The sequence below is a fragment of the Nyctereutes procyonoides genome, unplaced genomic scaffold (assembly GCF_905146905.1).
Source record: "Nyctereutes procyonoides isolate TBG_1078 unplaced genomic scaffold, NYPRO_anot_genome, whole genome shotgun sequence".
Classification (NCBI taxonomy): Eukaryota; Metazoa; Chordata; class Mammalia; order Carnivora; family Canidae; genus Nyctereutes; species Nyctereutes procyonoides.
Genome location: NW_026575131.1, coordinates 43,995,702 through 44,133,539, shown reverse-complemented (window position 1 = coordinate 44,133,539; position 137,838 = coordinate 43,995,702). Strand labels below are relative to the sequence as shown.

The 137,838-nt window shown below is 50.6% G+C and overlaps 8 protein-coding genes and 1 non-coding gene across 13 annotated transcripts; 3 read left to right on the top strand and 6 right to left on the bottom strand.

The window, feature by feature from the left end:
- Nucleotides 1-1,256: 1,256 nt before the first annotated feature.
- Nucleotides 1,257-12,493, bottom strand: BORCS8 (BLOC-1 related complex subunit 8). Of its 3 annotated transcripts, none has more exons than XR_008666883.1 (6): nt 12,360-12,493; nt 8,906-9,018; nt 8,377-8,441; nt 4,260-4,416; nt 2,848-2,923; nt 1,257-2,497 (listed from the first exon to the last, which is right to left on the bottom strand). XR_008666883.1 is itself a non-coding variant. In XM_055344065.1 (6 exons), the coding sequence occupies exons 1-5, from the start codon at nt 12,394-12,396 to the stop codon at nt 2,890-2,892; spliced, it is 360 nt and encodes a 119-aa protein (XP_055200040.1). In that variant the 5' UTR covers nt 12,397-12,493; the 3' UTR covers nt 1,257-2,497; nt 2,848-2,889. The 3 variants fall into 3 exon arrangements, 2 of the variants coding, with proteins under 2 accessions (XP_055200040.1, XP_055200041.1); XM_055344065.1 differs by having other exon boundaries at nt 4,306-4,416; XM_055344066.1 differs by having other exon boundaries at nt 1,257-2,493; nt 4,306-4,416.
- Nucleotides 12,453-18,635, top strand: RFXANK (regulatory factor X associated ankyrin containing protein). 2 transcript variants are annotated; one of them, XM_055344063.1, is made up of 10 exons: nt 12,453-12,563; nt 13,262-13,401; nt 13,890-14,084; nt 15,636-15,719; nt 15,873-15,938; nt 16,181-16,281; nt 16,447-16,572; nt 16,957-17,023; nt 17,385-17,465; nt 18,417-18,635. In XM_055344063.1, exons 3-10 carry the CDS (start codon nt 13,898-13,900, stop codon nt 18,485-18,487), a joined length of 783 nt encoding a protein of 260 aa, XP_055200038.1. In that variant the 5' UTR covers nt 12,453-12,563; nt 13,262-13,401; nt 13,890-13,897; the 3' UTR covers nt 18,488-18,635. The 2 variants fall into 2 exon arrangements, with proteins under 2 accessions (XP_055200038.1, XP_055200037.1); XM_055344062.1 differs by having other exon boundaries at nt 12,525-12,603.
- A 35-nt stretch (nt 18,636-18,670) lies between these two features.
- Nucleotides 18,671-20,097, bottom strand: NR2C2AP (nuclear receptor 2C2 associated protein). The gene is made up of 5 exons (XM_055344064.1): nt 19,796-20,097; nt 19,532-19,622; nt 19,228-19,333; nt 19,084-19,151; nt 18,671-18,809 (listed from the first exon to the last, which is right to left on the bottom strand). The coding sequence occupies exons 1-5, from the start codon at nt 19,831-19,833 to the stop codon at nt 18,693-18,695; spliced, it is 420 nt and encodes a 139-aa protein (XP_055200039.1). The 5' UTR covers nt 19,834-20,097; the 3' UTR covers nt 18,671-18,692.
- A 10,401-nt stretch (nt 20,098-30,498) lies between these two features.
- NCAN (neurocan) lies at nt 30,499-52,757 on the top strand. The gene is made up of 15 exons (XM_055343991.1): nt 30,499-30,578; nt 31,860-32,273; nt 34,098-34,272; nt 34,384-34,511; nt 35,047-35,340; nt 36,190-36,780; nt 36,978-37,446; nt 37,519-38,417; nt 42,429-42,545; nt 43,580-43,693; nt 45,010-45,168; nt 46,186-46,268; nt 48,646-48,790; nt 49,945-50,127; nt 50,380-52,757. Exons 1-15 carry the CDS (start codon nt 30,506-30,508, stop codon nt 50,523-50,525), a joined length of 3,990 nt encoding a protein of 1,329 aa, XP_055199966.1. The 5' UTR covers nt 30,499-30,505; the 3' UTR covers nt 50,526-52,757.
- A 3,880-nt stretch (nt 52,758-56,637) lies between these two features.
- Nucleotides 56,638-63,369, bottom strand: HAPLN4 (hyaluronan and proteoglycan link protein 4). Its single transcript, XM_055343895.1, has 5 exons — nt 63,263-63,369; nt 62,203-62,320; nt 61,528-61,890; nt 59,603-59,941; nt 56,638-59,187 (listed from the first exon to the last, which is right to left on the bottom strand). Exons 1-5 carry the CDS (start codon nt 63,263-63,265, stop codon nt 58,796-58,798), a joined length of 1,215 nt encoding a protein of 404 aa, XP_055199870.1. The 5' UTR covers nt 63,266-63,369; the 3' UTR covers nt 56,638-58,795.
- A 1,155-nt stretch (nt 63,370-64,524) lies between these two features.
- TM6SF2 (transmembrane 6 superfamily member 2) lies at nt 64,525-71,596 on the bottom strand. Its single transcript, XM_055343923.1, has 10 exons — nt 71,426-71,596; nt 69,701-69,804; nt 69,173-69,270; nt 69,001-69,104; nt 68,528-68,610; nt 68,012-68,136; nt 67,387-67,488; nt 66,978-67,070; nt 66,174-66,293; nt 64,525-65,292 (listed from the first exon to the last, which is right to left on the bottom strand). Exons 1-10 carry the CDS (start codon nt 71,518-71,520, stop codon nt 65,086-65,088), a joined length of 1,131 nt encoding a protein of 376 aa, XP_055199898.1. The 5' UTR covers nt 71,521-71,596; the 3' UTR covers nt 64,525-65,085.
- Nucleotides 71,597-74,501: 2,905 nt separating this feature from the next.
- SUGP1 (SURP and G-patch domain containing 1) lies at nt 74,502-106,335 on the bottom strand. Its single transcript, XM_055343785.1, has 14 exons — nt 106,298-106,335; nt 104,238-104,412; nt 100,207-100,307; nt 98,239-98,439; nt 96,040-96,163; nt 95,612-95,712; nt 94,558-94,681; nt 85,067-85,422; nt 78,074-78,180; nt 76,821-76,998; nt 76,348-76,454; nt 75,167-75,312; nt 74,955-75,084; nt 74,502-74,699 (listed from the first exon to the last, which is right to left on the bottom strand). Exons 1-14 carry the CDS (start codon nt 106,329-106,331, stop codon nt 74,673-74,675), a joined length of 1,911 nt encoding a protein of 636 aa, XP_055199760.1. The 5' UTR covers nt 106,332-106,335; the 3' UTR covers nt 74,502-74,672.
- On the bottom strand, nt 75,762-75,865 carry LOC129522636 (U6 spliceosomal RNA). Its single transcript, XR_008666936.1, has one exon. It is a non-coding gene; the product is annotated as a U6 spliceosomal RNA (small nuclear RNA).
- A 322-nt stretch (nt 106,336-106,657) lies between the features above and the next one.
- On the top strand, nt 106,658-133,592 carry MAU2 (MAU2 sister chromatid cohesion factor). Of its 2 annotated transcripts, none has more exons than XM_055343221.1 (19): nt 106,658-106,963; nt 114,254-114,271; nt 114,668-114,733; nt 115,401-115,496; nt 116,673-116,767; nt 118,451-118,478; nt 118,775-118,930; nt 120,139-120,285; nt 120,372-120,462; nt 121,680-121,783; nt 122,362-122,439; nt 122,736-122,801; nt 124,415-124,498; nt 125,874-125,923; nt 126,114-126,191; nt 126,394-126,505; nt 129,187-129,277; nt 130,146-130,273; nt 130,655-133,592. In XM_055343221.1, exons 1-19 carry the CDS (start codon nt 106,688-106,690, stop codon nt 130,727-130,729), a joined length of 1,839 nt encoding a protein of 612 aa, XP_055199196.1. In that variant the 5' UTR covers nt 106,658-106,687; the 3' UTR covers nt 130,730-133,592. The 2 variants fall into 2 exon arrangements, with proteins under 2 accessions (XP_055199196.1, XP_055199195.1); XM_055343220.1 differs by having other exon boundaries at nt 124,415-124,501.
- Nucleotides 133,593-137,838: the final 4,246 nt, after the last annotated feature.

Here is a 137,838-nt window from a genome sequence, read left to right as displayed (position 1 = left end):
CTACATGGAACCTGCTTCTCCCTCTGCCTGTCTCTGCCTCTCTTTGTGCCTCTCATAAAAAAAATAAATAAAATCTTAAAAAAAAAGACAATGTGGACAATGTAGGCAGCTACACAATGTCCACCTCAGCCTGTAAAGAAGGTCCAGCCCAGCCTTCCTTGTCCAGGTGGAAAAAGGGGGACCAGAGAGACCCAGCTCTAGGCCCCATGTCACATAGCATGTCAGAGGTAGGGCTATAGAACTCAGCCAGACTGGAGTCTGCTGTGTGACATTGTACAGGTCATGCTACACCTTTTTTTTTTTTTTAAGATTTTATTTATTTATTCATAGACACAGAGAGAGAGGCAGAGACACAGACAGAAGGAGAAGCAGGCTCCATGCAAGGAGCTCGATGTGGGACTCGATCCTGGGTCTCCAGGATCACACCCCAGGCTGCAAGCGGCGCCAAACCGCTGCACCACTGGGGCTGCCTAGGTCATGCTACACCTTGAAGACTCTTTTCCCTCTTGTATTTGGGGGGTGACACCCACCTTACTGGGCTACCTGAGGATGAAGGATGAAAAGGTGACCCTTGCAAAAGCTTCAACATAGCACCAGGCACGCAGGATCGTGGATCGGGATTAACAAGGTGGCAGTTTTGGGTCTGAGGGGCTGTGGCCATGACTGTGTCCATGATCAATGGGGGACAGGTTGGAGTCCAGGGGCAGCAAAGCCTCATCTCTACATATTCACAGAGGGGTCCAGAGGCTCTGGGCAGAAGAGGAATGTGCTGGCCACACTTGCTTGGTCTTCAGTCGCTGCCGGATCCCACGAGTTGTGTGCAAAGGCCCAGCTTTACTTGGGCTGGGGGAGGTGGGGTGAGGGTCAGGGAGGGGTCTGAGAGACCCTCATGGCTGCAGGGTCACCCGATGAGGCAGGATCTGAGGCAGGAACCTCGGTGAGGCTGGGAGAAGAGGTGAAACCCAGGGCTTGGAGGATCTGGGTATGACTCCCACTTCTGGTCAAGGGCAGTGACCCCACCTCATCTCTCGGAGCCTGTTTCCTCTATTATAAAAGGGCCCGTGTGTCCAGGCCTGGGACTGAAAAGACAGAGGAAGTCAAAAGCCAGGGGAGACTGCAATTGGATCCTATAAAGGTGACTGATCACCCTGTGGGGGGCAGTATTGGGAAAAACTGGGGATGGAAGATTCTGAGAGGGACAATGGGCAGCAATTCTGAAGAGGAAGGGGACAGGGTCTGCAGGGACACAGGCAGGATCAGGAAAAGCCACAGAGCATTTTATTCAGAGGGGGTGCAGCAGCAAAGGGGCAGTAGATGGCACAGGGTGTGGGAAGGGCAGCGGGGTGGTATCCTTGAGGTTGGATGGTGGGAGGGACCAGGACAAAAAGATGGGAGGCAGAGATGGCAGCGTGTGGGCCCAGGGCCGGTGGGCAACCCTGTGTAGGCCACTGGGTAGGTTGCTGACCCTCTTGGCAGCCGCTCCAGCTCCAGGCCCTCCCAGATGCCCCCCAGGCAATCCCACAGCCTGTGAGATTCCTCACTACCCCCAGAGAGCTAGACCTAGCACATGGCAGGTGTCCAATAAGTACTTTGACTGCATATGCATGAGCTCTGCTGTCTGTTGCCTCCTGGCTCTGGGGAGGGACTGTCACTCTGGGGCTGTGAAGGCCCCGTTCCCACCTGTGCCTCCCCAACCCTCTGGGAGGGCCTCTGTGGATGGAGCGCCATCACAGTGCCCTGCAAATGAGCAGGGCTTTGCGAGCTACAAGAGTAAGAGCTCAGAAAGTCCCTCAGGGGCCTCCCACCTGCAGGGGTCTGCCCTACATGGGCACAGAATAGCAACATGCTCAGCCTTCCTTGGTGCCAGGTTCTCTTCACACAGTCAACCACACTTCCTGGTGTTGATGCCTTCTTGTAGTCCTCCCCATCAGGTCTTGGGCCTGGCCATGTGGCTGGCCTTGACCAACGGAATATCCGCAATGTGAAGCGAGAAGAGGCTGGATGAGCACGTGCACACTGGGGCTGCCCTCCTGGCACCCGGTCACCAGAGGAGCCTGGGCTGACCTGCTGGGGAGGCCATGCAGAGGAGAACCGGACCCCCTGTAGGCGACAGCACTGGCCCAAATGCAGATGTGCAAGCAAGGCCACCTCTGACTGTGCTGCCCCATCAGACTCTGATGAGTGCCAGATACTGGCCTCCAGGTAAGCCCAGCAAAACTGCCCAGCTGAGCCCAGCTCAAGTCACAGAATTGTGAGCAGGCAAATGTCTGGTGTGTCAGCCACTAAGTTCTGGGACAGTCTGTCGTGGAGCAGTGGCTGAAGGCTATAACACACATCACTGTGCAGCAGCACCCTCTGCCACCTGATGAACCACTCTGATAGAAGGGAAAAGCAGAGACCAGGGATGGGAGGGACTTTCTCAGGGTCACACAGCAGCAGATCGGCAGTGGAGCGAAGATTCCTGAGCTGGCTGGGTAATCACCATGCTGGGCTCTGCCTGAGAGAATGCATGTCAGTAAAGCAAGCAGCTGGCACGCAGCAGGCTAGGAAAAAACATGGAATCCCCCTTCTGTCTTGGCAGGGGGAGCCTGGGATCAGGACAGGGCCTGTGGCCTGGATAAGGGGCAGGAAGATGGCAGGAAGAACATGAGGGAGAAGGACTGACGTTCTGAGTAGCAGAGGGCTCAAGGTCCCTACTATCTGGAAGCCTCCCACTAATGAAACCATCCTACAAGCCCAGGGAGAAAGCCCAGGTGGTTAGACAAGCAAGTCCCTTCTTGGATACTGAGAGGGTGGGTTAGTTCAGAGCACAACATATAGAGGCTCATGACCACACTCGGCACTGACCTGAGCCAGAGGGGCCAAAGCACCTCCAAGTCTCTTCTGGGATCATGTTGAGGAGGACGGGGGTGGTTCCTCAGGGCTGGAACAAGACAGTGCAGCGTTCTTGAGGCCAAGGTCAGGGGCCATAGGGCCTGCTCAGTTAGGCTGGAGACAGGACTGGGTCACCCTCTGGTCCCCTAAAACCCCTGGCCTCGGCCTTCCGGGTATCCTCTGTAAAAAGAGGGACCGGCCACCCACTTCAGAGGTCATGGTGAGGACTTGTGCAGTCTCCCGGGCACTTCAAACCCACAGGACTTGCACAGAGAAGTGGTAGCCACACCTCACGCCTCTTTCAGAAACACCTGTGTTTCACAAGGGTAGGCTTGGCAGGGCATTTGAAAGCACTTGGGACACCATGAATTAAAAGTCAAAGCGAAAAAAAAAAAAAAGTCAAAGCGACGGCTTTTTGCAGCTCTACTGTGTCCACGACACTGTGCATGACACTACACAGTAAATTATAGTCCGGATGGGGATCACTGACCTGCAGCAGAACAGACCCAGATAAACCCACATCACGCCACCTTCGTGGAGAAGACAGTTGCATGTTCCTTCTCACATATTCACGAGGCCTTTTTGTTTTTGATAATTCTTGTGTCTCATTTTTCAGAAACAGCGATACAGATCTTTTTTCTTTCTAAATGTCTAGTGGGGGACAGGCATCCCAGAACGCCATACTGCAGGAGTCAGACGTGTCTCAAAGTAGAGTTACAACTTACGGCATGTGCACGTGTGTTTAAATGCATGTTTATTACGTTATAATGAAAATGAAAACAAAACCTCTCTCCCCCATGTGCAAGGACTGTAAGCGCTTTTCATTTTTGACCATCTGGCCCTTGGTTGGAAGCATCCTTCAGCTCCAGGGGCCTTCCTTGCTGCCGGCAAGGCCCCTGCACCCCCTCGCTGTCTCCCTCTTGCTCACTTGCTCCAGTCACACCTGCCTCCTAGATGTTCCTCCAACACTCCCAGAGCACCAGCCCCGGGCCCTCTGCCCTCACCACTGTCCAATCTGGAATACCCTCCTTGGGTCACCTCTGTCTGCATGATGTCCAGGCCTCTGCTCCCACCTCCTCAGAGAGGCCCCCATCCCCCTTCTCTTCCTTCATACATCTCAAGATGAGCAATCTGTTTCATGTTTACCTGATTGCTGTGTGCCTCCCTGTGAGACTATGAACACGCGTGTGTTGATCACTGTTATGTCCCCAGTACCCAGCCCAGGGCTGGGCACACAGCAGAGCTCAGGACTAGGTGCTGAGTGGCTGAGCTCTCCCACTACAGATGCCAAAGGACGAGAGGAAGCCACGAGACACGATGAGATGAGGAAAGGGGGCTAAGGAGTGAGAAGAAGCAGTTCCTGGTTGAGCAGCAAAGTTCCTTACAGTGAAGAGGATGAGAGCAGCAGGAGCGGGTGGTCCCTGGAGCTACCTGTGGCCCTGGGAGGCAGCGTTCATGTGGTCCCGGATGCTGATGGCCTGTTTGAGGAGACCTTCCACACTGCGGAAGTAGATGCTGCTGTCGACAAGATTCTTCACAGCGCTGAAATTGGAGGATGGACCCAGTCAGTGTCACTGCTGCTTTACCCTCCCCCTCCCAGGTCTGCTGGTGTATCCTTCCAACTGGAGGCTGGTGGGGACTCAGTGCTCAGCAGACACCTTGGGGATTCTGTGGTCTTCCCTGAGGGCTCATCGTGGGCTTAAAGTTTATATCTCCCTGCCATGCCCAGATGACATCCAACCAACAGAGCACATGATGGCCAGATGCAACTTTTTTTTAAGTTTTTATTATTTATTCACTTAAGTAATCCCTTCACCCAACACGGGGCTTGAACCCACAGCCCAGAGATCAAGAGTAACATGTTCCTTCTGAGCCAGCCAGGCACCCCTAGATGCAACTCTTACGTCCCTGCTGCTAGACCACCTAATGTTTTTTTTTTTTTTTAATTTTTATTTATTCATGATAGTCACACACAGAGAGAGAGAGAGAGAGAGGCAGAGACACAGGCAGAGGGAGAAGCAGGCTCCATGCACCGGGAGCCCGACATGGGATTCGATCCAGGGTCTCCAGGATCGCGCCCTGGGCCAAAGGCAGGCGCTAAACCGCTGCGCCACCCAGGGATCCCGACCACCTAATGTTTTGAAGAAGCTATGAGCATGTAAAGATGGCTTCAAAGACATCTTGCTGTCCTTTTAGATAACCTATTCCTGGGGATCCCTGGATAGTTCAGCGGTTTAGCACCTGCCTTCAGCCTGGGGCGTGATCCTGGGATCCCAGGATCACGTCTTGCATTGGGCTCCCTGCGTGGAGCCTGCTTCTCCCTCTGCCTGTGTCTTTCTCTCTCTCTCTCTCTCTGTATCTCTCATGAATGGGTGAATAAAATCTTAAAAAAAAAAAAAATAGATAACCTATTCCTGCCTCTGAAGGAAGCCTATCAACTAAACTATGAAAAGCTCTGGAGGTGAGTTTAGAGGGAACTAGAATAATTCACCACCAATTAGGGGGGCACCAGTGCAAAGCTGTGCTAACCTCGTGTTGGTGCCACACTGATGAATGTCTTAATGAAAATGTCCCTTCCAGGAGCACCTGGGTGGCTCAGTTGGTTAGGCGTCTGCCTTTGGCTTGGGTCATGATCCCAGGATCCTGAGATAAGCCCTGTGTCAGGCTCCCTGCTCTGTGGGGGGCCTGCTTCTCCCTCTCCCTGCTACTTCCCCTGTTTATGCTCTTTGTCAAATAAATCAATAAAATCTTTAAAACAAACAAAGTCCCTTCCAAAGGCACTACAGGAAAATATTTACCAAGCCACTCAGGGCCTTGCTAATGCCAGTGAGTCACCTGTGTAACATCTGCAGTAAAAATAAAAGTGTCACTTTAAAACCTTTCTATCAAAGACAAAGAAATCACTCCCGTTTATTATCAACCAGGGTCTTGCTGGAAAATGGCCAGGAGAGCAAAGCGGGGGTGGGGGTGCGAAGGAGCCTTGGCTGTCACCTGCTCTGTTAGCTTGCTCATCTTAGCACCACCAAATACAGCCAGCTTTTCTAGTGTTTGCCCACCTTGATAAAAAGCTTGCTATTATAAGTTCCCTATTGAATAGTTTACCCTAATTTAATATCTTTACATTTTACACCATTAACACTGAGTAAAACATTTTGAACAACTAAAAGATAAGGGCTCTTTCATGTCTGTAAAGGAAACCTGGTCTCTTAGCATAGAGAAATTCATATTTCCCTCAAGAGAAGCACTCAGAATACACTGGTCTCCCTAGCTCAGCATGGCCCAGTGGAACTTTCTGGAACATGACAGGCACATTCTTTATCCACTGAATTGGCTGCTAAACACTTTAAATCTGGTTAGTGAGACAGAGGAGCTGAATCTTTTATTTCATTCTAATGCATTAAAATTTAAGTGTGAACAGTCATCCATAGCCCAGACTCATGTACTAGATGGGGCAGCTTAGAGGAACCAGGAGAAAGTATAGACTCTGACATGTTCTTCCTTTAACCTGGGCCTTGCTAGTGAGCTCGCAGCTGTCCAGGAGCTGTCTGACAGATCTAAGGGAGAAACTCCTCTATTTCCTCTCTCTCTTGTTTAAAAGATTTTATTTATTTATTTCACAGAGAACATAAGCAGGGGCAGTAGGAGAGGGAGGAGAAGACGCCCCACTGAGCAGAGAGCCCGATGCTTGGCTCAGGGCTCTATCCCAGGACCCTGAGATCATGACCTGAGCCGAAAGCAGATGCTCAAACAACTGAGACCCCAGGCGCCCTCTTCTATTTCTTTTCTACTCTTCCTTGAGCTGATACGGAGGGTGTTTGAGGCCACCATATTCAAGAAGACACCATCTGTCTGGATTGCCGTCTATCCCAGCGGAAGGGCCCAGGCTGCTGACAGCAGAACACTCAGCTCGGTGCCCCTAGCAGCAGGACTTCCTGCCAAGGAACCTTCGCCCACACAACAGAAACAGGCAGGCAAAGCCCATAGTGCCACAGATGAGAACGCTGGGGTGTCTAGCCTCCACCAAAACGACTTAGCCAGCACAAAGGGCAAACAGCAGTTCTAAATAAAACTGCCAGATTCCCAAAGCAAACAGAACAAGCCAGGGTATTAAGTATAGTCAGGGGAACCAAGAGAAGAGCGGGAGGCAAGACCAGCAAAGGTACAATGATGAAAAGAAACACTGACTACTGCTTTTTACTCTCATATATCTTTTCCTTCGGGCGGGGGGTAGTTGAAGACATAGATAAAGCTAAACACAAAACAAGAATAAGTGGTCCACCCACATTCACAGCAGCATTATCCATAGTAGCTAAAGCATGCAAGCAACCCAAACGTCCACTGACAGATGCATACCCTGTAGTGCTTCTATACAATGGGATGCCACCCGACTTTAAAGAGGAAGGACATTCTGACAACTGCTGCCACATGGGTAGATGCGGAGGACAGTATGTGGAGGGACAGCAGACGGACACAAAAGATAAGGACCATAAGACTCTATTTATGTGAGTTCCCCAGAATGGCCAGATTCATAAATAGGAAACAGAACGGTGGATGCCAAGGGCTAGGAGAGAGGGGAGGTGGATTTAGTGTTTAACAGGGAGAGCTTGGGATCCCTGGGTGGCGCAGCGGTTTGGCGCCTGCTTTGGCCCGGGGCGCGATCCTGGAGACCCGGGATCGAATCCCACGTCGGGCTCCTGGTGCGTGGAGCCTGCTTCTCCCTCTGCCTGTGTCTCTGCCTCTCTCTCTCTCTGTGTGACTATCATAAATAAATAAAAATTAAAAAAAAAAAAAAGAATTACAATTAAAAAAAAAAACAAAAAACAGGGAGAGCTTCAGATTTGCAAGATGAAAAAAATTCTGGAAATGGATGGTGGGGATGGCTGCATAGCATTATGAATGTATTTAATTCCTGAACTGTACATTTAAAAATGGTTAAGGTGATAATTTTTATGTGTATGTTGTGCAATAAAAAAAAAATTGGAGGGGCATCTTACTCGCTCACTCAGTGGAGCTTGTGGCTCTTGATCTCGGGGTCATGAGTTCAAGCCCTACACTGGGTGTGGAATCCACTTAAATTTTTAAAAGATTGGAAAGAAATAAAGATTTTAAAATAAACAGCCATATTTGTGCTTTGGTCCTCTCCGTACCCCACTGGCCAGTCTGTGGTCCTGGCTGTGGGAAGGAAATGTGCCTTGAGGCACTGGCTTCCCCCAGGTGGCACCTCCCTGAAACCACTATGAGCCCCTCCTATGACACATGGGGAGGGGCTCAGCTCCTGGAAGAAGCCTGCCTGAGGCACACAGGGTTTAGGCAAATGGTGAGAAGCACAGGCCAAGTTGGAACCTGTTGTATGGCCAACTAAGTTGAGATCCACATGCCTCATCTCAGGTGCATTCAACAGGGCAAGATTCACTGGGCAGCTGGCTGAGATGCCCCTGAATGCCCATGAGGTGACCTCCAGCGCATAATGGGACAACCCAATGGGGAGACTGCAGTGCTCACCTGCAGGCATACTCCACTGTGTAAATGGCTCCCTGGCTCTGCTCCTCCCATCGCTGCATGTCGGCCTGTGGGGGATAGGAAGCTATTATCAAGATGGCTGCCACTTTCATCCTCCCTATTCTCTGGGATGGAGCACCTCATCACCTATCACCATGGCCACAGAGATCAACCCCTCCATCCTGGTCTTTCCTCCTACAAATCCCCTCCCCCACCAATCTGGGCTTTCTGTGAACACCTGGCTACCATGCTCCAGGGTCTTTGCACTGGCTGTTCCCTCTGACTGGCACATCTTTCCCTCAGGTCCACATGCAGCTGCCTCCTTCTCATCACACATGTCACAACTAATGCATATTTTGCTGTCCCCTTCCTCCAAATCTGTCCACCCATGGCCCCAACCTCAGTGACCTCGTGCCTCCTTGCCAGTGTCCCAGCCTTGCCTCCTCCCCTGACAGCCTCTGCTCCACATAGCAGGCCCCAGCTCAAGTGAGGACTCTGGGGGAGGTCAGTGGCAAGGGTAAGTGGGGCTCACCTTATGCTGAGCCAGCTCGGGCAAAGAGCGACGCACATGTTCCTGCAACCGGTACAGGGCCACCGATGGCTCGTTGGCCAGGACATAGACACTCTCCGTGAACTTGTCTGTGACTGGACCGAGAATCAACAGTTGGGGGGGAGGGGTCAGGGGTAGCAAAACAAGAGGAAGCACAGCAGAAACACAAGAGACAAAGCATAAGACTCTTGACTGCTTAATCCGAGAGTCTAGCTACAGCAGTGAGAACTGTCTGGTGTCCCACCCAGGAGCTGGGTCACCCATGGCCCCAGTGATAGGTTGAAGGAGATGGTTATGATGTTAACACATCCAGTGAGCTCATGATCTTTTCCCTCCCAAGCTCACCTGTAGCCGACACAGTTTCTGTCCACTTGGACCCTCTTACATTCCTTTTATCCCAGAGGATGAATCTGCAATTTTTCTTTGGAGGATCCCATTAGCTACTAGACCTGAAAATGTCTGGAAGCTAAGGTCCCTGGATGGCCTTCAGCCATGATGGACCATCAAGGGGTATGAAAGCCCATGTCCTGTGCCGTGTGTTGGGACAAAGTGGAGGTAGAACTCATCTTTCTGAGTTCTCCTGAGGGATCAGGCTGAGAATTTTACCTGACAGCTTCCTTGCTCAGCTTCCTCCCTATCCTGTTTCTCTCTCTCCCCTGGGGGGGGGGTGGTGGTTCTCCTGGTCAATTAATTACACACAAATCCTCATCCCAGGGTCTGCTTCAACAAATGACATTCCCAGCCAGTCAGTTATTTATACCTTCCCGTCCATGAACAGATCCTGCTGAGTCCGCTTTAAAACAAAGTCCAAATCTCATCTACGTGCCCCCACTGGTCCGGAATGGCCACCCCCCACCGGGATACCATGTTCAGTCAGCTCCTCCCTGGTCTCCCTGCTTCCCTTCTGCCAACAGTCCAGTCTCCACACAACAGATGGAATGAGCTCCAATGAACATATCAGATATGTCCCTCCCTGGTCTGAAATCCTCCCATGGCTCCCATCAGCCAGAGCATAAAACTCACCTAAATTACAATGGTCCACAGGGCCCTGTATATTCTGGCTGCTGTTGACCTTCCTGCCCTCCTCACCCTCCACACAAGGCACAATAGCCTCCTGTTCTCTGAACACCCTCAGTACTGTCCAAAAGAACTTTCCGAGATGATAAAAAGGTTCTATAATCTGTAGCATCTAAAAATGTAGCCACTAGATACATATGGCTACTGAGCACTTGAAATGTAGCTAATATGACCCATAAACTGAATTTTATTTTACTATTTTTTAAAAATTTAATTCCAGGGGCACCTGGCTGGCTCAGTGGCTGAGTGTCTGCCTTTGACTCAGGTCGTGATCCCGGGGTTCTGGGATCCCCTGCAAGGAGCCTGCTTCTGAACCCTATGCTGATATATCTGCCTCTCTGTGTGTGTCTCTCATGAATAAATAAAATCTTTAAAAAAATTTTTTTATTTTTTTATTTTTATTTTTTTTTTAATTTATTTTTTTTTTTTAGTTTATTTATGATAGTCACAGAGAGAGAGGCAGAGACACAGGCAGAGGGAGAAGCAGGCTCCATGCACCGGGAGCCCGACGTGGGATTCGATCCCTGGTCTCCAGGATCGCGCCCTGGGCCAAAGGCAGGCGCCAAACCACTGCGCCACCCAGGGATCCCTAAAAAAATTTTTTTAAATTCCAGTACAGTAGGGCAGCCCGGGTGGCTCAAGTGGGTTAGCGCCGCCTTCAGCCCAGGGCCTGATCCTGGAGACCCAGGATGGAGTCCCACGTCAGGCTCCTTGCATGGCGCCTGCTTCTCCCTCTGCCTGTGTCTCTGCTTCTCTCTCCTCTCTGTGGATTCTCAGAAATAAATAAATAAAATCTTTTAAAAAATAAAATAAAATAAATAAAATAAAATAAAATTCCAGTACAGTGTCATTTTAGTTTCAGGTGTATTAATGAAGTGATTCAACACTTCTATACAACACTCTGTGCTCACCCTATGAATTTTAAGTGTTACCTAATTTTAATTAAATTAATTACCTACAATACTGTGACCAGTAGCTGCTGTATTGCTGCAAGCTCTGAACAGTGACACCTCAGCGCTGTTGCACCTGTTGTTCTGCCACAGACTCACCCTTCCCTCAATGGCTACTCTTTATCCCTCCTGCCCCAGCTCATCATTCCTGTCACCTCCTGGGCAAGGCCTTCCCTGATCACCAAGCTTAATCAGATGTCCCTTTCACCTCATTCTCAGCCTCAGCATCTTGTTCATTTCTCTTACACTTAAATTCTCATTCTTTATCAGGTTACATGTTTACCAAAAATCAATCAATCGATCAAAGCTTGGATTTTTGAGGTCAGGGGCTTCCCTGTGCCTCAGTTTCCTAACCTGTAAAAACAGAGTAATAACAGTACCCATCTCGAGGTCTGTTCCAGAGATGGACCCCATGCTATTGTCCAGCACAGTACGGTGGACAAGAGAGAGAACCCTAGTGTGTCTGAGAGTCAAGGGAGGCTGTCCGTGAGTCTGGGGAGTGTCAGTCCGTCTAGCTCACTACTGGACCCTCTGGGGGGCAGAGCCCATCCTTTACTTCCAAACCCGAGGTACTCTTATTCTCCTCATCCTCCTGGTTTTGGAAACGAGTATTAACAAGCTTACCCTCAGGGTTGTTACAAAATGTACTTGTGCCTTGTAAATAACTAACTAGAAATAATGAATGTAATAAAATAACAAAAACCTTTGTAACTTAAACATAGTCTGTGGCACTCTGTAATTTGTAAACACGTGAATCACAAATATTTGATGTTAACGTAAACCTAGACACACGGGTAAATATATAAGGGAATGGGGGATCCCTGGGTGGCTCAGCGGCTTAGCGCCTGCCTTAGGCCCAGGGCGTGATCCTAGAGTCCCGGGATCGAGTCCCGGGATCGAGTCCCAGGATCGAGTCCCAGGATCGAGTCCCAGGATCGAGTCCCACATCGGGCTCCCTGCATGGAGCCTGCTTCTCCCTCGGCCTGTGTCTCTGCCTCTCTCTCTGTGTGTCTTATGAATAAATAAAATCTTTATATAAAAAGATTATATATAAAGATTTTATTATATATATATATATATATATATATATATATATATATATATATATGAATAACGCGCACAGCGATCACCAAGTCCCAGGTGTCCTTCCAATGCATTACAAAATACCCGGTCATTGAGTTCTCACAACAAACCTACGCGAAGCGGGGACAGACTATATTATTAACACCCCATTTTACAGATGACAAAACTGAGGCACGGCAACTTTCTAAACGTTTTAAAACTAGTCAGCGGCCGAGCCAGGATTCAATGGCCGTTCACTTCGTTCCCCCGCAAGCTCCCTCCAAGCCTTTGTCCCCTCCTGCCCCCTGTCAGGTCACCCTTCCGTCCAGTCCGGGGCCCCACACCACCTTTCTTTCCCTTGAGCTGCATCTCCGGTTCCTCCATAGCTACCGCGGCCGGAGGCCGGAGGCCGGAGACCGGAAGCGGAAGTCCGACAGCGTGGAAGGCTACCTAAGCCTCCCCCTGCGAAACCAGACGCTGCGCCGTTCTAGTTCTGGGGTCAGCTGGCCTGCCCTCCCCACTCCTCCGTGTACCCAGACTGGAGAGAAGCCGTGAGTGAGAGACTGGGGAAGGAGGCACCGGTAGGCGGGGGTAAGGAAGGCGCGGAGAACCCCTGAAGCTCCGGAAGGGACACCCAGGCAGGAAGGGGCAAGGGCGCCCTCCCGTCCCGAACTCCCTTTTCCGGAGGTAGACGAATTGGGGAAACGCTCCAAACACCGGGCTGCATAAACGGTGCCCTCCTGTTACCGTCAGATTCATACACGTGTTCATAAGCCCCCAAAACAGCAAAGACGGCATTGTTGTGCACTGGGCCAAACAGTAGCGTCGCCCCTTTAAATCCTTGACGCCCGGACTGCTCCCCGCCCACCACCTTCCGACCAGAGAAAGCCCCTCCCATCTGGCCGCTACTGGAGCCCAGCGGCGCCCTCTGGAAAAGCATGTGGGCGGAGCTGTGGGAGAGTGACGGAAGCCAGGCTCAATGAAATCCTCAGAGCCCTCTGAGGCTCCACCCATCCCTCCTGACCTGGCCGAGCTCCCTCCAGAGACGCCGGGGCGAGAAGGCGCAGGCGCAGCAGCAACGCTCAGGCCGTAGCGGAAACCACGCCCCTCCCTCAAGTCTTAAAGGGCCAGAAGCAACTTCTGCTTTCGCCTTTGAGCACTTTTGGGGGAGGCAGGGTGCGCAGGCGCAGTGGGGGAGCTCTGGGGTGGGGGTAGCGGTCGCGTATCAAGTTGCTCTCTGTCCCGGCAGAAGAAACCAGGACGCTGAGGGTCCAGGATCCAGCTTGCTCCCTCCTGTATCAATTGGAGGAGAAAAGTTTGTGAATTGGTCCCCCAACTTTTGGGGGACCCGGGCTGGCGGCGTGAGGTGACAGAGGAGGCTCGTTAGAGGTGAGTGGACCTCCTGGATCTGTTTGGGAGGGGCCGGTAGGGATGGGACCAATCACATCTTTGTTGAGCACACACTCATTCCGGGGACCCTCCCCCAATAAAAATAACTACAGAGAACGTTTATTAAGCTCTGCCCCCTGTATCAGCTCCCCAGCTGTTTACAAGCATAATTTTAGACTTCACTTCCCCATTATATTAATGAGGAAACTGAGGCTCAGAGAAGTTAAGTCATGTGCCCAAGTTCTCAGGCTGTAAGTGGAGGGATTCGAACCCAGGTAGTTGACCCCATTTTAAGAAAAGTATGTTGTATGTGTCCGGGAGTGCGGGAGAGGAGTGGGCCTGAAAAGCAGTTGGACTCTGGTTTTAACTTCCCAGCTGAGCTAGAATTTAGTCACTCTCACTGTGCAAGGTTGGGTATGCCATTGGTGCCTATTAAATAGTAGTTTTTGGTAATTATTGTTATCTCTCCCCTTTGGCGCTTCTATCAGCTTCCCCCATGGAGCCCACCCAGCCTGCAGAGGACCTCGGTGTGACCCAGCAGCTCCCCATTCCAGAATTTGGGGACCCTGAAGACCCTGGAGATGAGGCCCCCGATGGCTCAGACACTGTGGTGCTCAGTCTTTTCCCCTGCACTTTGGAGCCTGGGAATCCTGAACCGGATGCTGGTGCCTCCTCACCTCAGGGTAGGTAGGATATTTCCCCTGGATTCCTCTTGCCTCTGGGATGCAAGAACTGTGGAATGTCAGGCCCAAGATAGGACATCTGTCTTTATATTTCACTACCTAGGATATGTCTTCCCTCTCCACCCGTGAAAGATTGCTTTTATACAAACAAACACACATATGTGTGTATACATAGTAACTAAATCCACGTAACGTAAAAGTTACTATTTTAACCAGACTTGCATACAATTTCAATGGCAGTAAGTACATTCACAGTGTGTGTACCTTCACCTCTATCTATTATTCCAGAACATTTCCATCACCCCAAAAGGAAACCTCATCCCCATTAGTAGTCACTCTCCATCCCTCCCTCCCCAGCCCATCAGCCAGGAATCTTCCTTCTGTTTCTATGGATTTGCCTGTTCTGGATGTTTCATATAAATGAATCATAAAACAGGTCTTTTGTGTCTGCCTGCTTTTGCTCAGCATGATGTTTTTTTAAGTTTTATTTATTTAAGCAATCTCTACACCTCCACCCCCTTAGGGCTTAAACCCATGACCCTGAGATCAAATCACATGCTCCTCCAACTGAGCCAGCCAGGTGCCCCTCAGCATGTTTTTGAGGTTCATTCCTTTTTCATTTTTTTTAAGATTTTATTTATTTATTCATGAAAGAGAGAGAGAGAGAGAGAGAGAGAGAGGCAGAGACACAGGCAGAGGGAGAAGGCTCCACGCAGGGAGCCCGATGTGGGACTCGATCCTGGGTCTCCAGGATCACATCCTGGGCTGAAGGCAGGTGCTCAACTGCCGAGCCACCCAGGCATCCCAGGTTCATTCCTTTCTACGACTTGCTAATATTCCATTGCAGACCATTATTGTTTATCCTTTCATCCACTGATGGGACACTTGTGTTGTTCCTCTTTTGGCAACCATGACTAGTGGTGCTATACACGTGTGTACAAATTTTTGTCTAGGCAGTTGATTTTAGTTCTTTGAGGGTAGATACCTAGGAGTGGACTTGCTGGGTCAGATGGTAATTCTGTTGACCCTGTCAAGGACCCGAAGATTTCTTTTGACTGGAGTCCTTGAACACATCTAATTCAGTACCTCCTGGGAGCTTGGTCCCTGCTGTTCCCTCCATGTGGAACATTCTTCTCCCACTTCTTCCTAGGGCTGGTTTCTTCAACTGACCAAGCCCTCAGTTGAGAGGTGTCACCTCTTGGAGTGGCTCTCCTTGTGACCACTTTGTCTAAAATGCACTCACCCTTGCTCTCCCCTTTCCACTCTCTTCTACCTGCTTTTTAGATCTCCTGAACACTTATTTCTCTCTTTCTGACCCCCCCCTACTTTCTCTCTTTCTGACCCCCCCCCCCCTTGAGGGCAGGGACTATGTCTCATTTGCCCAGAACGTCACCAGGTATAGAGGAGAAAGAATACCTGGGTATCCAGGAGGGCAGAGTGAGTGGATGGTGGAGTGAGGGACTGTCTTTGGTAGCTCCAGGCCCCCATGGTCTTGTCTGAAACCCCAGAAACATACTGAGAGGACACTGAGGCCCTTCTTCTCTCTTCCAGGAGGCAGCTCCCTGAAGCACTCCACAACCCTCACCAACCGGCAGCGGGGGAACGAGGTTTCGGCCCTGCCAGCCACCCTGGACTGTAAGTGGGGCCTCTGGTACCCCAGCCTCCCTAAATAGTAGGGTGGAGGTAGTAGGAATGGCAGGGACTGAGAAGAGCAACTTTGGCTGGGGTGAACAGAGGCACAGGGTAGGGATGTGATAGGTGAGGACTCTGCCTCTCTCTGGTCCCTAGCCCTGTCCATCCACCAGCTCGCGGCCCAGGGAGAGCTGAGCCAGCTGAAGGAACATCTGAGGAAAGGTGTGTGTCCCCACAAGTATGCTGGTGTGTCCATACCTGTCTGACTACACGTGCTGGGGTATGCATGTGGGTACTGAAATGACCTTTTCCCACATATGTACATCTGTCTACATGTTTGAGCATGTCCACATGTGTACTCCCCTCTCACATCTGACCCCAGCCGCCCACCCTGTCCCTGCTCCCACAGAATTGGGGAGAGTGGGCAGGGGTGCATCCCAGTGGTACCACCCCCCTCCTGCCAGGCGATAACCTCATCAACAAGCCGGACGAGCATGGCTTCACCCCCCTCATCTGGGCCTCCGCATTTGGAGAAATCGAGACTGTCCGCTTCTTGCTCGAATGGGTGCGTCCCAGCCCAGCTCAGGGCTTCTCTGGGGACTTGAGGGCAGCCTGGGGTCGGAGTCTACTGGTGTCATGCCTGTAAGATGGGGCTGCGATGGGTACCCTGGGATTCCAGGGGATGCCCCTACCTGCCCCATCACCACTCCCTGTGCTCCCCCCACTGCAGGGTGCTGACCCCCACATCCTGGCCAAGGAACGGGAAAGTGCCCTGTCACTGGCCAGCATGGGCGGCTACACAGACATTGTAGGGCTGCTGCTCGAGCGTGATGTGGACATCAACATTTACGACTGGGTGAGGCACCACCCACTGGCCCTGGGCACCTTGCAGGGTATCAGGCCTGTTCTAGGTGCTGAGAACACAAGACAGACCCATCCCTGAGCCTCACAGAGCTCCTAGTTTTGGAGGAGGGAAGACCATGTAAACGGTCAGCTGAAACATAGTGAATAAAACTGTGATAGCAGACACACAGGCAACGGCAAGAGCCCAGAGGTGACCTGCATAGCCAAGGGAAGTCAAGGAGGGCTTCCTGGAAGAAGGGGTATCTAAGCTGAGGCCCAAAGGAGTTAGGCCAGATGATGAGCAGGAGGAGGGACCACATTAAGTTAGAGGGTTGGGGGTGTTGGGAGAATTTGGAAAAGACAGAATGTTGGTTGCCCTTGCTTCTGCCCTTGACAGAATGGAGGGACACCACTGCTGTACGCCGTCCGTGGGAACCACGTGAAGTGTGTAGAAGCCTTGTTGGGTAAGTGGGAGTCCTGAGGGCCAGGGAGAGGTCCAGGCTCTGCTCAAACAGCTCTTGGGATGGGTGGTCACTCTCTGCTTTTTCCAGAGGACTGATCTGGGGACAGGAGATTGTGGGATAGTACAGGGTCTGGCAAACCATGTTGAATACCCATACCCTTCATGCCTCAGGGACCCTGGAGGTGGGGATTCTATTGGCCACATTCTTTGGAGAGTTCAGGTTCTCATCCAAGCCCACATGGCAACAGCAGACCTGTGAGGGGTCAATGGACCTCCCAAGTCACCATGCTCCATTCTAGGTTCCCAGTCCCCCATCCCCACCTCTACCTCCACCCCGCAATGGCACCTACTTTGCTTTGCAGCTCGAGGAGCTGATCTCACCACTGAGGCTGACTCTGGCTATACCCCAATGGACCTTGCCGTGGCCCTAGGATATCGGAAAGGTCAGCCTGAGACACGTGGGGGCACTGACAGCATGCTGTAGGCAGGGTGACCGCAGAGGGGTACATAGGACATCCATCTTAGATGTCAGATGCTACCAGTGAGAATGTTCACTTTAGCAAACATCTAGTGCCACTGTGTACCTGGCCTGGGCATGTACAGGAGGCTGACATGTGTCAGTGACTAGGTTCATGATGGGATACACACAGGCACTGGGAGGCCCAAAGAAGCCCTGGCCCAGCCCTGTAATTGGTGGGAATCAGGGAGGGCTTCCTGGAGGCCCAAAGGGAGGGAAGATGGCATCTAGCCTGGAGAAATAGTACATACAGAGACCTGACAGGATGAGGACGCCAGGAAAGATGCCAAGGAGGGGCTGGAACACAGTACACGGGGTCATTGAGGCCAGCCCTCTCCGTGGCAGGAGGCAAGTGTGAGTAGGGACAAAAGGCAGACCTCAGTTCGATTCCCCACTTCCCCCATCAGCTTCCCCATCTACCAAATGGAGAAATCCTAATAGAACCAACCCCTTTGGGTCATGGAGGGATTCCTTTGAATTTTATCCCATTTGGGACAGAAGTCTTTCCTCACAGCTTCTCTCATCCTTTAATAAAAGTCACAAGTCACCAGTTTTGATTGGTAAAGATTATTTTTATGACTCTAAAAAACTTCCATAAATATATTTTTACAAACGATAGGGAAGTTGAGTCTCCTGGCTTGGGTGCCTCCATCCTCCCACTGTACTCTGGGAAGAGTGTAGATTTCCCCATGCATGAAGTGGGTCCTCCATCCGTGTCCCAGGGCCCAGCTTAGAGACATGAGCTTTGTCCCCCGAGAGACAAGTGCAGTTCTCACAATGGAATACCCCAGCTCATCCGCCAGAAAAGTGTACAATTTGGCCGGTGCCTCTGCCTCCATTCAATTCACCGCCCACGTTTTCCCTGTCCTATTTCCAGTGCAACAGGTGATCGAGAACCACATCCTCAAACTCTTCCAGAGCAACCTGGTGCCCGCAGATCCCGAGTGAAGACTGCCTGCTGGGGACTCAGATACTCAGGGAACAAAACAGTTGACCCAGAGCTGGGGAAACCCAGAACTGGCTTCAAAGGCAGCTCCTGGACAGACAGTAGGAGGGGATCCTTCCCAAGAGGAACCAATAAACCTTCTCTGCATAACCTGAAGTCACTGTATTTCCCCAAGGGCCTCTTGGGGGAGTCGGCTACCCAGTGGCCTCACACCCTCTCCCCCAGCACCCGCAGGTGGTAGATGACTACTCGGCCAAAAAAGTCAGTGGCGTCTTCAAATGTCACCTTCAGCTGGTCCACCTCGGCAGCTGGCACAGGGAAGGTGTGAACACAGGCAGTCAAGGGAAATAGGTAGTTCATCGTTTCCTATCCACCAGCCCCAGCTCAGACACCACCAATGCGTTGAGTGACCCAGCACACTGTGAGCCCCTCTAAAGCTCTCACACAGGAACAAGTTATCAGCTCACTTTACAGATGAAGCAATGGAGGCCCAGAGCCTACTTGCTCAAGGGCCCACAGCTTTCAGAGGCACAGACCATCCCCCACCAATACCGCCCCCCACCCCAGCCTTTCCACCTCAGAACCCCAGGCAGGATATCTGAAGTGAGTTGTTGTCCTCAGGGTAGAAGTCCACAATCTTGCTAAGAGCCTCACTCCCCTGGGAACCTGCAGCAGAGAAAGGGGCAGGCTGTGAGGTTGGTGTGCCCCTCTCAAATCCCCACCTTCCAGAGCCTTCCAGTACCTTCCAGGTGGCCCCGGCGACTGGAGAAGCCCCCCTGGAACTGGATCTGCAGCTGGGAGACACGGATGCGCTGGGGAAACTCTAGTGTCACCCACTGGGAGGGGCCCTGGAAGCAGACAGGGAAACTGAGGCTATCTCATTCACACAGTGAAGGCTGGGCGGGGTTGCCGCTGGGGCGCGGGCACACGTTCCTTCCACGGCCAATTGGGCTGCCCAGCTGGAGGGCCACTCAGTTCTCAAGGCACCCCGGACTCCTGAATCTGATTGACGGGAAGGGTGGAGGGTCCAGGGAGAGGTGCCTCACCTGGTCCGAGTTCCAGCACGTCTCCTCGTTCTGGTCGAATAGATGCTTCTTTCCGAACTGCCTGGTGTTGCGATTCAGCACTGAACTCACCCTGGAAGCACCAGAATCCGAATGAGAAGAGGGGCTGAGCCCTGCGCCGAGGGCTCGCCCACCAGTGGGCCCGCCCCCTCCTCCCCTCCAGAGCTTTCGCCCGCGCCCCTAACCCCGCCAGCCCGCGGCTCGAGGACTACCACGCCTGCCGCTGCCCGCCCCCCAGGTCCTCACCTGCTCACTGTCTCCGGACAAACCAAAGAGTGGGTCATCTTGGCTCCACGAAGCCTCGCAGGGCTCAGCCCTGACTTCAGTCGGTGCGCGAATCCAGGCGCCGACGCCGGCACGGCGGCGCGACCTTGACCACGCCGGAGTCTGCGAGGGTTTCAAAGAAACTGCCAATGACCCGAGGCCAGACTTTCGCAGCAGGTTCAAGGGAGGGAAATGGGTTTCCTGCGGGGTTCGGGCCGGAGCCTCCGTCTCTCCGCGAAGAGCTCGCAGATCCGAAGTGAGACCCGGAACCACGAGGAGTCCGCGCAGGCGCAAACTGACGCAGCCGGCCCGGCCGGCGCTCTCGGGGAGGGACAAAATTTGAGCCCCGCCTCTACGCCCGCCTCTTAAAGGGCCCTCGTCCAGGGATTGAGTTCGCCTTAGAGCTGGAGGAAGAAGTCAGGCACCCACGAGGATTGTGCGCCCAGCGTGAGGGAAGAGAAATCTTTGGTGCCTGTGGGTATAGAGCACTGGTCGGGAATCTGAGAGACTTCCTATAATGAGGTCCCCCCGCCTGGAGAAGTCTGCCAAATCCATTCTGTAACTGTTTTATTTTTTTTTAAGATTTTATTTATTTATTTATTCATGAGAGACACACACAGAGAGAGAGAGGCAGAGACATAGGCAGAGGAAGAAGCAGGCTCCATGCAGGGAGCCCGATGTGGGACCTGATCCCGGCCGGGACTCCAGGATCACGCCCTGGGCCAAAGGCCAGTGCTCAAACCACTGAGCCACCCAGGCATCCCCAATCTGTAACTGTTAATGCTGCCTCGCAGGTAGGACAAGGGAGGCTTAGCCTCCAAATCTTTCTTCCCAGTAAATGCTGCCTGGAACTGGCTTCCTGGAGGAGGGGGCATGGGAAGTGGGTTTTGAATTTGCCAAACCAGATTGCACAAAGACTGAAAGACTGAAGATTTGGTTTACTGGCTCACTAAGTGCCTATCAGTCCCTACTGCCCAGCCCTGTGTTGGGTGGTGCTGGGGACCATGAGGGGCCTCGGTTCCAGCCCCCTACCTGAGGAGCCCCCAGTTTGGATAAGACAGAACTAGGCCCATGTGGCTAGGGCTGAGCCAGAGGGAGAAATAGGGCTGGGAGACCAGGGGCTCTACCTGGAGGGAGGGCTTCCTAGGAGAGGGGATATTGTGTCTGTACTTTAATGGGTAGGCAAGAATTTATCAGGGTAAGAAAAATGGGAGTAGATTTGTCCAGGCAGGGAGAACAGCATACACAAAGGTGTGGTTGGGTGAAAGATGATGATTTTGTTTTTTTTTTTTTTTTTTTATTTCAATATTTTTTATTTATTTATTTTTATTTATTTATGACAATCACACAGATAGAGAGAGAGAGGCAGAGACACAGGCAGAGGGAGAAGCAGGCTCCATACACCGGGAGCCCGACGTGGGATTCGATCCCGGTTCTCCAGGATCGCGCCCCGGGCCAAAGGCAGGCGCCAAACCGCTGCGCCACCCAGGGATCCCAAAGATGATGATTTTGAATAAAATATGTGGAGCAAGATCCTGCTGAGCCTGAAGGTGTTTGAGAAAGTGCCGGACACCATCTCATCTGCATGAATGGAGGGTTCTGAGACAGATCAGCCACTGGCAGAAGGCTGCAGGTTCCTGGCTTTAGCTGAATGGTCTAGAATCCAGCCCCTTTCTTCAGGGGCTAGGGGAATGGTTCTCTTGGCATCCTACTAGCATTGTCCCAAGCCCACTCCAGGAGGGGTGGGAGTGGGGGTGGGGGCTGGCTGGGAAACTGGGACACCAGCGGAAGGGCCACCCCATCAGCCCTGGCCTGCCAGGACTTCCTGCATTCAGTCATGGCTTGGTGCCATCTAAACCTGGCTCTGTTGGTCTCAGGGCTGGGGCCAGGACTGCAGGCGGCCGAAAAGACTTCTTTGCCCCCAGATGAAGGTGGGAAGACCACGGACCCTGGAGAGCCCAGATCCAGTTCAAATCCTGGATGGGTCACTCTCTCACTGGCCATGTGATCTTGGACAAGCATGTTGACCTCTCTGACCCTCAATTCCCTCACCTGTGAAATGGAGGGAATTCTATTTATAGGACTGCTGTGTTTGACTTGAAGCCACATTTTGTCACCATCCACTGGTTCTTTAAACCTGCTGTACTGGTCCATGTCACCTCCATTTTACAGTTGAAGATATAACCAAAGTCTCCCAGGAGGATATGCATGGCCTTAGGGCCCCCCTATGCCACTCTTGGTCTTGGCATGGGGCCACCTTGCCCATTGGGTTGAGGCCAGCTCAGTACCCTCTTCCCGCCTCCTCACCCCACTGGCGCCTGGGCATGAAAGAACCTCCTGTTTCTCCAGGGAATTAGCAGCTCTAAGCTCCCAGCAGGGCAGCCAAAAGTGGTCCATTCATTTGCCCAGTGAGGAGAGACTAGGCACTCCCTCCCCCCATCACCCTGGGGATTGGGCAGAGGAAACTCTGGAAGAGCAAGAGCTGCAACTCCAGTTCACTGAGGGAAACTGAGGCACAGAAAAGCAAAGTCCTTTGCTTAAGGTCATCCAGCAGGACCAGGATTCAAACCTTAGTCCGACTCTGGAGTTCTCTCCCACTGGGCTGAGTTTTCCATTTGTCAAATGAGGAAATAGAGGCTGAGAGAGTGAGGTATTTGCTGAAGTCACACAGCAAGTATGGGTCAGTAGGGACTCTCTCTGGAGATGCGGCCCCCCCCCACCCCCATGGGCAAAAAACAGGTCCAACTTCCCATGTGTTTGTTATAGTGGAACAGGGTAGAGGAAGGCCTCCAGATAGCTTCAAGCCTTGGTCTCCCCTTGGGGGATAAGTGTAATGATTGCTTCAAGGCCCCAGTCCAGAGAGTATGTGGGGGTGAATGTGACAGTTCCAGCCCCCAGTGAGGCAGGTGCAGGTGGCATTTATCTGCCAGCATCTGCCTGGGTCCAACAGGGCACACCTCAGAATAGACAGATGCACATTAGGTGCCAGCTGGGCTTGTCAGTCCTGGCTGGGTGCAAGCCTGGGAGCCTGGGTAACTGGTGGTGATAGTAGGAGTGGGAGGGGGTTAGGTGAAAAAGGACTAAAGTGAATGCACCAAAGAACATCCTGGGGCCACAACTGGGTGTGCTGAAAGTGCTGAATGGTGTCCAAGAGTGGCTGTGCTGTGAGGTTGGTCTTGGGAGGACTATATACCTCTGTGTTGGTGCAGGGGTGCCCAGTGATCATAATTGAGTGCTGGCTGTCTGTGGGTGCACCCATGCCTATAAATATGGTGGATGTGAGTGATGTGGGGCAATTGTGGGCTGTGTGTGGCTGCCAGGAAGATTAAGATGCAGTAGGTGTGAACTGTGGTACATCTATTTGAGTGTGAAGGGACTAGAGGTACAGCGGGGATCATAGGTGTGAGTTTGGTTGTGCAACACACATGACTTGTGTGTGACCAAATGAGGTTGTATGTGGTCTTTGTGACTCATACATGGCCTTGCCTCATATGGTTGTCTATAAGCCACCTGTGCTGTCACCGTGTGTGGTTTGTTGGCGACATTGTGTGACACATGTGAATGTGGTTGCCTGCGTCATGTCCATGTGTCACCTTGGGTATGCTAAGAGGTACTTTGCAGGGATACTGTCTACCCCCGAGACCCAGCTCTCCTGGAAGGCCCAATCTCTCTGCTCCTGCTCTGGCCCACCAGCCCCCTCCCCTGCTTCCTCCCCCAGCTTGCTCCAGCCCCTGGCCTGGGCCCCAGTATGGGGGGAATACAGAGAAGGCTGTCAGGGCTGGCAGGGGTGGCTCACCCAATCCCAGTGCAGGCCTATAAATAGCTCTTTGAACCCAGCAGATTCCCAGGCAAGGTTGCCTCATTCAAGCCCCCAGCAACAGCCCGCCCCCTCCACCTCCCCTGGGCCCCAGGCCAGCCCCTCTAAGCTCAGCCCTGGCACTGGCCAGGGAGACCGGGAGGTGGAGAGGAAGGGGTGTAGAGAGGTGGGGACAGTCAGGGATAAGGGCCAGCTTGGCTCTGAGGCCATGAACCTAGGCTCCCACTTGGCCCGTATACATACTGTACAACCTCAGGCAGGTGGTCCCATGCCTCTGAGCCTCAGTTTCTCCAGATGGAAAATGGGCAGCGTGACAGCAGCCCCCATATGCTGTGTTTACTTCCCATTTCATTCTCCCAGCAACCCTGTAAGACAGGGACTCTTCATTATCCTCCTTTTAGATAGGGTAACGGAGGCACAGAAAGACAAAATAGCTGGCCCAGAGTCACTTATTAGGAGTGGTCCAGAGTCACTACTTTGAACCTTGGACTTGTGAAGGCAAAGCTGCTTTGATCCCTTGCGTGTCACATAATCCACAGAGACCCCTGACTCCTGACTCCTGCACCCCAATGCTGCCACAATCACCCCTTCATGCCAGCCAGTCAACTGCAGACACATATCAGGATGATCCCTGACTCCTATCTCTCTTCTGTGAGGAGGAATGAACAGTAAGCATAGCTCCCCAGTGTGTCACTTTGGCCCCTCGGGCCATCACTCACCCACTCCTAGACCAGCAGACTGGGTCCACATGCATGAGATACTGATCTGTACAGATGCCTTGGGGCAACATTGCCCCTGGGGTCCTTCCTCAACCTTCACTCATTTCCACCCTCTCTTTGCTCTTTGGTAATCTTGCCAAAACCATCTTGTCACCTGTTTACCTCTCCCCTCATCATCCTGAGACACCCCCCCACACACACACACACATTCACATATGCAGGACACAGTGTGCAGTGCAGATGCTGTGCCCAGTGCATCCCATTCTAAGCACCTAAGAGACTAAGACCTTGAGAAGGAAGGTGGGTGAAGGGCTGACCTCCATAAGCTTTTGATCCTCTTCCCCTGTTTCCATTATTTCCATTTTTCATTGTGGTAAAATACACCTGGACACAAAACTTACCATTTTCTTTTTTTTTTTAAGATTTTATTTATTTATTCATTAGAGACACAGAGAGAGGCAGAGACACAGGCAGAGGGAGAAGCAGGCTCCCAGCAGGGAGCCCGATGCAGCATTCAATCCTGGGAATCACCCCCTGTGCCGAAGGCAGGCGCTAAACCACTGAGCCACCCAGGTGTCCCAAAACTTACCATTTTCAAGCGTACAATTGGGTTGCATTAATTATCTTTGCGTTATTGTGCAACGATCACCACTATCTAGTTCTAGAACATTTTCATCATCCCGAAAGGAAACCCAGTACCCATTCGCAGTCATTCTTCATTTCCTCTCCCCCAAGCCCCTGGTAACTACTAATCTACTTTCTGTCTCTGGCTTTGTCTAGTCTAAACATTTCATAGAACTTGAACCATACTGTGCTGTGATCTTTTGTGTCTGGCTTCTTTCACTCAGCGTGCTTTCAAGGTTCATCCATGTTGTAGCCTGAATCAGTGCTTCCTTCCTTTTTATGGCTGAATAATATTCCTTTTTTTGGATCTAGCCGTCTTAAGGTTGAAGTCTCCCTCCAAAGACACACACATGCCCCCTGCCGATTGCAGAAGTAGTCCTGTGACAACAGTACCTGCTCCCACACCCGGTGATCTATAAATGCCCACTGGATAAAGGAATTAATGAAAGAATGATACGTTCAGGCTGTAGCCGCTGGAAACAGCTGTGGGGTATGACGGGCCTGGGCACCAACACTGCCAGTCTCCTACCAGCTATGTGCCCCAGGGATCTTCCTATCCTCTCGAGCCTCAGCTTCCTCTCTATACACGGGATAAAACAGCAATTGTGGGCAAAACTGCTTCAAGTGTGAGCCCTGGAAAGGCAGGCAGGCTAGGGTTGGAATCCCAGCTAGGCCCTTCCTGTCTGCGCTACCTGGAGTTACTCCGGCTCCCTGAGACTCAGTTTCCACATCTGTAGGATAGGACAGACCCTCCCATGGAGCGTCTGGGAACATTTAATGTGACTCCTGGGGCAAATGGGCGAATCGGCGGGAAATCAGACTCAATTTTGCCCTGGAGTGGGGTGAGAGGTGGAAGAAGTGGGAATGGGGTTTTAGGTAGGGAGAGCCCCCTTTCTCGCGCAGCCGGAGGCCTCCAGCAGGCAAGGGCGCATGCGCAGAGCAGCCCCGCGGCCCCTTTATAAGCGCTGAAGCGGCTCTGGGGCGAGCGGAGCGCAGGGCGCAGGGGCTGGACCCGGCGCGAGCGAGCAGAGCCGGAGCGTCCTTTGTGCCGGGCGACCGCCCCGGGATGCGTCCGAGCTAGGAGTCAGGTGGGGGGTCCGTCGTGGGGAGGGGGCCGCGTTGGGGAAGAGGTCCTCGCGATTAGAAACAGAGCACGGGATTGGGGAGGGGGCCTGGGATCAGAGAGAAGCCCCCAGAACAGGGAGGGGGGCTGAAAAGGGGGAGGGGAGACCCAGGTTGGGGAGAGAACGCTAACTGGGAGGGCGCTCGGGAATGTCAGGGGGACTCAGATTTGCGGGTCAGTCCCCGGTTATCCGGGAAATGCAGAGACAGTCTCAAGGTGGGGAGGGGGCCGGGCTGGGGGTGGGTCTCAGAATTGGGGAGGGGGCACTGGGAACCAAGGCTAAGGGAGGGAGGGCACCCCGACTTTAGAGAGATGGGGACAGCCAGATGCTATATAAGGGGCTCCAAACTGGGTATCCGGGTGTCCGAGCTGAGACACCCCAGGATTTTAAGTGGGGATTCCCAATTTGCAGATGAATGGAGGAATCCAGGCTGGACTGCAGCGGGGAGGGGGCCCCTCTTGATTTGCCTGAGTCCGATGGAAGAGGGTCTTCCCTAAGTGTGAATGGCCATGGGGAAGGGGCGCCCCACTGTCTCCCTCTCCTTTTGGCCCAGGTCCTGTCACCACATCCCCTTCAGGGAGGAGGCTCTAGGGGGCTCCATCCCAAGGTGGTCCCTGTTGTTCCCTTAGATCTGGAGTTGGGGTGGTGTCCCTTCTCCCAGGGAGTACACTGGGTCTCCCAAGTGAATGCTGGGTGTGAGTCCCCAAAAGCCCCCAGTTAGGATCCCCAGGACCCATGAGGGGCACCCAGTCCCAAGAGGGGGGCAGCTCCCAGCACCTCCACATCTGACCTAGTCCTCACTGAGAGACACAGACTCTTGCCTCACCCCTTCAGCTCCATATGTCCATATGGATGCTTGTGGAAGTCCTGGCGTTTTGGGGGCACAGGCACTAGGAAGTAGAGGGCTGGGACCCCAGGCCCAGCCTAGGCAGGAGCGACCCCCATTTCTGTGCACGGGGCTTTGTTCCTCTCAGCAGCATTAATGGGAGACAGCCAGGATGAAGAGAGGGTTGGCGCTGGGCCCCAGCGGGGGACGTGGGGGAAGGGCAAAGAAGGAGGGGTGGGCAGATCGTGGGACCTCAGAACCCAGCAGCTTCGCTGGCTTGCAGACATTCTCAAATGGAAGGTGTCCCTCCCCCCAGGAGGTGGGGGCTTTGTGTGTTTGTATGTGTGTCTACCCCATGCTGAGAGAGGTTGTGTGCCCGTGGAGGGTCTGGGGTCCTCTGTGAGTCTAATGTGATCGAGGTTGTGTCTTTGTCAGGAAACTTATGCCAGGGGCCACATCACCAGGTGGCAAAATGATGTGTGCCCGCCAGTCACCAAGGCCACATTTATCCAGCCTGGAATGTGCCAGGGACTAGCATCAGCATGTGTGAGTGTGTGTGAGGAACTGTGTCTGACGGTATGGCCTCATCGAGGGGTTTATGTGGGGAGCCTGAGACTGTGGGTGTGTGTCTTTGTGCAGAAGACGTGCTGCCTGCCTTGTAAGTGCCCATATTGTCTCTCTTTGTTAATGTCACTGTGAATCCGAGTGTGCGCGTGTGTCTCCCAGGCTCTGAGTCTGGGATGTGTGGCTGCATGTACAGAAAGGGGGTCCTTTCCGTGGGATTGGAAGTGTGGACCCTGACCAGGGTGACGTGAGATATGGTCTGTGTGCAGAGTTGGGGAGCTAATGGGGGGGATGCTGGGGTTCAGGTCCCAAAGGGGCAGCCTGAGATGGTTTAGAAGCCTGACTTCCATTCTCCTCTGAGGAGTTCCATGATCATGCCCATGCACACAAACATGCCCTGACTCCAAGGCCAGAAACACACACATGTGCTCATGGCCCCTGCGGAAGGGCACTTGGACCTGCAAATCTAAAGACCACAGTGGATCTCTTATGCTCCACGCAGTGCACAGAGCTGCTGCAGACCCATGCACATATCCACACATCACAGGGCACAAGTTCACATCCTTGCCTGGACACACACCCCGACGCACACCCAGGCACACAAAAACGCCTGCTGGCAAACTCACCCACATTCAGTCCCCACTGAGAGAGGCACCCGTGTGTGTGTGTGTGTGTGTGTGCGCGCGTGTGCGCCCGCGCGCGCGCGCACACACACACACACACACACACACACACACACAACCTCTTTCCCGGCCGCCCCTCCTCCAAGGCCCCACAGGCCCCTGATTGCATATGCATGAGGCTCGTGCATTATTCATGAGGGGATGAGCCCCAGACAGCTGTGTAAATGCTCACCTCTGGCTGCTCTGGGGAGGAGGTATTTTAAGAGAAGGGGTGTGGGTGTGTGAGGGTGCAAGTGGAGGGAACAGAGTGCATCTGGGAGGGCATGTGTGCACGTGGGAGGGTGCACCTGAAACTCACTGTGTTGGATCACCTCTGTACATTTGCATGCGTACATGAGGATTTGTATACGAAAAACTGATTTTTTAATTTGACATTTCTAGCACTTCACAAGCTCATTCCACCCTCTGTGGTACATGCTGGATGGTCTCCATTTTATAGGTGGGGAAACTGAGGCATAGAAGATGAAGCAGCATACAGTCATACAATGTATGGAAAATAGAGGCAAAGCTTTTTAAAAAAAGTAATCTCTACACTCAACGTGGGGCTCAAACTCAGGACCCCAAGATCAAGAGTCACATGCTCCTTCAACTGAGCTAGCCAGGCACCCCTGGATGTAGTCTGTGCTTTTAACCAGTCTGTGTGTGTGTGTGTGTGTGTATTCTCTGATCACCCCTTCCTAAGGCCCTGTTGGGGCAGGTGCAGCCCAGAGTCCTGCCCAACCCTCTAATACCTTGCCAGGCCTTGAACAACCATCAGGGGACACCATACTTATTTAAGTTTCCAAGGTGGAGAAATGAGGACAGCCTGGAATGGAGGCAGAAGTTGCTGAGGTTTATGGATTGGTGGTTGGGGGCACCATCCCAGGGCCTGGACTCTGCCCTGCTGTGCAGCCCTAGGCAAACTGCTAGCCCTCTCTGAACCAGAGGAAGGCAAGGAGACCAAATGGGCAGTGTCGCTGCACTGCCTCCCTAGAGTTCAGCACCACGGATAGGTCCCTGGCTAGCCTCCCAGTAGGGCCTCTGGGAACTGGGAAAGGACGCTGGGGATGGGGCCAGTTGTCCTCCACAGCCCCCATTCTGGCTCTGTCTACACTCCCCTTCTCAGGGCTGTTTTTATTAGGGTAGGGGGGCAAGAGCTGAATTTATAGAGGATGCTCTAACTTGCCGTTTGTCCCCACCTCCTGAACTCCAATGAGGGGAGTGGTACAGAAGGCTGGGAGACTTTAAGGAGGGACTATCTCCCCAGGGTTTCTGGTCTCTGGAAGAATGTGAGGGCTGGAAGGGCACTGCTGTGTCCCAGTGCCTGGTGCCTGGATTAGGTCTTACTTATAGTTGGCACTCAATAATTGTGCATTTTATTCCTGAGAGTCATAACCCCTAGAAAAGGCTGGACCTACAACTGGAGTTTCTCTGTAGACCTAGGAAGCATCTTCACTAGGCGGTATGAAGTCAGGAAGAAGGTGGGGTGGGCAGGGGTGAGGCCCCTGCCTCCAGCTGGGACTTGGCAGCCTCTCAAAAATCTCAGAAACCAAGAATAGAATCTTGGCGACAACCAAATCCTGGAATTGAAGCTGAGAATCGTGTCAGTCAGCAAACCCAGATTAAAGGCTGGCTTGAAGGCCAGCCTACTGCCAGGACTGGGAACCCCAGGCAGACTGGGATTGCCTCCTGTCCTCTTGGAGCCCCCAGTCTTACAGGCGAGGCCAGCCTGAAAAATGGGATTTTGATCTTAGTTGTGTTAAGGTCAATATTAATGAAAACAACAGCTCAAGGGAGCTTTGCTGGCTCAATTGGAAGAGCATGTGGCTCTTGATCTCAAGGTCATGAGTTTGAACCCAACGTTGGGTGTAGAAATCACTTAAATTTAAAAAAATTTTAAATAATAACAACAGCTTAGATTTACTCCTTCATGCCAGGCAGTTCTAGGCATTTTAAATGTAGTGACTGTGTTTACACATTTATTCCTTCCAACTACCTGATGTTAACCCTATCTAACCTACAAAGAAACTGAGGCACAGAGAAGCTAATCTACTTGCTCCAGATCACACAGCAGGGAACAGGCAGAGAAACAACCCCAGGTCTGATTCACTCCAGCACCCATGCTTCTGATGTGAGATTTCACTGTTCGGATTCTGAAGTCAGCTGGTCCTGGGTTTAGATCCTGGATCAGCCCTTGCTTGCTAACTATGTGACCTTGAGTGACGCACAGGCCTCTCTAAGCCTCAATTTCCAGATCTGTGAAGGGGGGTACTTGGTCCTTCCACACTGACTGTCCAGGAGGACTGTACGTCTCCCCCATCTTCCCTCTCTTTCCATCTTGTTTTCCAGGTCCAGGATGGGGACCACATCTGTCTGGGCCTCAGGCCTCCTGATGCTCCAGATGCTGCTGTTTGTGGCTGGAGAACAGAGTGAGTTGGCTTGTGAGGTGGGAGAGGTTGGGTTCGGGGGTACTGACCACATGGGGAAGCTTTTTAACTCTGGAGCCTTCTCCTGCTGGCTCTCTGGCTTGGTCTGGAGAATAAAATGAGAATAGATGAAAAAGGTCTTTGAACAGTCAAAAAGCGAACAAGACACCTGAGAAGTTATTTTTAGTCATTGCCAGTAGAGGCTGGAGGTTTCTGCCTCTCACTGTTTTGCTGAGATGAGCTGAAGAGAGAGAGGGAGAAAGAAAAAAAAAAAGAGAATAGTGCAGAGATTGATTGGTGATGCCTGCCATGGGTGGGGCAATAGCAATAAGGTATATGTGACTCTACGGGCATCTCCCCAGTGGTAGTTAAAAACCCAGGCATTAAAATGCCTCCTGATTGGCTCTGTGATCTTAGGCAAGTACAATGATGTCTCTGAGGGGAGTTTCTTCAACTCCCCTCCCCAAAACATGATGTGACATGGCCACCTCTGCCTATAGTTATGAAAATCAAGGAGCTGGGGCACCTGGGTGGCTCAGTGGTTGAAGGCCTACCTTTGGCTCAGGTCATGATCCTGGGGTTCTGGGATTAAGTCCCACATCAGGCTCCCCCCAGGGAGCCTTCTTCTCCCTCTGCCTCTCTCTCCGTGTCTCTCATGAATAAATAAATTCTTTAAAAATAAACAAATCAAATGAGCTGATTGCTATGTATGAAGTGCCCATTAAATAGAAGGTACTCCACAAACACAAACATTTCCCTTCTAATGGCTGCCTCTTATTTAACTTTGGGGAAACTATGACTCAGAGAAGGATAGTGACTTTCCCATGGTCACACTGTGTGTCAGTGACAGAGAGTCAATTTCTGGCAGCCAAGATCTGAATTTTTTAAAAGATTTTATTTATTTATTCATGAGGGACACACAGAGAGAGGCAGAGACACAGGCAGAGGGAGAAGCAGGCTCCCCATGGAGCCTGATATAGGACTCGATCCCAGGACCCCAAGATCGCTACCTGAGCCAAAGGCAGGCCCTCAACTACTGAGCCACCCAGGCATCCCCAAGATCTGGATTTTGAGTGGAGGCATAACTGTGAAGGGATCTGACCCTATTACTCCCCTTGTGCTCACAGACTGGGGTGCACATCACAGATCTGTTGACTGCATTATGATGTTGTAGGCAACCTACCTTCTCTGGCTTCAGTCTCCCTATCTGTAAAGTGAGGGGAATAGCAGTCCCTACTGGTCCTTGTCTTTGAGTCAGTCCCCTTTCCACGTTCTCCACTCCAGGCACACAGGACTCCACTGCTCCTGCCTCCACCAACATTGACAAGGGGCTCCACATGCAGAAGGTGGGGTCAGGGTTGGTCCGGGCTGCACTGGCAGAGCTGGTAGCCCTGCCCTGTCTCTTCACCCTGCGGTCATGGCCGGGTGCAGCCCGAGAAGCCCCTCGGATCAAGTGGACCAAGGTGCGGACTGCATCGGGCCAGCGACAGGACTTGCCCATCCTTGTGGCCAAGGACAATGTGGTTCGAGTGGCCAAGGGCTGGCAGGGACGCGTGTCACTGCCTGCCTACCCCCGGCACCGGGCCAATGCAACACTGCTCCTGGGACCCCTGAGGGCCAGCGACTCTGGGCTTTACCGCTGCCAGGTGGTGAGGGGCATCGAGGATGAGCAGGACCTGGTGCCCCTGGAGGTGACAGGTCAGTTGGGGGCAGGGGAGAGGATAAAGCTGGGAGGGGGAGGGACTGAGCCTGAAGCTCACCCACAGAATGTCACCTTAGAGATCACTCCTTGAACAATGATTTCCTTTCAGTTCTTCTGATAAATTCCCAAAGAAAGTCTCCTCCGGGACTTCCCTTTCTTTCTCTAACATTTCTCTCTCTTTTCACTAAGAGAGAGCAAGTTCTGGCTGTCTCTTGTGGAGCACAGTATTTTATAGGCTTTTATAACTTTTTTTAAAGTCCCTTTCATGGTTACCTACTTTCACATAAGACAAAGGATATTGACTTTCTATTTTAAACAGGAATGCCAATTTCCTTTTGCAATAAATTTATGTTTTTTTTAATAAAATAAATTTGTTTTAAAGGGTGAGGTTTTCTTTTTAAAGTCAACTGAAAAATATATTAAGTAAGTAACAGTTCTCAAATACCTGTTTAACCAACTCCTGTTTTAAATTCTTTCTGTTGAAGTATCTAGTGTTTCTCATTTCCTAACTGATCAAGATAAATGAAATAAAACAAAATTTTAATTATTAAAGCAAAGTCCTAGAACAGGGTATGGCACAGTAGAGCGCAAAAAAATAATTGACAGAGGACTAAGTGAATGACCATTGTGTAGAAAACATCCAAAAAAAAAAAAAAAAGAAAGAAAACATCCTTGGTGGATGTGGCTCCTTTGTGTGGATTCTTGCTGGGAAGTTAATTTCCCTTAACCTAAGTTGGCCATGGGCAAATCCCTGCATTCCCCCAGCCCCCTGGTCTTCCTCCACTCAACAGTGTCTCACTGCATATTTTATGGGACCAGCCAACTATCCCTTTTCCAAGGCCTTGCTGCTCAAAACTGATAAATCTTGAAGAAAACTGGTAAATGGTGAAGGAAGTAAATTCCACCTCTGGGTTTCAATTCATTAATTCAACTAAACACTTATTAACACTACCATATGCTAATCTGGTGCTGGGGACATAATCATAACTGAGATGCAGCTGTTGCTGCATAGAATAAAAGGTTTTGTTCCTTTGTCTTGCTCAGACATTTCTTTCATCCCCAAAATGGAATTGGAATTTCACTCACAGTGAGCCCATTATTGATGTTTCACATCCTGACTTACATGTCGCCTCCTGCAGGAAGTCTTCCGTGACTCCATTTCCAGGCTGAACAAGAAACACTTGATTTCCCATTGCCACCTGTGCTTTCCCAATCAATGCATGTACTTAATTCTTTTTTTTTAATATTTTATTTTTAAGTAATTTCTATACCCAATGTGGGGCTTGAACTCACAACCCCAAGGTCAAGAGTTGCATACTCAAACAACTGAGCCAGGCAGGTGCCTGCCCCAGCATGTACTTATTTCTTAAAAGGCAGAAACTCTCTCACTCTTCTCTATGCCTATCACCTCTAGGGTCTAAACCTAGGCATCGAGAGTGTTATTTTTGAGTCAGATCATCCGGATATGAATTTTGGCTGTGCCTCCTACTGGCTGTGTGGAACTGGACATGTCCCTCAAACTCTCTTAGCCTTAGTTTTCTCCTCTGGAAATGGGGATAATCATAGTGTTGTTGTTAGATTTCAGTAAGATCATGCTTATGAATGCTTTTTACACGGTAAACATTTGACAATTTCTAGCCCTTTATGGCCATTGTTATCAGTTATCTAAAAATAGGGGTATATCATCTGGAGTGGTACAAGGCAGCATAGGGGAGCAGGTCTATTATTATCAAACTGGGGGAAAGGACTTTTTGCAAGAGGGAGGTCTGTTCTTGAAGATTCCAGCATAATCAGCTCCTCTCCTGGATGTTCCCCTGCAGGTGTTGTGTTCCACTACCGGGCAGCTCAGGATCGCTATGCACTGACCTTTGCAGAGGCCCAGGAGGCCTGCCGTCTCAGCTCAGCCACCATTGCAGCCCCACGGCACCTGCAGGCTGCCTTTGAAGACGGCTTTGACAACTGTGATGCCGGATGGCTCTCTGACCGCACTGTTCGGTGAGGGGGTACATAGAGTTGGGACATGGAGTCCTAACCCCTGGGGAAAGATGGTCATTGGGGGCCCCAGGTGCACACATTTGAGAGGGACCCCCCTCCTTGTCTTGTCAGGTATCCTATCACCCAGTCCCGTCCTGGTTGCTATGGTGACCGTAGCAGCCTTCCAGGGGTGAGGAGCTATGGGAGGCGCGACCCACGGGAACTCTACGATGTGTATTGCTTTGCCCGTGAGCTGGGGGGTAAGTCTGGGGCTGGCAGGACACCCCCACCCCCACTTCCCTGAACCCCCGTTACCTTCTCCACCCCCATGCCTCCCTAAGTCCTTGCCTAGCTCTCCTAAGTCTCATCCCTCTCTAAACCTGCAGCCAGAATCTGGGATCACCCTTCTCTGAGCTTTCCTTCCCTCCCTGAGTCCCCCTCCTTCTCTGTGCTCCTTCCCTCTCTCTGAGACCCCATCCCTGCTCTGAACCTTTTTTCTTCCCTGGCCCAGCTCCCTCCTCCTACCCTCCTCTCCCTCTCTGAGCCCCCCACGCCAATCCCCTCCCTTTCTCTGAAGCCCAACACACTCAAGGGTCTGAGTTACCTTATTTGTAAAAAGAAGCTAAGGCCCTCTTCTTAGCACCGCTTGAGAAGTAAAGACGACGACCGGGCGGGGCGAGCCCATCTGCCACCACCCAAACCCGGCCCTCCTGGGGTTTAGAGTGGGACCCCCTTCCCGGGCTCCGGGGGAGGATCCCCCAGGCCCGCGTGACCTTCACCCGCGCCTTCCCGCAGGCGAGGTCTTCTATGTGGGCCCGGCCCGCCGCCTGACTCTGGCCGGCGCGCGTGCCCAGTGCCGCCGCCAGGGCGCCGCGCTAGCCTCGGTGGGACAGCTGCACTTGGCCTGGCACGAGGGCCTGGACCAGTGCGACCCGGGCTGGCTGGCCGACGGCAGCGTGCGCTACCCGATCCAGACGCCGCGCCGGCGCTGCGGGGGCTCAGCCCCGGGCGTGCGCACCGTCTACCGCTTCGCCAACCGCACCGGCTTCCCGGCGCCCGGAGCGCGCTTCGATGCCTACTGCTTCCGAGGTGCGTGTAAGGGCGCGCCCCGAGGTTGCAAGCCCAGGTCAAGGCCACGCCCCCGGGAATTTTGCTTTCTAGTGGAGGCGGAGCCCAGGCGCGGGAGAAGATCCTTGGAAACAAGGTCTGCGATAAGACACGCCCTCGGGGTAGGCCACGCCCCCAGTGCTGGCCTTTCCGTAGAGTCCCGCCCTGGGGGTAGGACCGCGGCCGGCCGGAGACAGCCAAGCTGCCGGCGGGAAGTTCTGTTTAGAGGGTGGGGTATATCTCTGGAGATCCCAGAAAGACACGCTCCTGGGTGGAGCATATTTTAGCTGGAGGCTTGTGCATAAATATCCCCTGGGGAGGAAGTTCTGCCTAGATTAGCCATGGCCCCTGGACAGGATCACACCTCCAGGGACTAGACTAGGGAAGACCCCAGTCCTTGGAATGGGACCAAAGCTTCAGAAGCTGCACACCTGACTTCAAGGACCCAAGTCCAATGTGCAAGGGGAAAAATTATCCTTTGTAAGAAGGCTACGCTCACTAGGAGCTTCCCCACCTCGGGGCGGAGCCACAGCCCTGGTGTGAACTGTCCCCCAGGATAAGTGTCCACTGCCTGAGCTTTACCCAGTAGCCATGCTGTCTCTTGACCTTGACAGTGGGTCCTAGCCTGAACTGTGGGAGTGATAACTTCACACCTCCCTCTCTCAGTCTGGGGGATCCCAGAAACCACCCAGAGGTTTCAGAGACAGAGGGGCACAGAGAGAGATATACAGAAGGTCTGTGCTGCAGCATGTTGGAGTGGGGGTAGATTTCAGCCAGAACTTCCCAGCCAGCCCCTGGACCTAACACAACCTTTTTGGCTTTCTCTCATAGCTCATCACCCGACACCACATCAACATGGAGACCCAGAGACCCCCTCATCTGGGGATGAGGGGGAGATCCTGTCAGCAGAAGGGCCCCCAGCCCAAGAACTGGAGCCGAGCACTGGGGAGGAGATGGTCACCCCTGACTTGCAGGAGCCTCTAGTGTCCAGTGGGGAGGAAGAGCCTATGATCTTGGCAGAGAAGCAGCAGTCTTGGGAGACCCCCAGCCCTGCCCCTGGAGGCTTCACGCTAGCCTCAAGGCCCTCCCTGGAGGCTGAAGAGGCATGGCTGAGCCCAGCGGCCCCCAGCCCCAGCAGCCCTAGCACTGCAGTGGGCACACACACGGAGGCAACTCCAACTGGCCCCATACCCAGGAAGAGGGGACGCTTTAAAGGATTGAATGGGCGACACTTCCAGCAGCAGGAACCCCAGCAAGGCCTGGAGACGGGGCTTGAGGCCAGCACCCAGCCCCCGACCCCAGAGGCTCCTGGGAATCACGTGGAGCCTCTGCTGGCCACTGGAGCCACAGATGCCTCAGGGACTAGCCTGAGCCAAAGCCCCTGGGCTGTGCTGACCAATGAGGTGGATGTGCCTGAGGCTGGTGAGTGGGGTTCAAGGGGGAGGTGGGACCTGCCTGGGGATCTGAGGGGGAATAGGAAGAGGCTCCAAATCCCAGCTGGGTCCCCAGGCCCCACCAAGCCTCAGAAGCCCCCTCTTCCTTGGGCCTGGAGCCAAGGGCACTCAACAGAAGGAACTGCTGAGAGATAATTAGAATTACTCTTGTTGATATTGTTGCAGGTTCCCCTGGTGGCAGGAGCCCTCCAGAGTCCTGGCTGTGGCCCCCAACCGTGGTCCCACCTAGCGTCCCAGGCCCCAGCAGGGTCCTTGGCCTGGAACCTGAGGAAGCCAAGGGCCCCAGTGTGAGGCCAGCCACTCCTGACCTGCCCTGGTCCCCCTCAGAGGGCACTGCCCTGGCACCCAGCCCCTCAGAGGGCCCCAGCTCTGCTTCCTGGGAGGTAGCTCCCATGGTCTCTTCCCCAGACCTCCCTGTCATGGCCATGCTTCGTGCCCCAAAACTGTGGCTTCAGCCACACCCTACGCCCCTCCCCACGCAGGCCGACAGGATCGAGGGGCATAGTGAGGCCATGGCCACTATCTCACCCTCTCCTGCCTCAGAGACTGAGGCTATCCCCCAGGACCCCATCCATCCAGAGGTGCATTCCTTGTTGCTCTCCTCAGTCCCAACAGGACAGGGTAGAGAGGCCACATCCCCAACAGTCGGCAGCCACAGAGCAGGACATCCAATAGGTTTCTCGCAGACAGCCACAGACACACAAACTGGACCCAGTCCTGACTCTCCCAGGGCAGACTTTGAAGAAATTGGGGGGACCAGCCCTACTGGGCTCAGCAAAGATGAGCTCCCCAGTTCCACTCCACAAGCTTCTGTGGACAGGAATGTGGAAGATTTCGCCCCCACTGAGACAGCCATTGAGCCCCCAGGAGTGAGAGACATCTCGAGGTCTGACTCTCAGGCCACCATGGACGAGGCACAGGGCACGTGGCCCTCACTGCACAGTGAGGGGTTGGACTCTCTCCCCACATCTGCACCCTCGGGGGTCCCCAGAGTCTTCTTGATTCCTGGGGTCACCCCGAGTTTGGAACCTTGGGCTGCTATAAATGGAGAAGCCATGTTGGGGCCCACGGATTCCACAGCCACCCTGGATCCCAGTGATGCTGGTAGGATTTGGGAACCTGGATCCCATGTGGTTGAGGGAGCCGAAAGCCCCCCAACCTTGAGCCCTCAAATGGCTGTGAATTCGAGCGTGGCAATGTCCCTTTCGTCCCCGGACCCGGGGGACAAGGTTGGGGTCCTGGCTGTGTCCACAATGGCCTCCTCAAGCTCCCAACCCCATCCAGGGCCGGAGGGCCAGGTGGTGACCCAGGGAACACTGGGAGACTTGGCCCCTTCACATGAGGGCAGTCCCCCAGGGGAGCCTGGTTTTCCTCCTTGGACACCGAAAGCAGCTGGCATGGACAAACCTGTCTCAGTTTCCTCAGGAGAGCCTACAATGCCGGGGGACACCCCCAGCACCCATCCGCCTGCCTCCCTGGACCCAGAGGAGTTTGAGCTAGAGGTCCTGGCAGGGAGCCCAGATGTGGAGGGCTTCTGGGAGGAGACAGCAAGCGGAGAAGAGCCGACCCTACCAGGGATCCCTGGAAACAGGAGTGCAGAGGAGGGTGAGTTCAAAGCCTGTGACCTCCTCCACTGTGGCCAGGGCTTGGGGAAAAGGGGCTGGGGAGCCCAGAGCTGGAAGGAAGGGTTATACTCAGGGGCCCAGGAAGGTTTTTAACAGGGGAATGATGTTGGAGCTCATCAGGCAGAGTTGAATTGCAGAAAGGGTGTTCCTGGAAGAGGTACCAGCTGAGTAAAGGCCAGGAGGTGAAGTTGCACCTTTGTTTTGATGCACAATGAGTAATGGGGGAATAACGAGGCATTGGATGGAGTTTAACTTGGGAGATGATTCCAGTCAACAAATCATGCTCGTGTCCACTCTGAGCCAGACAGTGCTGTGAGATACTGGGGTCTGGCCTTCAGTGATGCCTCAGTCCGGAAGACACCCCCAGGTGGGGCTGGAGGGAGGAGGCATGGCAGGGAGGGCTTTTTGGTCAAGTGGGAATTGCAAGTAGACCTCCAGGGAAAGTGGGTACTGGAAAGAGGCAGAAGGGGTGGGCATCACCCCCATTTTGTAGAGAGCAAAATAAGGCTTAGGGGAAGCATGACTGCCTCCTACTCAGTGGCCACACTTCAAGCAGAGCCCAAGTCTGTGGAACGCTTAACTGTTCTATGTCCAGAGGAGTTCCGAGAAAGCCGAATGCCCTATTCTCCTGGGGCCAGCTCAGCCTGCAAATTCTGGCTTTTTTTCCTCCCCTTTGGTCAATTGAGCCTTAAAAAAAAAAAAAAAAAAAAAGAAGCAGCATCAGCTAATTAAAAGACACTTGTTCTGAGTTCCAAAACACTCTTATTAACACAATTGGTTTTACAGTTGCTCCTTTTTTTGAAGGCTAAGTGTCTCGGCACTGCAAATAGCGGATGCAGCATTTCATTGCCCATCCTGTCACTCTGGGCTGTGTCTAGGACTGCTCCTCTTTTCTCAGATGCCCAGGAGGCAAGTGGACTCTGGGCAGAGTTGTGAGCATCAATAAAGGCTAATGCTTATTGGTACCTGCTGCACGCTTGGCTTGTTTTGAGCACTTTACTGGAATCAACTCGGTTAATCCTTAAAATGTCTTGGTGGAAGAAGTTCTAGCAAGATCCTTACTTTACAGATGGAGAGACTGAGGCATGGGAAAGTCAGGTGACTTGAGCAGAATCATATAGCTGAGGAGTGTAGATGATAAGATTTGAATCCAGGCCATGTGACAACAGTGTGTCTCCAACACTAGGTAGTACATGTTTCATTGCTATAAAACCAAACAAACACCCAAGGTCCTGGGGAGGGGGTGAGCTCACCCAGGCAAGGAGCAGAAAAGAGAATGGTGGTGGGGGATGGGCAGGGGGAAGGAGGCTCAAAGCCAAAGGAGCTAGAGAAGGGGTGATCAGAGAGGTGGGAGGGAAAACCATGTATAGGGGGGTGCTAAGGAAATGCTTTGGGTGGAGCCCCCAAGACCACAGCTGGATCTATCTTGGATTCTGCTGGTTTCTTGGCTTCAGACTGAAGCCAGTGGCAGCTTGGGTGGAGGGAGGCAGCCAACGCTGGGGGAGACCCAAGCGCCTACCCACCCGCCCGCTTGTAGCAGAAATGCTAATGAAGCCAAAAATAAAAGCAGCACCAGTGAGCGACTGAGTCACCGCCAGCCCGTGGGTAGGTGTCGGCAGCTCAGGGCACCTGGTAGGGCTCACGCGTCCCGGCGCCCGGCAGCCCCATGCGTGTGCACACACGTGCTGGGGTGGCACCAGGGACAGATACAGCCAGCCACAGGCCCCTCTGGCCATCCATGGGGGCACCTGCCATCACCTCACGGACAGGCGTCAGCCACTACAGGAGGGCCAGCAGCTTTCATTAAGTTAACAAGCAATTACTGAATGCCTGCTGTGTTTCAGGCCCCATCTTGAGACCAAGTCCCTTGTCCTCTGGAAGCTGACATTCTAGCACTTTGCCAATGATGGAAATGTTCTGGAGCAATGCTGTCTAATGTGGTAGCAACCAGCCACGTGTGGTTACTGAGTCCTTAACGTGGTTCATGTGACTGAGACACTGCCTTTTTACTTTTATTCCATTTTCATTTAAACTTAAATAACTATATGTAGCTGCCATGTGGAACATCACTTCTCTGGGGAAAGGCACCAACAAATAATGATAAACCTAGTAAATAAGAAATTATATTGGAAATCAGAAAGTGACATGGGCCAAAGAGAAAAGTAAAGGGTGGGGGATGCCAGTGACAGGGGGTCAGAAAGGCCTCTCTAGCCAGGTGACAGGGGGTCAGAAAGGCCTCTCTAGCCAGGTGAAATTTGAGCAAACCAGCGGAGGTGAGGGAAGAGCCATGGGGAGATCTAGGGGAAGAGCATTCCAGGCAGAGGAAGTAGCCTGTACAAGGACACTTAGGCAGAACCCGTGCCTGGCATGTAGGAATGGCAAAGCCAGTGTGGCTGGAGCAGAATGAGCCAGGGGAAGAGAGGAGGAGGTAGGGCAAGGAGATGTTAGGAAAAATTCCACAGGGCCCCATGGGTTGCAGTAAGGACTTTGGCTTTTCCTCATAGGGTAATGGGGAGCCATAGAGGGACCTAAGCAGAGGAGGGACATGACCTGATTCAGGTTTACATAGGCTATCTCTGGCGGCTTTTGGGGAGAACAGTCTGTGGAGGGTGACAGCAGAGATCACACCTGTGGGTGTGAGAGAGGAAGCAACTGCTTATTACCATTTCAATTTCTTATGAGTCCCTGGACTAGGCAAAAACAGAAACAAGTTCTAGGTTATAGGGGCCAGAGAGAGGGCCTTTTTTTTTTTTAAGATTTTCTTTATTCATGAGAGACACAGAGAATGAGAAGCAGAGACACAGGGAGAGGGAGATGAAGGCTCCCTGCAGTAAGCCTGATGCAGGACTCAATCCCGGGACCCCAGGATCACGACCTGAGCCAAAGGCAGATGCTCAAAAACTAAGCCACCCAAGTGCCCCGAGAGAGGGCCTTTAACTGAGCTTCCAGAGCTTTGGAGGCAGTTTTGGTTCTTGTACTGTTCTGCTGTGTTAATTTAAGCCAGGCCCTGCTCTTCTCTGGGCGACGGGTCTAGTGTCTGTGCAGTGGAAGATGAGATACTGTCCTGACAAGGGTTAGGGGTGGGCCTGGGATAGGATGAGAATTCTTGCTCTTCCTCTCCCAGGCCCCAGGGTGGAGACCACCCACAAAGGCATCTGGGCCTCTGAGAGGGGAGAGGCAGAAGGAGACTCAGCTGCCTCCCAGGAAAACCCAGCTGATGGGGGTAATTATGGAGGAGGGAGATAAGGACACATATTCCTAATGCTCCCTGAGTGTCAAGTCCATACTGAGCAATGCTGAGACCCCTTAAGATGCCTCAAATCGATATAGACAGAGCCAGACAGGGCATTATGGTCAGAACTGGGAGAGAGATGAACTGTTATTATTTCTATCTGGTAGATGAGACAACTGAAATTCAGAGATGTAATTTGTCCACGGTCCCTATTGAGTGGCAGAGCCAGGGATTGAACTAACCTCTCTGATTCCAGAGCCCATGGTTATAACTACTATCATCTACCACCTGTCCATACTGTAACCACTGAGACTGCATCAAAAAAGATTGAGCTACCAGAATGAGGGAGGTGATGATTCCCACTATTGCTAGTGATGCTCATACCCCACTTGGGACCTTATGTCCACCTCTGTGCTCCAAACTGTGGGAAGTACAATGACCATCAGGGCATGTCCAGAAGAAAGGGACAAGTCAGGGAGGCTCTTAAACCCACGTTCCAGGAGACTTCCAAAAAGAAGCTTCAGGAAACCCATTCCAGTTCAGTTTGCATAAGCCGAGTGGTCTATAGCTGCTCTGGACAGTTCCTGAGGGGAGCAAGATCCTCATCACAGGAGCATGCAAGAGGAAATTGGTAGCTGCCTGTGAGAAGTTATAGAGGGGACTTCACAGAGAGGGTTTTGGGAGTCTTAGGTCTGGATTCTGGGAAGGCAGACAACATGGTGGCCTACTTCCTCTCCACACTGCCTGTCCATTCTGCAGCCCCCTTGGATCCATGCGAGAACAACCCTTGCCTGCATGGCGGTACCTGTAAAGCCAATGGCACCATGTATGGCTGTAGCTGTGACCAGGGCTTCACTGGGGAGAACTGTGAGATCGGTGAGTGCCCCACATTCGGAATCTGAACCTAGACTTGTTTGAACCAGAGCCCTGGGGTCTACCCTAGCAGACATTCCCATGAGGATTCAGGGATCACAAAATGCTGGCTTCAGATGCTCCCTTCCCCTCTCCCTCTCCTTGGATCCAGTAAATCGGTCCCAATTAGCTGAACCAGCACCAAGCAGCTGGGGACCAAGGTTCAGGTGTGCTGCCTCCCATTACTACCAGGCAAGGATTAGAGGGGAAGATGAATGATAAGGCTCAGACTCCTCCCAAATCCAAGGGGGCTCTTCCTAGCCCCAAAAACCCCAACACAGGAAGCATGACAAATTATGAAATTTTAACTTAAGTATAAATGATATGAATCTTGAGCTCTGCACATTATTTCATTGACTTCCCAACCACACTACTAATTATAGAATTATAACAATAAAAATAAGCAGTATAATTTCTTGAGCTCTTCTTTTGACCCTCCACTTACAACCACCCTTGAAAAGGTGCTATTTTTATCATCACTTGGCAAAAATTAACATGAGTCCCAGGGAGGGGAAGTGACTTGCCCAAGTCACACATACTTCAGGCACTGCCTACACAGGAATTGGTAGGAGAGCACAAATGATATCTAGCTCCACCTACAAACAGCTGCATGCCTCTGTGCAAGTCCTTGCAGGTGCTCTGGAACTCAGTTTCCCTAAGTTCCACATTCTGAAAAGACCCTCCATCTTCAACATTCTGTGAGTCTGCTTGCCAGAGTATAACCTTCAGTGTTCTGAAGTCCAATGGAACATTCCACACACTGGCTCTCAGCTGGCCCAGTGGCATCTGCTCTCATTAATGCTAATTCATGTTAATTGTGTGAGGTTCCATCCCCTTGACCTCCAGAGTCATTGGGCCATCTGTGCAGACCACTGTTGCTTCACTCAAGTCCAGGATGGATGGTAGGATCATGACCTCATCTTCTGCCTGGTTCCTTATGGGGACTGGGAACCAAGGGGAGGCTGACCTTTGACTCAGTCCCATCCCACCCTCCCCAGATATTGATGACTGTGTCTCCAGCCCCTGTGAAAATGGAGGCACCTGCATTGACGAGGTCAACACATTCGTCTGTCTTTGCCTCCCCAGCTATGGGGGCAGCCTCTGCGAGAAAGGTGAGTCTCTGCCAAGACCCTAGAAATAGTACCAAGAGTGGGGTGGGCTGCTGGGCTGCATGTGTCCCTCACATGCTTCTATTTCTGTGGCCATGAGTTGAACAGATGATAAATTGTTGTTTTGGGATAAAACTCACAGGACACAGACTTATCCTTTTTAAAGTGTACAGTTCAATGGCATCAAGTACATTCATGGTGTTGTACAACCTCTCCCTATTCCCAAGACATTTTCATCACCCTGATAGGGAATCTTGTATCCATGAGCAGTCACTCCCCATCCACCTCCTTCAGCCCCTGGCAGCCACTTGTCTACTTTCTGTCTATGGATTTGCCTGTTCTGGACATTTCATATCCATGGAATCCTGCACTACATGTCATTTGGTGTCTGCTTTCTTTCACTCAGACTGATGTTTTCCAGATTTATCTATATTGTTGTGTGAATCAGTGCTCTGTTCCTTTTTGTGGCTGGATAATATTCCATTGTAGGGATAGACCACATTCTCTTTATCCATTCATCACTTGGTGGATGTTTGGGTTGTGTCCCCCTTTGTGGTTAATGTGAAGAGTGCTACTGTGAACATTCGGTATAAGTTTTTGTTTGGACACTAGATTCCTTTCTTCTCATCCCATTATTTTTGTTTATACCTGGCTGGAATGGCTGGGCCACATGGCAGTTCTGTGTTTAACATTTGGAGGGACTGCTAGACTGTTTCCCACAGTGACTGCACCATATGACATTCCCACTGGCAATGTACAAGGGTTCCAGTTTTTCCACGTCCTCACCAACACTTGTTATTTTCCTTTAAATTGTTTTTTTTTTTTTAATTTTAGCCATCCTAGTGGGTGTGCAGTGGTGTCCCATTGTGGCTCTGATTTGCGGCGTTTCCCAATGACTAAGAATGTTGAGCATCTTTTCATGTGTTTATTGACCATTTGCGTAGCTTTTTGGGACAAATGTCTATTTGATTGAGCCTTTTGCCAGGAGAAAAATTTTAGGTTGTCCTGAAGCCCATTTTCTGAGTTCCCAGATCCATACAGAGAGTACAGCCAGATCAGAGAAGGAGACATCAGAGTTGGGATGAGAGGGGGTGGGTGTAATGGTCTCCAGTAGAATCACTTCCTGCAGCAGAGAAATATGGGAGAGGGGAGGTGACTGAGGTAGGGAAGAGGCTCAGGGAGATGGGGAAAGGAAAAGGGGTGATCTGGCCCCACAATGACCTTGGGTTTGGCCCTGTCTATGGTGCACTTGCTCATGGCCAGCGGGGTAGGGCGTGGCCCAAGGCCAGTCTCCCTCATACTCCCATCCCCCCTCTCAGACACAGAGGGCTGTGACCATGGCTGGCACAAGTTCCAGGGCCACTGCTACCGCTATTTTGCCCATCGACGGGCATGGGAGGACGCCGAGAGGGACTGCCGCCGCCGAGCTGGCCACCTGACCAGCATCCACTCGCCTGAGGAGCACAGCTTCATTAACAGTAGGGACTTTGGGGTGGGAGGGTCCCTTTGCCAGGGCATCCTCTAGGGTCCTGAAGACACTACCTTTCTGAAGCTGTGTTCATTAATGCAAGCCCTGACCACTTTAATTCATGTGTCCATTTATTCACTTGTTATTTCACAGATTCACTTCACTCATTAAGTCACCAAATATTTACTGAGTATCTGCTATGTGCCAGGCACCATTCCAGGTGCTGGGACACAGCAGTGAGTGAGACACAGATTGTCCTGTCCTCAGGGATTGACATTCTTATATGGGGGCTATAGGCGAACAAGTAAATATCTAATTAAATAAGTCTATACTATAATTTAGCTGATCCTAAGTGCACTGATGACAAATAAAACAGAGCCAGGGGAAAGAGGGCAATGAAGAGGCATCTGTGAAGTGGGGATGAAATGAGGATGGAGCTCTGCAAGAAATCCAGAAAAACCGTATTGCATCAATTAAATCTGGCATTTATTGATTTATTCATTATCCCCGTGCCATTTGTTCATCCATCCAATTATTCACATTTCCCCCATCCCATCCCCTGGTAATTCTTTCATTTGTTAATTCCCTGGTTCCCTCATTGTTGTTGTTGTTGTTGTTTTCTACCCTGAATGTAATCAAACACATGCTTATCCTCAATGACACTCAGTGACTAACTCCCTCACTCAGCCACCTGCCTGCCCTGTCCAGCCCTGCCTGCTGGCTCTCCTATCCCTTACTCCCATTTCTGCAAAGATCTGACGCATCTCTGTTTTTTCCTTCCTCTGGCTGTTTGCTTAATCCACAAATCGTGGCAAGACTGGGGCCTAATTCCAGCCTTTTTCATGCCTCCTCCCCGACCCCCACTCTCATCTGTGTGGGAATCAAGGAGACCAAGGGTTTCTGGCCCACACAGAGGCTGTGGGAGGGGCTGGGGTCCTCCTTTCCCATACTTTCCACCACTCCTCCAGCCCATACCCGAGGCTGGGGAGGGGTCGGCACTCCGTTCTCAGGATGCCCCACCTCGCAGGCTTTGGGCGTGAAAACACCTGGATCGGCCTGAATGACAGGATCGTGGAGAGGGATTTCCAGTGGACGGACAACACAGGGCTGGTGAGTGCCAGAAGCCAGGCTTGGGTCTCCCTAGAATGGTGGGATGAGCCTCGTGGGCTCTGTGCTTTGGCCTGATTTTACCCTCTTGTGCAAATCAACCACAGGTCCTTGTGGCTCTGAGATTCTGAAGTTGGCAGAGGAGCTTCAGCAAAGCCCCAGATGGCCCTTGACTTTCCAGGCCTTTAAACACTTGGCCCACACAGTGGCTGAAATTATAGACCTAGGACCAGGGCCTGAAGCCTCCTCTTGCTCACTGTCATGCCCTCCAGCCGTAGATTCCAAGATATTACCACTTCCTGCCATCTCCTTTATCACTCACTAGGACCCCTGCAGTAGCCTCCCAGCCCCCTTCACAACACATGCACTTGCTACCTACATTCCTGCCCCTCCACCTGGCAGCCATGGGAATCTTATTTTAAAAATTGTGGTGAAATTTATATAACATAAAAATAATTTTAAAGTTTTCTTTTAAAAAATTTTTATTTAAGTAATCTCTACAGCCAACACAGGACTTGAACTCACGATCCTGAGAACAAGCATCCCACTCTCTTCTGAGTCAGCCAGGCACCCCAAAATTAATCATTTTAAAATGTGTAATTCAGTGGCATTTAGTACCTTCACAATGTTGTGCAACTGTCACCTCAGTCTAGTTACAGAAAATTTTCATCACCCCAAAAGGAAAACCTATATACATGGAGACCTTCTAAAAATCATACATCAAAAAAAATTAATTAAAAAAAATGAAAATAGGGATCCCTGGGTGGCGCAGCGGTTTGGCGCCTGCCTTTGGCCCAGGGCGCGATCCTGGAGACCCGGGATCGAATCCCACGTCGGGCTCCCGGTGCATGGAGCCTGCTTCTCCCTCTGCCTGTGTCTCTGCCTCTCTCTCTCTCTCTGTGTGTGTGTGTGACTATCATAAATAAATAAAAATTTAAAAAAAATCTAAAAAATAAATAAATAAATAAAAATAAAATAAATGAAAATAAAAATCATACATCAAATCAGGATTCTCCCTGCTTTGAGTCCTCTCAGACTCTCTGTTGTTCTCAAGATAAAAATCCACCTCGTCCTGCTGTGGAAAACAGTCTGGCAGTCCCTTAAAAAGGTAAAGTCGAGCAGAATTGCCACATGACCCAGAAACTTTGCTCCTAGGTAGATACCCCAAAGAAGTGTAAGCAGGTACTCAAACAGGTATTTGTACATTCATGTCCATAGCAGTCCAACTCACAACAGCCACAAGGTAGAAACAACCCAAATGTCCATCAGCGAGGATCCCTGGGTGGCTCAGCGGTTTGGCGCTTGCCTTTGGTCCAGGGCATGATCCTGGAGTCCTGGGATCAAGTCCCGCATCGGGCTCCCAGCATGGAGCCTGCTTCTCCCTCTGCCTGTGTCTCTGCCTCTCTCTCTCTCTCTATGTCTATCATGAATAAATAAAAAATTAAAAAAATCTTAAAAAAATAAAACAAAAACAAATGTCCATCAGCAAACGAATGGAGAAACAAAATGTGGTCCATCCACATGAGGAACACTATTCAGATAAAAAGCTGATATGTGCTACCATGTGGATGAAACTTGAAAATATTGTGCTCAGTGAAAAAAAGCGAGAGATAAAAGGGCACATGTTGTATGATTTATGATTCCATTTATGTGAAATATCTAAAATAGGCAAATTCGTAGAGACAGAATGTAGATCCGTGGTGGCTTGGGGGCAGGCCAGAATGGGGAGTGATTGCTAATGGGGACAGGATTTCTGTTTGAAAGGATGAAAAGGTACTGGGGATAGACAGTGGTGATAGTTGTACAGTGTTGTGAATTGTATTAATGCCAATGAACTAGACACTTAAAAATGGTTAAAATGGTAAATTTTTTGTTACAGGTATTATACCCCAGTTTAAAAGAATCCATCTGTTCTACTGCAAGAACTGGCCCTTGCCCAGTCACTGACCACACTGCAACTCAGTCTAGCAACTTTGACCCCACTGGCCTCTGTTCTGTTCCTCAAACAGGATGAGCACTGTCTTGCCTCTGGGCCTTTGCACTAGCTGTGCCCTCTGCTTGGAATTCTCTTCCCTGCCTGCATCATTTCTATCCTTGGGTCTTCAGCTATCCCCTTGCCTCCTCAGGGAATCCCTCCTGGACCTTTGTTCAACTATTTGTGTAACAGTGACCCATGTGGAAAATAGACTATCAGGGAGAAAGGAAGAAGGTAGGAAGGCTAAAGGAGAGGTGACTCAATCAGTGGAGGCCACTGTCAGACAGAATGGTGCCCATTGTGGAGATGGAAACACTGAGTCCTTAAAGTTTGAGTGGTCTGGCCAAGGGAGTCCTGCAGAAGGCAGTGACAAAGCCTGAGCCCCCCTGTTTCCCATTCCTGCAGCAATATGAGAACTGGCGGGAGAATCAGCCTGACAATTTCTTCGCGGGTGGGGAGGACTGTGTGGTGATGGTTGCACATGAGAGCGGCCGTTGGAACGATGTTCCCTGCAACTACAACCTCCCGTATGTCTGTAAGAAGGGGACAGGTATGCTGTTGCTCTCTCTCCTCCAACTCCCCTCCAACTCCCCTCCTGCCTCTCACATGCACTGGTTTGTTGTTTCATTTAAGTTTGTAAATATAAGTCACCCCTGTCCAGTTTTCACTACAGTGCTGTGTGAGAGTGCCTGTTTTTTCCCACTTTTGCCAACTCTATGTGTTCTCCAACTTTTTGTTCTTTGTTCATCTAAGTGGGGAAAAAATAGTATCTACTTGTTATAGTAGTTTGCATGTCTTTAAGGATGAGAATAACCAACTGTTCATATGTCGATAAGCTGTTTGTATGCCTTTATTTTCCTGTGACCTGCTAGTTCATCTCCTTTGCATAACTTTCTTTTTTCTTTTAAGATTTTATTTATTTATTCATAGAGACAGACAGAGAGAGAGAGAGAGAGAGGCAGAGACGCAGGCAGAGGGAGAAACAGGCTCCACACAGGGAGCCCGATGTGGGACTTGATCCGGGGTCCCCAGGATCACACCCTGGGCTGCAGGTGGTGCTAAACCGCTGTGCCACCAAGGCTGCCCTCCTTTGTATAACTTTCTATAGGCTTGTTGGTCTTACTGATTTGTAAGAGCTCTTTACGTATTAAGGGAACCCGTATATGCATCTTCATGTCCACCTTTCTCTCATATTTTTGTTTATTTTTACTTATGTTTCTTTGCCAGTTTTCACATCTTTTCTTTTCATTTGTTCAGATTTATTCTTGTCTCCCATCTCCTTCATTGCCATCATGTATAAGAATTGAAGAGGGGATCCTTAGATGGCTCAGCAGTTTAGCGCCTGCCTTCCGCCCAGGGTGTGATCCTGGGGTCCTGGGATCGAGTCCCACATCAGGCTCCCTGCATGGAGCCTGTTTCTCCCTCTGCCTGTGTCTGTCTGTCTCTCTCTCTCTCTCATAAATAAGTAAAATCTTAAAAACAAGAAGAAGAATTGAAGAGAGTGGGATGTATCTAGGAGGTTTCTGCCCCTAAGGAGCTCTTGGTTTGGGTAAAGGAGACCGACACAGTCACTTCTAGACATGTGAGGCCACAGCTGGGCAAAGGGCAGGACTTGCTGAGGGATGTATTAGTCCCAAAAAGAGAGGAAACCAGTTCAGCCCCAGATGTGGCCACTTCCCTAACTGCTGGTTCCTCTGTCTCCAGTGCTGTGTGGCCCCCCTCCAGCAGTGCAGAATGCCTCACCCATTGGTGCTCGCAAGACCAAGTATAATGTCCATGCCACTGTACGATACCAGTGTGATGAAGGATTTACCCAACACCATGTGGCCATCATCCGATGCCGGAGCAATGGCAAGTGGGACCAGCCCCAGATCGTCTGCACCAAACGTAAGTGGTTGTCCCCAGACACCTCAACACAGATTGCCAGCTATTTGTAGTCTCCAGGTAGAATATCTTATTACTACACATTTTGATCTGGCTAAATGTATCCCTGATAGTACAGCCTTGCAGATAACTGAGAACTTACCAGCCTGCCCGGTGCTTCCTTCATTTCTCCTCCCCCTGAAAAGGGTCACTGCATCAGGCCACCTGCCTCTCACTCCTTTTGCCACTTGCTTGTCCTCCCTTATTTCCCTGCAGCCAGACGATCCCATCGGATGCGGCGTCACCATCACCACCACCAGCACCATCACCAGCATCACCACCACAAATCACGCAAGGAGCGTAGAAAACACAAGAAACACCCAGTAGAGGACTGGGAGAAGGAAGAAGGGAATTTCTGCTGAAGAACCAGGCAAAAGGAAGCACAACCCCCTTCCCACACCTTCTCTGGAGCCTTCACCTGGGGAGACAGAACCCAGAGAAAAACAAAAGGGTCTGGAAGCCCCCTGAGCCCCAAACCACATCCCCCATCCATAACCCTTTGTAAAAAGCTCCTCTCTCCTCTTTCTTATATACACAAGGTCCTCTTGGCAGGCATAGCCATGTGTCTGAAAAGTCAGTTCTAGTCAGGCTGAACTCTGGGAGCATCTCCCAGTGAAGGGAAAGCACAATTGGCAAAGATCATTCTTTGCACTGGTTAAGACTTTTGTTGGCATGGCTGATCACCAATTGTTGAAATAAGGCTTTGATGAGGGTGCAAGAGTGCATGCTTGGATTCACACTAAGGAATTGCTTATCACACCAGAAATTCAGGCTTAGTAAACCATCAGTTGTCCTAAATGCAGGCTGAAGCTTTTAGTTAAGGTCGTTGGTTTTGGAAGTTGAAAATTACATGGAAGCACACCGCTTGAACATGACAGCTGCTCTTCCTTCACCCTGGACTTCAGCCCAAGTTCCGTCTTTGGTCTTGGTGGATAGACGGAGTGTGGAACTCCTATGTACTGAATTTTAGGAATGTTTTAGAACAACCTCCTTCTGTGCCCTCAGAGTTAGGGATCAGAGTAGTCAGAGCAATATATGGGCAATGGAGGGAAGGTGTATTGCTTACCCTCCCAGGTCCTAGTCCAGTGCTGAGATTTGGTGGTTCTGTATGTGTGGTGAGTCTCTCTCACACACACAGATGAGAGGATGTTTAGGGCTGGATGAGCCCAGATTACTTCCCCCTCCATCTCTCAGGGAGACAAAGAACCTCCTTCCTGGAACCAAGGAGGTGCCAAGTTTTCTAGCTCAGTACTCATCCCCATCCCTCAAAGAGACGTTGGTAGTGCCCCTGCCCTGGGTCCCACTCCTACTCCTGCCCCATTCCCGTCTCCATTCATTACCTGGCGGACTAGAAACGCTTAAAACTTGAAGTAGTGACATCGACCTGCGGTCATGTTGTAGAGAAATGCACAGTGTTAAATCCGAAACACACACACACACACACACACACACATTTTTCTCTCATCATTTTTTAAAAATCTTTTAAATGGGAAAGAACTGACTAAATCTCTTCCCCCAAATCTGCAACCTGTAAAAGAACTTTCCAAGCCAAAGGCTGGGATTCAGCTCCCTGATCTCCAGCAGGAAAAACCCACAGCTTATCCTCCATGTTTTGTCCACTCTCATCTCCTCTACTCTGGGCAAAATCTGTGGATTTGTGTTAAAAACTACAATGGGGAATGGCCCTCTGCATGATAGAAAAATAAACAAACATGTGGTCCCAGGGTTCAGTAGAAAATGAAATGTGTTCATTGAGTCTATATTCCTCCTGGGAAGTAATAATAGTTGACAACTATGGAGTCTATACTGTGCTATGGATTCACACACTATCTCCTTGAATCTTCTCAATAGCCCAGTGATTTTGGAATCATTACTTCCCCATTTTACACATAGCAAAACTGAGGCTCAGATAAGAGAAAGGCACTGGTTCGAAGTCACAGCCAAGACAGGAGCAAGGATTTGGTCCTGCCTCTGTGACTTCAAACGTTGCTCTTTACTTTGGGGGAAGGGGTTGAAACATAATGGCACTCTCTCATGTACACAGGCAGATCTAGGAAAGGATTGAGAAGTGCAAACTAGACCCATATCCTTGACTGTGGTCATCAGTCTTCCCTGCTATAGACATTATCCACTGTTCCACCTTATAGTTATAGAGTAAGCCCAGGGATGTACATTTGTCTTCTTGCTTTGATAATTTCTTTTGATTTAAAAAATACAATAACATATCTTCAGTAATTCATGTCATAAAATAATTTTCCTTTGGGGGTGGTGCTGGGGATGCAACTTTTTTGGGGGGAGTGGTCTTGGTTTGTGCTCCCTGCCCTTGGCTCCCTTAGTCCCTTACTCTGCTTCCACCCCAGCTCCATGGTGGGAGGGGCTCTGGTCTTTTCTAAAGTGGGTGGTTTGTCTTTTAGTCTTTCCCTTTGGGATGTGCGTGTGTGTTTGCGTGTGCCGCTTGTGTGGCATGCGTGTGAGTGTGTGTGCGTGTGAACAGCTTCGGGTTCTGCTGGTTTTGCTGTGAGCTGCAGTGTTCTGTGGGTCTGTGGTATCTGACACTGTGGAAATTAATGTACTTCTTGGACATTTTAATAAAATTTTTTAACAGTTCAACCTGCCTATCACCTCCTGCAACCTTTCTTCATTCACTCAGCAAGTCCTTATTTAGCAAGTATTATGAGCTGTGTACTGTGCTGAGTGCTGGGATGATAATGGTGAGCAAGGCAGACTTGGCCCCTGGGAGGTGGTCAAGGAAGGCTTCCTAGAAGAAGTGGATGGAATCTAAAGGAGTAATGTTAACTAGATGAGGAGAGAAAGAAAGGAAGACAGTTTCAGGCAACGGGAAGAGCAAAGGCAAACGTTCTCTTGCAGAAAGGGCATGGGTCATTTGGGAAACAGCAAGGAATATGTATGGGCTGGAGCAGAGTGATAGAGGTAGACAGTGGAAGGAAATTTGGGTCAGAGATGCAGAGGATGGACCATTATGGGCCATAGAGGCTGCAGTGAGGAATTTAGGCTTTATTTAAAAAGCAATGGTGGCAAAAACAAAACAAAAAGGAAAACAAAGTCAAAAGATAAATGCCAAGCTTGGGAACAAATTTTCAAATCAGAGATAGAGGACTTGTCTTAATATATAAAGAACTCCTACAGGGATGCCTGGGTGGCTCATTTGGTTAAGCATCTGCCTTCAGCTCAAGTCGTGATCCTGAGGTCCTGGGTTTGAGCCCCACATTGGGCTCCCTGCTCAGTGGGAAGCTTACTTTTTCCTCTCCCTCTGCCACTTCCCCGTTTGTGCTCTCTCTCTCTCTCTTTCTGTCAAATAAAACTTAAAAAAAAGAATTCCTACAAACTAATAGGAAAAAAGACTAATAATCTATAGCCAAATAGGCAAAGTACATGAATAAAAAGTTGACAGAAAAGAAAAATACAGAGGCTCTTAAACTACAACATATACTCAACAAAATAATACACATTTTGCAGAACACCAGGATGAACAAAGAGCCTATTTAAAAAGAGAATCAAATACATCTAACAAGAGAGGGAACTTGCCATTCATCAGTGATGACAACATACCCAAACCGCAAATGATTTATGGCTTCCTCAACCACCTGCACCTAAGGTCAAAGTAGAGGATGTTTGTTCAGCCTCACACATAAAAAGAGAATTGCCAAGTGACAACCACAATGAGATACCTTTTTTTTTTTTTCCTTCTGGCCACATTGGAGGCTGGCCGTGCACCCTCGTGTAGAGCCCCAGCACCCAGATGGTGGACCTTTTTTTTTTTTTAAGATTTATTTATTTATTCATGATAAGGCAGAGACACAGGCAGAGGGAGAAGCAGGCTCCATGCAGGGAGCCCGACGTGGGACTCGATCCCGGGTCCCCAGGATCATGCCCTAGGCTGCAGGCAGGCGCCAAACCGCTGAGCCACCCAGGGGATCCCCCATTTTTTTAACCTATTGTGTTGGCTAAGGTAAAAAGTGATAACACACTATGCTGATTAGGAGGTGCGGAAAGAGGCAGGTATATCTATTATTGGTCGGGGTATAAATTGGCCCCATCTTTAAAAAGAGATGGAGATTGCTATCAAAATGGGAAGTTTGACTCCTTGATTAAACAACTCCTGACGTCATCCTCCAGTTATACCTGGACTTGTGTAAGATGATGTGGGTACTTATTATTAACAGCAAAATAGGGGACTCTAAATGCCTGCCATGAGAAGACGGGCTATAAAAATTATGGTGCATCCAAACAATGAACACTCTCCTAACCTTCAAAAGAATATGGGGACCTTTATTTATTTTATTTTTTTAAATGTTCTTAGCCCCTCAAAGGAGAAGGCTTTTTTTTTAATTTTTATTTCTTTATGATAGAGAGAGAGAGAGAGAGAGAGAGAGAGAGAGAGGCAGAGACATAGGCATAGGGAGAAGCAGGCTCCATGCACCGGGAGCCCGACGTGGGATTCGATCCCGGGTCTCCAGGATCGCGCCCTGGGCCAAAGGCAGGCACCAAACCGCTGCGCCACCCAGGGATCCCTATGGGGACCTTTATATGGTGATTTGGAACTATTTAAAAAATATACTATTAGGTAAAAGAAGAGTGACTTTAAAAGTATACAAGGCACATGAATGTTCATAGCAGAATATTCACAATCGTCAAAAGGTGGAAAAACCCAAATGTCCACTAAATGAATAAACAAAAGGTAGTATATACATACCAAAGAATATTATTCAACCATAAAAAGGAATAAAGTCTTGACACGTGCTACAACATGGATGACCTCAAAAACATTATGCTGGGTGAAAGAAGCCAGACACAAAATGACACATATTATATGATTCCATTTTATTTATTTATTTATTTATTTATTTATTTATTTATTTATTTATAATTTTTTTGGAGAGAGAGAGGGTGAGAGTGAGCGGGAGGGGAGGGGCAGAGGTAAAGGGAGAAAGAGAATCTCAAGCAGGCTCCACCCCCAGCTCAAAGTCAATGCAGGGATCTCGGATCTCATCATCCGAGATCACAAATGGAGCAGGAATCAAGTCAGATACCCAACCGACTGAGCCACCCGGGGCCTTTATATGATTCCATTCATGTGAAACATGAAGAATAGACAAATCTATAGAGACAGAAAGGAGATAAGCAGTTGCCAGGGCAGAGGGGAGGGGGAAAGGAGGAATGGGGATCCTTTGCTTTATGGGTGTGGTGTTTCCTTTGGGGATGACAAAAATGTCTTGGAACTAGATAAATATGCTACAACTGTGTGAGTTGTGTAAATGCCATCTGTGTAAAAATGGAGGAAAAATACATATGCATGTTTGCTTGAGTGAACATAAAGTATCTCTGGAAGGGCTTGTAAGAAACTGGATGTCTCCCGGCAGCGAACTGTGTGGTGTAGGATGGGAAAGAGCGATTTTTCTGAATAGCCCACGACAGGAAGGGCTCTATCCAGGTTGCCATCCTTTAGCTCTCCTTCAGGTGGGCCCTAGAGACCTCCACTCCAACAGTGCAGCAACTCCAGCAGAAAGATGGTTCCCTCGGCCCCATAGGTCCACCAAAATCCCAGGGACTCAGTCTTAAAGTCCGCCTGCCTCCCTGTCCATCCCTGGACCAATCAGGATTTCCCAGGGAGGGTGCCACAGCACTCATTGGCTGAACTGGGAGGGGGTGGGGTAAGGTCCTATGAGTATCATTCTAAGAGTGGTCGTTAGACAGTTACATTTTCCTGGAAAAACTAGGAAACTGGAACCGCGGAAGGGAGAAAGAATGCCAGCAGGGGAAAGGTCGGATGAAAGAAATCCCGTGCACTCATGCCTGGAAATATGCCCCTTACCACTCCCCTCTTCAGGGAGGCGAAGGCCCATCAGCCCAATGCGGTCTAACCCAGTGGCTGGGCCACCTTCAGGTGAGTGGTTGGAGTCTCTAAGCTCTGTCACATCGGGTATTGAGGGAATGAGCAGTGACATCGACTACCTCACTTCGATAACCTGATCACTTTTACAGCTTTTTCTCTTCTCCCTTGGCTCGTATCCAGAAACTTTCAATGTTTCTCACTCCACCATCCCCCCACCCCCACTCCACCTCTGCACCAGGGATAACTTGCAACCTCTCTGCCTTGCTGGTGCAAGAACTTTCTGTCCAGTTTTGCACACTTTGTACCTAGGGAATTGAGAGGAACCACTGGGTTTGTCAATGACCCAAGCTGGACTGGGCTGAAACGGGCCAGACACATACATGGGGGAGGATGCAAGAAAGAGAGTGAAGGCAGACTGGGGGAAAGGAGGGGAGAAATTGGGGAGAGGACCGTCCTGGGGAATGACGGGGGTGGCTTCCCAACCAAATCATCACCACACACACCCCCGCAGCTGGGAAATACTTTGCCCACCTAAGTGCATTCATGAAGTAATTACCCACTGGCTGCCATACAACAACAACAACACTTTTTTTTTTTTTTATTGAGCCCCTGCTATATGCTTTGCACTCACTGGGACCTCAGAACAGCTCTGGTACAGAGGAAGAAACAGGCTCAGCGGGTTGTCACTTGGTCATAGAGGCAGGATTCGAACCCAAGCCCACCTGATTCCAAAACTCATAGATGGGTTTCCTTAAGATGGGTGTGACAGTAAGGTGAGGGGTGGGATGCTTCCAGGAGGGCCCTCAGTGCTACTTCACATAAGACCTTGGAGCTGAGGTCTCCCATAGTTGGGGTGGCTTTGTTCTCGGACCGTCTCTCCTGAGCTGGCTCTCAACATGGGGGTCAGGGGTGGAGGGTGGGGAAGGAGGGGATCTGGCTGGGTCCTAATATCTTAGCACAAATTGTCCTTTAGAACTGGGGCTCACTGCGGATTTTGAAGTTTAAAAACATTCCATCTCTCCTGGATCTCTAAGGAGTGAAATGAGGAGCATGGGACTGTTAGGGGAGAGAGGAGCTCAGCGAAAATGGAGATGTGGTCTCAGAAGGGAAAAGGGGAGCCCAGAGCTTGCACAACAAAAAGGGCCAGGGCTACCAGAGTCAGTTTTCTCATCTGTGTGGCAGCAATGAAAACACCTGGAGGTTGCAAGAGTGTCTCATGCACTGTTGTCTGGGATATAGTTAGCGTGCAGAGGATGTCCAGCAGCTCCAGAAGTCCAGCCATATCTGGGGATGCTGCCTGGGGCTGGGCCTATCTGGTTAAGGGGCAGACATTAAGCTCTATGGGGTGCAGTTACAGCCCATAGTAAGAAGTTCCTGAGAGCTGGGAGTTGGTTGTCATGGGGACGATGCAGACAGTCTCTATGGTGATAGCTCTGTGAGGGGGTGCTGCTGACCTGGGAAAGCCTAGGGGAAAGGTGTTCTGTTACCTCAGACACCAGTTTGGTTTCCATAGCAACAGCTATGGGGTTTAAGCAGCTTGGAGGCAGAGTTTGGAGGGTAGCAAGGAGCTGGCATGCACCTGGGGAGAGGGGCAGGGTGTTTCCATGGTGAGAGCCAGGGAACTGAATGCTGGGTCACTCTTGGGACAGTTAGGGGGTTGGAGAGGGTGGTCTTCCCGACTGTTGGTCAGGACGGGGACATCCAGAAGTGAGTAGTAGCTCTCTAATGTCCGGAAGGTGAGATGGGGAAACGTGTGGTATCCATGGTTACAGCTGGCGGAGGGAGGTACATCTCCATGGGTGTGACTGATGAGGGAAGGGCTGTGTGACTAGGTTACAGGTAGAAGTTGGGCTGGTCGCCTTGGTAACAATGGGAAGTGGGACAGCTTGTCTCCATAGTGAGTGACATGGATCCTATAGATCCCTGGGCCCAGGGGATGGTCTCTTTGGTGACAGCCAGGAAAGAGGCCATCAGGTAGGGGCAGATTTGCTCCCTCCAGAGATACCTGAGGGGCGGGGCATGGCCACCAGTCATGCGAGCCAGCTGGGGCATGTCAGTCTGTTTTAGTGGGTGACAGACAAGGCAGGTCTTCCCTGAAACTGGAGGGGTGGGGGTATTCAGGGTGACCTGGGGACATGGCCTGTCATTCTGCACACTTTGAGGGATTCACAGGGGAAGGAGGAATAGGGATACCCAATTTTCCAGGTCATCATTGGGGAGAGGACAGAAGCCCAGTCTCCATGTGATCATGGGGCGTGATCACCCGGTGAATTCGGAGATTTCCATTTTTTCTACATGTAAGGGGGAAAGGGGTTCAGTGTCCAGATGACCATAAGGGATTAATCTTCAGTCTCCAGGGAGATGCAGAGGCCCTGAGGCCAATCTCCAGATAATCCTGGGGGTCCAGCCTCCAGGAGACCATGGGGGATGGTTCTGTCTGTTTTCAAGTAACCTCGGGAGGCGTGGTCAGTCTTCAGGAGACCTCAGGGTCTGTTGCCCTCCAGGGTGTTCAGATGGCATGCCCCATCTCCTGGGGAAAGTCGAGGGAGGAGGGGAAGTCCACTGTCCAGGAGAGGTGTGGCCTTGATCAGTCTCCCAGAACTGGCTAGTCTATGAGGACCCCAGGGGGCGTAGCCAGTGTTCAAGACCACAGGAAGCCCCGTCAGCCTGCAGGGCGCCGCAGGGGGCGTGGCCAGTCTCCAGTCACGTGGCCGGTCTCCAAGAGACCGCAGAGCACTCGGCCAGCCGCCAAGCACCCCAATCATCTGCGCCCAGGGCCTAGACGCGCAACGGGGTCCAAGCAGCGGGGTCGCGCGCGCCTCCGGCCCAGCCACCGCCTCCGGCCCAACCCCAGCCCCAGCCGCCGGGCGCGGGGTCCGGCGCACCGGGCGCGCGGTAGCAGTAGACGCCAAAGAGGCGGCGCGTGGCGTCGGGGAATCCTAGGCTGCGGACGCCGGGCCGGCGGCCACCGCAGCGCGCGCGCGGGTTCACGATGGGGTAGCGCGCGCTCCCGTCGGCCAGCCAGCCCGCGGTGCAGCGGTCCAGCAGCTGCAGCTTCCACGCCGCGAAGAGCTGTCCCACCTTGGCCACGGCCGCGCCGCGCGCCGCGCACGCACGTGCTGCTCCCGAGAAGGGCACGGGCCGCAGCGGCTTCAGGAAGAACACACGTCCTGCAGTGGAGTGGGGGAGAGTGCTTAAGGCCAATCTCGGGAGCTGGCATCCCCAGGATTCAGACGCTTTCCACCTCCCACGTGCCTGCAACCCAGGACCCGAACCACAGGACTCAGGAGCACCCCCACCCCTGCAGTCCTGGATCCCAGCCTTGGCCGGGGGCAGCGTCGGTGCCAGGCGATGCTTGACTGCTGCGCCTTGGCAGTCCGGGGGTGGGATATCCCGGTCTGGACCCCCCGCCCCGAGGGTCGGAGTGGATAGAAGGGGCTAAACGGAGGAAACTGAGAGGGCGGAAAGAGATTGAGAGGGAGGGGGACCTGGAAGAGGACTCCCAAGGGGCGGGGCCTCGCGGGCGGGGCGGATCCCGAGCCTGCGGGGGGCGGGGTCTCCTCCCCGGGGGCGGGGCCTACACACCCGGGAGGTTGGATGTGAAGCAAAAGGCGTCGTAGCGTTCCTCGGCGTTATGGCGGTAGCCGTAGTTGCGCACGCCCCCCGAGGCGCCGCCGCCGCCGCCAGTCCCGGCGCTCCCGGCTCCGCCCAGGCCGCCGCAGGGCTCCCGGGGCTGGCTCACCGGGTACTGCACGGAGCCGTCGCGCAGCCAGCCTGCATTGCACCAGTCCAGGCCATCGCGCCAGGCCGCGTGCAGCTGCTCTGCCGACGCCAGGATGCCGTCCTGCTCAGCGCAGGCGCGCTGCGCCTCGGTGAAGGTCAACTTGTAGCGGCCTCCACGGGGGTGGTAAGGGAAGACAACGCCTGGGAGGACGGACATAGGGTTCAGCTCGGGAATCCCAGCCCTCCCCTACCCACCTGACATCTGAGGTGCTGTGTAACTCTTCAACCTAGAGTTTCCATCCCTCACTCTGGCCTTACTCCTACCACACGGGTTCTCAGGTCACTCCCCTTGCGGTTCTCCTTGCCTTAAGCATGGGATTCACTTGACCTTCCGTTTTACTGACTTAATCATGGCCACCCACTTCTACCACTGGAGACCTTTGCTTATGTACTTTGTTTTCTACTTCTTCCATCTGCTGCACTCCTATTGATCCTTCAAAACCCAGCCCCCACCACCCTTCTTCCTTCAGTCTTTAGTGCTTCTGACAATTCCTCAGCACTGGGAGCTTCCATCTGGTCAAGCCCTGAGCCCATGGAGCTGGGAATGTCTGTGACCACTGCTGACTCCCCCAACAGGGACCCGAGACCTCTTTGATCCTCCCCAACATTATCCAGGGCAGTTCCCACTGGTTTCTCTTCCACCTTCAGTTCTTATAACTTGTCCTTCATTGGACCTATAGTCAACTCAGCTCATCAGCATTCTGTGCGTGTGTTTGAGGGGCAGACCTTGGATATGGAACATGCATCTTTCAGCAGACTCTGGGAGGAGCAAACAGGAGCCAGAAAGAAGACCTGGAGCCTGATGGCCAAGGCTCAAGTTCTAGCTCCGCCACTCACTTGAATGTACCCTGGGCAAGGCTCTAACCTCTCTGAGCTAGTTGCTCATCTGCTGGTAATAGCATCTCCCTCAGACTTTGGGGGAAATTAAACAAGAGACTTCAAAGACCTCTTCAAGCTCTTTGAAAATGTCCAATAAAGAAGAGGTGCTGCTATTATTGCTGTCATTTGCTATTGTTGGGAGGTTCAACAAGTAAGGGCTCTGAAATCTCTCCCAGAATCTTCTCTGGGGGACTGAGGAAGGCGACCCAAGTGGGAGATAATTCCTCAGATAGAAACCCCACTTTCCAGCTCCACAGTCAGAGCACCCCATCTCCCAGCCACAGTGATTGGCTCATGGATGGACACATGACTCAACCTGGGCCAATGAGGGACAACCCTGAGACTCTAGCTAGCACTGCTAGGAAATTAATAGCTAAGTTGGAGGAGGGAAGCCTGGCTCTACTTTTTGGTTCCATCAGGGGAAACCTGCCTGAAGAACACTAACTTAGGGAAACAGAGCTGAGGGACGAATTCCTGACATGGTGTGAGTGGATTTCCCTGGATCTCGCTGGGCCTGGATCCTACCCCCAGGGTTTCCCAAAGCCCTTACTGTTGGCACTTTAGACTGGATCATTCTTGGGGATGTGAGGGGGGAGAGACACGACTGTTCTGTGCATTGTAGGATGTATTGCAGCATCCCTGACCTCTGCCCACTAGATGCCATCAGCAACCCCCTCTAGCCATTGCCAATGTTCCTGGGGAGGAAATTCACCTCAGATCAGAACCATTACCCTACCCTACCAAGCCTCAAATTCTTTTAGGCCAATTTGATTTGGTTTCTGTCCTTTGCAATACTTCCTACCCTCCTCCCTTAGAAACATGCTTCATCCTGTCCATAAGCTGGTTACCTTCCAGGTCCAGCTTGACCATGCCAGTGTCATCCTCCAGCTCATTGGTGACCTCGCATTCGTAGCGCCCGTAATCCTGCAGTGTAACATTTCGGAGAACCAGGGAGGCATCTCCGGGTCCATCGCCCTGCAGTTCGGCCCGCCCACGGTAGCTGCCAAATGCTCGGTGCTGGGGGCCCAGCGCCACGAAGACGTCGGCAAAGGCCAGTGGGTCCACCACCTTGGTCCACTTGAGGCGCACCCCGTCGTGGTCGTGGGCGGCTGCCTCATAGTGGTAGCGGCAGGGCAAGACGATGGTGCCCCCCCTGTGACTGACCACCTGCCCGGGCGCTGTCTGCACCACCACGGAGCCCGACTCACCCTCTGCGGGAGGGTCAAGTAGGGTTCAGAAGAGGTCCTAGGGGGCGGGGTGGGGAACCTGGGGAAGGGAATCCCGGGAAAGGGAATTCCAGGGAAGTGCTGTGGGAAGAAGGCTTGGGCGGAGGTCAGGGGGTCGGAAGGTTAAAGGAGATCAGGAAAGGGAACTAGGACTCAGAGGGTGAGGGACTTGGGGTGGGGGGGGCTATGACCCTCAGGAATGCTCCATGCCTACCCACTGTATCCTCCCTGCTCCCAGGCAGTCACATTCGGGCAGGACTCCTGCAGGGCAAGACCTGCTTCCGCTGTCAGACTCACCGAGCACGTGGACGACCTTCTTCCGTCCGCGCTGCGCCCCTGCGGGGGCCGTGAGCAGCAGGACTCCCCAGGCCGCAGCCCAGAGCGCGCCGGCACCGAGGGCCGCCCGAGCACACACCTGGGGGCACAGGGTACTCGGTCCCGCCTCCTGGACTTGGCCTGTCGGAGGACCAGCCCCCCTGACCTTCCTTCCCCACCACGAGGACTTCTCGCGTGCCCAGGTCCCCACCCTGGCCAGGGTCCCAGAGGACTCGCCCAAGGAGAAGGCTGGCGGACCCTTCCAGCCCTCCCCCTACCCCCACCCCCCTACCCCCCTACCCCCGCCGCACTCTCCCGGAACTTCACATTCCCGCTCCTCCGCCAAGCCCACGCCCCCGGGCCCACAGGCACAGGGTCTGGCGCCGGCAACCCTCCAGCTCCCCTAACCCCAACCCCGAAGGCTCGGAGCTCCGCCCCCTTCCGTGGCCGGCCCCGGCCAGGATTGGGAGGGAGGGGGGAGGAGCTGGAGCAGCGGCAAGGTTATCGGTGCGCCAGGAGACTGCAGCAAAGCGGCCGGGGTGTGGGGGCGGCGGGGGAGGGGGGTGCCAGGGGGAGAGTCAGAAAGGGGTAGAGACGCGGAGAGAGGGCGAGGAAAGGGAAAGAGACAGAGAGAAAAGCAGGGAGAGATGAGGAGAGACGGAGGGGAAGAGAGGGAAAGACACAGAGAAAGGGTAAGGAAAGATGGAGAAAGGGTAAGGAAAGAAGGGAGAGAGGAAAGAGAGCAAGAGGGGCAAAGAGAAGAGAGGGCTTGGAGGGAGGGAGAGATAGAGACTCGGAGCATGAGAAGAGGGACCAGGAAGACCAAAAGAGGGAGAGAAAAGTAGGGAAAGGTGGAGAGGGCTATAAAAGGAGAGGCAGAGTTGGAGATGCAGAGATAGAAGAGGGTGAGAGACGGCAGGGACGGGAGAGACGGAGCGGGGAGAGACTGAGAAGAGAAGCACGGAGGGACGCAGATTCAGACACGGAGCCAGACAAACCCAGAGAGGCACCTACCGGGACCCGCGCCCGCGGCCCCACTCACCATCTTGCCCGTGCGGCCCCCGCCGAGCGGCCCCTACGCGCCGGGACTGCGCTCCCCGCACACCCAGGAAGGACTGGGCAAGTCCCTTCGGGCGGCGCAATCCCGGCGTCTGCCTGCAAGGGGAGGAGGGAGGCGAACCGGGGTGCGGGGAGGAGCTTTAAAGGGAACGCGGCGACGCGCACTCCTCGAAGAAACCCGGGCGCGGGCGGAGGAAGGACCGCACTGGACAGTCAGTGCAGGACAATGATCCTGCTGGCTGATCTTGGGTGGGCAGAGGAACCTCTGGGCCTCAGTTTTACTCTCTGTAAAATGGAGGAAGGGGGCCTGACGGAGTCTTCCATCTAGGATGCCCAAGGTGAGGGGGGGGGCTGAGTAACCTGGGGAAGGGGCGTGGCCTGCAGGCCTCAGTTTTCCCCTTTGTCACTTGGTGGCCATCGAGGTGTCCTGGGCCCTGGCACCCAAGAGGGGCTCACTCTGCGGGGTGGGGGCCCACAACAGTTACACACTCTGCAGAGGGAACATGCAGCAACAGGTCCAAATCTGACTCTGCCTTTTACCTATGTAGGACCTTGGAAGAGAGACTTGGTATCTTTGAGCCTCAGTTTCCACCTCCAGGAAATGGAGTGCTGTTTTTTTTGTTTTTCAGGTTTTATTCATCTGAACTAGACAGACAGAGAGAGAGAGCATGTGCAGACAGAGGGAGAAGCAGACTCCCTGCTGGGCAGGAAGCCTGATGCAGAGCTCCATCCCAGGACACTGAGATCATGATCTGAGCTGAAGGCAGATGCTTAACCGACTGAGCCACCCAGGCACCCCAAGTACTGGTTCTTTGGTGAAGATCCAATGGTTAGACATACAATGGGTTCCTAAAAAATGTTGGTAGGGGTGGTGAGCAGGGGAGCCTGATCAAGCCTCTGACCCACTCTGGGCCTGAGTCACCCCGAACCTGGCCCTTTACCCAAGTTCAAAAATCAAATCAGGAAAAAAAGATGAGCCTTTCCCCCCAACCCCTTGGCTGCCTCCTCAGCCCCAGTTTCCCCAAAATATGAGCCAATCATACAGCAGAGTCAAGGTTATAGGGTCCATTTTTGGATGGGCTAGGCCAGGGCTCAGTCCTTTAGCTCAGATGCATCCAGGAGCCATGACCTCTGATCAGGACATTTGCAGCCTACGAGCTCAGTTTCCCCATCAGGAATATGGGGTGAGATCCAGCATTATAACGCTTGAGGTTAGCCCTTGGTAATGGTATATGGTAGATGCTTAATAACTGTGCCACACCATTTGTTATTATAATTTATTGTCATATTTTGGGTGTTTCTCTCCTGACTGACCTCAGGCTGGTCTTTGGACCTCTCTGAGCCTCCGTTTTCCCCATCTGGAAGATGGAGCTGTGCACACCAGCCAGAGGCCGACTTCTGCTGTCCAGCACCTCTGGCTCCTGGTGGTCATGCTGGCAGTGATAGGTAGGCCCTCATGGGGTGAAGCAAGTCCTTCACCTCTGAATCCTGAAACACTCAGGCAGCAGCAATATTTGGGCATCAAAAGGTTTTTTTTACTAAAAGGATCCATGGGGGTATGATGGGTAAATTCTGGAGTAGAACAGTCTGTGTGGGATTGGGGTACCATGACAGTTGAACATGTCTAGCCCTCAAGGGCACATGTGTCCCCTGGGTCTCCCATCCAGCTCATTGGCCTGATACCACCATAGCCAGAACCAAAGACACCTGGGGATGTACTTCCTATCTCTAAGAGACCCAGCCCATCCTTCCCACAGCAGGGTTGGCTGGGCATGGAAACCGAGTCCTGGGTCGTCTCCAGCCCTGTCAATGCTCCTTCTTGTGGTGTGCCAGAGGACCAGGAGGTGGGCGCAGGAAGAAGGCAGGCCACCACAGGCAGCGGAAGGCCAGCAGATGGGGACCCAGTGCATACAGCAGGTTGTACCCGAAGAAGCTGGCCCAGGCGTCGTCAGGCACACGGTAGGTGAAGGGCGTGCGAAGATGCATGGAGGCACCCATGTGTGAGAACTGTGCCTAGTGGCCACACAAGGAAGATGTATGTCAGGAGCCAGGAGAGAACAAGTCCCAGCAACATCCCACCTTAGGGAGCCCAGGGGGTCCCTGTCCCTCTCACTGGCTGCTGACATGTCTCCCCTCTCTAGTTTATCTGTCTGCCTCTAAATATCTCTGGGTCCACATTTCCTGTCTGTCTATGAACCTCTCCCCAGCTATCTAACCATTACCATCTTCACACTGTTGGACCCTGTTTTCCATCTCTGATCTGGGTCCAGCTCCTCCTCCCTACCCCAAGCAGCTGCCTTTGACACAAATCCTGTTGATTCTACCCCAGAGATGTCTTCCTGGTCTCCACTGCTCGGGCCTCAGGCTTCATAACTTTCCATCAGGAATCCTGAAACAGTCCCCCCAGCTCTGACTGGGCCCTCCACAGCTCAAACACATTCCATGGCTCCCCCAGCTCAGAGTTCAAAGCCTTCAGTATCTAGCTGTCAAATTCTCTTGCCTCTGCCTCTGTGTTGTGTTTCTACTAAACCACTATCACCCTCTATGTCTTTATGCTGTTCCCATTTCTGAAATGCTCTTCCTTGCCTAGAGAACTCATATCCATACACCAAAGCCCAGCTCCTATGCCCACTCTTCTAGGAAACGTTCCCCTTCTGGAATTGCTCTCAGCCCCTATCCTTTCCTCTCTCTAGTTATGACCCCATGGGGTTGGGAGTGTTTGGGTCAGGTACTTTCTCCCCGTAACTAGGGAATCCTAGGGTACCAAGCTGGGGCTGGGGCCTCTCAGAGGCTCAGCATCACTCTGTTCAGGGAGAGCACAAAAGCAATTGATGGGCAGGCAGAAAATTTCTTCCCTACAGACCCAACCACACCTCCCCCGCCCCACACCACACCTGGCCAACAGCTCCAGCAAACACCAAGGCCCAGTCAGGCAGCCAAGAACAGCCAGGGAAGATGAGGGCATAGGCAGCCAGGCCATAGAAGGGCAGAACGTAGAACATGTACACCAGCATCTGAAGGACACACAGCCAATAGAATGAGCAGCAGCCACCTTCCTGACACCCCTGAGGTGGAAGCCCAAGGGAGGATCTGACCAACCTCAGACCTCAGGCTCTCTGCACATCTCAACCCTGTGTACATCGCTCCTCTATTTCCCTTATGTATCCAGCCCCCTGAGCTCCACCACATACATACATACATACACACACTGAACCCACCCACGTTATTCCAGAAGTGGCAGGTGACCCTGGCCTGGCCAACTGGAACACTCCAGTCCCCACCCCACCCCCGGCCATAATGATCAGTGACAGGATGGGCATATTATTCAGTGATGATGGCATGTGGGCCAATCAGAGCCTGCCTGAGATTTATGCTTAAGCTCTGGAGATATAAAAGCTCACATTCCTCTGGGGTGGCTAAGTAGGGCAGATGGCAGCCTGGAGCTGCCCAAGACTAACTCTGCAATCCCACAAAGTGACTACTTGGGAGTGGAGTCCATGCAAAGAAAACAGCCCAGAGACACAGGTAGCCTTAGCTCCTAGATCCAGCCATACTTGAAGACAATATCTGTCTTCCAAAATGAATTTTTGATAGGACAACAAACTGACTTGTGTTTCCGGTACCTGCTTCAAAGAGGACTTGCTAGACCTCTATCCATGGCAGGACCATATGCTCTCTCTTCCCATCTGTCCTCTCACCTGCACCTTCGGATAGGCCACGGGGTCCCGTAGGTATGGCTCGTACTGATAGATGTAGACAAAGCAGGCATCTGTGGGGCAGTCAAGCACCACCTGGAGCAGAGAGACAAACCAACAACCTACCTCAAGAAGCCATGTTTCCCACAAGAAGCCTTTTCTACCCTCCCAAGCGAGTCCCATACCCCTTGCTCTGGCCTCCGTTAGCCTTGGTTCTCTCTCTTTGGCTGGGAAGGGTACAGAGAATGGGGCTTTGTCATGGAACACTCAGATGAGACTTGATGAAGAACTTCCCTGGTTGATGAGAAAGGCAAGCAGTGGCCTTTTTGCATTGGCTAAAGGAACACTGTTGACGGGGACAGAAGAGTGGGCTGGGGGCAGAAGAAAGATCGGTTGACAACTGCAGACTCACCAGGCCCCGGAAGAAGGTGAAGAGTCCAGTGAGGGTGAGGTATACGACAAGGGCCAGGTCAACTGGACGTCTCAGGATGCCCTTTCTTTGTTCCTCCTGTACCTGCCCCATAGGAGACAGACAGTGTGAGAAGTCTGGTGTCCAGCAGGCACTCAATAAGGCTTCATCCCTTCTTTCCTAATGGCCAAGGAGATGCTTCCAAAGAGGCAATGTTTCTTTTATTTTTTTAATATTTTATTTATTCATGAGGTACACAGAGAGAGAGGCAGAGGGAGAAGCAGGCTGCCCGCAGGGAGCCCAATGTGGGATTCGATCCCCAGACCCCAGATCACGACCTGAGCCAAAGGCAGAAGCTCAACCACTGCATGACCCAGTGCCCCTACCCCCCGCTTTAAATATTTTATTTATTTGACAGGGAGAGAACACAAGCATAGGGAGCAGCAAGCAGAGGCAGAGGGAGAAGCAGGCTCCCAGCTGAGCAGGGAGCCAGAGCAGGGACCCTGGGATCATGACCTGAGCCGAAGGAGACACTTAATCGACTGAGCCACCCAGGCGCCCCCAAAGAGCCAATGTTTCCGATCAGAAGTTACTCCAATGAAGGCCACTCAGGCATGTTGGCACTTACCATAGTGGGGTTACAGCAGGTTGGTGCCCGGGACTGGTTGAAGATCCTCATGCCAGCCCAGCATGGGACTAGCATATAGGGGATGGCAAGGAATAAGGTGGGTCTGACCTCTGAGCTGTATTTACCTATCATGGTAGGAGAGAGGGAGTATCACTCAGTGAGGATCACCCAGGCCTGGTGTGACCCATGAGTCACACCAGACCCCCTGGCTGGAAGTAGTAATTCACAAATGCAATCTTTATTCAAGCTCTGGCACCTCTGGCTCCCCAGTGCTCATAAGGTGGTGTCCATTTCCTCAGCCCGGCCTGCTTCAATTTACTTTCTGGATATATGGCTTCTATGCTTCAGCTGTTCTTTGCTCCCCTTTGATACACCCTGGGTGTCCCTCCTGCTCAGCCACCCCCACATACTGGGCTGCCTCTCCCCTCTACCTCCCAAGACCTACTTATGAACCTTCTAGGTGTAGCACAGTGACCCAGACTGAGGAGATGGGATCCTTCAAAACCAAGTCCTTACCAAGGATGTTTCCTGGGAGGAACACAAGGATGGTCATGATGAAAGATCCCAGCCAGTATAGTCCAAGGTTCCGGTATCTCTTCCTGGGGCAGGGGATGTGGGGTGACCAATAGATGCCTGTTCCCCAGTCTCAGAGCCCTAGCAAGGGTCTACCCTGGGCTCCTCAACTCTAGGTCCCTCCCAGTTTTGTCCAGGACAGAAGAGACAACAGGGAGATGAATGAGGGACTGAACAGACGGTCTGTCTGAGGACAGAAGTGGCTGCCTAGGCACAGGAGTGTACAAGACAAGAGAGCTGACTACCATTCACTCCTGTGACATTCCCTGGAAAATTCTCCTGACCACTCCTGGCTGGAGCCCTAGAGAGGCCTTTCCCCTACAGACACTTCTGATTGCATCCAGGATTGGGACCCCACCTGAGGACTTGATCTCCTTCCCAGGATCCAAGTCCCACTCACCCATCCCCCCACGAACCTTCTGCGGATGGCACCAGCCATGGCCAGGTAGAGGAGGTAGTGAACCGTGCCATCCCAGTAGCAGATGAAGACTCCGTGTGCAGTGCGCAAGTAGGGCTCTCCCTGCAGGGGCAGGTCAGGGCTCAGCTGGGCAGCAGGGCAGGAGGCATCCCTGGCGACCCCCTACATACCTCCTTGTTATAGAAGTCCATGAAGCCCACCACGTAGCCATCTTCCTGGAGAGCAATCAGGAGGTCCACCACAGAGGTGAAGGAGAAGACAGCAAATACTGTGGGGAGAGTGGGCGGGGCATGGCCCAGGTGGGGGCGGGGCCCGAGGCAGCGTGTCGGGGACCCAGAGTCCAGGTAAGGAACTAGGCTCAACTGCTCCCAGTCACCAGTCCACAGGTCACATGACCCACAGCCCTGCCTCTTGAGGAGGTACAGTCCCTGCCTCTGGGAGTCCTCAGGCTGAGAAGGCACTGACCCTGCCCTCAGGAAATCCCAAAGTGATGAGGAAGTATGGTCTTTTAGGGGCTCCCAGTCTGATGGAAAGATACAGTCCTGCTCTCAGGAGCCCCAGGTCTGAAGTGGGAGGTCCTCTGAGGTTCCCCAACCAATGAGGTTTCTCCAGTCTCTTTGAAGTTCTCCAGTCTGATGGAAGCCCTTTAAGGGGATGGAGGAGGCCCCTGCTCACACAGTTCTCTCCTACTGACTCACCAGCATAGAGTGGGTCATAGTAGATCTCGCCGGGGGACAAGTTGTAGATAGTCACAAAAAGAAGACCCAGGATCAGGGCACTCATCAATGCCAGCCCCAGGGGGCTATAAAGAGGGAAAACAAGTCAGAGAGGCCAGGCCCAGTGCTGAGGCCCCACCCCACCCTGGTGAGGGCAAAAGCAGGTTCCAGGATGCTCCAGATATTGAGACTGAAATTTTTCCACCCAGGAATCTCCTATCCTGAAACTGCCCTTTCCCATCACTAGGCTGTTACCTGAGCTGTTTCTCCCTCCTGGAAACTCCTTCCAGAAATCTCTTCCACTTGGCAAACTCCTACTTATCCTTTATGGCCTATCTTTCATGGTTCCTCCTCTAGGAAGCCCTCCCTGACTCCCTAGAAAGACTCATTGCCAAACTTAGGCCAAGTACAGAGGGGGCATTAGTTAACTCTTAACTACACAATCCATCCCGTCACTTGCTGATATAGGTTTGATTCAGTTTGCTGCCAATCATTCAACACCACAAAGCCACTGTGTGGTCAGACCCAGCTTCTAAACCTGTCAGGTCTCTAGTGCTCAGCACTGTACACCTCACTTTCTGAACCTCCTGACTCCTCCCAGCTGAAGTCCAAATGCTTCTATCAACTCCACCCACCCCCTGCCCTGATCTGTCCGGATCAACCAGGTAAGACAGGTCAACCAGTTGCATAGATAATAAATAGAAGCCAGGATGGAAGCCTCCAACACTAGTGGGAAGAGTGGGAAAGCTCTCCAAGCTCCTACACTCCCCTACACTTTCTTCAAGCTCCTACCTTTTCACGGACCCCTTTGACACCTAAGATCCCCATCCTGGCCCTATCTGACCAACAATGACAATTATACTAATCAGATGAGACCACAGCCTATGCACATGATCTGTAATCCTTAACTGTAACTATGGGATGAGGTCTAGGATTATATTCATTACACACTGAAGAAACACAGGCTCCCAGAAGCAATCTAGCTCACCCAGGATCCAGGGGGATGGAGGCAGGAATTTGTACCCAAGGAGCCAACCCCACAGTCAAGACTCCCTCTACCCCATGTCTTGAGTTGAACTAGGTTGGGGAGTGTGAGGGCTTGCAGATGCCCGGCACCCTAGTGACAAGATCCACAGGGCTGGGGTTAGGAGACAAGAGAGGTCACAGCATGTAGGGGACACTGAGGCTAAAGACAGGGTGGGCCAAATTTTAACAGAAGAAAGTCTCAGGCCTGCAATGGAGGGGTGGTGGAACAGAACTCCAGTGTGCCTGTGTCAAGAGCTGGGTAATCAGAACCTTATCTGGGGCAATACTTTGACCTTTGGTAACTTTGGAGCTGGGCACATCCCTGGGAAGATCCCAGAAACCCTCCAAAACTCTGCCCTGGGGGTGGGGGGTGGGGTCCGCTCTGTTTCTCAACCTCCTTTCCCTTCAAGCCCAAAATGTTGTCCTAGGAGCGCCCCGCCCCCCTCCCCCCCCCCCAACACAGAGCTGCCAGGCCCGCGGAAAGGGGCCTTCAGGTTGCATGGCGGGGGACAGTTCTGGCCTAGCCCCCTCCCTCCCGGCAGGAGCCGCGCAGGGACTCAGGGCTCGGGGGAGCCAGGCTCGCCGCCCGCGCATCCTCGCCTCCCGCCACCGCCGTCCCGGTCCCCCGGTCCCCCTCCCCCGAGGCCGCCCCGGCCCCTCCTGGCCCCTCCCCTCACGCACTGCGAGAGCGCCGAGACGTGGCTGAGCACATAGGACAAGGGGAGGGCGCCGAGCGACAGAGCCGCGATCTTGCCGGCCAGCGGCGGGATGTCCATGGTGGCGGCGCCTGGACCCAGGCTCGGTCCCCGCGCGGCCTCCAGGGCGCTCCGCAACTCCGCGGCCGCGCCTCTAGGTGGAGGGGGGGTCAGCAGGGACCTGGCCGGCCCCGCCCCGCCCCGCCCGGCGCAAAGGTCGCCCCCCGCTGCGCCAAGGGCTGGCTGCTGTTCCCTAACTGGCCAGCGCGTCCCGGGGAGCCTGAGGCCCCTCGCCCTTGTAGCGGTCCCTTCCCCCACCTCTCCCCTCACTTCTCAGTAGCCTTCCCCGCTGCCCAGCCTCAGTTTCTCCAGTAAAGGCTAGAACACCTTGTCTCTGGACGCTTCCGCTCTTGAGGCGCCGGACTGCAACCTGGAGGCCCCGGGCTAGCAACTTCGTTCTAAGGGAATTTGTTCTCCAGGCCTCCTTCTGCACTTCTGCTCTCTCTGTCCTAAGACCCATGTACCTACCTTGACCCTGAACGGGTCCCGTTTTATTTTTAAGATTTTATTTATTCATGGGGCAGAGAGGCAGAGACACAGGCAGAGAGAGAAGCAGGCTCCCCACGGGGAGACGGATGAGGGACTCCATCCCAGGACCCCAGGATCACAACCTGAGCCAAAGGCAGATACTCAACCACTGAGCCACCCAGGTCCCCCAAAGGGGTCCCTTTTTAATTCCACATTCCCTAGACATTCCTCCCTCTAGGATCAAGTGGGCATTGGAGGCATTCCGCGCTGATGGACGAACCTCCATCGTTTGGACACAGAGTTTCCTTCAGGGCCCTTAGATTTGAATGTTCACAGTGGCCACACAAGTTTAAACGTGTGTCCCAGTGTAAAGTTTTCACTCTGGGGATCTTCTGGAGGCAGGCAGCCAAGGTCATGGGTTGGGGAGTCCTTTGAAGGACGTGTGTGCTGTGTTCCTCCCATATAGCCTGGGCACCTCAGGGCAGCGTCCCTGCTCAGTGGGTGGGGTCAAAGGGAGGGAGTCCTAAGGATGGATTTAGATTAGGTGTGGATTGCTAGTTTGGTGAGTTTGGAATATGTTTCTGCCCAGGAGAATGGCTCTGGCCTGGGGCCGGGGTGTGGTTGGGGGGCTCAAAGGGGAGAGCTGAGGGAGGATTCTGAACAGCCTACAGGAGGCTGGAATGGGTCCAGGGGAAAATGCAAAGGGTAGGCGGAGCTGCACCAGGGAGGGGACCATAGTAGGGCGGGGCAAAAATTAGGAGACAGCAGTCTTTGCCACTCCCTCCAACCAGCTTTGAACTCTGGCCCATGTGGTACTTGTGGTTACTAGGAAACAGTGAGCAGGTCTCCACTCAATACCTGCCCTTGAGGGGGCCCCCAGTCTGCTGGTGGGAAAATTTCTAACCCTCACCCTTTTTCCATGCAATCCCTTGGCCTTGTGCCAGCTGGGTCCCATCTTTGAACCTGGGTGACAAGATGATATTCTGGCCACCAACCTGACAGCCTCCTTCCCAGTTGTCCATTGCCCACGGGGTTAAAGTTCAGGTTCCTCTGGGCTGACCTGAGGCTCCAGTCTCATTTCTTGACTTTTCCCAATACTAGTGGTGCTGACACCCCCAGGCCTCTTTTCTGTCTGCAAGATGGACCCTCTAGTATTTCCTCACCCCTTAAAGCAGATCCTAATATCCCTTCCTCCAGGAAGCCCTGCCACCCTAGCCCACCCCTGCAGAGCCAGGGGTGTCTGATCCGGTTCTGTCTAGCAACCTGGCCTTGCACCTGTGTTCAGGATATGCCTATACATGCACACTGATTTGGGTGCCATTCTCTTCCAACTCTCCACTTGCCTGGGAGTCAAGTCCATGGGCTGAATCTGGAGAGCCTCCAGGTTACTAATTCAATTGAAGGGTGACCTTGACCTGGATGGCAAGGTGCCTGTGACCAAGGCCTAGGGTCACCATCAGTGGAGCTTCTGGCTGCCCAGAGCTACTTTTTTTCCCCCAGAGCTACTCTTGTGGTAAAGACCCAGGACCACTGGGCAGCCTCCACACATGCGAATGTTACTCTTTGCCCTGCCCCGGGAACAATGTCCATGAAGGGGATGACAGGGTGGCATATGTCATCCCAGGCTGGGCTTTACTGTTGAGACCCCCCAGTCCTGGATGCATCTCCCTCCCACCCCCACCACCCCAAGCCTGCCTCTAATAGAGTACCCAGTTCCTCTTTGGTTTTATCGGTTTTCAGCTTCACTGCCATGTACACAAAAAAGACTGGCTGCCAGGGAGCAGATCCTATCCATCCAGTTCACATAATTGGTGCTGTTTACTGAATGACTGAATGACTAAGAGAATGCAGGCTGGCCCAGAAGCCCTATTCCAGCTGGAGTCTTCAGAGCCCATGAGCCCAAAGGGGCTGAGCAGGACCCACTAGGCACATACTCTAAGCATTGGGCTCTTGGATTCCTGGGACCCCACCCAAGCTGCTCACTCAGCAGCTGCAATTGAGTGAGATCCCCAAGTGGTCTTGGCACAAATGTGAAGCATAGAATCTGGAAATGGAGGGAGCACCTGGCATGCTTCATCTGTCCACAAAGTAGTCCCCCAGAGGCATGAGCCCCAGGGCCTCATGTGTCCAACCCACTGGCAGGACCCAGGGCTAGTTGCAGGGCTAGTTGCACTGTCAGCGCCACCTGCTGGTGAGATGACTGGCACAGGCGTGCCCTAGGTCCACCTGCCCAGCAGATCTGAGGATAGCTGGGCAGTGTCCTGGGACCCCTTCCAACCTAACTCCTGCAGCACAGTGCTACACTGGAAGATCCTTGATGCCCCTCGTCCAGGTGCAGCCAGGTCTTAACTGATCAGCCACCAGCCCCTCTCAGAGTGTCTGTAGATCCTCCCAACTCTAACCTAGGCTGATGATGGCCCCATAGGCAAAGGTCTAGGTGGTTCTCTTGTATTTCTTAGGCACTAGGGAATCTTCCCAGCAGCATCCCAGCCCCAGCTGCCCAGTCCAGCCCCGCTGCTAAGGAAACAGAGGGGTTTCTGGTGATGGCAAAACCAGGCTGCCATGGTAGGCAAGCACTGGAACTTTAATACACGGCACGACACTCAAGATAACAGGAAGGGCAGGTAGAAATGCAGGCCGGAACATTCCACAGTCCAGGGATGGTCGGTCATTTGGAAAATACATTTGTGGTTTTTCCAGAATACTCAGTAGTAAGGCCGTCTGGGGTTGTTCTGTGGGAGGCAAAAAAGGTAACACAGGAAGGGGGTCAATGCCATAGATAGCAGTTCCTCCTGCCCATTAGAACATGCCAGGGAAAGCTGAGCTCACATTCTCCAGAGGGGAGGGAGGTGGAAGAGTTGCTAGTGAGACCTGGACTAGCTGGACTGGGGAAGGAGGGACAGCTCTGTTACCAGCACTGCCACTCCCCTGTTGAGATTCTGGACAGCCTGGCCAGGAGCTGTGGTGGGGGCTGGGGACACACGCACCAGGGGGTTGGGCCGGAAGCGGTAGGCCAGCATCATCCTCTTGCGGAAGGCCTCATACTCATCATCCTCCTTGGAGAGCTCAGCTGGCCGGTCGATGCCAAAGCCTGCTCCATCTACTGTGGTGGTGCCTCTGCAGGGGGGTGACAGGACCAAGTGAGTAGGGGGCCAGCCTGATGCCAGCAGGAGGATTTGCAGATGGTGCATACACTCACTTGTTGACTGGGTTCTTGATGCCCTGGCCCTCTGAGCCCAGCCCGTCGCCCTCCTTCCAGCCCATTTTCATCAGCATCTGGTAGCCGATGTTCTCCACCGTCAGCTTGAACTCCTTGTACTCTGAGTAGTCAGGCTCTCGGCCCTCCTGCAGGGCAAAGAGGTGGCTGTCAACTACCGGGGCTGCAACTGTCCCAGGCCCTGGCACTGGCCTGAACACTAGACTCCGCTCCACCCACCACCAATGGCCTCACTGACTGCTGGGACCACCTGCCCAACTGCATCCTCTGTACCAAGTCAGATTCCTTGACAACAGACCAAGATGTTCCTTTTCAGGGTCCCCAGGGCCAGACTTTGTACCAAGCTGCTTGGGCAAAGTAAAAGAGGGCAAAGTGATGAGTCATACAGGCCTTACCCACCACGGGAAAGATTAATGGTTCATCAACAAAGAAAAACCCTACATTCCGAGGGCAATTCGTTGCACAGAATGCTGAGAAGATGTGGTCAATAAGGTGACCACCTTGTTTTTGTTGTTTTTTTTTTTTTTGGGGGGGGGTACTGTTTATTTATGACAAATGTCCCCCACCCATGGTCTTCAAAAATATGGAACGCTTCATGTATTTGCATGTCATCCTTGTATAGGGGCCATGCTAATCTCTGTATCGTTTCCATTTTAGTACATGTGCTGCTGAAGCAAGCACAGGTGACTGCCTTGTTAATGAGGTTACGTGGTACAAAAGCAGTTTTATAAAAATCCCCCAAAAGATAACATGGGATGTGCCCCGTCAGCTGTCTCTCCTCAGAAGCATGATGACAGCATGGGAGGAATGTGAAGTTCTTCTTCTGGAGAACCCAGTCCATGGGGGCTTCTGCCTGAGGAACGCTTTGCCTATAAACTGCACTTAATTGGCTCCACTGAAAGCAGAATTTCCTTGAAGGCTTGGGAACTGTTTCTAAAGTGGCAGCTGAGCTGCTTTTTGCTAAATCCCTCCACAGACGGTGTCTATCATCAACAGATGCCTCCTGGGCAAGAGGGCCCAGCTTCTCCTGTGAATGAGGGGGGCCTTGAGGCTGCCTCAGGCGCCTGCCTCGTGAGGCTAACAGGAGGAGCTGGGCCACTTGAGTGGCTGCCTGCTGGATAGCCCACAGCAGGGGTTGGTGCCTGGAGACCCTCCCAGCTCACCTTCAGGGCCTTGAAGGTTTCCATGAACTTCTCCAGCTCATCTGGTGGCAGGAAATCTCCAATAAAGTGCTTGCCACGGCCCATCTTTGTCAGCTGCTCGGCCCATTCTGCCCAGAGAAGCAGGAAAAGTGAGAGAAGAGGGTGGCCCCCCAACACAGATATGAATCCTGGCAGGGTGCAGGGAGTCGTATGAGAATGAGGGGTAGACCCTGACCCAAAACCCTGCTCCTACAGGCAGCCCTCCTAAGTGCCATGTTCAAACAGCAGTGAACACTTAGAGAACTACTCTTTTCCAAAGAGGAAACAGAGACAGAGAAGCCAAGTCTCTTGCTCAAGGCCATACAAGTTGGGCAGGTGGTGCCTCCAGGTGCCTTTCTGAGCAGGTGAGTGAGGCTTCCTGAGCCTGTGGTGCAGAGGGCATGGCCTCACCCAGGTACCCTCTCACTCCACCCACAAGGTGCTCCTTGGTATACCCCGAGTCTTGTCCATCTCCATGCGCCGCAGCTGGTGTTCCCAAGTGCCCAGCTCACTGTCCACCTCCTCATCACTGTCGTAACCATGCTGATGCTGCTGCAGGGCCTTCTCCCACAAGAGCTGCATGTCCTGCATCGCACGCTTGTGCTGCATGATCATGTCATACATCTGCTGCATCTGTGGGCGGCACATACCAGTGAGCAATGCCACGTACCACATGTGCAGGGGGCTGGCCCCTTTGCCTTACCTATGCATGTCAGGTGCCCTCATCCTTCCCGCTTTTTTTTTTTTATTATTTTTTTTAAATTTATTTATGATAGTCACAGAGAGAGAGAGAGAGAGGCAGAGACACAGGCAGAGGGAGAATCAGGCTCCATGTACCGGGAGCCCGACGTGGGATTTGATCCCGGATCTCCAGGATCGCGCCCTGGGCCAAAGGCAGGCGCCAAACGCTGCGCCACCCAGGGATCCCTCCTTCCCACTTTCTGCCCTCCTAGGACAGACACATGAGCAAGACTTGGAGCAAGTGCTCAAGAAGATACAAAGTCTTGTATCTGTGCATGCCCTGGGTTCTTTGAATCCCTGTGCTGAGCAAGGAGAAACCTTCTCTGTTTCACCCAGTCTGGCCTGGAGCACAGCATGTCCTGGATACCCTTGCTATGGACCAAAGGAGGGTACCACAGGCCCCTGACCACAGAAGGGTTGAGGCTGAGGTGGCACAGCTGCCAGCCTGAAGGAGGTGACTGGGGTGAGCTGTCCTCAAGGACCAACAGATGGATACCTGTAGTTCCCCAGGAAAGCAGCAGAGAAGCAAAGCCAGCTCTCACTCCAACACAGCCCAACATCAAATGAGCATTTGTCACATGGTTCAGGGCACCCAGTGCTAGCCAGGCCTGTCCTGTACTGGATGTTGGAGGATAGTGGACAGAAAACTAAAATGGAGCCTACCTAGTCAGGAATAGCCCACAATTGCGTTGGGTGGGGTGCAGCTGTAGAGCACCAGCCTAGGGACTGCCCAGGCAGTGTGAGAAGGCCTCAACTCTGGGTTCAATGCAGGCTGGGGAAGGCCTTTGGGAGGTGGGATGGGGCTGACAGGGACATGCCTGCCCAAGGACCTCTCCCCTGAAATGGATCCACTCAACGCAGAGAAGCTCAGAAAGAATATGACATGACCGTGGAACTGTGAGACAAGGCAGGGGACAATACTCCACCAGCCCCTCTGGAGCCTGTCTGCTCTGCCCCACAGACTTACCTCCTGTTGCTCCTTCAGCTGCTTCTTCTGGGCATCTGACAGCTCCGTGACACCCACCAGACCTACAGGCTTCCCTTTCTCATAGCCAAGCCCCTTGAGGTCCTGAACTGGAAATAAGACACAGGCTGGTCAGCAACGGATGCACGGGTCCAGACCGGCTCCTGCATGTGGCACAGAGTCCATGCGCTGACAACACCTGAGGCACACAGCACACATGCCAGAGCCCTCACATCACAACAGTTGTTATCCCTGTCACATGATGACCCTGAGGGCTTTACTGTACTATATCTCGTGCACCCAGTTTCACCCTCACGTGACCTCTCCACGCACGCTCTATACCCCTATGTTGCAGATACCAACATCAGAACTTTGAGGTCCAGGGCCTCACTCAAGGTCACATGTCTGATGGGTGACAAGACAGGGACTTTGTAAAAGCAGAGACATGAAAGTGGAAATAAGCATGTGCCTGTGTGTGTGCATTCACACATGGACTCTTGGAAATAAGCCCTTCAGGGAACAGAAACGCAGCATAGACACACAAGGGTTCAGAGTCTGGCATAAGACTCAGCTGTGTAGCTGTTAGCTCCTTCCGGGGAGGCAGCCGACCATCCTCAAAGCAACTGACATTTAAATTGGCATCAATTTTGGAGCTTGACTGGAGCCAGCAACACTAATGCACATGAAGATGCTGTGACAGCCCCATCTGGGTGGCGGAAACCACCACCCCTCAGGCAGTAGCTTCCTGGGAGAGAAGTTGGGCAGACGGAGGTACAGAGGAGAGGCCCTTCTGGCATGTGCAAAGAGCCAGGTCCTCCCACCACACTAGGGCTGGGGATTCACCCCCAAGAACCACCCACAAGTGCTCCCTGACCCCAAGTTTATATCCTAATACCTTCCTGAAAGGTCTGTGTGGGAGCCTTGTGAACAGGGCAAGAAAGTCAAGGTCTGAGCAGTCCACTCTGTGCCTGGACGTTGCTCACTGTCCCTCTCCTTGGGCCTTTTTACCAGCAAGCAAGCAGGTAGGGGCTGCTCACACTCCCCCAGGGATGACATGAGCCAGTGGCATTTAAACCTGGATGCGAGCCTTTAGAGCCTATGCCTGTACACTAGACCACAGGGGAGGCTTCCTCACCAGCTAGGAGCTGGGGCCAGGCCTCAGAGACAGCAGTTCAGAATCATGACATGGACGCATCAGAGCAGCACGCAAGGCTGAGCACCCTCCATTACAGCAGGCACCAGAGTTCAGCACTTGGTGGCAATCTGACATGAAGCACCCTCAACCCTGGGGAGACATGCTACCTAGAACCCCAGGGTGTAGGAGAATCTTCACTAGCTTACTCCTTGGATTGAAAGACCACCTTCAGAGCTGGACAGGCAAGGCCAATGGGCAAGACTGATGGGCAAGGCTGACAGGCCAGCCATGTGACTTGGGTGAGCTGCCTTCCCTCTCGGCCCATCCTTGCAAAACAAATGTAGTGTCAGCACCAGGGCACCTATGACTCCTCTTTGCTTGTCTGTCCAGGGGTGAGGGAGGCTGAGAGGGTTCAGAATGCAGCGCAGGCTGAGTGGAGGACAGTAAGCTAGATGCCCGCAGATAGTCTCTCTCTGTCACCTGTTCTCACCTGCAGAATGGGTTGACAATAGACTCCCTAACCTGGTGGGTTTGTGGTAGAAAAGGAGAAATGAGACCATACATTGGCCATCTCTGAAATTGTCAAGTAGGTAGATACTGGAGTGGACTGTGCAAAACTGACTGTGGCAATCATGATACTTATCATCATGTATTTCCTGAGCTTTCTATGACAAGAATGGATCCAAGCACTTTAAAGCTTAAAGGAGATAACAGGATCCATGTAGATGCTATCTACAAGAGACTCGCTTTAGATACAAAGTCACAAATAAGTTGAAAGTGAAAGGACAGAAAAATGTACTCCATTCAAACAGTAACCAAGAGGGGGCTGGGATGGTCATACAAGCGTCAGACAAAATAGACTTCCAGTCAAAAAAGATTACAAGAGACAAAGAAGGAATTTCTATATTGACAAAAAACTTGAATTAGAAAGAAAATAAAACAAACATATACCAAAAATGGACAAAACTGAAGGGAAAAATAAACAGTTCTACGATACTAATTAGAGCCTTCAATACCCCATTTTTAATAAGGGACAGGATATCTAGATAGAAAATCAGTAAGGATGGAGTGCCTGGGTGGCTCAGTGGGTTAAGCATCTGCCTTCTGCCTAGGTCATGATCCTAGGGCCCTGGGATCCAACCCTGTGTCAGGCTCCCTACTCAGCGAGGAGTCTGCTTCTCCCTCTCCTTTTGTCCCTCCCCCCTCTACTCATGTCTCTTGCTTTCTCTCTCTCAAATAAATAAAATCTTTAAAAAAAAGTCAATAAGGATATAGAAGATTAAACACCATAACTAATGAGACCTAACAGATGTATATAGAACATGCAACCCAACAATGGCAGAATATAGTCTTCTCAAGTGCACAGGGAACATTCTCCAGGACAGATTACATGTTAGGCTACAAAATGAGTTTCAATAATTTTTTTTAAGATTTTATTTATTTGAGAGAGAGCGCATGAGCAGGGAAGAGGAGAGGGAGGGGGAGAGAGGGAGAAGCAGACTGCTCAATGAACAGGGAGCCTGATGCAGGACTCAATCCCAGGGCCCTGAGCTGAAGGCAGATGCCCAACTGACTGAGCCACCCAGGTGCCCCAAGTTTTAATAGATTTTAAAAGACTGAAATCATAATCTTTTCTGATCACAATGGAATGAAACTAGAAATAATTAACAGGAGGAAAACTGAAAAGCTCACAAATATGTGGAAATTAAACAGCACACTCTTAAACAATCAATAGATTAAAAAGGAAATCACCAAGAGAGATTAGAAAATATTTAAGAGGTGAATGAACACGAAAGCAGAAGACACCAAAACTTACAGGATGGAGCAAAAGCAGTGCTACAAGAGAAATATATACCTATAATCACACACATTAAGAAAGAATTATCTCCAATCAATAACCCAACTATACACCTTAAAGAACTGAAAAAGAAAACTAATTCCAGAGCTAGCAGAGGGAAGGAAATAAAGATTTGGGAAGTGGAGAATAGAAATATAATAGAGAAAATCCACAAAACCAAAACTTGGTTTTTTTGAAAAGATAACAAAATTGACATACCTTTTGGCAGATTTCCTAAGGAAAAAAAAAAGACTCACTAAAATCAGAAATGAAAGAGAATATTACTAATGAAATTATAGAAGTAAAAAGGGATCATAAAAGATACTTTGAATACCTGTTTAAGCCAACAAGTTGGATAATCTAGATGAAGTGAACCAATTCCTAGAAACACATAAGCTATCGATGCTAACTCAAGAACAAAGAGAAATTCTCAATAGACTTCTAGCAAGTAAAGAGATTATTGAATCAGTAATCAAAAATCTCCCAACACAGAAAAGTCCAAAACCAGATGGCATTACTGGTGAATTCTACCAACCAATCATTCATTCATTCATTTATTTATTTTTAAAGATTTTGTTTATTTATTCATGAGAGACACAGAAAGAGAGGCAGAGACACAGGCAGAGGGAGGAGAAACAGGCTCCATGCAAGGAGCCTGATGTGGGACTTGATCCCAGGAATCCTGGGTCACACCCTGAGCCAAAGGCAGACGCTCAACCACTGAGCCACCCAGGCATCCCTACCAACCATTTAAAAGAACAATTAATGCTAATAATTGTTCCAAAAAATTGAAGGGAATATTTCCTAACTCATTCCATAACACTAGTATTACCCTGATACCAAAAGCAGACAAAGACACCACAAGAAAACTACAGACCAACATTCCTTATGAATATAGATGCCAACAAACTGAATACAGTAGCATGTTAAAAGGATTATTCACCAGGACCAAGTGAGATTTATCCGAGAAATGCAAGGGTTGTTTAAATAGAGTTCTGGTACCAATTCCAGTGTGTGTGTGTGTGTGTGTGTGTGTGTGTGTGTGTTGGGGGGATGCAGCGGAAGGTCCCCCACACCAACTAGCAATTTTCAGACACCTGCTGAGTATCCAATAGTTCAACTCAGTTCTGACACTATCCACCAGGAGGTAGTAGCATCAGATTCCATGGGTTAAGGTATCAGTCTTATAAGACTGCTCCCTTCCCCAGCCAACTTCAGCTGCCAACTGCAAGCCAAAATCATCACCTATGCTTCTGACTGGCTATAGGTCAGAGGTTCCAATGATCCCCTCCTGGGTTCAATTAATTTGAGACTGGCTCACAGAACTCAGAAAAACATTTTACTTACCAGATTACTGCTTTACTTATAAAAGGATGTAAGTTAGGAAAGCCAGATGGAAAAGATGCCCTGGGAAGGTATGGGGAAAGTGCCCAGAGTTTCTATGCTCTCTGAGCATGCCACTCTCCCTGAACCTCCACACCATCACCAAATTGGAAGCTCTCTGAGGCCTGTCTCTTTGGGTATTTATGGAGGGTTCAGTGCATAGGAATGATTGGTGAAATCACTAGCCACCGTTGACTGATTCAACCTCCAGCCCCTCTCCCTTCCCTGGAAATTAAAGTATGGGAAAGTTCCAACCTTCTATTCATGGTTGGTTCCCCTGGCAACCAGCCCCCATTCTCAGGTGCTTTCCAAAAGTCACCTCAGTAACATAAACCCAGTTGTGGTGGAAAGGGGCTTATTATAAAATAACAAGACCCCAATTTCACCTTTATGGCTCTGAAGCATTTTCATGAACTGAGGACGGAGACCAAATAATACAATAAAAGATGCTCCCATTGCTCTTATCACTCAGGAAATTCCAAGGGTTTTAGGAGGAACTGTGAGCCAGGAACTGTGAACAAAGACCAAATACATATGAGAAATATTACTTTGGTCATCTGAATGGCCAAATATGTATTTCTTATAAACCACAATATCACATGGGTCAATATAAGAAAATTAACCAATGTAATACACCACATTAATAGACTGAAGGAAAAAACCCATCTAATCATTTCAACTGATACGGAAAAAGCATGTGACAAAATCCAATACCCTTCAATGATAAAAGTATTCAATAAACTAAGAACAGAAAGGAACTTCCTCAACATAATAAAGGCCATATATAAAAACACACACCTAACATCATATCCAATAGTGAAAGACTGAAAACATTCCACCTAAGATCAGAACTAGGGAAGGATGCCCATTTTCCCCACCTCTATTCAACTTAGTACTAGAAGTGCTAACTAGAGCAACTAGGTAAGAAAAAGAAATGAGGCATCCCACTTGGAAAGCAAGAAATAAAATTATCTCTATTTGCAGATGACATGATCATAATTATACATATAGGAAAGCCTAAAGAATCCATCAAAAGATTGTCAGAGCTAATAAGTGAATTCAGCAAATTTGGAGGATCCAACATCAACACACAAAAATCAGTTGTATTTCTATATATTACCAACAATCCTAAATGAAAATTTAAAAATGTATTGCTGTTTACAATAGCATCAAAAAAAAAAATCACTTAGGAGCAAATTTAACCAAGTAAGAACACATACAATAAAAACTATAAATCATGTTGAAAGAAATTAAAGAAGACCTAAATAAACGGAAAGATATCCTGTGTTCACAGTCTGGAAGACTGGTTATTGTTGTAAGGAAGATTTAAATATTGTTATCAAGTCCATAAGGCCCAAAGTGATCTACAGACTCAATGCAATCCCTATCAAAATCCCAACAGTGTTTTTGCAGAAATGGAGAAGCCCACCTGAAAATGCAAGACCCTCAATAGCCAAGCTTGAAAAAGAAGAACAAAGTTCGAAGACTCACACTCCCAATTTCAAAACTTACTACAAAGTTACAGTAATCAAATAGTTGGTACTGACCTAAAGACAGACACTGTTACCAGTGTAACAGAATAGAGAGCCGGGAAATAAACCCTTATATCTAAGGATAATTGAGTTTAGACAAGGCTGTCAAGACCATTCAATGGGGAAAGAAAAGTCTCTTCAACAAAAAGAATCCAGGAAAACCAATCTCCACATGCAAGAGAATAAAGTTGGATCCTTACTTATATCATATATAAAAATTGCCTCAAAATAGATCAAAGTCCCAAAACTATAAAAAACTTAGAACACAGGGGCAAATCTTCATGACCTTGAATTTAACTATGGTTTCATAAATGAAACCAAAAGCACAGGCAACAAAAACAAATTGAACTTTGATGAAATTTAAAACTTCTGTGCATCAAAGGACACTATCAAGAGAGTAAAAAGACAATCCATAGAATGAGAAGATATATTTGCAAACTATGTATCTGAATAGGGGGTTAATATCCAGAATATTTAAAGAACTCCTACAACTCAACAACAAAGACAATTGTCTTAAGCTATCGCTAATTTAAAAGTGAGCAAAGAACGAAAACAGAAATTTTTCCATATAAGCTATACAAATGACCAATTAGCACATGAAAAGATGCTCAACACCATCGCACATTAGGAAAGTGCAACTCAAAACTACAACATGACTTCACTTCATAACTGCTGGGATGGTTATCATAAAAAGGTAGGGATGTGGAGAAATGGGAACCCTTGTGCACCGCTGGTGGGACTATCAAATGGTGCAGGTGCTGTAGAAGAGTTTGGCAGTTCCTCAAAAGTTAAACAGAATTATCGCAAGACCCAGTGATTCCGCTTCTAGGTATAGACCTAAGAGAATCAAAATCAAGGATTCAAATAGTACTTGCAGACCAATGTTCACAGCAGCATTATTTACAGTTGCCAAAAGGTGGAAACAATCCACATGTCCATCAACCGATGAATGGATAAAGTGTAGTCCATCCATAAAATAGAATATTATTCAGCCATAAGAAGGAATGAAATTCTGACACATGCTATAGCACAGGTGAACCTTGGAAACATTATCTCAGTGAAAGAAGCCAGATTGTCCTGACAGAGGTGGGGGAAGGGGTTCAGCCCACCTGACAGAGGTGAGGGAGAGGCGTCTACATCCCTCTGTACCAGCTCGGCGGGTGGGAGTTCCACCTTGTCCTCTTCAGGCCCCCACCGGCTCTTTCGCTTCTTTTTCACAGTGGCTGTGGTGGCTGGCTTCCCAGGGATGGTTGGAGCTGGAGTGACTGCAGGCGAGGGGGCAGATGAGGCAGGGCAGGCAGCAGCTGGGGGCAAGGACCCCGATGGGGTCTCAGGAGGGGATTTGCGTTTCAGGCTGAGGTCAGCTGCCATGAGAGTGCCTGTGGGGCCAGCCTTAGCTTTCCGGAACTCCTCCAGCTTCTGGCGGTAGTATTTGTACCCTTGGCTGTTGGGTTCGTATAGAAAGCTGCAAAGGAGAGGGGGAGGGGCGCACATCGTCAGCTGGGCCCAAGCCCCCTGCCTGATTCTGGGCAGGAGCAGCTTGGGCCTTGTGCACATGTGCCCAGGTTAGCCAGGGTCATATAAGGGTTGAGATCTCCATCACAACATCCTGCATTTCCAGGCTTCAGTAGCTGCTGGCTCTGACGGCCCAAACTTGAGGAACAGTGTAACATGCTCACAGCTTGTTACCATGCCATTCCTGTGAGCCACTGGCCATTCCAAGTCCCTATACCATCTCTATCAGGCACTTCTTCAAAGGAAAAGTGGTGGCTCTGTCAGACCTTCCCCAGGCTCTGCAGGGCTTCTTCCCCTGTTGCTCTAGATGAGCACACCAGTGCCTTCAAATCAAGAAATCCTGAGTTGGGAGAGACATTTAGTGCCACAAAGGGCAGGATTTGCCTTAAACCTGACAGCTTGGCACATCTATGCTTCTCTCTGATGTACCCTTGAGAAGCATAAATAGCAAATGAAGCCAAAACAGAAACAATGAACACTGGAATGGACAGGGACTAGACTCCAACTGGGCAAAAGCCCCCAATTCATTGGAAGTCCAGGGTCCCCTTGGTGTCCACTTACCAATCCTACTCCCAAGTCTGAAGCAGGTGGCGCTGGCTTCAGAGCTGGCAGAAACTATGGCTCCCTCTGCACCTGCCTAGAACCTCTCAGATTATGCATGTCTTGAACTGACAGTACCACCTCTGGGGTCCACACCAGAGGGAAGAGGCACAGCTCAGCTCCATGAAGCAAAACTTGTGTACAGCATGGGCTATACAGCTCTTGACAAGAAGGGGCTAGACCTGCATTCATGAACTTGGAGGTTCCAGTCACAGTGTAATGCTCTGCTATAAAAGCAGTGTCCTTGAGGTGCCTCGGTGGCTCAGTCAGTTGGGTGACTGCCTTCGGCTCAGGTCATGATCCCAGGGTTCTGGGATTCCAGCCCCATGTTGGGTGTCCTGCTTAGCGGGGAGACTTTTTCTCCCTCTGCCTCTCTTCCCACTTGTGCTCATTCTCTCTCTCACTCTCAAATGAATAAGTAAAATCTTAAAAAAAAAAAAAAAAAAAAAGCAATGTGCAGGCTCAAGGATGTGGTAAATTCTTTTCATACAAGAAAGATAGCAGAAAGAAACCCCAGCTCTACTAACGTTGGTACCTAAGGTGGGATAGAAAGACAAGGAGACGATGGCATCTCTATACTCCTTCATACTTCTTTGCCCTAGAGATAGACAACGTGAACAGTTCTACTTCTATTAAAGAAATTAAGTGGGACGCCTGGCTAGCTAAATCAGTAGAGCATGTGACTCTTGATCTTGGGGTAGTGAGTTTGAGCCCCACGTTGGGTGTAGAAATTACTTAAAAATAATATCAAAAAAAAAAAAAAGAAAGAAATTAAGTAAGTAATAACCATTCAAAAACAGAAAGCAGGGCAGCCCCGGTGGCACAGCAGTTTAGCGCCGCCTGCAGCCCGGGGTTTGATCCTGGGGACCCTGGATCGAGTCCCACGTCAGGCTCCCTGCATGGAGCCTGCTTCTCCCTCTGCCTGTGCCTCTGCCCGCCCCCTCTCTCTCTGTGTGTCTCTATGAATAAATAAATAAAATCTTAAAAAAAAAAAAAAAAAAAAACAGAAAGGAGTAGGCCTACAGGAGTTCACTGGTGAATTCTACCAAACATTTAAGGAAGAAATGGTATCAACTCTCTACAATCAATCCCTTTCACAGGATAGAAGAAAAAATACTTCTAGCTTATCCAATTACCCTAATACCAAAACCAAATATATCACAAAAAAAACTACAGACCAATATCTCTTACAAACATAGATGTAAAAATTCTTAACCAAATATTAGCAAACCGAATCCACAAATGTGTAAGAATTATTGGGGGATAGAGGGACAGACAAAATACGTGAAGTTTAAGAGGTACAAACTTCCAGTCATAAGTCATGGAGATGAAAAATACTGCATAGGAAATACGGTCAAAAATAACTTTGTGTGGTAACATGTGGGAACTTCTGTGAGCATTTTGTGATTTTTGTAATTGTTTTTTTTTTTTTTTAAGATTTTATTTATTTATTCATGAGAGACACAGAGAGAGACAGAGAGAGAGGCAGAGACACAGGCAGAGGGAGAAGCAGGCTCCATGCAGGGAGCCTGATGTGGAACTCCATCCCGGGTCTCCGGGATCACGCCCTGGGCTGAAGGCGGCGCTAAACCGCTGAGCCACTCGGGCTGCCTGATGTAATTGTTAAATCACTTTGTTGTACATCTGAAACTCTATGTTATGTATCAACTATACTTCAATTAAAAAAAAATTTTTTTAAAGATTTATTTATGATAGACATAGAGAGAGAGAGGCAGAGACACAGGAGGAGGGAGAAGCAGGCTCCATGTCAGGAGCCCGACATGGGACTCAATCCCGGGACTCCAGGATCGTGCCCTGGGCCAAAGGCAGGCGCTAAACCGCTGAGCCACCCAGGGATCCCTAAAATTTTTTTAAATTATAAAAAATTACACACAGTGGAGTTTATTCCAGGTATGCAAAGCTGATTTAACATTAAAAAAAAAAGTAATCCATCACATCAAGCTAAAAAAAGATCATGCAATCATACTGATAGCTGCAGAAAAAGCCTTTGACAAAACCCAACACCCATTCATGATAAAAACACTCAGTAAACTAGATAACATAAGAAAACTTTCTCAACCTGATAAAGAGTATCTAACAAAAAACCCTACAGCTAACATCATACTAATAGTGAGAAACTAGAAGTTTTCCCACTAAGAATGGAAACAAAGTCAGAATATCCCACCCCACCAATAAGTTTTAACACTAGTACATGTACTAGAAGTCTTAGCTAATGCAATAAGAAAAGGAAAGAGCAAGCACACTGACTGAGGAAGAAATAAAACTTTGTTCACAAATAACATGATCATCCATGCAGAAAAAAATTGATTAAAAAACTCCTGGAACTGGGGGATCCCTGGGGATCCAGCAGTTTGGCATCTGCCTTTGGCCCAGGGCATGATCCTGGAATCCCGGGATCAGGTCCCACATTGGGCTCCCGTCATGGAGCCTGCTTCTCCCACTGCCTGTGTCTCTTCCTCTTTCTCACTCTCTGTGTCTCTCATGAATAAATAAAATCTTAAAAAAAGAAAAACTCCTGGAACTAATAACTATAACAAGGCTGCAGGATACAATGTTAATACACAAAAGTCAACTGCTTTCCCATATACATACAATAAATAAGTGGATTTGAAATTAAAAACATAATACCATTTACCTTAGTACACACAAAAAATGAAGTGTTTAGGTATAAGTCTATAAAATACGAACAAATTCTATGAGGAAAACTATACAACTCTGATGAATGCATTCAAAGAACTAAATAGGGAATCCCTGGGTAGCTCGGCAATTTAGCGCCTGCTTCTCCCTCTGCCTGTGTCTCTGCCTCTCTCTCTCTTTCATGAATAAATAAATAAAATCTTAAAAAAAAAAAAACCCAAAAACAAGGAACTAAATAACTGGAAAGATATTCCTTTTTTAAATTTTTTTTTTTTTTTATTTACGATAGTCACAGAGAGAGAGAGAGGCAGAGACACAGGCAGATGGAGAAGCAGGCTCCATGCACCGGGAGCCCGACGTGGGATTCGATCCCGGGTCTCCAGGATTGTGCCCTGGGCCAAAGGCAGGCGCTAAACCGCTGCGCCACCCAGGGATCCCTGGAAAGATATTCCTTAATCATAGATAGGAAAACTCAATATTGTCAAGATGTTGTTTTTTCCTTTTTTAAAAAAAGATTTTATTTATTTGAGAGAGAGAAATAGTGACAGAGATAATGAGAGCATGAGTAGGGAGGAGAGGGAGGAGCAGGCTCCATGCTAAGCAGGGAGCCCGACATGGGGTTTGATCCCAGCATCCTGGGACCATGACCTGAGCCAAAAGTAGGTGCTCAACTAACTGAGCCACCCAGGCGCCCGGATGTTGCTTCTTTCCAACTTGATTTATAGATTCATTGCCATCTGAATCAAAATCCCAACAAACTCTTTTGTGGATATTGACAAATTGATTCTAAAACTTACATAGGAACAAAAGACCCAGAATAGCCAAAACAATATTGAACGAGAACAATTTTAGAAGACGGACATGACTAGATTTCAAGGCTTACTGTAAGCTACAGTATCAAGGCAGGGTAGTTTAGTGAAAGAATAGAGAAACAGATCAATAGAACAAAGGGCCCAGAAATAAACCCATATAAACATGGTCAACTGATCTTTGACAAAGAAGCAAAGGCAGTCCAATGGAGCAGATTCTTTTCAACAAATAATACAAGGGGAATTGGATATCCCCCCCCCACACACACACAAAGGATCTAGACACAGACCTCACACCCTTTACAAAAATTAACTAATAATGGATCATAGACTTACACGTAAAACGTTAAGACCATAAAACTCCAAGAAGATAACACAGAAGAAAACCAGATGACCTCATAAATGGTGATGACTTTTTAGATACATTCAAGGCACAATCATGAAAAAAATTGATAAGCTTCACTTCATTAAAATTTAAAACTCACGGGGGCAGCCCGGGTGGCTCAGTGGTTTAGCACCGCCTTCAGTACAGGGCCTGATCCTGGAGACCCGGGATCGAGTCCCACGTCAGGCTTCCTGCATGGAACCTGCTTCTCCTTCTGCCTGTGTCTCTGCCTCTCTCTCTGTGTGACTCTCATGCATAAATAAATAAAATCTTTACAAAAAATAAAATAATAAAATAAAACTCTGGGATGCCTGGGTGGCTCAGCAGTTGAGCGTCTGCCTTCGGCTCAGGGCGTGATCCTGAAGTCCTGGCATCAAGTCCCACATCAGGCTCCTTGTGTGGAGCCTGCTTCTCCCTTTGCCTGTGTCTCTGCCTCTCTCTGTCTCTCATGAATAAATAAATAAAATCTTTAAAAAAATTTTTTTAAACTTCTGCTCTGCAAAAGACACTATCAAGAGAAGACACACCACTGACTGACAGGTAATATTTGCAAAAGACACATTTAGTAAAGCACTATGATCCAAAATATACAAAGAACTCTTAAAACTCAACAATAAGAAAAAAGACCAATTAAAAAATGAGCTGATGATTTTAACATAGACCTCACCAAAGAAGATACACAGATGGCAAATAAGCATATGAGAAAATGTTCCACATCGTATGTCATCAAGAAAATGCAAATTAAAACACCAAGATACCACTACACATGTATTAGAATGGCCAAAATCCAGAACATTGAGAACATCAAATGTTGGCGAGCATGTGGAGCAACAGGAACTCTCACTCACTGCAGAGGGAAAAGCAAATGACACAGCCACTTTGGAAGACAGTTTGGCAGTTTCTTACAAAACTAAACATACCATGCAATCCAGCAATCATGTTTCTTGGTATTTACCCAAGAGTTGAAAACTTATGTCCACACAAAAACCTGCACACAGATGTTTATAGCAGTTTCCTTCACAAATGCCAAAATTTGGAAGCAACCAAGATGTCCTACTGTAGCTAAATGGATAAACAAACTGTGGTACATCGAGACAATGGAATATTATTCAGTGCTAAAAAGAAATGAACTGTCAAGCCATATAAAGATACAGAAGAATCAGTCTTAAATGCATATTACCAAGCAAAAAAAGCCAATCTGAAAAGACTACATACTACACGGCTCTAATTATATAACATTTTGGAAAAGGCAAACTGTGGAATCAGGAAAAAAAAAAATCAGTGGTTGCCAGTAGTGAGGAAGAAGGAAAGAATATGTGGAATATGGGTGATTTTAGGGCAAGGAGAATACTCTGTATAATGCCATAATGATGGATACATGTCATTGTACATTTGTTCAAACTCACAGAATATACAACACCAAGAGCAAATCCCAGAGTAAACTATGGACTTTGGGTGATTATGACATATTAATGTAGGTTCATCAGTTGTACTAGTCTTGTGGGGAATGTTAATAATAGGGGAGGCTGTACAAGTGTAGAGGCAGGGAAGAGTATATGAGAAATCTCTGTATAAATTCCCTTCAATTTTGCTGTGAACCTACAAGTGCCCTAAAAAAATGACACCTTAAAAAAAGTTAAGAGACAAAAGAAAAAAACATTTTCAAAGATGGAAGAGAACAGTTGGCTGGATTTGGAAAAAAGATGCTTAGTAACCAGAAAGAGACTAATATGGATTTAAGAAGAGCCAAGTTGAGGGACCTGCCCGCTGAGGTAGGTGGGCAGCTCCTGATAGGGAGGTTTTCTCTAGGCTCACAGACCCTAGCCTTGTCTTTGTTGCTGGTTTGCACTGGGTCTCCTCCAAGTTGCCTTAAGAGGCAGCATCCAAGAGCTCCCCATGGGTCTGTGATGGTGGAGGGATTAACAGCTGCCATCACACATGGGCTCTGGGCAAGAGTGCAATGGATTCTTTTTTTTTTTTAATTTTTTATTTATTTATGATAGTCACACAGAGAAAGAGAGAGAGGCAGAGACACAGGCAGAGAGAGAAGCAGGCTCCATGCACCGGGAGCCCGACGTGGGACTCGATCTCGGGTCTCCAGGATCGCGACCCGGGCCAAAGGCAGGCGCCAAACCGCTGTGCCACCCAGGGATCCCCCGAGTGCAAAGGATTCTATAGCAAAGACACCCTTGGGTAGGAGTGATCCTGTCCCAGGTTAACCAAAGTTGACACTGTGGTGTCTTTTATTCCAGTCTTTTTTTTCAACATAGATTTATCCGAACAAAGTTCTGATTCCATTTTCTGTATTTTTATTTAAAAGATTTTTTAACTTGACAACATAAGGCTTTCCTGTTAGAATGGCATGGAGTGTGGTGATGAAGACACCTCCTCCCACCGGTCTTCAAGCCTCAGTTTCCTCCCCCTTAAGAGGCCAGCAACAGGTCTTTGAAATGAACATGGCTCACCCAGGTGACTAACAGGTTAGAGTGGCTTGTTGTAGATGCTGTGCTTGCTGCTACAACCTTCATCTAAATGCCTTCTGATGGCCACGATTCCACTGAGGAGATGCAGTTATTAAGAATTTAGTCCACTGAGGCTGGACATTCAATTTGTGACTCATTTTTCAAGACTACAGATGACTGTATTTAACATTATTTCTGGGGATGGCATCTCAGAAGTGGGATGATTGGTCAAAGAACGGGTGTTTCCAGTTTCTTTATAGATAAGCCATTGTTACAGATTGTCTCCTGAAACACAGAGCTGCTGGGGTGTGCCTGGCCCACATGAAGAATCAGGAGGCAGGGAGGGCCAAGAGAGGCAAATACCTGAGCTGCTCCTGTTACATTTGGTGGTGAAAAAGGTGGCCTCACACCTGACTCTATGTGGAGATTAAACTAACCTTTGGCCATTTTCCCACCAAGCACCCCAGGCTCTGCCCTTGCCCTGGCACCCCTTCCTACTTCCCTCTGGCCTCCATCACAGTAGCACCCAATGAGCTGGGCGTCCAATGAAGCCCCACAGAGGAACCAGAGCTGCCTGTGCTGAGCACATCTCTTAGTTCTGACCCCAGGGGAAAGGTTTGGCCAGAGCTGCTGGGCCCTGGACCTCTCTGACCAAGGAAAGCAGTCTGGGCTCACAACTCTAACAGAAATCCACAACCTTGCTCACTTTACCTGCCACAGATTTTTTACAGTCAGCTCTACTTATGATGAGTGAAGCTAAACTAAGTGTCCTTAAATAAACTTATTTAGGTAAATTGGTTTAAAAAAAAAAGTGTGGTGACTTAAAGTAGACTATTAAGTCAACTCTGGTTTGGGCGGTGCGGAGTGGTGGCTGATATCACAACCATGTGGTATCTTAGGGGATGTCTAGGCCAGGCAGACCGCTCTCTTGAACTCCAGACCCAAACACTCCATGGCCCCCACAAGGGCTCCTGGCTGCCCAGGCCGCACATGCACGGATCCCTGAACACCCCAGTAGCCCTCTTCCTGTCCTTGTCCACTGAGTCACTGAGCCTTGGCCCTCCCTCCCCTAGTTCCCATGGATCTATCAGCATCCCCCTCTCTAGTTGTTTCTCCTCTGCCTATCTGCCTTGACCTGGTGTGTCTGACCACAGGCACAACTGTGGCCAGTGACCTTGGAAGCAGAGCTTACCCCATCACTCTATGCAGACCCTCTCTTTTTTTTTTTATTTTTTTATTTTTTATTTTTTTTATTTAGTTATGATAGTCACAGAGAGAGAGAGAGAGGCAGAGACACAGGCAGAGGGAAAAGCAGGCTCCATGCACCGGAAGACCGACGTGGGATTCGATCCCAGGTCTCTAGGATCGCGCCCTGGGCCAAAGGCAGGCACCAAACCGCTGCGCCACCGAGGGATCCCCCAGACCCTCTCTAAAGGCTCTCCATGAACACCCACCCTCAGGGACCTGGCCCTGCCCTGGCTCCAAGGCCGAGGGACACTGCACATTGATGCTCACCCTACACTCTAGTCACATTGGCATGGCACTTGATCTCTGCTGTTTCACTCTTGCTTCCTTTGTCCTGAGTCTCCAGTAGTATCTAGAGTCACTGAATCAACTAGCCGAGATTGTTGCTCCTGGACTTTTTGGTTTTTTTTTTTTTTTGGACTTTTTGTTATACATGTCCTATCTCCCTACTTTCTGAGTCAGAACTTGTGTATTTGTGGCCATAACAGTTTCAAAGGTACATCACCCCTACACTGAATTTGGCATCCACTTCCCACTTTCCTGCCACTCCCTCATTGGAAAGCTCTGACCCTACAAATGCACAAAGTGAACAACAGTTCTGTGAGTTTCTGCCCAAGAGCCTGGCTCTCCTAGCCTAGGGCTGTCATCGCTGTTACAAAGGGAATCTGAGGAGTCCAGGAGACTTTCTCTGTGAGGCATGTCGAAAACAAAAGACCCCAAGGGCCCTTGTGCCTGCCTCAGAGATAATTTGGGCTCTGACAAGTAGTGGTCCATGGGATGGCCAACCTGGGCTTAGGGATCAGAGCTCCTAGGCCCAACCGTGCCACCTTCTAACTGTGGGATGTTGAGCCTACTGGGAGTGGGGAATGGTGGTGCTGTGATCAGGGTGTGTGAGGGGTCATTTCTCTGTTTAGTTCCTCTCTTACCTGAATGCCTGGTTCTCGCGGTTGTTCTGGAGAGCAATGGTTTCCACTTCTGGACCCCCGTCTGCTATGAACCTGGCTAACTTTTCTGCAAGGTTCTTGGCCTCTTCATCCTCTGGGGGTGAAACTTTAAGCAGGCTGTCAGTACTGAGCTCAACTCACCACACCCAACAGCCTAATTTCTGCTAAGAACCCCATGGGCAACAAGAGGGGTTTATTTTAGGAACAATGCAAAGAAAAACAGGCAAATGGGAATCAGATTACTGCACTGGGATCAAATACCAAAATTAATATTACAATATATCTTGAGCCCCTGCCCCCACCCTGCACCTTGCCCCTGCCCACTCCCATAGATCATAGAACAGAATATAAGAGGTCTGGATTCAGGCCAGAGGAGAGATGGGAACCCCACCTCAGTCTTTCTGCCAGGGATTGCCTATCCAGGTCACACAGGGAAGTGGGCCTGGCCCTCTTCTCCTGGGGAGAAGGTGAGGGCACAGGGTGGCAAGAGATAGACAAAACATACCAACCTCTGTGGCCTGTGTTTGGCCTAAACAATGATGCCCCTGCCACCCACCATAATCTGGCTGGGATTTTACTTCATGATGGCTGGAGACCAGCTAGCACCTCCCCCTCCCCTGATACTCATCCCACGAGGAGCTCACCAGCTAATCCCTTCTGTCCTCTACTCCCCTCCCCAAGTGTCAGGCACATTTGTTTCTAGGTCCTCAGTGCCAGATAGGCAGCAGGAGTTCATTAATACTTACTTAAATGACCAAGAACCAATAGGCAACCACTCTATCCCTCTGCCCCCTATACATGCACAGAGCTGAGCTCTTGAACTTAACAATGACCTTGACCTTGACCCTCACATTCTTCCTCACCTCAGACCACTCATGAGGAGGGCAACCAGTGTGACCCCAGTTGCCTAAGACAGCACAGACCTGGGCCACAGGCACCACCCCATGTATCACAGCCTCCCAGAACCCCGTCTCCACATGAAGTGTGGGTTGTCCACATACCTCCCAAGAACCTCCCACCCCCTCCACCCACTTACCTTTCTGAGAGGATCCCTGCAACTTCTGTGCTTCCTTTCTTATCTCAGCCACCTTCTTTCTATAGTAGAGGAATTCTCTGCTATTCTTATCATGCAAAAACCTGGAGAGTTTCACAAAACAGAGAGGAAGGTGAACAGTGGGGATGGGCTAACCCAAGTAGCTTCTGAAGAACGTTGTACAAAAGCAAGCTGATGAACAGACACCTCGATGAGGCCCAAGACTAAGTCTCTGCACCATACCGGAGCCCCTGTGACCTCTGGTGTGAAGTTCGAAAGCACTTGGAAACTCGGAACAGTGCCTGGCCCGCGCGAGCAAGCACCCAGCCCCGACCAGCCTCAGTAACCAGTAAGGTTTTACAAGAATGCACATACTACTGTGTAACAAGAACATTAAGTAGTGGTGGCCTTCCCCTCCCAGAAATACTTACGAAAATGCCGGGTTATCCTTGTAGTTCTCCATAGCTACTTTTTCTAACTCGGGGCCTCCTTCTGCCACAAAGCGGGCCAATTTCTCTATCACTTTCCGAGTCTCGGCTCCCTCTGGGGGTGAAACTTTAAGGAGGCTGTCAGTACTGGGGTTCAACTCACACACCCCACAGTCAACAGGCACACTCTTTCTATGGACCACAACGACAGAGGGGTGGGGGAGAAGAGGGTGAAATGCGGGAGGTTGTCAGCTGTCCTGGGTCCAAGCACAAAGCACTGTGACGATAGGGGAGGCAGTCTAAACAGTCTTTGTGAGATGCACTGTGTGGGAGAGAAGTTTGTGATCCCCTAAGAGACCAAGTTGATCCCCAGGCGGGGAGGAAGATGTCAGAAAACAGCCAGTTTCCTCCTTTTTAATGAAATGCTTAATTCTTTTATTTACCGGGGTTCAGTTTAATAAACTGATTTCCTGTCACCCTTCAGAGATGACAAATTCCTTTTTAAAGCATCATTACAAACTCTGATTTGAACACAATGAGTTTCAATCCATTTTAAATGTATCAGATAGGTTTTGATCCATTGCAATTTATGTCATCACAGAAGTTCAATTGTCCCCTCTGTGGCTGGTAGAGCTTCTTCAAGCTGGCTCCTGAGGCCTGTATGCCTGATCCCAGGAGTCTCTGGCAGCCTCCTCATTATCTGCTGGGACAGGATGCTTCAGGATCATCTCCTACACTTCCTGACCAAACCTAGAACCAACCATTTCTCCAAGAAGTCTCGGTTTCCATGAGGGAGAAAGTGTGTTTTCAGACCACCATCTGGGTGCCGGGGTACTCACTGCAGCAGACTTAATCATTACCTCAAGCCTTTACGGTGATAAGAACTATAAAAATATTCTTCTTGTATTTGTATTGGCCTCCCCTTTGATCTGCATGGAACTTGCTTTTGTATTTTATTGCTGGCCTATTCCTGAGGCATCTGCCAGCCAATGTACAGCTCACGTCCCTTTCATGAGCAATCTAGGGAGAAATTTCTCCCTGCCACCACCTAGAAATGTTCACTGCTCTCAGCAACAGGGCTAGACACTAAACCTGCAGGCAAACTTATTCCCCTTGGTTATATGGCTGCCAGGAAGCTGGGGGATGGGAAGTCAGGAACCTGTGGCCTGAGGAGGACCCTCAAGAGGTGGCAGGGACTTTCTGTACCCACCTTTCCCCCTAGCCTTACACTCTTCCTGAGTGCCTGGCAATGACCCTGACCTGGTTGTCATTTACAGGTGCTTTTCTGAAGCCACATCAATAGCAGGGTACAACAGGCCTCAATGACCTTGAGACATTCGCTTCCCCCTTGTAAAGCATCACTTCCCAGTAGAGTACTGTCAGAACCGCCAGAATGCCTCAGGAAACAGCACCTTCTCTGGATCCATTGTTGGCCACTGATCTGCTCAGATGCATGGCCACAAGCCAGCACCCTCATTGAGAGTAGTAAGTCTGAAGGCTGTCAGAGCAGGACTATATGGTTACTTCAACCTGTCCTCACCATCAAGGTGATAGGACTGTGTCAGCCAGTCTGGGGCCGAGGTGGCCTAGGCCTCCACATGGTTCAGGAGGCACTGAGGCCTTGTTCTGAAGGTGGATGGAGTGAGACACAGTAGGAGTGCTGCCACCACCACCTTCCACCCTCCTACACTATAGGGCCTGGCTTTCCAAGAAAAATGACCATCCTTCCCCTGGACAGGACAGCATGCCCTCCAACCTGTAGGCCTGTACGTCTGGCCCAAACCAGTGGGGACAGTAAGTCACAATGGGAAGACGTGCTTCTGGTTCTCAGAGTGTTCAGAAAGTATGCACCCAGACAGGGGAGCCATGGAAGCTCTTCCTCTCATGTTGGGACAAGGAAAGACATAAGTGAATGCTTCTCTGAGAATGCCCCTGCCCTGGCTGGAGACCAGACCATAAGGGTGGAGGATGGTTCCCACGGTTCCCAGGATGAAGTCCATAGCCCCTCCATACTTCCCTTTCACTGATCCCCATACCCTTTCTTCACTCCTCCGCCCCCCCCCAGTGGGTCCCACACTGGCTCAGCCTGGAGGGTTGGTGGCCGCCTACCATGAGCCACACTTTCCCCACTGACCATGGGTCCCACCCATGTAGGGCCGGAGGGGAGATGGTCAAAGCAAGGTGGCAGCTCCCGCACCCTACCTTTGATCTCCAGCCACTGCTCATAGTCTTCCTCCTCATCCTCATCAGGAGACTGGAAGACACTTGGGCGGCTGGCCACAGGCAGCTGCTTGGCATGCACATAGTTCTTCACCTGGCCTGGTGGGCTGCTGATGAGAGGGGGCCTCTTCCCGGTGCGAGGGAGTACTCGAGTGGGAGCACTGGGTGTGCTGGGTGGGGCATCTTGGGATGGAAGGAGAGACACCCATGCTCAAGGTCTGTGATGCACATTTCCCCATCTTCTCACCTAACACATATGCCATGAGAGTACTAGCTGAGTCCCTGGCTTCTAGCATGGTGACTGGCAGGGGGTGGGAACTCAGGATGCCATGCTCATTTTACAGAAGAGGAGACTAAGGCTCAGAGAAGAACAACTTGTCATAGTCACCCAGATTGGACAAGAAAGGCTCGGCTTTGCAGGCAGCAGCTCCCTAACACCTGCGCCCAAAGCCCAGGGATGTGCTAGCTCTTCTGGATAAGGCCCAAATCCCCACACCTGGCTTACAACCATTCCCTCTGTCAGTGGCAAGCTAGAGACAGCCTACTGGGGCTTTTCCAACATAGCTCCTGGCCTGAGATCCTGCAGTAAAGGGCTGATACAGTCCTTCCTCCCTCTCTGTGGGTGACTTTGGTCTTAGGTTAACTTTCTTAGCTGTTTTCTAGAAAAACTGACAAAGACTGAAGGTCAGTTGTTCTGCCAGCAACTTTCTTACATTAAAAGTAAGCTGATTGAGGGGCACCTGAATGGTTCAGTCAGTTAATCTGATTCTTGATATCAGCTAGGTCATGATCTCACAGTCTTGAGATCCATTGCTACTACATGCTCCCCACTCAGTGGGGAGTCTGCTTAAGAGTCAATCTTCCTCTGGGACGCTTGGATGGCTCAGTGGTTGAGCATGTGGCTTCAACTCAATTCCAGGTCCGGGGATTGAGTCCCACATTGGACTCCCTCTGTCTATGTCTCTGCTTCTCTCTCTCTTATGAATAAATAAAATCTTAAAAAAAAAAAAAAGATTCTATCTTCCTCTGCCCTTCTTTCCACTCCTACATATACATGCTCTAAAATAAAGAGAAATCTTTTTTTTTTAAATTAAGCAAACAGGTAAACTGCAACAACCATAGATTTGTGTGGGTTCCCTGTAGTGAGGGATTCTCGCACCCTGCATGTTCCATGAGGCTCCTGTGGGCCAGGTGGCCCTCCTATCTATGGATGGGGTCCCATCCCTCAAACCTAGCTGCTGCTCTAACCCACGCTGTGGTCCCACATCCCTGGTGTTGGTTTCTAACCCTTGAGGGAACTTCCCTAGAATAATCTGAAACTGGCCCCCATAGCTCAGAGAGCACTCCAGGTTGGTAAGTAGCAGTTGTAACAAACAAAAGGAACTTATATACGAGCCTTGTTTTGGGCAGTAGCAAAATGAATGGATCCCCGTGCCTACCCACCAAATCGTAAAAATGAATGGAGATCTTAAGTGGGTTCGGTCACATATACGCACAGATATTCTTAATACCACATCATTATCTCAAGGCTATGTGCCTGAAGTAGCTTCTGGGAGAGGGAAAGACAAGGGGAAGCCCGCATTTCAAGTACAGGGGAAGCGGTCAGAGGCCTCTGAGTGCCAGCCAGGGTCCAGCTCACTAGTCAACTAGCAGGGACATCTTTTCGATGACATTCCCCAACATCCAGGGCATGTTCAGTCATGCCCCTACCTCCCTGGATTGAAACCTAGCTTATTTGGCTCTGCTCCTATCAGGTAAGCACCTTGAATGTGCTACTCCTAGCACTTACTCTAAGGACGAACAGAATTCATCCCAATGAATGTGGGGTGATAGGAATGAATCTGAGGCAGGACCTGCTATTTCTGTGATGCCCAGGGACCTCCAAAGGTGAGAGCCAGCCCAGGTGAGCCTCAGCAGAGGGAAACTCAGAAAGCAGGTAACAGCACTCACCTGTACTGGTTTGTGCCTTCTGTAACTTCAGAAACTGCTGCAAGAAGCTGCCATCATTAGCAAACTTGTTGGAAACGGAAGAGTTGTGTGCATTCGCAATTCTAGACCCAAGACAGAGGACAGAGGGTGAGCCATAAGAGGAGGGGCAGCGGTCTGCCTTGCCCATCTCAGACCCACCCACATCTACCCCAGCATTCTCCCTTAGTGGAACCCAAAACCCTCCCCTAAAGATGTCTAGGGACTACTGAGCACACAGGGCAGCCTTCGTATTAAGATGGAATAATTTTGCTCTAATCAAAGCAATACTGTCTACATTGATGTTATTGTTACCTGCATATCAACCTTTCGGGTTCAAACAGTATCTGCCTTTCTCTCTCTCTCTCTCTCTCTCTCTCTCTGTGTCTCTCATGAATAAATAAATATAATCTTAAAAAAAATCTGTTGTACTGATCTAAAAATGGAAACGTCAACAAAGAGCACTAGTCTTATAAGATAAACACAGGACTTCCATAGGGCAAATGGAGCAGCCCTGTAGTTAAAATTTTAGAGATAAAGTAATAAAGTACAACACTAAATGAAAAACAAAGCAGGATATAAAACAAGAACTACAGGGGTGGTTAAGTGTCCAACTCTTGATTTCTACTCAGGTTATGATCTCAAGATTGTGAGATTGAGCCCCGCTTGGGGCTGTGCAATGAGTGTGGAGCCCGCTTGAATTCTTGCTCTCTACCCTCCCTTAATCTTCCCCTCAAAGAAAACCAACTACATTATGACCCTATTTATGTCAAAACATATCTGAATTAAACTGTTAGAAAAAACCATCAAAATCCAACCAGCACTGTCTCTGGGTTGCAAGGTTATAACTGATTTTCTTTTTTTTAAAGATTTTATTTATTTATTCATGAGAGAGAGAGAAAGAGAGGCAGAGATATAGAGGGAGAAGCAGGCCCCACACAGGGGGCCCAACATGGGACTCGATCCCGGATCTTGAGGATCAGGCACTGGGCGGAAGGCAGAGCTAAATCACTGAGCCACCCGGGCTGCCCTGATTTTAGTTTTGCCTTGTTTTCCTCTCCTTTATTTTCCATGAAGTCTACCATATACATGTAAAGTTGTGTTTTTTTTTTTTAAGATTTATTTTTTAGAGAGAGAGAAGGAGAACATTTTCATGTATGAACACAGCAGAAAGGGGCAGAGGGAGCAGGAGAAAGTGTCTCACAACCTGAGATCATGACCTGAGCCAAAACCAAGAGTCGGACGCTCAACTGACTATACCACCCAGGTGCCCCTATAAAATATTTTTTTAATACCGAAGAGAAGGTTCTGATAACCAGCCTTTGCATTAAGTAAGTGTAGACCCTGGCGACCCTGGCCTTGTCCTCAAGTATCTCCCTCGAGAGGAGCAGAAAGAAGGTGAGGATAACAAAAGACAAGAAAATGCTTCAGGGCAGCAGCAAGATAGCAAATGAATCCCACTTGAAAACCATCCATTAATAGACAGTAAAGGATATTATGCAGCCATTAAAAATGGCTTGATGAATACATAAACAAAATAGGGTCCATCCACACAATAGAATATTATTTCGCCATAAAAAGGAATGAAATAAAAAAAAAAAGGAATGAAATCCTGGCACTTGCTAAAAAGTGAACAACCTTCAAAGCATTATGTCAAGGAAAAGAAGCCAAATACAAAAGGCTGAATGTTACATGAAATATCTAGGATAGGTTAGTCCACAAAGACAGTAAATTAGGGGCAGCCAGGGGCTGGGGAAGGAGGAAATAGGGAGTGAATGCAAATGGTACTGGGTTTCCTTTTGGGATGATACAAATGTTCTAGAACTAGATAGTGGTGACGGTTGCATGAATATACCAAGTGGCTGCTGTGAATATACCAAAAAAAAAACAAAACACAAAATTATACAGTTTAAAAGATTAATTTTGTGGCATAATAATTACATCTAAATAAGAATAAAACTTAAAATCTATGATGGATCTAAAGAGTTCTAATGCAGGAACTGGAGGGTATTATGCTGAGTGAAATAAGTCAATCAGAGAAGGACAAACATTATATGGTCTCATTCATTTGGGGAATATAAAATAGTGAAAGGGAATAAAGGAGAAAGGAGAAAAAATGAGTGGGAAATATCAGAAAGGGAGACAGAACATGAGAGACTCCTAACTGGGAAACGAACAAGGGGTTGTAGAAAGGGAGGTGGGTGGGGGTGACTGGGTGACGGGCACTGAGGGGAGGCACTTGATGGGATGAGCACTGGGTGTTATTCTATATGTCGGCAAATTGAACACCAATAAAAAAATAACTTAAAAAATTAAAAAAAATAATAAAATATATATATACTAAAAAAAAAAGTTCTAATGCAGGAAAAAGCTTTTCTTTTAAAAAGTTGAGGGAGGGATCCCTGGGTGGCGCAGTGGTTTGGCGCCTGACTTTGGCCCAGGGTGCGATCCTGGAGACCTGGGATCGAGTCCCACGTCGGGCTCCTGGTGCATGGAGCCTGCTTCTCCCTCTGCCTGTGTCTCTGCCTCTCTCTCTCTCTCTCTCTCTCTGTGTGACTATCATAAATAAATAAAAATTAAAAAAAAAAAAGTTGAGGGGGACATAGCACATGAAATTTATCACAACTTTGTGAAACAAAGCAAAGACATGCAAAGGGAATATAATAAAACAGTTATCTTGAGGCAATCTGAATGTTCATTTATTCAGTGAGAAATTCTAACACTGTTGTTCTAGGCTTTTACTGTTAAGAAAATAACCTTATTTTTGGGCAGCCCGGATGGCTTAGCAGTTTAGCACCGCCTTCAGCCCAGGGTGTGATCCTGGAGACTCGGGATCGAGTACCATGTCAGGCTCCTTGCATGGAGCCTGCTTCTCCCTCTGCCTCTATCTCTGCCCCCCCCCTTCTCTTTCTCTCTCTCTCTCCCTCTGCCTATATCTCTGCCTCTCTCTCTCTCATGAATAAATAAATAAAATCTTAAAAAAGAAAAAAAAAGAAAAGAACCTTATTTTCAAAGCTACCTGTATTATGCACCCACTCACCTGATGCTCCCTTTCAGCTGCTTCCAAGAGATATACTTGGAAGCAAATCTACAGATCTCTCCCATTTTGTGCAAGGCTTTCCATAACCCTCAGGTGACAGCCCACGAGCACAGTGACTGACAGATCACTCCATATATAGTCCCCACATTCATGAGTGCCTCGGAGATCCCAGGCTCCGGGTTCCCATAAAAATAAGCCCTAAGTCCTGCCCTCAATGAGATGCCACAGGTTCTTAGAAAAGGTGGGAGCTGGGACAGCTTTATAGAGGGTTTAACATATTTCATGCTTTAGACCCCAGAGGAAGGGGCCCGCCTCTGTCAATCTCCAGCCTGAAATTCTTTGATCTTGTCATCCTAATCAGACCACCCCTGCTCAAAATTCTTGGGTGCCCTGAGCATTTCTCAGGACAGGCAGGAGGAAATCATGCCTGATCTACCTCCTGCTTGGCTTTGAAACAACACCTTTGATCCAACCAGCTTGAGCCACCTGACACACAAGGGCTCTCTTTCCTTCCTGCCTTCTGCTAGATAGGACTTTCCCTGGTTCCTCAATGGGCTGGCTCTAAAAACGTAGAGCCTCTGCTAGGTCCCCACACTGGCTGCTGCACTAAGGGACATACTGCCTCATGTTACCCACTGGCAGCTCTGGGGGTAGAACTGACACCCCCTTTGTTAGTAGACTGTAAGCCCCGTAAGGGTGGAGATGGGAGTCCGGATATTTGTTCTGAACTACGTTTCTGGCCCCTAGCCCACAGGTGGTCAGCAGTAAATAACTCGTGAGTACAGGAAGGCCTTCCTCTGAGCTCCCACAAGCCCCTCATTTGTGTTACCCCTGAGCCTCCTGAAAGAGAGCATCTGTGTCATTCCCTGCTTCATCAGGTTGTGGCCAGGCGCAAGAATACCCTGATTGCTCTTGAACACAAAACCCTCTGCCAGTGACCCTCTAAGACTGAATCCAGCTGCAGGGGGGCACTTACTCGCCAGGATGTGGGGGCTGAGGGCTGATGACCACCTGATTCTGCTTGGCTTTCTGCTCCATTTTGGCTTCAATTTCACGTTTCTTCTGAGCAATGAGCTCTTCCTGGTGAAGGATGTTCATGTTCATTTTTCCAGACTTGGGAGGAGCAACCCCAAACCACCGGTTAGCCTTTCCTAAGGAGAAAAAAAAAAAAGCATTATCAGAAATCATCTTTACTCCACAAACATGCCCAGCAGCCGTTACAGGAGCAGCCCAGTTGCTGCTGCCTGCATCAACTGACATTCAAACATCTATTCCTTCATTTGTTCTGTGAACATTTACGTAGCTATGTACTAGGCGCTCTGCTCAACCAGAGAAGGGCTCTCTGCCCATGTGGGTCTCACCTTGGGCTAAGAAAGCAATAGACTTACACCCAAAAAGTAGCTACAAAATTGTAGTAAGAGCTCTTTGCTAGAAATCAAAAAAAGGGGTTAGAAGAATAAGAGAAGCACATTATACAGCTAGGGCAGCGAGAAAATAAATGTTAGAAGAGAAGACATTTAAACTGAAACCAGAAAGATAAAGGGCCAGCCTCCTGAAAAGCCACATGGGGAGCTATCTGGGCAGAATAAGGAGCAGTCACAAAAACCTAAGGCAAAAAGAAGCCTGATATACAAGGACCAGCAAGGACCCAGTGTGGCCAGAGTGGACTGTTCCAAGAATGGAGGTACAGGTTTAAGATAGGAGTCTGGGTTTTACTTTAAGGGCTCTAGGGGGGATCCCTGGGTGGCACAGCGGTTTGGCGCCTGCCTTTGGCCCAGGGCGCGATTCTGGAGACCCCGGATCGAATCCCACGTCGGGCTCCCGGTGCATGGAGCCTGCTTCTCCCCCTGCCTATGTCTCTGCCTCTTTCTCTCTCTCTGTGTGACTATCATAAAATAAATAAAAATTTAAAAAAAATTAAGGGCTCTAGGGAGTAGAGTAGTATTAACCTGACAAACAGTATTTTTAAGATCATTCTGACTACTATTTGGAGAGTGCATGGCAGCAGCAAGGAGACCAATGAGAAGGCTTGCTGGCTCCAAGTAAAAGATGATGGTGTCTTCGGGTGAGGGTGTTAAGTGCAGAGATGGAGAAGAGATCTCAGAGGCTCCCCATGGGAATCAGAATAAAATCCAAATTCTGTAAGTTGATTTTCAGGGAAAGGACTTGCCTTTCTTATTTCCACTTCATTCTTGACATTCTCAGAATGACAAGCCCATCGCACCACAAAGACTTGCACTTGCTATCACCCCTCTGAGTGGAAAGCTGCCCTCCAGGCCTTCCCATAGATGGCATCTCCGCATCTCAAATGTGTTCTGCTCAAAAAGGGCTTCCTTGGCCACCCAGTATCAGCAGCCTCCACTCCCATGCTCTCACATCATTATACCTGTGTCTCTGCAAATATCTCTTCTTGATGCATTGTTTGACGCCCCAGTAGAAAGTAACCTTCAGGTAGTCAGGACCCTTTTGGGTTACCACTGCATCCCCAGCGCCCAGCATAGTGCTTGGCACACAGTATTTGCTGAATGGGTGAATGTATCCTAGGCTGGGGTGAGGGGGAGCTAGGGTTGGGAGAGAGGGAAAGGCAAGGCTTGAGGTAAAAAGGGGGGGGGGGAGGCTCGAAATACCGAAAAAAAAGTCCTAGACCAGTTAGAAAAAGCAGCTTTTTCAGAAAGCTGACACAGGCCAGACAGCAGCTGCTACGAACAGGGGGGAGCTGGACGGTCCAAGGTTGCTGCTGTTTCAGGGAGCAGAGCTCTGAGCAGTCCTGAAGGCGATTATTTCGGAAAGGGAGAGCAGGGCCGACCCAGTGACGGCCTCTACGGAATGCCGGGCGCCCTGAGCAAACCAGGCGGTGGGGGCAGCAACTGAGTCTGGGGTCTCGGGAGACGGGGAAGATGCAGAAGCCGCCGTTTTGGAACGCCCTAGGGGCTGAGGCGAGGGGCCGGTGGGTCGAGCCTGACCCGAGAGAACGAAACGGCGATGTTTAGCGCGGCGGACCCAGACGGGCGCTTGAGGGTAGGCGGGGGCTGTTACCTGCAACATCCCGGTTGTCCATCTTGAGACTCATCCAATCCCACAATGCTCCCGTGCCACTTGAGAAGCCTTGTTATAGTACGCATGCCCTGATGGGAGATGTAGTCCGTGGCGGTCAAGCAAGTCCGGCCGCTGAGCGGATACCTGGGGTTTTTTCCTCAAGGAAAACAAACCTCAGTCTATTGGCAATCTCTGTTCTCAGTCCCGCGGACCAAAGGGCATCGACTTTTCGCACACTGCCCCGGAACCGCAGCCGCTCCAAAGACGAACTACATATTCCAGAATGCTCTATGCAGGAGCTCTCGCGAGAGGTGTGAGAAGGGCCCAGCCCCGCCCCGCGCGCCTGCTTCCGCCTCCCTGTGGCGGCGGCTTGTTGTTGTGGAGGCCAAAATGGCGGCTCAAGCGGCGGCGGCGGCCCAGGCGGCGGCGGCCCAGGCAGCGCAGGCTGAGGCGGCCGAGTCGTGGTACCTGGCGCTTCTGGGCTTCGCTGAGCACTTCCGCACTTCCAGCCCGCCCAAGATCCGCCTGTGTGTGCACTGCTTGCAGGCCGTGTTCCCCTTCAAGCCGCCGCAGCGCATCGAGGCCCGCACGCACTTACAGCTCGGTTCCGTGCTCTACCACCACACCAAGAACAGCGAACAGGCGCGCAGCCACCTGGAGAAGGCGGTGAGCGCGGACCCGGCCGCGAGGGAGGAGGCACGGGCTCTTTCCGGGGCCTGGGCTGACGGACTGCGACCCCAGCGGGCAGGGGCCGTCTGGCCCCTCTTCGGGTACCTGGGGCGCGACTTCCGCACGAGCAGCAGGACCCCGAAGCCGCCAGCCTCTCAGGGGACCCCAGGGCCTCTCTCTGTACCTTACTTAGCGTCCCTAGTGACAGGCAGGGCCCCAGGACCCCGCTCAGGGTATTGGAGAGTTGTCTCTTATCAGGAGCAGTAGGGTTCCCAGATTCTCCAGGATTTCAGGAGAGTATCATCTGATGGTGCCTATGGGAAGGCCACCAGATCGGGCAGTGGGTCCTGCAGCTTCGAGCACTTCAGGGCTCAGCCCCGTGAGCATCAGCCTGAACGCTCCCTCCTGAAGTGACTCAGGATAGGGCAGGGCCAAGGTGACAGTCCAGGCATCCCTTGAAAATCTTAAGTTTGGTCTCTCAGGCAACCTAGGAAGCATCCTCTCCCTGGACCTGGAAGTCTGATAAGTGTCTGGAGGGTATTGTGCCTCTATCCCTAATGCAAGGTGTCATAGATGGGAGGCAGAGGCTCAGAGAAAAGAAATTAAAGTCCTGTAAGGCAGAACTGAGGGGGGCCTATGTTCCAGAACCATTTTCTACCGTGGGGTGGGGTGGGATGGGAGGGATCTCCAAGCTCTTGCTCTCTTTGTATCCATGGTGACTTCTCTTTCTCCCACCGTGCGTTAGTCTATCCCCTTCAGAAGAGAGACCTCACCCCCCTATCTTGGCTTGTAGGATTTTGGTGCTTCAAAGAATGTGGGAAAGTGGCTGTCATTGTGCCCCTTCTGGCTTTGGCATTGTTTCTTGTCATAGCAACGCTGTGCTCCTGTCAGACCAGGCCTCCATTTGCCATTTACCTGGCCTTACTTGGCTTAAAAGAGATTTCTTTAAAAAAAAAAAAATCAACTTAAGTTTTTAAAGTGTATTCATCTGAGGTAAATCCCAGCCCACCTATGTCTAGTCATGAATTACCTTTGGGAGAATATCAAAGAGTGTAAAGAGTTGGAAGGGGACTTTAGTCTTTGCTTGATCACCTTCCTTGTTTTAGGAGTGAGGCAGTATGGGTCTAGAGAGATGAAGTGATTTGCCCAAAGCTACACATCAAATTATTAACAAAACTGTCTCAAATTTGGGCTCAGGATCGGCAACTTCAGTGCCTAGACAATAAGTCATTATGGTTTTTATGAAGTTTTTTTTCTTCTCTTCATTCAGCAGATATTTATTCAGTTCACACCAGGTGCCAAGCTCTATTCTAGGTGCCGTAGATCAGTGATGACTAAAATAGTCCCTGTCAACATGAGCTTATGTTTTTTGTGTGAAGGAGACAAACATTAAATGTGTAGTAAAAGGTTAGGCAATGATAGAAGAACCATGGAAAATAAGATCCAAGGTGAAGAGATGGGAGTTGATGGGGAGCTTTTTTTTGGCAGACGTAGTGAGGAAAGTCTATCTGTAGGAGTGACATTTGAGCAAGCATGAATGGGATGGGGAAAGCAAACCTGGAGAACGACTCAGGATGTCAGGTTAATCCGAAGAGATGCCTGAGCTGTGACCAGTTGGTGTAAGGTCTCTCCTGGGCAGTGATGAGGCTGAGATCAAATGGAGCCCCAGACTTCCCTGGGTGTGGGCATGTTGGAGACTGACGGCTCAGGCCTCGTGGCCCAATGCTTTCAGTGAATTGGGGTCCTGAAGCTCTCCCCTCTCTGAATTTTTTTTTAAATTTTTATTTATTTATGATAGTCACACAGAGAGAGAGAGAGAGGCAGAGACACAGGCAGAGGGAGAAGCAGGCTCCATGCACCGGGAGCCCGACGTGGGATTCGATCCCGGGTCTCCAGGATCGCGCCCTGGGCCAAAGACCGGCGCTAAACCACTGCGCCACCCAGGGATCCCTCCCCTCTCTGAATTAACAACAAATCTTGCCACCCCCTTCCCTTGTCTTGGGGGGTCATTCAGTCCTTTTTTTTTTTTTTTTTTTTTTTTGAGCAGTGGTTCATAGTTGTATATATTGTCACATTTTGCCCACCCAGTGCTGTGGAGGGGAAGCAGCCATGCCTCAGATTGCTTCCTTGGAGCCGCTGGGCTTCTAGATCCATAATTTAAACCATTATGCTTGTGAAGTGCCTTCTCTTGATTTTACAGAGCCCTGAATCTTATGGGGTTTTCCACACAGCCACAAGGTCCCCTCTTTAGCTCACACTGACATTGTACTTGGAAATCCCTTCCTTCCTGTCAGTTGCATCCCTAGCTGGGAATTTGTCCAGTTTTCAGTTGAAGTGCTTTTCTCCATGCTGTTTTCTTCTGCAATTGTATGTAATCTCCTGTTGTGTTGCAACACAAGCATGTTTCTTTAATCTTCGTTCTTTGTGAGTCCTGTGATTTTTTTCCCCCACTCAGGCTGCTGTCAACTTCTATTTGTTCCTTTCCCAGATTGGCTCAACAACAACAAAAAAATTATAATATGTTCTTCTTTTAGAAGTGGTTTGTTTCTAGTCCTGAAGAGCAAATGGCCAAATAGGTTTCCATTTCTTTTTAGGGAGTCAACCCAGAATATCAAAAAGCATTTTTTTAAAGATTTTATTTATTCATGAGAGACACAGAGGGATAGACATTTTGTGACTGTTTTCTCCTTGATCATTCCTCATGCTGTTTTCTGAACTAATTTTCTGTAACTTTTGAGTGCTTCAGGTAAAACTTTCAATGGGTCTCCTCACTTACCACCACATTTGGTTTCCTTCTTAACCATCTCTTCTGTTTTCTCTCTGAGAAACCCCCAACCTCCTTGGTAATCAATTTTTTTTTAATATAAAGTTAGATTACCCTGTTTTTGCTTCCCATCAGTGTCTCATTGCCTCAACTGCATTTGTAAACTTTGTAGAAGGAAGGTATTATCTGCTTACCCACCAACTTCATCCATTCTATCAACTTTGAAAGAATCATGTGTTCAGTGTTTCCATCAGAGGTATGGAGGATGTTTCTCCCTTTGCTCAACAGCTTTCTCTGAGGTCACATCTGTTGGTCTCTTTGGCCCTTGCAAGCCCTTGAATCATCTGCTGGCTTCTTCATTCCCCTCGATCTGCTCAGCAACTCCTGTAGCTATTGTGGCACATGACTGAACACTTCACCTGAGAGTCTCCCCCTTTTAGATTATGGTTTTAGCAGTGGTGTGTGTGTGTCATTAGGATTCTTGGCTGCTCAACTCCTGGAGTAAATAGTTCAGGATTAGAAGAGATGTTGCTTTACTCAGAAATCTCTTGGCTAGAGAATTTGTGTAGCTGTTTTCTGCAGATTCTTTGATATTGTGTTCCTTTTCATTTCATTTTCACCTTGGCTTTCCTCTTGCTACACACCTGCTCTTGTGTGCATTTTCAGTCTTTTCTTGCCTTATTTTCATGCTGTCTTTCCAGCAGACAGTTCCATTTTAGTCATTTGCACATCCTCTGTGGAATCAAGAGAATCTGCGTGTCTGTACTTAGTTGTGTATCTATACCCCATTAACTAAACTTTTTTTTTTTAAGATTTTTTACTTATTTGTTAGAAATGGCAGGGGGGGGGGGGCGGGGAGGAAGCAGGCTCCATGCAGGGAGCCTGACGTGGGACTTGATCCCAGGTCTCCAGGATCACACCCCGGGCTGAAGGCAGCGCTAAACCGCTAAGCCACCAGGGTTGCCCCCCATTAACTAAACTTTTGATCATGTTTCTTTTTATCCCTTGGCCTAGAAAATGCATCATCACCTTAAGCATCGCTGATTTGAAAGCTAGAGAGGAATAAATGCTACTTCTCTACAATGAATTGTTCATTATTTTTTATTACCCAGGTAGTCTTTCTTTATACACTGGTTTCTTCTCACTGTGTTATTCGTGTCAGTGCCACGTTTGCTTACTCTTTGGGTTTGGAATGGAGATGCTCTTTAATGGTAGTTTTGCTCCCTGACTTAGCAGCTCCAAACTGTGCCATCTAGATGCTTGTTAATTCTGCTTCCAGGTTTACCCTGAGAATATCTGGTTTACCTTCTCAGCAAGTGATTAAATGCTTCCCTTTCTCTTCTTCAGGCCCCAAAGGGCTTAGTTCTCAGCCTTTCATCAACAGGCATGGCTGGAGTAGATCTTTTATCCTTCAGCATCGTGTCCTGCCAAATTGCATATCCCATCGCTGGGAGCAAAACCTTGTGCAAAAGCTGTATTTTCAGAGTTTGGCATTAAGCATCTTCATGGAAGAGTGATCTGTGCTTCCTCCTGTCTTCATTTCTATTTTCTTCACTCTCACTCTCGGAGCCTCCTCTGACTTCAGGATGTGAAATCTGTCTAGGAACCATCCTTTCACGGTTCCACCAACTTGTCCTGCTGCCTCCCCTCCAACCCCTGATTTCTTCCTGTTCCTGCTTAGAAATCACTCAAGTATTGTTGTCACCTTCTACATGCCAGGCTCTGCATGTGGTCTTCTCAGAGACACTATCTCATTGAATCCTCAACAAACCCATGAGATAGAGACCACTTCCAACTTGCTAATGACAGTGTTGACGGGGTTTCTCATAGTCAAGGTCACACAGCAGAAGGAGGCAGGCTGGCTCTTAAGTACTGTGCTTATATCCGAAAGGAGTTGCAGTCCATAACTATTTTTACACATTTTGATGATTTAAAAGCCGATCTAAAAAAAAAAGAACGGGTTATTTTGATTCTGAGGTAATAAGAAATCTTGAAACACCGTCAGCCCTGGATGGAATCTTCCAGGCATGAGAGATGTGCTCTTTCAAGCCTATCCACCCTTCATGGCTTGTGCTGGCCCTGTGGTGACCCTTACTTTCCCTGAGAGTCCCAAGTTAGCCCCAGGGACTTCTGGTAATTTATATCCCTGTCCCACACCTGCAGGTTGCCCAGCAGTGAGATCTCTTGCTTTGGCTTCTTTCCTATTGTAAGGAAGGAGACAAAAACTATTTTTTACTTATTTTTATTTTTTAAAGATTTTATTTATTTATTCATGAGAGAGAGAGAGAAAGAGGCAGAGACATAGGCAGAGGAAGAAGCAGGCTCCCCACAGGGAGCCCAATGAGGGACTCAATCCCCAGACCCTGGGATCATGCCCTGAACTGAAGGCAGACACTCAACCACTGAGCCACCTAGGCGTCCCTAATACCTATTTTTTAGTGTTGCATAGTAAAACATATAGGTCAGTTAGCAACTTTGAATAAAGTAGCACCATTAGATAAGGTATTCTATATATTTAATTGTAAGGTGTATTTTCTGATGTGTCTATGTTTCTGGTTTGTGAATTTATGTTGCAAGATTCAGAAGTGAAGTCTTATGTTTGTCTGGCAGTTGTTTGACTGACAGTGTTGGGAAAGTGACTGACTCGCCCTGACATGGGACCACTCCTGCACAACTCCTGGCCCAACCATGTCCCCAGTCACACAGTTTCCTCCCCTGGTTTCCCATCTCCTTCCAACTGGAAGCCTTCAGGAGCTTCTCTCACTGCCCTGACCGTCCCTGTGGAGAGTAGTGGTTTCTGTAGAAAGCACACTCTGACTTCTGTATTTACCAGTTGCATTGACATCACCTGTGTGGTTGAAGCTGGCTCCACCCCGTGAGGACCCTGAGCCCCTCTTGTCCCTGCTGCAAGGGGGTCCTTGAGAGGGGACACTCAGGCTGGCTGCAGAGTGCCTTTTGCCTGGGCCCTGTGTGTGTGCACATGAATGTGTGTCAGGAGCCCAGTGGTGCTGGAACTTGTGGTCTCTGTTTCTCTCTGCCTCTCCCACAGTGCCCCCTCCTGGCCTACTTGTGTTTTGCAGGCCGTGAGTCTTTTCCCTGCCTCTGACTTCCTGGGCCACCATTCACCCTTGGCCCAGAGGCATCTCTAGCCCGAAGACCAGCAACTCTATGGGCCCTCTTCCTCCTTTCACATTCCCTTTACTGCCTTTAGGTATTCTTAAAACCCAGATCTGATTGGGTGCTTCTGTTTTATGCTTCTGACTGGGAAAGGCTCCAGGAATGATGTTGGGGCATTCTCATTCATAGGCAGTGCTGCCACACGAATGGTCCAGAGATCATTGGGCCTTCCAGCCTAAGCTTCCCGGGCCTCTGCCTTTTTCCTGGGCTCTTCTCTACCCAGAGCACCTTACACTTCATTTTGCTTAGAGACACCTCACCCTTCAGGGCTCAACCCCAGGCATCATCCCCTCCCACACACTGTTCTCCCACAGAGCATGGTGAGTCAGGGTCTTCCGTTTTGCTCTGAATCTTTCTGCCAGCAATTGGCAAGGCTCTGTGAATGTCTGTAGGATGAGTGGGTTGACAAGAACAGCATCTGGTGTATGCTTGGGTCCTAGGTGGTCTGACAGCATGGTTGGTGTCTTTCATGTAGTGGACTTGCCCACACACATCCTGACCGCCACCTCCTGTTGGAACATGGAGCTGCAGGGCACAGCAGTCCCCAGGGAGGAGCATGTCATTTGAACCCTGTGCTGGTGTGCATCCCAGCAGAGGGTAGGACAGTGAGCTCAGGTCTTAGAACCATCCTTGCTACCCCCTGGCCATGTTTGTACATACCACTCCTTCCTGGAGCACTCCTTCTTCCACTTTCAGGCTAACTTTGCTCATTTTCAAGCTTATTTATTTATTTATTTATTTATTTATTTATTTATTTATTTAAGAGAGAGCACAAGCAGGAGGGAGGAGCAGGCTCCCACCTAGCCAGGAGCCCAATGTGGAGCTCAATCCCAGGACCTTGGGGTCACGACCTGAGCCAAAAGCAGACACTCCATCCACTGAGCCACTCAGGTGCCTCCCAAGCATCTTTTAAATGTCATTTCTTCCAGGAAGGACTGACACCTCCAGACCCACTCTCCAGTTGTAATTGATTCCTTGTATGATGTTTTTTTCCAACTATCTGTGTACTGCAGTGAGTGGTACACAGGAGCTTTCAGCACACTTCCTTCTGGAGTGTCTCTGCTATGGTAGGAAGGGGCTCTGAATCTGACTTGGGGGCTGACAAGATAGAAGACTCCTGTCCATAGGGGAGCAGGTACTCATTTTCTCTCCCTCAGCTGCACTCTGGTTGTGGGATTTCAGAGAAGGTAAGCCTGCCTTTTCAGGCCAAGCAGGCCACCTTCCCACTTAACTGAACACCTGCAGCTTTTGGTGACAGGACAATCTGTGTAAACCCCAAAGTAGAACCAGCAAGTAGGCACCAAGTATTTAGCTGAAAATTAATCCTTTTTTCTTTCTCTTTTCAGTGGTTGATATCACAGCAAGTATCCTTTTCTTGTTGGTACCATTCCTTTTAAGGAAAGCTCCATTTAAAAAAAACCACCCACCAAGATTGTACTGTAAATTAGAATCCTCCCATGAAGCATTCCACAAAGATGTAGGCTTTGCCTCACCTGAAGAATCCCTTCTTCAATGTGGCTACCCCTACAGACCAACATCCTCTCCCAGGATGCCATGTTTCTCTTTGTACCCTGTCATCTAGCTCTACACCCAGCTGGCACCAACCATGGGGATTGCTAGAGGAGTAGGTGAACTTGAAGTTTCAGAGCAGGCGGGGATGTTCCAGTTCTGCCAGCCTCTGCAATGTAAGAACCCCAAGTTGTGGCCTTTGAAACTGACCTCTTTGCCGTGTCTTTCCTTCCTTAACTGGATGTTATTAGATCCAACAGTTTGAAGATGTTAAATTTGAAGCAGCAAGTCTTTTGTCCGAGTTATACTGTCAAGAGGTAAGAACACGTGAAGGTTTCTGAAAGCAGAGTCACTCTCCCTATATAGCAAAGGCACAGTGGCAAACTGGGGCCTGGAAGTGGACTGCCTTTGCTTTTAATGCTTTCCATTACTTTTTTACTTCCTATACTGTGCATAGAGCATCCATGGGTCATCACTTGCTAATGAAAGCCAGCAAAATCTTTCTACCAAAGACTATTGGAAAATAGCCTTATTCCTAGGTTTCCTTGTTCCTAACAAATCTGTATGCCTTCTTGGTTTCTTATCTCAGGCATAGCTGGAAATCACCTTTCCCTCCTTTAAGCAGCCACACATGAGGCTCCCTGAGTAGCAAGGTGTGCATGGTTCACATCCCTGGCCCCCCTCTCTGGTTGCAGAACAGGAAAGATGGCAATTTGTCTAACTTGACTGTTCAGGATTTTGGACTAAAGCTACTTTTCAGTTTAGTTCAGTGAGGAGTTATTTTAAGAGCAATGCAAAAACTTCCCAGCCAATGAGTGAGTCCAATAAAGTCTTTTCTTCTTTTAATAAAGTAAATTGGCAATTCACAATTCCTTTGGTGAGCATGAACAGGAGTGGCCTTCTGGTGCCACAGCTGCTACATAAGGAATCCAGCTTGCTTGCCGGCTTGTTTTTTCCTCCCCAAACTTGACTGTTTCCTTTCAGAATTCTGTAGACGCAGCAAAGCCACTGCTGCGGAAAGCAATCCAGATCTCACAGCAGACTCCATACTGGCACTGCCGCCTGCTCTTCCAGCTTGCTGTGAGTACTGGGCCTAGCCAAGAAACATGGGTGCTCTGCAGGAGCCGTGACCTTGGGGCAGACCCGCCCAAGTACAAATAACAAACTCCAGGACACACAGGCTCTCCTCAGGCTGCTGCACTGAATGGGTGGGGACGTAGGGATGTTGCTTTTACCTGCTAACTAGCCTCTGTCCTCAGCAGGACACTCCCCCACTCCCCCATCAGCACCCAGGGTGATGGTGGGAGTGTTCATCCCCATAGGGACCGACACAGGGCCTTGTCTTCCTGTTCTCTTCCCTTCTGGTGCTTCCTTTGACCTGTGTTCATTTAAATTTGGGGAACATTTCTAGCTAGTGGCCCACTGTGTTTTGTAAAAGCTGAGCTGAGATTCCAAGGGACTGACTCCCTATCAGGCAGTGAGTGGCTGAGTCAAGCCTAGACTCCATGAAAGTCCCCCACCTGGCCTCCCTTCAGTTCCCCAGACATAGGTGGTCTCTGTGCTCTGAGACTACTCCAGTGGTGGTGGGCTTTCTCAGGCTGGGCCTTCTGACTGCAGTGGAGAGGCCTGCCAACTAGGGGTCAGGAGGATGGGTAGGCTCTACTGTGAGGCATACCTCTTTTTTTCTGGGCTCTACCTCCCCTTCATTGGCTGGCCTCCAGTCTCTCCTGTCTCAGAACCAGCCTGCCTACCAGGCTGCCCTTGCCCACCCTCCATGATAGCTCTGTCACCTGCCTATGCAGCCAAACTGTAAGTCACCTGTGTTTGGTGGGTGCTGCGTGCATGCAGGAGCCCAAGCTCCTGACCAAGGCCCTGCAAGTATATCTTCCTTTGAACCTATTAAGGCTTTTCTGTTTGAAACAGCTGTGGACACTTATCCCTGGCTGCCTCCCTAGTGACTAGCCCCCAAAGATGATCTGCAAAGCACATGACACACTCACAAAATCTTGGGGGTCTGTGCCTGTTAACTGCTGTCTGTGTGAGCCAGGAAGCTTAAACAAAGTATGCTGTAGACCAGGAGGAGTTCTATACTCAAAGCAATTAACGTGATGAGATAATTTAGTTGATGTAGCTCAAAACTGACCCTGAGACAATTTTGTTGGTATGTGGGGAATGTTCACTTTTAAGCTACCAGCAGAGCACTAAGGTCAGTTACTATGTAATGTAAAGCAAGTGTCATTGTTCTCTCCTCTTTAGCAACTGCATACACTTGAGAAGGACCTGGTGTCAGCCTGCGACCTCCTGGGTGTAGGGGCCGAGTATGCCAGAGTTGTGGGATCTGAGTACACACGGTAGGCACCTCTGTCCACACCCCTCTCCCTCTTACTTGGAAATGGCTTGGCTGTCTTGTTCTGGACAATAAAAAGCATTGGCATTCTGGCCTGAAACGAGGATCACTTTTGCATATAGTAAAAAACATGCAGATTAAGGCAACTCGAGACATCTCTTGCCCTATTGATTCATGAAGTTGGGAGGGGAGAATTGACTGACCAGGGGAGCGCAGCCTGTATTCTCAGTGCTAGCATGAATCTAGTATCTCTTAAAATGAAAAGTACTCGTATGATGTGCTGGGCTGGTCCCCACAGATGCAAGAACAGTGCTCCCAGAGGGTCTGCTTGGCAGTGCCTATGGGCAACTCCAGTGTCCCTGCTCAGGGTGCATTGAGGAGGGCTTGGATGTACAACAGGAGACAGAGTAAGTGGGCCTTTGTATAAAAGAGGGGACATATGTTCGTGTTACCCACAGAACTGCTTAGACCGCAGTCTGGAGACTGGTGCTCTGGTGTCAGAGGCCACTGGTGCTTCATTATGTACCCTCTGTGAAGGCCTCCAGTCTGTCTCTTTTTTCCCCTTAAAGAGCTTTGCAGTAGACAGGCACCAGGCAATGGGGCTTTTATTCTGTTGTATGCATTAGGGTTTTGTAAAGTTCCCTTTCATGGGGAGTGATCTTAGGCCATGGAGTTGTTGGAAAAAAACTGTCCCCAACTCTCTTCTCTGAACTCTAGACTTGAAAGTGCCCATAGGAGCGCTTGGCTCTCCTAAAGCTGTCCTGGACCCTTGGCCACCCTGAGAGGGCAGCTGTCACACACACTGGCCCCCTTTGTGCTATAGCTGTCCCTGGGTTTGTGGTGATACTTAGGCTCTACAGAGCACAGGGACAGCTGAACACTATACATATTCACTCAGGAGTGTCTCCTGACCAGGCTTCTGTGCTGCTGTAGACAGACGGCCTGGGTGGGCTCCATCAGGGCACAGTAGCTGCAGGTCACTTGGCCCAGAACCTCTGACCTAGGGTGATAACGTGTGTGACACTGTGGGAACCTTAATACAAAGTTCCCAGCCTTTAGATTTTGATGGCCGGACAATGGGCAGGTAGACTCTAGGGTCTGCCTGCCATGAGGTAACAACAGGGAATGGCGTGGTATCCTGGAACATAGACATCTGTTTTTCTGTGTGACTGACCCCCCCACCTCAGTCTCCCAACCTACAAAATGGGGAGAATGGCACCTACTTGATTCTGCCAACACTGGTGAGACAGAAATTTTGATGTTGAATAAACTAGGGGCCTATGGGCTGGGATTCTTGAAAGCAGCTGCCCCTGCCTCCCGCCAGCATGCTAGGGCACCTTGGGGTGAGCCTGTGTGCTCATCCCCTGCCCAGTGCCATCCACTGACGCAGAACCCCTCTCTACTGTCAGCCAAGGTGGAATTGTGGCATACTTGCATTCCATACTCTGCTCCTACATGCTTTCTGAGCACCTGTTTATCATGAGGTTTTTGAGCCTCATGAACATCTAAACCAAGCAAAAAAAAAAATAGAGGAATATCAAACAGGATGAAGTAGAATAAGCGTTACAAATAAATAAAACAGACCACCGGGGATTGCTGCACATTAGGTCCCCATGAACTTTGGGGTGGTACGGTCATCCCAGGAGATGCCAAAGCCTCACAGACTGACTCACCCTCTCTTTTCCAGGGCACTGTTCCTGCTCAGCAAAGGAATGGTAAGTTAAGACTGGGTGGAGTGGGGCTGGTGTGGAGGAGGCGAGGCCAGGCTCCATTTACTTGCCATAGTGTAGCCCCTTGGGGGCCCAGACCTCATACACAGCAGGCTATAGCAAGGGTGAGGCCCTGGTGCCCCTGCTCGGTTCAGAAGTGACACTCAGACTCCAGGTTGTCGGATTTGTGCTAAAGAAGCAGCAGCCTTGGGTTGGTTTTGTGCCCTCTCTGTGTGGTGCCCTGGATGGGCCCAGACCCAGGCACCCAGAGGGGCTCCCAGCATCTGCGCCTCCCTCCCCAGCTGCTGCTGATGGAGCGCAAGTTACAGGAAGTGCACCCGCTGCTGACCCTCTGTGGACAGATAGTTGAGAACTGGCAAGGGAACCCCATCCAGAAGGAGTCTCTGCGCGTCTTCTTCCTGGTGCTTCAGGTGACTCATTACTTGGATGCCGGGCAGGTACGTAGTGCCTCCCACATGAGGGCTGATGGGGAGTGAGCAGGCTGTGCATGGGCATTAGGCCAAGACATCAGCTCTGTGGTGGCCTCTTGTCACTAGCCACACAACATGTCTCTCATCGGGGGCTCACTTTCTCCTACACACCTGGTCACAGTCTGGCACTAGTGCTTTGGACCCGTGGGCAGAAGGCACTCTGAGAATGGGGGTTTCCTATTCCTAGCATTATGGCAGAAGGAAGGGTGGCACACACACCCACTTGGCGCATGGTGGTTGAAGGCAGTATGTGGAATCCATGAGAATAAACTGAGGATTCTGGCATGGTGCCTGGCACACAACAGGTACCCCAGCAGTGTCTGTCTACCACCCCCCCAGCTGATGACAGCTTTAAGGAATTTGAGAAGGGACTGACAGGATCAGCTGTATCTGAGAGTAGACTGTAATTCTCGTGTGGTTGGGGAGCAGCTGCATCTGCATGGGTGAACATCTTCTCTCCATCCATCTTACCCCACCCTGTCCCAGTGACCAACCAAAGGCGGGACCTCTCTGGTGCCACTCTGGTGCACACCTCTCTGGTGTGCTAGAAGGCCACAGGTAGAGCTTAGTGGCAATGAAGGCCCCAGAAAGTGCCGAGTTGGTGTCCCATTGGTAAGGGGCTTCTTCTTTTCCCCCACCTGCACCCAGCTTTACCTGTTGGGCCAAGCACTACACATAACACATAGGATTATAGAGCAGACTTTCATGGGGTGCTGATAGCGATAGAAATAGCCTATGGGGGACATTGGGATAGGGCTTACCACAACAGAGGCCAGTCTATATAAACCCTGATGCCTGAAGGACTCCCAGGGAGCCATTTCCCACCCCTTAGGATAACCAGCTGCCCCAGCCCTACCTTTCCTTCCTGGGGTTACTAAAGGAAAGTAAAAATGTGGCTTGAGCAGAGTCTTTGAACAGGCTTCTCTCAGGCCTTGGTATGGGGGCCCAAAACTGAGTTGTGGCCAAGCTTCAATCCTACAGATGACCTACTTGGCCCTGTCCTGTTCCCTGAAAGCTGGCTGACCAATCTGGGGGTGGGCATCCTGCAGTGATAAGCATAGCAGGGGTTCCTGGGAGGAAGGGGCTGAGAAGTGGCTGGACAGGCACCTAAGAGGGCTGGCACATGGTGGGAGCAGGCAGGCCCTCAGTTGTGTAGTGCTACTGGCCCACTCCAGGTGAAGAGCGTGAAGCCGTGCCTGAAGCAGCTACAGCAATGCATCCAGACCATCTCCACGCTGCATGATGATGAGATCCTGCCCAGCAACCCTGCCGACCTCTTCCACTGGCTGCCCAAGGAGCACATGTGTGTACTCGTCTACCTGGTGAGTCTCTGGGGAACTGGGTCCAGGGTGGCTAAGGGGGTGAGAAGAGGGTCACAGTGACCACTGCTGTCTGGTCTTGTCGCCAGGTGACCGTGATGCACTCCATGCAGGCCGGCTACCTGGAGAAAGCACAGAAATACACAGACAAAGCCCTCATGCAGCTGGAGAAGCTCAAGAGTAAGTCTCTAGGGCTGGACCAGGCTCTACTTAGCAGGTTGCATAGCCACAGCGCCCCCTGGTGGCTGGCCTGAGTGCCACCTCTTGTACTGGCCTGAAGAACCTGGAAGGACAGCAGTGCTGAGCAGTCACCATGAGTCCCTGCCCCGTGGGTCTTGTTAACCCATTTGGAAGATAGGTGCAATCTGAGATCGGAGCAGAGCAGGCCAGGCTTAGACTTGATCCTTGATCCCTGGCTAGCAGGGGGTCTTGTGCTATCTCTGCCGCCCAGCACGCACCCCCTCGCCCCCCCAACCCTCCCCATTGCTCAAGACGAATGTGAGGGTTGGTGGGTCCCAACCAGGGCCTGTTGAGACAGCGTGCTCAGTTGAAAAAGACAGTGGCTGCTTTTGCTTTCTATTCTCAGTGTTGTGACGTGAATCACTCTTGGTGAGGCTGAGATCAGAAATCCGATCTCCCTGACCAGTAGCAGGTCTTCTGGAGGTCATGGGTTTTTCCTGGATGCCCAACTAATCCCTCCTGTAGGACCAAGACACTTTGATTAGGAGGACCCCAGAGCCACATGTGTCCCTGGCTGGCTCAGCATCCCTGTTAAACTGTTCATCTCCTTCCTATACCCTCATTAGTGCTGTTGGGAGAGGAACCTTCAGACCCAGAGAACCAAAGCCCACAGTGATGGTGCTTCTTTCCCTCCATATGAGCTGGGAAAGGGGTGTGGGTACCATCTGGCTCCAGTGTGAAGACAACCTCTCAGGGAAGCCAAGAGCTGAGTTCCTTCATTGCTGCCTGAGACCTGTTGCACAGTTTCACTCTCCTGGGCTAGTGCAACACTTCTATAATCCACTGTGTCCAGAGTGCTCTGGAGCACTCCCTTGGGTCACAGTGGAGTGAGGATGGGAGGCAAATCTGTCTCTCCAGGGATTTATTACTCTTAGAACACTCTGGTGTTCTAACACTAAAATCTGGCTCTGAGCCTATCTCTCCACCTGGATAGGGAGATGAACCCCCTCACTCTAGGGTGCAGTGGACACCAAATGAGATGACAGAGCTAGTGCTAAGCAAGTGCCCAGGAAAGGAAATGGGCTTAGACCTGGCTAGCCAAGGGACTGACGTGGTGGGAGGTGGGAGGATGCAGTCCCGAGGAGGCTCTGTGTCAGTCTCCCAGAGTCTCTTCTCTAACTACACTTTGAGTACTCACCCCCACCTCTCACCCCCAGTGCTTGACTGCAGCCCTATCCTGTCCTCCTTCCAAGTGATCCTACTTGAACATATCATCATGTGTAGGCTTGTCACAGGACACAAGGCCACTGCACTACAGGAGGTAATGATGCCAGAGGCCACACACATGGGTGGGAAAGCTGTTGGGGTCGGCCGGGTTTCAAGTTGTCACATGGGAGAATGTAAATTTGCCTGGTGTATGTCAGCAGAATATCCAACTTTGTCATTTCACTATGCTTTGTTAGTTGGTGATCCTGGTGGACATAACTGATCAGAGAATATGATACAGAAATCAGTGGTACTTTCCCTAAAAGTTTGCATGCCCAAGGAACATGGAATCTGAGGATTTGGGGTCCCCTGATGGTGATCCTAGCACTCTGGCCAATCCATAATCTCTTAATGTTTACCTTCTGGAGAGGGGTTAGGGGCCCAGAGTAGGATGAAGGTGCTGTGTGTCTAAGACACATGTTCGAAAGGGAGGATGAGATGGGAGACGAGGGTCGTCCTCAAGGAGGTCAGGGCTGCACTTGTCCCTCATGACAGACATATTTGCTGGGACTTTGTGCCCCAGGAAGGTAGGATGTGGGCATACCTGTCGGCATTGGGGTCTCCCAGATGCTGCTGGGACTCCAGGTCCCATGTTAGAGGCCTTGTGATGTTGAACATGCTCTTTCCTGGCAGATCTCCCAGGTCTGCCAGCTGTGCCAGCAGTCCCCCCGGCTCTTCTCCAACCACGCGGCACAGCTGCACACGCTGCTGGTGAGTACACAGGCCGCCTGCCCCCGGCCCCCTTCCAGTGACTAATCCCATGACCGCTGCCCCAGGCAGGATCCAGAATATTTCTAGCGGGCTTTATTCCGATAAGCATCTTAAGTCTGAGTTGGGTTGGGTCCCGGGAGGAGGGGGTAATTAAGCATGCCATTTTTCTGCCCCTTTGCTGGAGTAAAGCTCAGATGTAGCTGGCTCAGCAGTCACTCATCAGGCCTGTTTGGGTTTAGTTGTGCAGTCCTGGGCAAACTGCATGGCTTCAGACCCTTGACACCTTCTTCTTCCAGGGCCTGTACTGTGTCTCTGTCAACTGCATGGACAATGCAGAAGCCCAGTTCACCACAGCCCTGCGGGTAAGGTGCCGGCCCTCGCTCCAAGGGGCGGGCGGTTCTTCTCAGGAGTCGGGCGTGGTCTGTGATGAGGACAACCTCTGCACAAAACTGTGCTCCGTGGGCGACTGCAGCACTCAGCCTGCCACCGGCTGTGACAGTAACATGCCATTTACCCGGGACTTTCCCGGGCAGGTCCAGTGCTATTCGGATGGGGCAAGGCTAGTACTGACAAAACAGTATGACAGGGACAGCTGTGGGCAGGGAGGCTTTTGGCCAGCATGGGATGGGACAACTGGAGGGCAGCCATCAGGGAGAGCCCAGTGCCCACTGGTACCACAGCCTATTCGGCCTCTTTCACTCCTGATTCCCACCCAGCCTACCTGATAGCCTGCCAGGTTGGTTTTGGCTCTGGTCAGAGCTGAAGATGCGGAGTCACTTGGCAGGGGTCAGGGGCTCCCTGGAGCCACCCCTGTGGCAAGTCCTGGGACACAAAGCAGGGTCTGTTCTCATCCTGTGGCAGCCTGGTTGCTCTGGGGGTCATGAAGGAGGTCTGCTGGGGCGATGTCCTCGCCTCAAACAGGGTCACAGCAGGCCCTGGGAGAAATGTGAATAGTGAAGAGTGGACCAGGTGCCCACCCCCCATGGCCTTCTCAGCCTTTCCATCCATGCCCACTCCTCTGGGCCTTAGGCAACTTACTCTGCCAGCTGCAGTGGTACCAGGACACCCTCACACAGCTGCCCTGTTACCTGCAGTTATTCCATGGCCCTATGAAGTTCTCTCAGCCCCTCCCTCCACATCTTAACGTCCCACAAGGGGCTGCTGCTGTTTTGATGGTGTGTGCCTCAGGGGAGTCCACACAGCACTCCTACAGGCCATGTGGGAAGTGGTGCAGCCAGGATACACACTCGAACCCCACGTGGCCCCAAACACATGCTTTTCCTGTGGTCCTACAGCAAACAAACCAGAGCTGTTTGCTCACTTCAGGAGACCTGGGCCCCCTCAGTGCACGCTGGAGTCCTGTGGGTGGGGGCTGCATTTCCAAGGCAGCCTCAGCCTCCCAACAGCTGTGCTCACTCAGCCCTGTTGGGAAGCAGGATTTGGGTAGTGCTCAGGCTACTCAGATTGACCCCTCTCTCCACCATTCTTATTTTCCAAGAAGAGCTGAGGACAGCGGTCCGTCTGCTACCAGTCATCAGCAGCATCTCTGGTGTCTGACAGCCTGAGTTACCCTCCTGGTGGTATCCTCCCCAGGATTAGCACATGCCTCTGCTGTGTCAGCCCACACTGGCGTCCAAGGGGTCACTGGTGTGGTGTGGAGAGAGGGACTATCTGGGTCTTAGTCCCGAGAAACAGGCAGAAAATAGACTACAGTGCAGTGTGTTCTCAGGGCAGGATCGGGGGTGGCTGATTTTCTTTTTTTCTGTTTCCTAAGTTTCTCCTAACGTGGATGATGGTTATAGAGTGAAGAGAAATAACAGCTCTATGCTCCTGGAATTCAGGAGGCAGGCAAGGGGGTCTGTCTGCAATGAAAGGACTAAAATGATTCCGGATTAGCCCCAGTGCCACTGAGTGGCCCCAGTGTGATATGGCTGTGCCTGGCATGGCCTTCTAATGGCAATGTGTCCTGTTCTAGCTCACCAACCACCAGGAGTTGTGGGCCTTCATCGTGACCAATCTGGCGAGTGTGTATATACGGGAAGGAAATAGACACCAAGAGGTAGTAGGTGACATGCTTCATGTTTGGTATCTTTTCAACTCTTATTCGGGGGCAGTGGGGTTGGAGTTCTCCTGGGCACAGCAAATCTCAGCAGCCCCAGAGTTTCACCCTCCAATAAGTGGCACTGTCCCACCCAGAGTTGCAGGCATGCAGGGGCAGACAGGTCTAGGAGAGGAACATTCCCGAGCTAAATAACACTTCTCTGTGTTAAGAGCGAGCCAAGCTTTATTAAATCGTACAGAAAAAAAAGATCCAGTTTCTTCTACCCCAACCTGTCTGTTCTAGAGTGTCAGTGAGGCCTCATGTTCACTTCTGAGGAGCAGCAGCTCAGGCAGCCATTTGCACTGTGCTCCTGGATTGTCCTAATGACCCAGCCTTTAAAGGGGTAAAGGGCTCCCAGGGCTTGTCGTTATAGGACAAGTGCCCTCACACCAGGTTCCCCCTGCAACCCTCAACCCTGAAATTCCCTTCAGCCCTGGGATCCCCCCTCAGCCCTAGAATTACCTTCTCCCAATCCTGGCCTCCTGCCTCCAAATCTGAGATTTAGTTATTTTTTCATTTCCATGGCTTTCGTTTTATCTTTAGTCTATGAAAAAGTTAGCTGACCTCCCAGCTTCTGGGTTTGGATGTTTTGGGCTCTAGGGAGCAGAAAGCCCTTCAGCGGTTAGGAAGTAATGGGCAGGGTTATCAAAGGGCCAGGAGTGAACTCTGTGGGTTATATTCAGGGGGTCATGGCTTCACAGTTGGGGAGCTGGCTTCCCTGTGTCTTTATCCTCCCAGCATCTGCCTCCTGGAGGTGCTATAGGAGACCCTGGGAGCAGCTTCAGCTCACTTCAACCATGTCCTCTATCCTTCCCTCCTTGTCAGCCAGAGGAGACCTAGAGCATGGGTCACATGGCTGCCTATCAGAGCCTCCCAGGATCCCTGTACCTCCCGATAAACCCCACCCCCAACCCACAAGACCCATGTGGGCTGGTCTTACCACCTTGCTCTACCATATTGGACTCTTCTGAGCATATAAAAGCTGAGACTGAGCTGCTGCCCTGATCACCCAGTCCTCCTCGTTTGATGTGGGGAAGGCTGAGAGTTGACCCAACCCCAACTCTTTACATTGGAGGCTGTGATTCCCATCAGATAGGAGGGTGAGGAGGTAAACAGCTTTGTGCAGTCTTCTGGAGTGTCTTCACCTATCCTTGGAGGTTCTGACCCCACTCTTTCTGGGTTACTCAGGCATGAGATTTGGGTTGAGAGCACGATGCTCTTAGGTTGGGTTGGGAAGGTGCAAGCAGCCCTAGTCAATTTAGTGGCATATTTGAGGCTGAATTTTTTCCTGTTTCAAAATGCAAAATGATCCTAACTGTTATTTCTGCCACAGCTATATAGTTTGTTGGAGAGGATCAATCCAGACCACAGCTTTCCTGTTAGGTAGGTGACCCGAGTGCTGAGTGCCCCATTGACCTACTGTCTTATATTTTCTGTGTTCCTGGGGTGGTGCCAGTGCTGGTGGGACCCAACTGCCCTATGTACCCGATGCCTCTTGCCCCTCCCTCCCTGCCTATAAACCTGCTGCACTCGCAAAAACCCCACGAAAGTATTCTGCTGTCTCTCCTGTCAGCTCACACTGCCTGCGAGCTGCAGCTTTCTACGTGCGCGGGCTCTTCTCCTTCTTCCAGGGACGCTACAATGAGGCCAAGTGAGTATGGGGAGAGGACGGGTTGCCCCTTACCTGGCACCTCCTGGGCTAGCCATCCAGGTGGTTTTTGCTGTGTGACAGCGTGTGCCCAGGGCTTCTGTCACCAAGACAGGTGGGCCTCTGCTCAGGGCCTTGAGGTGGCCGCAGCCTCTTCCTACCAATAAGGCATCCTGATGGGCCTTCACCATCTGTTCTCACATAGGCGATTTCTTCGAGAAACTCTGAAGATGTCCAACGCAGAGGACCTGAACCGGCTCACGGCCTGCTCCCTTGTGCTCCTGGGCCACATCTTCTATGTGTTGGGGAACCACAGAGTGAGTGTCCAGGGCTGGGCTGAGATGGTGCTTACGGACTACCATCTAGTAGCACTTTGCGTCCTGTGCCCTCGGTGATCTTATCTCAGTAACCTCCCCATTCGCCACTGCTCTGTGAGGCTCAGGGAAGGCAGGGGCACCATGGCTCACATAGGCTTGGAGGGCAGGGCTAGGGGAGCTTTGGATCCCTGGAGGGTGGGTCTCTGTGGCAGATGGACCCAGTGCCGGCTGCAGGCAGTGGTCAGACAGAGTCCCACAGGCTGTCCAGAGCTGCCAGGGCTGATGGCAAGTTCCCCTTTCTGTATGTTAATATCCAGGGGCAGAGAGGTGTGTCCTCCCAGTTAAATCCCTTGGGCTCCATTCTGCCCAGCACACAATGTCATCCTCAGGGCACCCCATGTCTTCACCCTTACCTAGAATGGCCCCCTGGGGTGGCCCCAGTGAGATCATCCAACTCCCAAGTCAGATGGGGAACCTGGGGTGTGCTCTTACCTGCTTGCCTGCTTTTATCTCTCAACCTCTTGAGGCCTTTTTTTTTTTTTTAAGATAGCATTTGTTCATATTATGTAATATGATATGTTTATCATAGAAAGGGTGAGAAACAAAGGAGAAGATGATTTCATGTCTTCTGTCTCTTTCCAATACCTATCTCTGCCTACACATAGATTTTGTTTTTCAGGCTATTCCATAATTTGATACCTTGTCTTTCTCTGCACCACTGGGTGAGTTTTCTTCAGTAGCAGCAAGAATTTTGAAGCAATATCCGCTTCATAGTTTAGCCAGCCTCACTTTAGTATATGTCTTGGCCCATAGAATTTTATCTGATCATACCCTCAGGCTCCCTAAGAATGAGCATTTTTACCGACCTGGGCATATCCCCCTGCCTACAAACATGACAGGCGTTTGCTTTGGTCAGCGGGCCTTGAAGTTCACATCCTGGTGTCAATGGCATAAACATTGGGGAGCCACCACCCCTAAAGGAAGACGAGCTTTGGGTTCTCCCTTCAGAGTGCAGCTCTGCTCCTATTAGAATATCCTGTCACCCTATTCGTCAACCTCTGAGCACACATGAGAACAGTGGCCTTGCTGTGTGTCTAGGGTCAGATGAGAACCAGGAGCTCAACGTGAGGGCCTACTGAGGGTGGGCTGCCTACCTCATGTCTCCATGTGGTGGATGTCATTACCTTGTTTTCCAGCTGGGGAAATTAAGGTCACAGAGCCCCCAAATTGCAGACCCAGGCTTAGAACCAGACTTCACTGGCTCTCATTTGTCTAAAAGTCTGCAGAAGCCACTTTGAATGGGACAGGGTAAACAAAGCAGCTTTTCAGCTGCGGTTCTGGTTCATATTTGGGGCGATCCCGGGATATCTTACAGAGCTTATTTAGGAACCTCCACTGCTCCCTGCGTGTCTGGGCCTGTGTGGAGTGACATGGAGCCCCCAGGAGCCCTCAGACCTAAGCCTGGCCTCAAGCAGCTCCAGGTCTGAGGGAGACAGTCTGCCCTCAGCCTGCCAGCCTGGAATGTCCACAGGCATCATGAGTTTGTGAGCAGCCTTACACAGGATACCTTTGAGAATTACACATCTTCATACCAAATTCTGTGGGGCCACAAGCTGGCATGGGGCAGCCTGCTTAGGAGAACCAGGAGCTTCATATTATGAATATACTTGATATATACTCCTTCTGGCAGTTTCCAAACAGATGCCCAAACCCAGGCCTAGGGGAGAAGAGTTTTTTCGTGTTCTGTTGGCACTCTGGGGTCTTGGAAGGACTTTATTCAATCTTGAAAAGCTTTGAGACATACCTGGAGCTCATCTTTGATGTGCCAGCCATGAGACAGTGTGAAGTCATTGGCTTTTGTGTCTTCACATAATCCTGTCTTCACATAATCCTGTCTGTGTTGAAGCTAGGCCTCAGGAGTTGGTTTTGATGGTTTGTAAATCTCTTAGCCACATGGCAAGTACCTGCCAGGGGCTGCTATGTAGGGAGTTCCCCCATGTCACCTTGAATCCAGCATTCAGGCCAGCAAAGCTTGTTGTCCCTAGGTTGAATGGGGTCAGAGCAATGCTGCCAATCATTATGGGGTCCGGGATGGGTGTTTATGGCCCTGCACCCGCCCTCAGCACATCCTAGATATCGATGGGAGCAGAGTTGTGCAGTCACATAGTCCGTGTTGGAGAATTACCATGCCTTGGTGTCCCACAGCCCCATATGACAGGTAACCTCCCACAAGAATGAGTTCATATGTAGAAGAGAAACCTCCCTTCCTCTTCCTCTATGCATTCAGCCCTCATCACTCCCACCAGGGCAGACTGTTTCCTCCTCCCAGACCCTGGGACCTCTGAATGTGCATTTCTAATCAGCTAATCGGAGTCCAGAGCTGACTACCACCAGTGCCTTTTGCTCTAGTTAGAGACAAAGGCAAGTAAACTAATAGGCAGTGGTACCCTGATGAGGAGGTGCATGCAGAGCTGAAGAGTGGGGGCAGTTTCTTTTCTCCTGAGGTAGTTGAAGAGTACATCAAAGGAGGTCATTTGAGATGGGCTCTGAAGTAGAAGTAGGAGCAATCCAGGCAGCAGGAGGAGGGCACAGCCTGGGGTGGGTGTGGCGGGTAGGTCCTAGGCTTTCCCCGCTGCTCGCCCCAGCCCCCACTCCCTTCCCTGGCTGCTCTCGGTCAACAGGAGAGTAACAACATGGTGGTGCCTGCCATGCAACTGGCCAGCAAGATCCCAGACATGTCAGTGCAGCTGTGGTCCTCAGCCCTGCTGAGAGGTGAGTGCAATAACCAGCCCTTCCCAGAGATCAGGGCTGCTGGGAGCCCAAGTCTAAAAGATCTTGGGTAAGCCCTTATTAGCTTGTGCTCAGACTGGGCCTCAACACACCACAGTTCCAATTCTAGCATCTGCTCAAGCTCCACAGCAGGACCTGTTTAGGGGCAGTGGGCACTAGGCTTATTCATGACATCAGCTCAACACAGGATCGGATCACTCTTTCCACAAGGCTGTTTCTTGGAGTCTGGGTGAAGAATTAGGCTGTGAGCCCTAGCCCTCACCCTTGGTTGCCTTCTCCCTGAATAGCAGTTGTCCCTGTCAGACAGTACTGGCCAGGATACTCTGGGTAGGCTCTCAGCAAGCATCAGTGTTGTTACTGCTGCACCCCCATTTATAGATTGTGCTACTAAAATCCAGAGACTTACCCAGGGCTCTGGGAAGGAGGCAGAGGGCAGGCTGCAGTGGGCTTTGTGGGCCCATTCAGTCTTTCTGCCTCAGGAGTGGGGTATTAGGCGCCCTGCTCTAGTGAGTTCCTGTATGCCTGATGGTTGGCCAGCACCTCCCCAAGAGGGCCAGTGTCCACAGGGAGCCCTGAGGGTTTTCACTGCCCAACCGACCCTTATATCTGTTCCCTGGGCCACACTGCTTCCCCACCTCCATGTGACTCAGGAGCTCAGGAGGGCATATGTGAGGGCTTTTGGCAGGTGGGCTTCACTGACCCTGAGACAGGGCTCAGGACAGGTGACATGCCAGATACACAAGAACTCACTGGTAGAATGGGGTTTGACCTTAGGGCTCTACCGACGCCCAAGAGGAGGATGTGGGGCAGGGCAAGGTAGATCCATCCTATGCATGTGTCCCACCCTTAGACTTGAACAAGGCCTGCGGGAATGCCATGGATGCCCACGAAGCTGCCCAGATGCACCAGAACTTCTCCCAGCAGCTGCTCCAGGACCATATTGAAGCCTGCAGTCTCCCTGAACACAACCTCATCACGGTATAGGCACTGGGTTTGGGGAGGCAAAATGAAAGTGCCAGTTGACTTCTCAGGGCCTTCTCCCTTGGCCTGCAGCCCCCAGGGGGTATGTTCCCTAAGAAGGGAAGTACATGCTTGGCCAGCATCTCCCTGCATGTTTCCAGCAATCCCTAACTCAGCCTAGCCTCAAGGGCCCCCTCATATGTGGGTGACGGCATCAGTCACCCAAGTGGGTGATATATGGTGCTTCCCAGGGGCCCCGCTGACTCAGGTGTGGAGGATAGGGCCCTGGCTGAGCAATCTGCCCAAAGAGAACAATAGTCCAGGACAAAACACATAGCTCACCTCATCTCTGCTCCTTCCTAGGAAAGACCTCACCTATGTATTCTCTCCCCTCTACAGTGGACGGACGGCCCACCCCCTGTGCAGTTCCAAGCTCAAAATGGACCCAATACAAGCCTGGCCAGCCTCCTGTGAGGCTCCTGAAGGGAGCCGTCCAGCTTCTTGGGGCCTCTATGGGGCCCAGTGTGTCCCCTACTTCCATCCAGACAGCACTTGAGCTTTCCTTGGAGGTGTGCTGGAGTGGGTGTCCCCAGGCTTCTTTTCTGACTGTCTCCAGAGCTTCCAAGTCCCTGGGGAGTATGCAGGGCTAATTCAGCCCTCCCAGGAAGGGCTGGCCAGCCATTCCCACCATATAACAAGACCCCAGTGCTGAGGCTTGCAGGTGGGGATATTGGAGCCAACTTTCCAGAGCCATCCTTTAAAGTGGACTTGAATTGCCAGTTCTGCTTCCACGTCTAAGTCACGCCTTCGAGGGAGCGTGTCTGGGCGGGGAGTGGGGTGCCAGTTGCCAGGGTGGGTGGTACCGCTGGTACATTGCCACATGACTTCCATCACCTGGGCCTCTCTGCCTGGCTCGAGTGTTTTCTCTGCTCATAGCAGCTTCCAGAGCCCAGAGGCAAAATGCCAGTTTCTGCCTCAAAATTGGAGGGAAGAAGTGATGGCGCATGTCAGGGACAAAAATGCACATCCCACCATAACACTTTTCCCAGCTTGCCTTTCTGTCCAGTGTCCCCCCCCGCCCCCCCCATCTGACAGCCAGCGCCTCTGGTCAGGAACCCGGGGGGCCCAGGAACTCGGCTTCCAAACATCTGCACCTTGACTGGATTCAGTGTCCAGCCATGGAGGTGCACATTCTTGTAGACACGGGTGTGCATGTGTGTGCGTGCGTGTGTGGTGATTCACAGAGCTGGAGCTGGGGGCTGAGACTCCTATTTTTGCACCAGCTGTTTTCCCCCATCAGCGTCCATTCTGCTGGGCTGGAAGCAAAGGAGAAGGGAGGGGACCCTCCTCAGCCCAACTCAGGGTGCCTGAATAAAAAGGGGCTTGCTTCCTGGCAGCTCTGCAGCCTCCTCAGCAGAGGACATTTGCAGATGCCTGGAGCTCAGCTGGCCAGCAGGCAGCAATTCCCCTGGCCCCTCACACTGCTCTCAGGAGGGAAGATGAGGAGACCTACCTTCCTTGGGTCTTGGGACAGCATTGAAACCTCTTCCTGAGCTAAAGCTGACCCCAGGAGTCTCTGCCAGGCTCAGACAACCATGCTCGGTTCTGTGCTCCTCTTGGATAGTTGGGGAGATAACCCAGTGGTGATGGTGGCATTGGGGGCAGTTGAAGTAGCCACCTCCTCCAGCCCCCGGTGCCTGGGAGTGTCCCCCTCACAGAGGAGTGGTGAGTGGTCTTGCTAGTCAGGGTGGCTTGTTAGTTTGCATCTTGTTACCCTTGCACTGTGAGGGCTGCTTCTCAAAGCCTCAGTGTCTGACAGAAGGAACACTGGGATCACTCAGGTCAGCTGCTCAGGCCCTGAGGCCTGAGTGTGCCTTAGCCACAAGCAGGGCTGTCAGCAGACCTCCCTGCACAGGGCCACCGCCCCTACCAGGCCAGCATCAGGCCCCTGCTGCCCACAGGGGGCCAGCGACAGGCGTGCACAGTCAGCTGCTGATTGGAGGCATGGGCTGGCCAGGGCTTGTCCTAAGAGGATCCACCATCTGTGTGGCATCCTGGGTCCCCCAGGAGAGCCTAGCACTGTCCGGTGCAGCTCAGGGCCACCTTCTTGGCTGACCCCTGGGCTTGTGAGGCCTACAAGAGGAGGGTGTGACGTGACCACAAGCTGTCCTGTCCTGTTTTCCTCTCCCGTCAAGGCTATCCCCTAGGCTCTCCGCTCTATCCATGGGACAGAGCTCCCCTCTTTCCACAAGCTACCCCTGTTGGCCTAGACCCTGCACTGTCTGACCTCTCCAGACCCTCATTACTTCAATCACGCTGTACATCATGTTTGTCTCTGCGTATTTATTTAAGCCTTTCTTTGCTTCTAGGGCATTTTTTATGTAGAACAGTTGAAATAAGAACCTCAAAACTTAACATCTGTCCTGATGTTAAAGTGCTTTTAGTGACCACTCTGTTATCTATGTTCATGTAAAGTTAAGGATAAATTTTTATGTTTACAGTTAAAAATTCAGTACTTTATATTTAATATTCCACTCTAGCTTTATGGAAGCCAAACTGTGTGTACATGCATTTCTGCATGTGCAAGCTTTGAACCTCCCCTTCACCGTAGCATCTTCTGGTTACATAAAGCTGTCATAAGTACCTTCCTGTGAGTCCAAATGGAGTGCCTCACAGTTTTCTCACTCAATCATAAGAATTTAAGACAGGCAGCAAAGTGAGCCCCCAGGGAGACCTTCTACAGTGTCCTAACTGTTTAGATAAAACAGATAAATAAAAACTCCAAGCCTTTAAGTGTACAGTGTGCAAGGGAGGAACAGAGAGATCCCTGTTGGCAGGTAAATTACTGAAAGCTGGTCTGCCTTTTTGTGTGTTCCTCCCACCTCCTTGGGTCCTTAGGGCCTGTGGATCTGGGGGACTGGTCCAGGAGATACTAGGTTCCCTGGCACACACACACCACTGCCTCCCCTGTGCTGGGTCTTTGCAGCCATCCATGGGTGAAACGAGGGTCCTCTCCCTGGGGTAAGCACTCCCCACCCCACTTATTGGGAACACTGGCAAAGAAATCAGAAAAGGGCTGCCTGGTGCAGTGGGTGAATTTGTTGATTGCATCGTCTCTGTTTTGTTAAGGGTTTTTAATAAGTATGTTCGACATAATGTCTTTTAATGGGTTTGTAATATCTTATGGTTTTAGCAGCCTGTAACTTCAGCTGGTGCTTTTAATCAGGAAAAAATTTTTGTAAATACAAAACATTGTTTAAAAGACATAACCATAGAACATAGCTTCCCATTTGTGGATTTCTTTTCCTATATATTCAAAGTAAAATAATTTGCAGGAGCCATCTCTTGTTTTGTTTTTGTCGTGTTGTCCCTTGTGTGTGCCACTCCAGAGATGGCTCTTGCTTGCCCTCTTACCAGGCCAGGTGGGGCCACTCGGTGAGTGGGCATCAGGAAGTTCTGCTGAACCAACAGGGTGATGAGGTTATAGAGCCCCGTACCCTGGACCAGAGGACCTGGTGGAAACCTGAGTCTTCTCTGCTGCTGACGGTTCCTCCAGAACAGCCCCGCCTGGGGGAGAGGAGGCCCCTAAGACATCAAACGTGGTCCACAGTACTGCCTGTTCCTCTCTTGCCCTTCTACAGACACATTTGCTTGCTCTCCTAGTGTCCTATTTCCTGTGTTCTTAAAAAACCCATCAGCTAACCTCCAGGTGCCTAGTTGTTTTGGGATTTGTTTTTCATTTTTTCTTTTTGACATGAAAGTCATAAAATTAACCATTTAATATGTACAATTCAGTGGCACCAGGTATATTCGCAATGTGGTAAAACCAACACCTGTCTAGTTCCAGAACATTTTCATTACCTCAAAAGGAAACCCATCCACATTAACTGTCAATCAACCCCCCAGCCCCTGGCAGCCTTAATCTGCTTTCTGTCTCTGGATTTGCCTGTTCTGGACATTTCACGTAAATGGGATCATACATGTGGCATTTTGTGTCTGGCTTCTTTCATTCAATATGACTTGAAGGTTCACTGATGTAGTACAAATCAGAATATCATTCCTTAAAGCTGGATAATATTCCACTGTATAAATTGATCAGTTTGTTTATCCACTCATCCACTGATGGGTACTTCAGTTGCTTCTTCCTTGTGGCTTTTGTAAGTAGTGCCGCTATTGTGGATGTGCCCCTACACATTTTTTGTTGTTGTTTTAAGATTTGTTTATTAGAGACAGAGAGGCAGAGACACAGGCAGAGGGAGAAGCAGGCTCCATGCAGGGAGCCCGACGTGGGACTCTATCCTGGGTCTCCAGGATCACACCCTGGGCAGAAGGCGTCGCTAAACCGCTAAGGCACCGAGGTTGCCCTGTTGTTTAAACAAGTATTTTTGATTCTCTTGGGTTGTGCCTTGTTTTTAACGTGCGGGGATGGTGCCTGGCTGCCTCCCACACTACGTCAAGGCCCTTGTGTCGCTCTCATCCCTGTGCTCCTCAGTAACACCAAAGTGCTCTCAACTGCTCACTCCTAGGGACGTCTGAGCTTTCCTTTGGGCTGTGGTCCTGAGGCAGAACCACTGGCCATTGGGCCTATCAGTGATTCCACGTAGCCGTGCCAGGAAGGCCCTCCCCCAGCACAGCGATCCCACCATGCCCACGTTGATGCCTGCTCCTCCAGCCATATCCAGCCATAACTGGCTTTATCACTTGGGGTGGGTTGGGCCTGCCCTGTTGTCGGCTTGAACATCGTTTTTCCACCTCGAATTTCACACCTTTTCTGCAGGAATCACATCCTGAGCCCACCCAACCAGAGCACAGCCACAAATCCGCCATGTGACAAGCCCCCCCCACCAGCAGGCATGTGGCCACCAGCTGGGAATGAATCACGTGTGACAGTCCTGAGATAGCCACTGTTTCACAGGAAGTAGGCTCATTTGGGTGCTGCAGAACAATGCCCTGGTTGAATAAATCAGCAGTTCCCAGAAAATTTTCCACAAATTGCCAGATATTGATGAACAAAGAATGGCTGCCAGAGTCATAGATTCAGGGGAACCCCTCAGTAAAGCCAAGCGGATTCTTTTCAGCAGGACTGGCCGGCACAAATGGACATGGTATGGAGAAGTTCTACAAGGTCTGCAGGACACACTTGGGAAGTGGATGACAAACAGCCAGGAAGTAGTCACAGGATGAGGGGGGAGGACAGGAGTGGGCCTCACAGAGGCCAGCGGGTGGCCAGGGCAACCGGCCCAAGCACTGAGTGAGCAGGCCGGAGGTCATTAGTAGTCCTTCATACACACTCCACCCCTCAGAAATCCTGCCTGTCGACCCACCCATTTCTGGCTGTCTTCATTGCCCCTCCCCAAGTCACAGCAACATCTCCCACCTGGATGTTGTCCAACCTCCTCCCTGAATGGTCCTGGAACACTGACTGTGCTTGCTCCCACCTGTCCCACTGCCAGGGGCACTCACCCTGTGGCTGCTCCACTCGGCAGCTCGACATCAGCCAGGAATGTCCCAGCCCAGGCCTGGCGCATGCTGGCAGGTCCGTGGGACAGCCCAAGAGGAAGAGCACAGGCAGTTCTGGCAGACGCCATGTGAACACCTGCCTATGTTGTCTGCAGGTGTCAGCATGCTTGGTCGCTGTGCCTGGGTCCCCCCCAGAAATGCCAAGAGGACCCTGCTGGGTGAACTTCACACCTCCAGGCCAAAGGGTACTGGGGGTCCTGGGAATTAAAAATGATCACAATGGGGCGCCTGGGTGGTTCAGTTGGTTAAGTGTCTCCCTTTGGCTCAGGTCATGATCTCGGGGTCCTGGGATCAAGCCCCAAGTCAGGCTCCCTGCTCAGTAGGGAGTCTGCTTCTCCCTCTACCCTCACCCCCTGTTCATGCTCTTCTCACTCTCTCAAATAAAATATTTTTTTAAAAATGATCAAAATGTATCTTAGCTTCCCCTTTGGCCTAGCTGAGCATGTTAGGTCTACATTTCCCCACAAAGGAAGCTGCTCTGGGAGAGGCAGGCAGTCAGGCCCCCTGTGGTCCTGTTTAGCACCTGACATGGCTTCCTTGATTTGAACCATGCTGATGCAACCCCAGTTAGCTCAGAGTTGCCAACTGGACACAAGAGGCTGAAGTGCTACTGGGGTCAGAGGAGAATGGAGTGTCCACCTAAGTCAAGGGACAAAGGCGGGGGCAAGGGAGCTGGACTGTGAGGGCCATGGGGGCTCTACTCTCTCATCTCCCACCCTCTCCCACCCTCAGGTCCCCAGAGAACCAGGCAAGTGGAGGAGGAGGATTGCTGAAGAATTTAAGTTTGTTTCACCCCAAAGTCATGCTCACATGGTAAGATTACAATGCAATTGGTTGAGAAAAGGAAGGAAAGATTCATTTCTATGTTAATTTGATTTCCTTAGTACTTTGATATTTCAGGTACTTTTTTTCAAGGACCAGAAAATAGTTAAAGGGACTATTACAGTGGTGCTTTATGAAAAATACGATACTCCCCATGAATTACAGCTGCTACAATAAGTGTCATTTTTAAAATCACAGCATTCCAAAAAATAAAAAAAATAAAAATAATAATAAAATCACAACATTCCTACACTAGATAGGAGTTTGTGGGAGAGAGATGAGCACCATTTGCCCCACCCCTGTCCTATATATTCTGAAAAGCTCTCTGAAACACAGTTCTCTAGAGATGGGCCACTTTGTCAGGGTGTGTTTAAGTGTCTTTTTTTTTTAAGATTTTATTTATTCATTCATGAGAGACACACAGAGAGAGGCAGAGACACAGGCAGAAGGAGAAGCAGGCTCCATGCAGGGAGCCTGATGTGGGACTCAATCCCAGGACTCTAGGATCACACCCTGAGCCAAAGGCAGACGCTTAACCGCTGAGCCACCCAGGCGTCCCTTAAGTCTCATTTCTTTTTTTTTTCTTTTTTTTAACGATGGTCACACACACAGAGAGAGAGCCAGAGACATAGGCAGAGAGAGAAGCAGGCTCCATGCACCGGGAGCCCGACGTGGGATTCGATCCCAGGTCTCCAGGATCGCGCCCTGGGCCAAAGGTAGGCGCCAAACCGCTGCGCCACCGAGGGATCCCTTAAGTCTCATTTCTAACCAGGATTCTGCACACTCAGTGCAAACAGGAGTTCAGCCTCCATCTGCAGTTAGGCACACTCTGTCCTGAGTGAGCCTGTGGTCCTGAGAAAATTCTGCTAGTATAGAGCTCTGCACAAATGCTCCACTAAAGGGTTAAGTACAAACTGCTCAGAAGTATCACTTTGAACCGGAAGTGTATCTCCTACTCTGTCTTCATCTGCATGTGTCACCAGTTGCTGTGGGCAGCTCAGCCTGCTCCATCCTCAGCCACCAGGGGGCGAGGCGGCCGGGGCGGTGTTCCCACCAGGTAGGGCAAACGGGAGTCCTGAGCCTAGCTGGGAAGGATGGGCTGGAAGTTGCCAGTCCCCAGTGTGGCCTGGCCTTGTCCTCATTTGCACGGATGTGGAATAACCTTCATCACAGAGTCTCTCAGTTCCCCTTCTGTATCATGTGGGATCGGAAATGCTCATCCCCAGGGTGCTCCAAGTGTT

What these genes read in the sequence shown, in the direction of transcription:
- BORCS8 (XM_055344065.1), bottom strand. Translation starts at nt 12,396, where the DNA reads ATGGAGGAACCGGAGATGCAGCTCAAGGGAAAGAAAG. An exon ending in GCAGCTCAAGGGAAAGAAAG is followed by an intron (nt 9,019 to 12,359) that starts GTGGTGTGGGGC and finishes TTCTCGGTCCAG; the next exon opens with TCACAGACAAGTTCACGGAG. An exon ending in CCGAGCTGGCTCAGCATAAG is followed by an intron (nt 8,442 to 8,905) that starts GTGAGCCCCACT and finishes TATCCCCCACAG; the next exon opens with GCCGACATGCAGCGATGGGA.
- RFXANK (XM_055344063.1), top strand. Translation starts at nt 13,898, where the DNA reads ATGGAGCCCACCCAGCCTGCAGAGGACCTCGGTGTGACCCAGCAGCTC. An exon ending in CCTGCCAGCCACCCTGGACT is followed by an intron (nt 15,720 to 15,872) that starts GTAAGTGGGGCC and finishes TCTGGTCCCTAG; the next exon opens with CCCTGTCCATCCACCAGCTC. An exon ending in GAAGGAACATCTGAGGAAAG is followed by an intron (nt 15,939 to 16,180) that starts GTGTGTGTCCCC and finishes CCCTCCTGCCAG; the next exon opens with GCGATAACCTCATCAACAAG.
- NR2C2AP (XM_055344064.1), bottom strand. Translation starts at nt 19,833, where the DNA reads ATGACCCACTCTTTGGTTTGTCCGGAGACAGTGAGCAG. An exon ending in CGTGCTGGAACTCGGACCAG is followed by an intron (nt 19,334 to 19,531) that starts GTGAGGCACCTC and finishes GTCTGCTTCCAG; the next exon opens with GGCCCCTCCCAGTGGGTGAC. An exon ending in TCGCCGGGGCCACCTGGAAG is followed by an intron (nt 19,152 to 19,227) that starts GTACTGGAAGGC and finishes TCTCTGCTGCAG; the next exon opens with GTTCCCAGGGGAGTGAGGCT.
- NCAN (XM_055343991.1), top strand. Translation starts at nt 30,506, where the DNA reads ATGGGGACCACATCTGTCTGGGCCTCAGGCCTCCTGATGCTCCAGATG. An exon ending in GTTTGTGGCTGGAGAACAGA is followed by an intron (nt 30,579 to 31,859) that starts GTGAGTTGGCTT and finishes TCTCCACTCCAG; the next exon opens with GCACACAGGACTCCACTGCT. An exon ending in GGAGCACAGCTTCATTAACA is followed by an intron (nt 45,169 to 46,185) that starts GTAGGGACTTTG and finishes CCCACCTCGCAG; the next exon opens with GCTTTGGGCGTGAAAACACC.
- HAPLN4 (XM_055343895.1), bottom strand. An exon ending in GAAGGTCGTCCACGTGCTCG is followed by an intron (nt 61,891 to 62,202) that starts GTGAGTCTGACA and finishes ACCCTCCCGCAG; the next exon opens with AGGGTGAGTCGGGCTCCGTG. An exon ending in GGTCAAGCTGGACCTGGAAG is followed by an intron (nt 59,942 to 61,527) that starts GTAACCAGCTTA and finishes CCGTCCTCCCAG; the next exon opens with GCGTTGTCTTCCCTTACCAC.
- TM6SF2 (XM_055343923.1), bottom strand. Translation starts at nt 71,520, where the DNA reads ATGGACATCCCGCCGCTGGCCGGCAAGATCGCGGCTCTGTCGCTCGGC. An exon ending in CACGTCTCGGCGCTCTCGCA is followed by an intron (nt 69,805 to 71,425) that starts GTGCGTGAGGGG and finishes CCCTCTTTATAG; the next exon opens with CCCCCTGGGGCTGGCATTGA. An exon ending in TGGCCTATCCGAAGGTGCAG is followed by an intron (nt 66,294 to 66,977) that starts GTGAGAGGACAG and finishes TGTGTCCTTCAG; the next exon opens with ATGCTGGTGTACATGTTCTA.
- SUGP1 (XM_055343785.1), bottom strand. Translation starts at nt 106,331, where the DNA reads ATGAGTCTCAAGATGGACAACCGGGATGTTGCAG. An exon ending in GAAGGCACAAACCAGTACAG is followed by an intron (nt 98,440 to 100,206) that starts GTGAGTGCTGTT and finishes TTCCATCCCAAG; the next exon opens with ATGCCCCACCCAGCACACCC. An exon ending in GCAGGGATCCTCTCAGAAAG is followed by an intron (nt 94,682 to 95,611) that starts GTAAGTGGGTGG and finishes GCCTGCTTAAAG; the next exon opens with TTTCACCCCCAGAGGATGAA.
- MAU2 (XM_055343220.1), top strand. Translation starts at nt 106,688, where the DNA reads ATGGCGGCTCAAGCGGCGGCGGCGGCCCAGGCGGCGGCGGCCCAGGCA. An exon ending in GCCTGCTCTTCCAGCTTGCT is followed by an intron (nt 115,497 to 116,672) that starts GTGAGTACTGGG and finishes TCTCCTCTTTAG; the next exon opens with CAACTGCATACACTTGAGAA. An exon ending in CACAGCTGCACACGCTGCTG is followed by an intron (nt 122,440 to 122,735) that starts GTGAGTACACAG and finishes TTCTTCTTCCAG; the next exon opens with GGCCTGTACTGTGTCTCTGT.